Here is a 121,896-nt window from a genome sequence, read left to right on the forward strand (position 1 = left end):
GTGGAAGACATCATGCCTCGTCCCTGTACCAAAGACGCCTCGTCCCAGTGGCCCCCAGGATTACAGGCCCGTGGCACTGACCTCCCACATCATGAAGACCCTGGAAAGGCTCATCCTGGACCAGCTGCGACCCATAGTAAGACCACATCTGGATCCCCTTCAGTTCGCTTATCAGCCTCGTCTCGGAACAGAGGACGCCATCATCTACCTGCTCAATCGTGTCTACACCCATCTGGACCAGCCGGCGAGCACTGTGAGGGTCATGTTTTTTGACTTTTCCAGTGCTTTCAACACCATCAGGCCGACCCTCCTGGGTGATAAGTTAGCAGCGATGCAGGTGGATGCTTCTCTGGTGTCCTGGATTGTTGATTACCTGACAGGAAGACCACAATATGTACGTCTCCCACAGTGTGTGTCTGACAAGGTGATTAGCAACACAGGGGCACCACAGGGGACTGTCCTCTCCCCCTTCCTCTTCACCCTCTACACCACAGACTTCAGCCACTGCACAGAGACCTGCCATCTTCAGAAGTTTTCTGATGACTCTGCGGTGGTTGGATGCATCAGCAGGGATGATGAGACAGAGTACCGGGCTGTGGTCGACTCCTTTGTCACGTGGTGTGAGCAGAATCATCTGCAGCTCAACGTGGCAAAGACCAAGGAACTGATCGTGGACTTCAGGAAGACCAGGAAACACTTGACCCCTGTTTCAATCCAGGGGGTCAGTGTTGACATTGTGGAGGACTATAAATACCTTGGAGTACACATTGACAATAAACTGGACTGGGCTAAAAACACCACAGCACTTTACAGGAAGGGCCAGAGTCGTCTCTATTTTTTGAGGCGACTGAGGTCCTTCAACATCTGCCAGAGGATGCTGAGGATTTTCTATGAGTCTGTTGTGGCCAGTGCGATCCTCTATGCTGTTGCATGCTGGGGGAGCAGGCTGAGGGTCGCAGATGCCAACAGACTTAATAAACTGATCCGTAAGGCCAGCAATGTTGTGGGGATGGAGCTGGACTCCCTCAAGGTGGTGTCGGAGAGGCGGATGCTGTCCAAGATAAAGACAATGTTGGATAAAACCTCCCACCCACTCCATGACATGTTGGTCAGTCACAGGAGCTCGTTCAGTGAGAGACTGAGATTACCGAAAAGCACCACTGAACGACAAAGGAAATCATTCCTGCCTGTGGCCATCTCCCTGTACAACGCATCCACTTAACACACTGTTTGCTGCTACAACTACACATGTTTCTTTTCCAAATATTTATTTATAAGTGACTTATGTATGTATGTATGTATATATATGTATATATTGTACTATTCTTAGTTAGCGTATTGTCTGTCTTGTCTTAATGTTGGTTTAAAATGGAGCACTGTAACAAAAAATAATTTCCCCCAGGGATCAATAAAGTATTCTGATTCTGATTCTGATTCTGAAAGACCAACACAAAGTGGTGAACACGTGAGAAGTGGAACGGAAATCATACATGATTCCAAACATTTTTTACAAATAACTGCAAAGTGGGGTGTGCGTAATTATTCAGCCCCCTTTGGTCTGAGTGCAGTCAGTTGCCCATAGACGTTGCCTGATGAGTGCTAATGACTAAATAGAGTGCACCTGTGTATAATCTAATGTCAGTACAAATACAGCTGCTCTGTGACGGCCTCAGAGGTTGTCTAAGAGAATATTGGGAGCAACAACACCATGAAGTCCAAAGAACACACCAGACAGGTCAGGGATAAAGTTATTGAGAAATTTAAAGCAGGCGTAAGCTACAAAAAGTAGTGATGGGACGTTCTGTATCGAGGCTTCGGAGCGTGTGTCGAGTAATGGAGGGGGCGTTTCCGCGAAGCGCGTATCGAGGCTTGCTTCATTTATGCGAGGAGCTGAAAATGATGACGTCCGAAGCCTCGCTGCCCGGCTGTACCACGTGACTGGTTCATGAAGTGGTTCGAACTTTGCCGCGAGATATGACAGCGATATAAACCCCTCAGACTTCATTCAAAATGTGGGTGTTTGATGGAGAGTTGCGGTTAGAGAGAGTTTGGAGACCGTTTGGAGGTTTATGAGAGTGAGGAGAGAAAGTCAGGAGAGAATGGAGCCAGCTAAGAAGAGGAGGATGTCCTCCCCTGTGTGGGAACATTTTGATTTTATTCCTCCCAACAAGGTATTTCTACAGAAGATGTATTGTCATGATACTGATGGTGCAATACAATTTATGTTGAGCTGTCTTGACTTTTGTACAAGGTGAGGTGTTTGCTATGTGCCAGGGAGCTGGGATATAACAACAACACCTCATCCATGCTTAGGCACTACAGAGCTTTGCATGAGAATAAGAGGAACAGCGATTGTGGAGCAAGACCAGGTGAGCCATCAAATGCAATGATAATATAGCATGCAGTAATGTTACTAAATGATATAACAATATTATACAACTGTTATAAGTTACGTGTGTGATATTTATATTTGTGCTTTGTCTTTATTGTCTTTCCTCAGGAGAACAATCTCAAATAGATGAAGACCTGGTCAGCATGGTGATTGAGGACTCCCAGCCATTTAGCATTGTGGAGGACAAAGGATTCAAAAGATTTGTTAAATCATTAAATCCTAGCTATGTTCTCCCCACTAAAAAGGACGTAAAAGCAGTGAAAATTTAGTTTTTACAGAATAAAATGTGAACAGGCAGGACTGAGGCTCAAAGCCTCAGTGTGTAGCTGTCCATACCTCAACGTTACAAAAGCACAACCACTGTCCACACCCCAACCACACCTCACCTCACAGTAAATGATCATTTCCATTTCAAGCATTTCCAAATAATCATTTTCCATACTGCCAGTATAAATATACACAGTGTACTGCCATCACTACAATATACATGTTTTACACACTCCTTTTGTTGTTGACATTTACAGGCTGTGTGCAAAAGGCCACACTCTTCAAATTCATGCCAGCTATTATTTTTACGTCCAGTAGGTGTCCTGCTAGAGCAAATGAAGCTTCATGAAGCTTCGCGTTGGGGTGAACCAATTGGATGAAAAGCTTCAGTGCTTCATGGGGCTTCATCTGCCCATCACTAACAAAAAGATTTCCCAAGCCTTGAACATCCCACGGAGCACTGTTCAAGCCATCATTCAGAAATGGAAGGAGTACGGCACAACTGTAAACCTACCAAGACAAGGCCATCCACCTAAACTCACAGGCCGAACAAGGAGAGCGCTGATCAGAAATGCAGCCAAGAGGCCCATGGTGACTCTGGACGAGCTGCAGAGATCTACCGCTCAGGTGGGGGAATCTGTCCATAGGACAACTATTAGTCGTGCACTGCACAAAGTTGGCCTTTATGGAAGAGTGGCAAGAAGAAAGCCATTGTTAACAGAAAACCATAAGAAGTCCCGTTTGCAGTTTGCTACAAGCCATGTGGGGGACACAGCAAACATGTGGGGGACACAGCAAACATGTGGGGGACACAGCAAACATGTGGGGGACACAGCAAACATGTAGGGGACACAGCAAACATGTAGAAGAAGGTGCTCTGGTCAGATGAGACCAAAATGTAACTTTTTGGCCAAAATGCAAAACGCTATGTGTGGCGGAAAACTAACACTGCACCTCACTCTGAACACACCATCCCCACTGTCAGATATGGTGGTGGCAGCATCATGCTCTGGGGGTGCTTCTCTTCAGCAGGGACAGGAAGCTGGTCAGAGTTGATGGGAAGATGGATGGAGCCAAATACAGGGCAATCTTGGAAGAAAACCTCTTGGAGTCTGCAAAAGACTTGAGACTGGGGCGGAGGTTCACCTTCCAGCAGGACAACGACCCTAAACATAAAGCCAGGGCAACAATGGAATGGTTTAAAACAAAACATATCCATGTGTTAGAATGGCCCAGTCAAAGTCCAGATCTAAATCCAATCGAGAATCTGTGGCAAGATCTGAAAACTGCTGATCACAAACGCTGTCCATCTAATCTGACTGAGCTGGAGCTGTTTTGCAAAGAAGAATGGGCAAAGATTTCAGTCTGTAGATGTGCAAAGCTGGTAGAGACAGACCCTAAAAGACTGGCAGCGGTAATTGCAGCAAAAGGTGGTTCTACAAAGTATTGACTCAGGGGGCTGAATAATTATGCACACCCCACTTTGCAGTTATTTATTTGTAAAAAATGTTTGGAATCATGTATGATTTTCGTTCCACTTCTCACGTGTGCACCACTTTGTGTTGGTCTTTCACGTGGAATTCCAATAAAATTCTCTCTGGACAATGTCATATCATGAGTAATAATTAAAAATAATCCATATACATAAAACAAACACATGCGCACACACAGTGACATTTTAGACCTTCAGAATACTGTATATACTTTGGGCATCTCGGTGCTGATCCAGAATCCTTACATTATTATTTATTACTAGAGCTACAATAATAAAGCAATGAGGAGGGGGAAGTAATAAATATGAAATAATGTATTTATGATGATTCCATTTGTTTCACTATCCACTCTGTGCAGGGCAAAGCTTATTACATGTTTAAACTGTAGAGATACAATAATTTTACTGCTGTAAAATCCAAATTTTGTCTTATTTAAAATATAAATCTAATATAATCTGCTTCTTAATGTATGTTCTTTAAAATACAGTGTGGCGTGGGTGTGGTCTCTGGCCAGCTGCAGAGGAGGGGTGACGCAGTGAGCTCCCGGGGCGGTGCAGGGGCGGGGTGAACAGGTGTGCTGGGATCTGACAGTGATTGTGTCTCTTTATATGTTGGCAGTGACAGTCGGAGGAGGAGGGCGGACATGACAGCAGAGAGAGAGCGGGAGTGTCTGTGTCCCTGTACAAACGCACAGTATTAAATAAAAGTTCGGCTGTCGTCAAATTCGCTCCAGCTTATATTTCTTGGGTCCAACGTTACATACAGCTTGTGTTTTTTAATATATCATAATTATAATAATGCATAATTATGTGGACATGCATATTAGATCGTTTTTTAGTGGAATATAATCCCTCCAGAAAGGCAGGAAAAGCTATGTAACTTGCTTTAAAACTAAATATGTTCCCTAAAACGGTGACAGAGCTACAGACACATGACAGCCTTACACAGGTAGCCAGCAGCTATGACCAGCACTACTTGTGCAGTTAATAAAAGGACAGGTAATGTTTGTCACGCTGTTGCACACACAGCACGCTCATTTGTTTCAGTTCGTCAGTTGCAACAAGACAACTTACAAACGTGTACGTAATAAGCTGATACTCCTGTGTGCTACACACTACAGTGTACGCTGTACACCTACTTACTGGTTGTGTCGCATCAGTCTGTGTCTCTGAGTTAACTTGTGTTTCTCCTACAGCTCCGGACCGCTAAAAATGCGCGTGCTCTTTGTGAGCTCGTTCCCGGCTCGTAACCAGCGCGTTCTGCCGTCAAGGGCGATCATTGGTTAAATGTGATCATGTGACTGATGCAAGCCAGATCCTTTTATTTAGCAAAACTATGATTAATAGTTAAATATTATTGTTGAGGGGCACAGACAAGACTCCGCAAAAAAATTGTAAAAGTTGCCTCAACAAAAGGGCACTCTGGGCACCCATCAGGAAAGGGGCGGGTGCTCAAGCCCCTCCAGCCCCCCCCCCCCTGCACGTGCCTGCTGTTACACCATCGTAGGTTATACAGGCACTGATCCAATAGGTGTTTTGGCAGCCATCTGCTGTGACTGGTTGGGGGTGACGGAAAAGAGACGAGGGCAGATGGCGACAGGATAAAAGACACACATCAGGAAGAGACAAAGTTTATTACTCCTACTGATTAAATATCACAAACAACAGCCAATACAAACTAAACAACAAGCTAACAGGGGTGCTGCAGTCTTGGAATAAAACTGCAGAGATGATCAGTCTATGAAACCAAAGGTGCGTTTTATATTGGGAGAAGTACCAAAAAATGTAAATAATGGGATATAAACTTGGCACTAGGACAAGCAAATGATTTTAAACTGGGCAGGAAAAATAAGATGCTTTTGAGTGGAGTCTCATGGGTCCCCCAAATATTTGTATCTTTACAAAAAATAATAATAACCAAAGCGCAAAAAAAGAGTAATATTTGGCATAATTAAAACTTGCCTACTAAGAATGACATAAAAATTACATAAAGTAGCACAAACACTTTAATATGCCACGGGTAAATTGAGCTGTGGCATTTTTCCTTTTTAAATCCGCCTTTTTTCTGAGCTAATTGAAAGCTGTTTAGAGATCCGTGGTTCTTTCACAGAAAATGATGCATTACTGTAAACTGAACACAATATAAAGTATTTAAAATGAGTTAAGCTTTACACATGTGCCGCAGTGACATTACTGCAGGTGTGATTCACTGACAATCACTTCCTCACTGAATGTTTCAGTGGTGCAGTTGCTCGGGCCTCTGAATCTCTGTTTTTTTGTATTTACCTGCTGCTGATGCTCCTCATGCTTACCTCTGGTCTTACCTTTGCTTCTTCCCCTCTGCTTGGATCTTCACCCATGTGCCTGTTGGACTGTCCTCTCCTCTGTAAACTCAGAGACCTCCTTGCCCTCCCCATTACACATTCTGGCTAAACTTGATAAAAAAAATACTGTAAACCAATGTGTCCTACATTTGAGTCCAATTATCATGAACATAATTTCTCTCTTTTTAGTTAATAGATCAGATTGTGTGCTTTATAACATGTTTCCTTTATTTGCCTTTTCTTTCTGTGGTCATGTTAAAAAGCAGAGTGTAGTATATTGTTAGAGAATTGAGCCTGTCCACAGTAAAATAGTCACTTCTTTAAACTTAGTCCAAAATGGTGAGAAGAACCTTAACCTCACCTCAGAGTCTGACCTTAAACAACATTCAGTGTTCTGTTCTTCTTTCTGCTTTGTCCTCTCTTGTTTTCATCCATGTTTCTAGAGTTACATTTATTTATACTTTGTGTCGGCTCAGTGATTTATTTTTCTGTCTGCAGGTAGAAAAATCATTGACGTTTGCAGATGACACAGATGCTGTTATGTTTTCAGTGACTGAATGGAGATCATTGCAGTTTTCTTTGTTCTTTTTCCACAGATCAGACCACGAGCAGACTGCACTCCAACAACCCTGTCCACACTACATTTGACTGGTACTCACACTGCCCTTGAACATAAACTAAACAACATGTTGATTCCACCATGTTAGAAGATTTATAGAACTATCATATCATCCCCTTTATGCCTCCGTACTTAAGTAAGTACTTAAGTAAGTAAGTACTCATTCACCCCTCTTTCTGTCATGGTATAAAAAGCTCAGGTTTGCACAGACACACATACTACGTCTGAAAAGAAGATCCAAGGTAAAGTGTTGGGTCGGGTAGTGAGACTATGCTTAATGGTAATTTGTGACTGACAATATTGCTGTAATTTCCAGAGAAATTGATGGCGGAAGGAAGAAGATCTTGCACAGTTCATTTTGCACTTGCATTAGAGCATGAAGCAAAGGTGGAGAGTCAGAAGACTGAAACTGACCAGTTGAAACAACAGCAGTTTTTTTTAATCATACGCACTGGACTCTAAACTAAAAAGTGATTATTAAATGTGAAAAAATGTAAAATTGCTGTACTGCATGGTAAATGGTTTGTTTCAGTGTCATGGAGCTGCAGATGTTTTAGAACATAAATCCTGAAAAATGCAACCAAAACCACCCCAAAAAAATTATATATATATATATATATATATATCATTTTTTTGGGGTGCAACGATACACAAAATTCACGGTTCGGTTCGGTTCGATACTTTGGTGTCACGGTTCGATATTTTTTCGATACAAAAAAATGTTCATGCATTTTTAATTTGTCATTTATTAAAATTATAAATATATATTTTAACTCAAAAGTACAGTTTTTAAATTTAACCCTAACCCTTGTGCGTGTTTTTTATTTTGACAGCGAATGCGCACCTGCGGACCACTTATGTGCAGCCCTGGTTATTTAGCTCGTCATATTGCAGCCACAGAAATTCTTTTGTCCATGAAACCATAAAGCTGCACTTTCTTTTTGCCTTATAGTCTGATTTGTCATAACTTTTCCGTTTTGTGGTAAGCTTTTCTTTGGCTGTCACTTCTTCACCCTGACCTGTCTTATTTGGCTCAGCAGAACTGAAATATAAATCCTGCTGCTTTTACACACGCACTCACATAAGCTCAGCGATTCTCTGCGCGATCAACCTCTCACATGTTTAAGCTGCGGGAGATTTCACTTGTCATGTTTGCATAGTAAGCTAACGATTAATAAGACGATGTCAGAGGAATTGGTGCACAAATTATCATCACTCACAGATCAGTGCTGTCGCTCTCTATACACAGTTCGCACGATTGCAAAGTGAAAGCAAAAAAACAAGCGCAAATTCAAACGCGACTTCAATATGTCACATATTGACAGTGGCTCACCGATGCCAATGACATAATTACCCAGCTACATTTCTGAAAGAATGCAAAAGCATTGACATATATTTTTCCTACAATAGCCCGACGGGCAGGGAAGAGATAGATTTTGGTAGCCCGACTGAAAAAATCGCTAGCTCCGGGACGTCGGGCTAGCGATATTGCGAGCCCTGTATCTGATTGAGGAATCACTCATCTTTGGAAAAGAGAGTTTATTACAGAGAAATGGCTCTTTCCAAAATAAAAGCTATACTATCCGCTTCTTCTGGGCTATATTCTCAGCAGCATAATGAGAATCATGTGCTAACAGCTGTCTAAATGACTCGGCTAAAGTTAGTAGCATGCTTGCTTTTTTTTGTCTGCTTCCACTTGTCTTTGCACTAGGATGATGTCGGCGTAAATGTGCAGTCATATTCGTTGTGTTCCCACTAGTGCTTTCAGGTTAATCTCGTTGAAATGACCTTAACGCCACAACACGGCAAATCTCCGTTAACGAGCTACCGCCGATCGCCCCGTGCATGGGGCTAGACGGCCAACACGTTAACGAGCTAACTGCGCTAACACACTAGTTCCCACCCATGTAATTGAGCATTGCATGGCACATCCAACATACTGTTTTACTTTAGTCCATGACTCGCTTACCTTCAGGGTCATACGTCACATTAAAACCAAAATAATTCCAAACGCCAGATCTGAATGAGGTTCAATTTGCCTGTTGCAAGTAGAGCTTAACTTCTGTCTCGCTAGCTTGCCCTGCGCTCTTCCTTCTGACGATGCTGTCTGTGTTGAGCGCTCAGTGGATCTGCGCTCGACAGTGCAGCCTAGGCGGAGTAGTCGAACACAGATTCACTGAGCGCTCAACACAGACAGCATCGTCAGAAGGAAAATTGATAAAATAAATTACAAATGTTGTATTGTTCGATACATATGCGTACCGAACCGAAAGCACTGTATCGAACGGTTCAATATCGATACGAATATCGTTGCACCCCTAATATATATATATATTAGGGGTGCAACGATACACAAAATTCACGGTTCGGTTCGATACTTTGGTGTCACGGTTCGATATTTTTTCGATACAAAAAATGTTCATGCCTTTTTAATTTGTCATTTATTAAAATTATAAATATATATTTTAACTCAAACGTGCAGTTTTTAGATTTAATGTTGCTGCAACAACAAAGGGATAAAATAAATCTATCTGATCAAGAAATCACTCATCTTTGGAAAAGAGAGTTTATTACAGAGAAATGGCTCTTTCCAAAATAAAAGCTATACTATACGCTTCTTCTGGGCTATATTCTCAGCAGCATATTAAACATGGCCCGGAAGTGATCCCAGGACTATGTTATAGGTAGCCAACACTTTTTCCATGTTTGAACTTAATGTGACCACTAGAGGGAGGTATGTGCCTCTTAGTGCCATAAGCCAGCTGTGCAGCAGGCAGGTTGTTTGGCTTCATTTTTGCACAATGGGAGGAGGCGCTGTCGCGTCGTCCATGTTTTCTACAGTCATTGATTTGGACACAGCCAATGTGTTTAGTTTTACTCTTCCCCATGTGATGTCATTATGTCCATTTGTGTCAGCTTTTTTCCCAGGTGCCTCCACTTCCCCATCACCTCATATGTGTATGTAAGTCTTCTGTCTCCCTTTGTTCATTGTTGCTTCGTCTGTGTTCCCACCCCCATGTCCTCATAGTCACAGAGTCATAGTGTGTGTCATAGTGCCCTCATATTATCACAGTATGTCATAGTTGTTCATAGGTTTCTTAGTTCTCCTGTCACCAGCCAAATAAAGGCTCGCTTTTGGTTTCAAGTTCCATCTCTCTGCCTATGTCTGTTCGTGGGTCCTCTACATACACTCCACAACCGAGACAGGAGAGGAACCTGATAACAGCTGAACGTTCTTTTGTTCACACGGAAAATAGGTGTGAAAGGCAAAATTATAAATTGTTTCTAAAAAAAATTAAATAAAGCTGTTTTATTAAATGAATATATACATAATGCAAATGTGCTCATAAATGAGTTGACTCTGTGTTTTCAGAGTTAACAGATTCATTCAGCGATATTGTCTGGATCTGAAATATTGCAGGTACACGCAGAGTGCAGAGGATTTTTACACATACACTGATAATTGTTTTCTATAAGTCTCTGGGTCAGGAAGTCCAAACATGACGTCCTGAACTGGGCCTTAGAATAAGCTGAAGGATAACATTAGATAATCAAGGCAGGATGTGTTTTTGTGTCCATGTGTTTCTGATTCCAGGAGGAGCAGATACCAGGGGAGGTCGGATGTGGACGGGGAGGATTCGCAGCAGACTGCCACGTTGGATTTGGGAGAAGATAATAATATTTTGTCATTGTCAAAGTATAAAAGCTGTACAGCCCATTTCAGGGTTAGGGTTGGGGTCAAAGTGAAACTAGAAATATTTAGAATCACAATGAGTTCAAAGCGTGAGGAGGTCTGATGTTCCAACAGTGTTCAGGATGAGAATTATTACCTGCAATGCTCCAGTTTGACCTCATGGTGGCAGTGCCGTCTCACTGTTATAATGGCTACACTCAGACTACAGGAGAGAACAAGAGGCTGTACTAAAACTCTGATGTTTTATCGTGTGTTTATGACATCATGCTGACGTCAGCCTGATAATACCTGTTGATTCAACTAAACAGCCAAGGTTTCCAAGGCTCTTAAATGAACCACAAACTACAGGGTAAGAGTGAGCTGCTGAAAGTCAGATCTGTTCTTCAAAGCAGACTTTCAGCTTTATTACAAACTAAGAGTCGGATCAGCACAAATACTGACACAGAGATGGCTGCTGGCACTGCGCTGCTCTGCTGCACTTTGCTGTTTGTCCTTGTCTTCGTCTCTGCAGGTGAGATTGAACTAAACTGAGGTTCTCTCTGAGATAACAAGAAGTACAGGAGGATTATTTTCATCTGGATTCAGTTTGTCTGTGTGTGAAGGAGACACCAGGCTGGGTGGACACTTAACATCTGTAATCCAGCTGTGACAGAGACAAAGAAGTGTAATGTGTGTGTCAGTGTGATGTGTTGTAGTGTCAGGAGTCAGTATGCAGCTACAAAGCTTCTTGTTCAGTGTATACAAACAGCTGTAGCTCCATAAAGGCAGCATGCAGAGACTCACAGTGTCTTATAATGAGAGGCTGCTTTCTCTCACACATTATGTTCACTTATTATCAGCACATGTTGTTGTTCTGTGGAAGCTAACATCTTGTAGTTTCTGACACTTTGCATGTTTAGCATGAGGCTAAAATTCCCCCTCAGTGGGTCACTGGTGACCTGCTGGATGTTCAGAGGTTCATTAAATCCAACATGACTAAAAACTCAAATGTCAAAGTGTTGTTTCCTCTTTCAGAGCAGAAAACCATCACAGCTGAGTCTGGACAGGACGTCACTCTGACATGTCGAGCTCCAAACAACAACATTAGAGTAATAAAGTGGGAGAGATTTGACCTGGGAGATGATTATGTGCTTTTGTACCAGGATGGTCTCCCTGATTCAACACACCAGCATCCATCTTTTAAGAACCGGGTGGATCTGCAGGACAGACAGATGAAGGATGGAGACGTGTCTTTGATTCTGAAGGATGTGACAGTTCATGACGCTGGAGCATACGAGTGTCGTTTCTTCATGGAAGAAACTCGCTCATGGAAGTCCATCAGCAGCCTCAACCTGATTGTTACAGGTGAGTGAGTAGAGTTGAGTGTGTGTGTGATCAGAGGTGAAGCTGCTTCCTGGTTGTTGATGTGTGTTTGTTGTATGGATGAGCTGGTGGATGTCAGAGGTAGACAGATGTTTCTCCAGCTGTTGTCTTTGTGGCTGGTAGTCTAGAGTTGTAGAGCAGCATTGTTTGGTTAGAGCAGAAACAAAGACATTTATGAATCCGTCTCTTCTTCTCTTGCTCTCTAACTCGTCTGTAAACATGTGTGGGGAAACTCAATGTTAAAGCCTACAGCTGGAGGGGGAGGGGAGGGGTGAAGCTGGTGGTGAGTCTGTGAAAGTGTCATGGTCTCCGTGCCTGCCCGGTCGGCCCCACAAGGCTACAATTGCTGTTGCTGTTTTCTCCCTCTCTGCCTGGGCGGAGCTCACTGTGGGCTCCCGCCCTTGGCCCACACACACACCTGACAACACTAACCCATCATCACCGGGAGCACTATTTGAGGCTGGAACACAGATCCTCTCGTCGCTGGATGATTGTACCCCTAACGTTAGTGTTCTCACAGCTCTTGTGCTTCATATCCGTGACTTGTGATTAGTTGATGACCTGCCTTCTCGTCTGCTTCAGATCCCCCCCCCCGGACCTGCGACCTCCCTGCTGCGGGAAAGTGTGTGAGTGTGAGAGAAGAAGACGTGAGCGAGTTACCCTGTGATTTCCCCCCCGGAGTTTTGGATCCCTTCACTGTACATATATTGCACTGCACTGTAAATAAACCACACCTTGGAGATACCTTACCGCTCTGCGTTTGAATCCCTGTACCAGATCGTGACAGAATCATCCAGCCACGGAAATGGATTCAGCAGACCCAGCGGTCTCGACTCCCACCCTCGCCACTTTGGCCGCGATGCTGGCACGCCACGAGCAGATGTTCATTCACCTTCGAGCAGAGCTCGCGAACCTCACACAGGCCGTGGCTCGGCTAACACCGCTACCGGCCGCTCCTCTGGTCGCCGCTCCTCCGTTGGAGGCGCCAGTTCCAGCTGTAAGTGTCGCGCCACCTGTTCACGTTGACAGATTCCTCCCTACTCCCAGGGCTTTCACGGGAGAGATTGATAAATGTGCTGGTTTTCTCACTCAGTGTGCCCTTCAGTTTCGCCAGCAACCGCAAACCTTTTCTACTGATGGTGCGAAAATCGCTTATATCGTCCAGTTACTCCAGGACCGTGCTCTAACCTGGGCTCAAGCTGCGCTTCAGGCGGAGCCGGACATCACCTTTTCTGACTTTCTTACTAAGTTTAAAGGTGTGTTTGACAGGAAAGCCACAACTGCCACCGCCGGCCAGCGCTTGCTTGCGCTTAAACAAGGTAAACGCAGCATGGCTGATTTATCTATTGACTTTTCTACCTTGGCTGAACAGGCGAAATGGGGGGAAGAGGCCCTTAAAAGTGCATTGCTCACTAATATTAATGAGGAAATAAAGAATGAACTAATGCTCCGTGAACTGCCTTCCTCCCTGGATGCGCTTCTGGTTTTGTGTATGCGGGTGGACGATCAGGTGCGCGCACATCGGAGCGCACGCGCGCGTTCGGGGCATGCCCCGCTGGACTTTTGTGGGACCCCTACTGCAGCCCATGGGTCGTGTGACGCCGACACCGGGGATGGGGAAGAGCCCATGCAGCTTGGGCGCTCACGGCTGTCGCCCGCGGAGCGCCAGCGCCGTCTTGCCTCCGGTGAGTGCGTTTATTGCAGCCGTAAAGGCCACTCTGTCTCCTCCTGCCCAACGCTGGCAAAAGGGCGCGCTCACCAGTGATCGTGAGGGTGCTGGTGGGCGATCTGTCGAGTGAAAGCCCTCTCCCCAGGCTTCTTTTGCCGGCTACTCTGCGTGTTCGGACTGTTTCTCATTCTCTCTCCGTTCTCATTGACTCTGGGGCTGAGCAGAACTTTATTGACACCTCACTCGCCGCCAAACTGAACATCGCCTTGGAGCCTCTGTCACGCCCCCTCCGCGTTCACGCACTGTCGGGCCAGCGCCTGCCTGACATCACTCATGTTTCTGAATTCCTTTCATTATCTCTCTCTGGCAATCACGCAGAAAGGATTTGTTTTTTTTCGTTTAAGGCTCCTCTCACTCCGCTGGTTCTGGGTCACCCCTGGCTTGTCCTCCACAACCCGCATATCGACTGGGAGAAGGGTGCCGTACTAGGTTGGAGTGTGGCCTGCCATATGAACTGCCTCCGGGCTGCGGCTTCCCCCGTTTCGCTCCCACCCACGGCCTCGCCGTCGGACGCCCCGGACCTCTCGATGGTTCCGCGGGTTTATCATGATCTGCGGGATGTTTTTTGTAAGGATCGGGCGCGGTCCCTTCCCCCGCACCGCCTGTACGATTGTGCCGTCGATCTTCTTCCTGGAGCTCCGCTGCCGTCTAGCCGCCTGTACAGCCTCTCCCGGCCTGAGAGGGATGCTATGGAGCGTTACATCTTGGAGTCGCTGGCGGCAGGGTTGATTCGCCCCTCCTCTTCCCCTGTCGCGGCTGGGTTTTTTTTCGTGGATAAGAAGGATGGTTCGCTGCGGCCGTGTATTGACTTTCGGGGCCTTAATCAGATCACTGTTAAGAACAAATACCCTTTGCCGTTGCTTTCCTCCGCCTTTGAACTGCTTCAAGGCATGACCGTCTTTACCAAGCTGGATCTGCGCAACGCTTACCACCTGGTGCGCATCAGGGAGGGGGATGAGTGGAAGACCGCGTTCAATACGCATCGGGGCCACTTTGAGTATCTCGTGATGCCGTTTGGGCTGACTAACGCCCCCGCAGTGTTTCAGGCGATGGTTAATGATGTCCTTCGTGATTTTGTTAACCGTTGTGTATTTGTGTACTTGGATGACATCTTGATCTTTTCTAAGACACTCGAGGAGCACAAGGTCCATGTCCGGCAGGTCCTGCTGCGCCTTCTGGAGAACCGGCTCTTTGTGAAGGGGGAGAAGTGCGATTTCCACGTGGCGTCAGTGAGTTTTCTGGGCCACATTATCGAGAAGGGGGACTTGCGGACTGATCCGGAGAAAGTGCGGGCTGTGGTGGAATGGCCTACTCCTCCTGATCGCCGCCAAGTGCAACGTTTTTTGGGATTCGCCAACTTTTACAGACGGTTCATTCGTGATTTCAGCAGAATCGCTCTCCCTCTCACTAAACTCACCTCTCCCAAGGTTCCCTTCCAGTGGGATTCTGCCGCTCAGCGAGCCTTCGCCCTGCTCAAGGACAGGTTCACCACCGCTCCCATACTCTGGCAACCGGACCTTACACGGCAGTTCGTTGTGGAAGTGGACGCATCGGACTCCGGGGTTGGGGCAGTTCTGTCTCAACAGCTGGACGGTAAGCTGCACCCGTGTGCCTTTTATTCTCGCCGTCTCTCCCCAGCAGAGTGTAACTATGACATCGGGGACCGGGAGCTTCTGGCCGTCAAGCTGGCCCTGGAGGAGTGGAGACATTGGTTGGAGGGAGCAGCACAACCATTCATCGTCTGGACGGATCACAAGAATCTGGAGTACCTGCGCTCGGCTAGACGTCTCAATTCCCGGCAAGCCAGGTGGGCACTGTTTTTCGCTCGTTTTGACTTCACTATCACCTACAGGCCAGGAACACGGAACGTAAAGCCAGACGCCCTGTCCAGGCAATTCTCCATCACTGGGGAGGACTCGGACCCTGAGCCTGTCCTCCCGGCCGCCTGCGTAATTGGAGCCATCTCCTGGGAGATCGAGGGGCTCATCCAAGAGGCGCAGGAGACCGAACCGGATCCTGGCACTGGTCCACCTGGTCGCCTCTTCGTTCCTTCAGCCGTCCGCTCTCAGGTTCTCCAGTGGGCTCACACCGCCCGCTTTTCATGCCATCCTGGGGTCCTCCGCACCTGCTCGTTCCTCCGACGTTACGTCTGGTGGCCTGCTATGACTAGGGATGCCAAGGAGTATGTAGCCGCCTGTTCGACCTGCGCCCGGAATAAGCTTTCGAACCGCCCTCCACCGGGTCTTCTGCAGCCTCTCCCTACACCAGCTCGACCATGGTCCCATGTTTCTTTGGACTTTGTCACGGGCCTGCCGCCCTCCGCTGGTAACACCGCCATACTTACCATTATCGATCGTTTCTCCAAAGCTGCACACTTCGTCGCCCTCCCGAAGCTCCCCTCGGCCTTGGAGACGGCCCGGCTCCTCACCTCCCATGTGTTCCGTCTTCACGGGATCCCCGAGGACATCGTCTCGGATAGGGGGCCGCAATTCACGTCCCGTGTTTGGAGGGAGTTCTGCTCCGCACTGGGGGCCAAGGTCAGTCTGTCTTCCGGTTTCCATCCACAGAGTAACGGGCAATCGGAGCGGGCCAACCAGGAGCTGGAAGCTGCCCTCCGCTGTGTCACTTCGCACAACCAATCGACCTGGAGTGAACAGCTTCCATGGATCGAATACGCCCACAACAGCCACACATCCTCCGCCACGGGCAAGTCTCCCTTCGAAGCGTCCCTGGGCTATCAACCACCTTTGCTCCCGGCCATCGAAGGTGAGCACTCCGTTCCTTCTGTACAGGCTCACCTCCGCGGGTGGCGTCGTGCCTGGCGGGCGACTCAGGCTGCCCTGCTCCGTACTAAGGAGCGGAACAAGACCCTCGCTGACCGTCACCGGACACCGGCCCCCGTGTACACCATCGGTCAACGAGTATGGCTGGCTACCCGTTTTGTGCCGCTACGGACTGAGTCAAAGAAGCTGTCTCCTCAGTTTATTTGCCCTTTTCCCGTTGAGGCCATTGTGAACCCTGTGTCTGTCCGCCTCAAGCTGCCGCGCAACATGCGCATTCACAATGTCTTTCATGTGTCTCAGGTCAAGCCGGTGCTCTCCAGCCCGTTGTGCCCTCCCTCCAGGGCCCCGCCGCCCCCCTGGCTCGTGGATGGTCAGCTGGTCTACAATATCACCCTGACAACACTAACCCATCATCACCGGGAGCACTATTTGAGGCTGGAACACAGATCCTCTCGTCGCTGGATGATTGTACCCCTAACGTTAGTGTTCTCACAGCTCTTGTGCTTCATATCCGTGACTTGTGATTAGTTGATGACCTGCCTTCTCGTCTGCTTCAGATCCCCCCCCCCCGGACCTGCGACCTCCCTGCTGCGGGAAAGTGTGTGAGTGTGAGAGAAGAAGACGTGAGCGAGTTACCCTGTGATTTCCCCCCCGGAGTTTTGGATCCCTTCACTGTACATATATTGCACTGCACTGTAAATAAACCACACCTTGGAGATACCTTACCGCTCTGCGTTTGAATCCCTGTACCAGATCGTGACAGAAAGTGAATCACAGTCAACTACAGCCCCTTAAATTGCCTTATTACACAATGCTGAGAAAGCATTCGAACGGGTGGAGTGGGATTATCTGTTTTATACTCTAAATAAATTTGGATTTGGCCCTAATTTCATTTCATGGATTCAGTTACTTGACTCCTCACCTATGGCACGTGTTAGAACAAATTTGTTATTCTCTTCTTATTTCCCACTTGTCCGTGGTACGAGACAAGGATGTCCCTTATCCCCTCTCCTTTTGCGTTATCAATTGAACCATTGGCGATTAAAGCCAAGCTGACAGCTGACAGTTGCATTAAGGGCATCTTCAGAGCTGACCAGGAGCACAAAATATCCGTATAGGCTGACGATCTCCTGCTGTATATGTCAGAGCCTTTATAACACTGAATAAGCATATCCCTGCATTTATTTGGAACGGCAAAAGTCCATGAATTCATAAAGATTTCATGCAGAGGACTAGGCCAATGGGTGGATTAGCCTTGCCAATTTTTCAGTCTTATTATTGGGCAGCAAATATTCGAAATATGCTGGATCAGTAATTTTACCACAGAGACTCCAGCTTGGCTCCAAATTGACTCATCCAATTGTGGCAAAATGTGCCTATCAGCTTTGTTGAGTTCAGCTCTCCCATTAGAACTGTACACCTATAAATGTAACCCTTTGTTGTATGACTCGCTCAGAATCTGGGTGCAATGTAAGGTTTGGGTTACACTATCAGCTCAAATCATATGTTCCCACCCTCAATGATGGATTCTGCCTTTAAAATATGGGAAGGTAATGGACTTAGAAATATCAAAGACCTTTTTGCAGATGAAATTTTTCTCATTCACGCAGCTCCTGAAGCAGTTTAATGTTCCTCGCAAACATTTTTTCCGCTATTTACAAGTTCACCACTTTGTAAAGAGTCGATTTCCTTCATTTCCAGAAGTACCTGAGGAAACTTCTTTGGATAAAATTATTAATATAAACACTCATAAGAGAGGGGCGATTAAAGAAATGTATGCTATATTATTAGATCTTCAATCTCCTTCTCTCTCCATCCTTAAAGCTCAGTGGGAGAAAGACCTTGGGATGACTTTAACAGATGAGCTCTATGTTTTCTCCATAGGGTACACTCTTCTTCTATATGTGCCAGACATGGGCTGACCCCCTGTGTAACAGATGTAAAGCAGAAACAGGTTCACTCCTTCATAGTTTTTGGCCCCAATCTTCATAACTATTGGGTGTCTACCCATACGGAAAAGATGCATATAAATCTTATAAAGTTTGTATCTGTCTTGTGTGAAGCTTGTATGAAAAGCATACAAGAGTGAAAACAGATTAAGATCCCTTGAAAATCATAAATGAAACTTGTATGTTTTGGATATTTACTAAAACAATATAAGAAAGTAATGAGAAAGTGGCCACTTTCATGAGTAAATCATATAAGCCTTATATGATTGACTGTATGAAGTAGGCCACATCTTATGCAAGTCTTATAAGTTTTTTCTATTTCTTTTCCATATGGGTATATTTAACACCTTTTCAGAGATATATAACGTTAATTATGATCCCTCTGCTCTAATCTTTGGGGTGATACCTCAAAACATCACTTTGCCAAAATACTATTCAAATTCTTTGCTTCACTCATTGCAAGGCGCCTTATACTTTTAAGATGGAAGCAGGAAGCTCCTCCCACACATGAACAGAGGCTTGCAGAGCTCATGAAGTTTTTGCATTTAGAAAAGATGAGATATACACTGGTAGGTTCAACCACCAAATTTCTTGAGGCATGGCAGCCTTTTCTAATGTACATGGAAACATTTAAAATGACCACATTGTCATGACCAGATACCATCCATCCATTTTATTTTTGTTGTTGTTGTTTGTTTGTTTTTTGTTTTGTAGGGGTTTCTTTAGTTTGTTTGTTTGTTTTCTTTCTGTTATCTTTTGGGGTATTGTAAAAACTGAACAGCAAACTACTGTATGTTCAAAGTTTTGCTATTAACATGCTGCTGTAACTGAAAATAAAATGAAAAAAATAAATAAAACTCAAATGTCAAAGGAAATAAACAAAATATTTAAAGTCAACCATTCTGATCATAATTGCACTTTGACCTTTAACCTCTCTGCTCTGTGTTGTTTCATCTTTCAGATCAGAAAACCATCACAGCTGAGTCTGGACAGGATGTAATTCTGCCATGTCGAGCTCCAAACAACAACATCTTCGCTCTAGAGTGGGAGAGAGCTGACCTGAAGTCAGGAAATGTTCTTTTCCGAGTTGGTTGTGATATTATTCTAGATGACCAGCATCCATCTTTTAAGAACCGGGTGGATCTGCAGGACAAAGAGATGAAGGATGGAGATGTGTCTTTGATTCTGAAGGATGTGACGATTAATGATGCTGGAACATACGAGTGTCGTTTCCTCATGGTAGAAGCACGCTCATTCAAACACAGCTTCATCAAACTGGTTGTTGATCCTCCAGGTGAGTGAGTAGAGTTGAGTGTGTGTGATCAGAGGTGAAGCTGCTTCCTGGTTGTTGATGTGTGTTTGTTGTATGGATGAGCTGGTGGATGTCAGAGGTAGACAGATGTTTCTCCAGCTGTTGTCTTTGTGGCTGGTAGTCTAGAGTTGTAGAGCAGCATTGTTTGGTTAGAGCAGAAACAAAGACATTTATGTCTCTTCTTCTCTTGCTCTCTAACTCGTCTGTAAACATGTGTGGGGAAACTCAATGTTAAAGCCTACAGCTGGAGGGGGAGGGGAGGGGTGGAGCTGGTGGTTGTGAGTCTGTGAAAGTGAATCCTGCCGGTGCCATAGCTGCTGAAAACGTACTTAGTGCAGACACAAAACGTCCATCAGCTTCAAAGTGTGTCAGAAAAATGTCCACATGGTGACTGATGGATGAGAGAGGTCCCATTGTTGTTGTTGTGCACAAATCATTGAACAACACAAACACTTAGAGCTGCTTTCAGTGCTGCCTGTTTTGTTACTGCACACATTTCTGATGGTCCTACAGTCCATTAACTCTATTCTAACTCTAGTAACTCTACACCAGGAAACCACCAAATCTTCTGCAAATGTGATTTTAACCAGTCAAAATGTTTTTGGATATTTATTCAGTGTAGAAACCTAAAAAGTCAGTTTTATTTTTAGATGTTTGGTTGTTTTGAACAATTATATCAAACTGTAAGTATGATGTTTGGTATATAGTATTATATATTGCATGGTATTGATATATTGCACTGTTTGAAGTGCTTCGTATATAAAAGTAGTAAACTGTGTACACAGTGTTTGGTGTGACAGAGCTGTTGTCACTGAATCACAGGTTCAGATGTTTCAGCCTCATAATAAACAAACACGTTTTCAGAGACTCGAGGATTTGACCTTCCAAAAGTCTCAGACATGTTTTAATGAGCTCTCACAGTCTGCAGCCAAACAGGTCAAATTATAAAGAACAGCTGGATCAACCCAACATGACCTCTGACCCCGAAGCAGCTGTTAGACCTGTGTATTTGAAAAAAATTATGATTTTTTTATGGTGAAAGCAAGATTCCAGACTGCAGTTTTGGTCAGATCATGTTTTTAAATAAAAAGCAGAAAAATCAACATTAACATTTTCTCACTTTATAAATGTTATGAATGATTTTTTCATCTAATCTCCTGAACTAGAAGAGGACACCTCACAGCTGTTTCTCACCTGCAGGTCAGCCAGGAGGAGACAGAGATGAACTGTGAGTCGGACAATCTGAGGACAGACAGAAACTCTCCTGAACATCCAGCAGTCGACTCTGATGATCATCATGTTCAGACTCGGACCAACAGTGTGTGTCTGTGCTGTCAGTGACTCTGAACTACAGCTTATTCATCTTGTTCATGAGATTTACTGACACAAAGTCAAACTGTGTTACAAACACACATGAATTTCTGATCTCAGAGTCAGTGAGTGTTGGAGCTTCAGGTTAGGCAAATTAACTATTTTATGTTGGTGTGATTGTTTATTAACTTCATGTGACTTTTTCTTCTTTAAGTACAGTCCACTGGAAAACACTTTGTATAAAAATCATCTCTTTGGCTGACATTGTTTTTAGTTTGTAAACCAATCTTACCCAGTTTAACAGATTGTACAAACTGTTAACGTCTCTCTCTGATCCTGCACTGAGAAGTTTGACAACCTCTTCAACTTTTCTTTAACATGACACACTGTTCAGGTCAGATTTAACCTGCTTTGACCTTTGACACCAGCAAAACATCCTGAACAACTTTGCTGGGTTGAGACCTGATTACTTTTCATAAACAGACCCATAAGACTCAAAAATATGAAACATATTTTCACATTTATACTGTTGTATAGATGATGCAAACCTTTGTACACTGATGCTCTTTTGGGTGAAGTTTGACTCATTTGTTTAGATGGATTTTCAGATCCACCAGTTTGGCTCAAGTTAGAAACATTGTGATTTTAGGGAAAATTGCCACTCATAATGTATAAATATACACATCATGTTTGTGTGGATTTGTAATGAGACAGCAGTGTCGGAGGTCACAGTCATCCTGTTGCCCACAGAAACAGACTGTGAATTAGTAAAGTAACACATGGAGCGCATGAGGAACAAAGGTCATACATGTATCTCCTGAAGTGGATTCTGGGTCTCTGACTTCCTCCCACAGTCCAAAGACATCAACGGGTGTTTTTTATTTATCCGTGTATGCTGTGTGTGAATGTGTGGTTCCTACAGAACTTAATGGTCAGTAACACTAACATGTAAACATGAGTACATCACATCAGCACATGAAAGAACAACAGTGTGGCATTAATATTACAGCAGTGAGGACAGTGTGATGAACTGATGCTCTGATCTCTGGTCTGACCGAAGCTTTAACTCCAAACATCTCTCCACTGTTAGAGCTTCTGCACTGTTTCAGGTTCAAATCATGGTTCATATTTTCATGGCCTGATGGTGTGACGTAGGGCTGCTCAATTAATCGAATTTTAATCACGATTACGATCTGGGCTTTCAACGATCATTAAAAATGACTGAGCCGATTATTAGCCCCTCCCTCATTTATCCGCGACACCTTAAAGGCCGGTCCGTGAAAATATTGTCGGGCATAAACCGTCCGTGACGCAAAAAAGGTTGGAGACCGCTGATTAAGAGGACCCGAGGGAAGCTCGGAAAGCTAAGCAGAAGTTATTTGGAGAGTGACTGCCGTTGGTTGAAAAGAGAGTTTAAAAAAAAAACTTCAGTGGTGTTGCACACTATTTTATATTATTTTTTTAAAGTCATTGTTAACCCTTTAAATCCGGTCAGAGCAGCACGCTCCGTTTTGTGTAACAATTTTTAAATCCCTGTAGAACCTGAACCGTGTAAGCTAGCGCAATAATTTGTTTTGCATATGAAACCGGAGGAGTTGTACTTACATCTTATGCCATCAGCTTGTCCTCGGTCACGGTTTCCTTCCACATACAGCTTTGCAAAAATTGCATAAAAAGCGCTTGCAGGAACAAAAACATAATATTCCAGAAACACGCTTTGCCGATCCACCAGCTGTTCGTAACACTTCCCACAGTGAAAAAGTCGTCAGCGCGAACTATCACATGTCCACCATTTCCTGGCCGAAACCGGAAGTGATGTCATTTTCGCGGAAATGTAGTTCTTTACTTGTAGGCCTTAAAAACCTATACTGGTCATGTTTGACTTTTCTGAATAGTTGCTGGGATGCTTAGAACTCAAATTGCACTGCTGGAAATAGTTTATTTTGATGCACCTTCTGTTTTCTTTGCAAATTTGCATCATAGGATTGTTTTTTTGTTTTTCCTGCAGTGTATATAAAAATTGGTGTATCTCCAAAATAAAACTATGAAGACACTCAAAATAAATTTCCTGTTGTTGTAAACTATTTTTTGCAACTTTTTTGTATTTAAAGTTTTGAGGGATAAACCTCTTAAATTTCTCCAAGTAGAAATATATGTAAAAAAACAAAAACGATTTTCAATTTTCTTGTAGTTTATTGCACTTTTTTGCAATTAATGTAGTTACTATGGACTTAATGCATACATATTATTAAAATATGGGCTATAACAGTTGTATAGCAACTCTAAATGCTCCCACAAATGGCACTACAGCATGTAAAAATATAATATAAGCTCTGGTGGACTTGGTTCTATAGTAGGTCTTAAAGGGTTAAATAAATATCGTCAAATAATCGAGATCTCAATTTCAGTGAAAATAATCGTGATTATCATTTTTGCCATAATCGAGCAGCCCTAGTGTGACGCCTCCACCTACATCACTGAACTGCTCCACTTCTGTACTCTTCTCTCTGTGGCCTTCTTGAAACATCCTCTTGGTGTTTGTGGGGTTTTTCTCAGTTCATGTGTGCCTTATAAGAGTTTGTTTTTTAAAGACAATGACAATCAGTGAATTCCTTCTGTGATTGAATGAAATATGAGCACTATGTAAGTGTGTAAGTGTTAATAAAGATTTACATGTACCTGTTGAATTCTCTTTTCATTGTTTTTGTCCCTCCAATAACAGACAAACCTCTGTTTCTGAAGTGCCTTAGAGCAACGTCTTCCTCTGTAACTGAATGCTGTGGGTAAACATGTCTTTACTTCTGTGCCTGAAAACAACATCTCCCTGTAGAAAGTGAAGGCTGAGCTCACTCAGATCACTCAGTCAGATCAACTGAGCTTAGAAATAAACTGATTTGTTGATTTTACAATGCTGTGATTGCAGCTATTCCACAACTCTCTCTGTTAATGGTACACATGGCCACTGATTAAATGGTCATTGATCAATGATCATTATTCTTTCGGATAGCGATTGAGATTGTGGATAGAAGTGGCAGAAATGGGCTTCCTCCAAAGAGTGGTTGGCCTCTGCCTTAGAGATAGGGTGAGCAGTTTGGCTATTGGAGGGGCTCGGGGTAGAGCTGCTGCTCCATCACATCGAAAGAAACCAGTTGAGGTGGTTTGGGCATCTGACGAGGATGCCTCCTGGGTGAATTGTTCCATGCATGTCCCACAAGAAGGAATCGAATGGAACTGAAGAAATCACTTGGAAGAGTGACAAAGCATTTCTCCAATTGAATGCGTCCAGATAAACAGAATCAACCTTTTGTGACACTTTTATAATGTTCAACACGATTACTAACAGATAACACACCCAGTGTACTAAACTCACTGTGTGCAGGACTTTGTTTGGTGTTTACATAAACGGTAAATGGTCTGAAATTCTATAGCGCTTTACTAGTCCCTATGGACCCCAAAGCACTTTACACTATATTCAGTCATCCACACATTCACACACTGGTGATGGCAAGGCAGACATACAGCAGTTTTTAGTGGTTCTGGAAACACACCTGACATTAAAGAAAAGTTGACGATCTGTAACAGGTCTGACTCCAAAGTCTTTGAGACCTTTTTGAAAAAACTTGTTGGCAGGACATCTAAACAGCAGGAGGAGGAGTTCAGTTGACCTAAGATGTCCTCCAGGTCTTTGCTGTTAATCGGGTGAAACTGTTTCATGGTGTTTAAACAGTTTTTCGGTGGACACAGTACATATCCTGGATCTGCTGTTGATGTACCAACTGCTTGTCTAATCTTTTGGATTTTTTCTGTGAAGAATTTGGCAAAGTCATTGCAGGCCATGGTTGAATGAAGTTCAAGCTCAGCTTTCCTACACTCTCTTTTTTCATTTTTCACCAGTGTGGAGTTTCTCCATGGAGACTTTTTCCTTCCAGAGATAACCTTCACCTTAATGGGAGCAATAGTGTCCATTACATTTAACATGTTAGCATTGAAGCTATTGACGAGCTCATTGACTGAACCTTTGGACAGGTCAGGTGTTAATGGGAAGACCTGGTTAAAGATCTCACTACTGTGTTCAGTTATACACCGTTTTGTGATCACAGCTGTTGATATATTTATGTGGGCTGAGATTTTACTTTCAAAGAAAACACAGTAATGATCAGACACGCCCACATCAGAAACAGTAACCTTTGAAATGCTCAGGCCCTTGGAGATCAGTAGGTCAAGAGTGTGTCCTCTATTATGTGTGGCCTCTGTTACATGCTGAGTCAGCCCAAAGTTGCCCAGAGTGTTACTCAGGTCTTTAGTCCCTTTGTCCTGAGGGTTGTCCACATGGATGTTAAAATCCCCAACAATAACTACACAGTCGAAATCAACACAGATCACAGACAGCAGTTCACTGAGGTCATTAAAAAAGTCTGTGCAGTATTTGGGAGGCCTGTAAACATTAAGAAACACAACTTTGGATGGGCCTTCAGCTGTAAAGCCACATATTCAAAAGATAGCTGCTTACATCGAAATGATTCATAAAATAAGACAGCAAAATAATTATTCTGTCCTGATTTTAGTTTTTATAAAAAAAACCCAAAATCCTCAGGAATAAAAACTGAATATAAATAAATAATAAGTAAAATATATTACATATAATCAACACACCGTACTAAATGAAAGTTTATATAAATCACATTTATAACAAATAAATTCTAATCAGAAGCCTCTTTATGATTATGATTTCTCCACCATCAAATAAAACAGAAGAGATAAATGCTGATTATAGATCTTCTTTTGTTGTTGTTCCTTAAATTATTTATTTATTTAAAATATTCTGGAAACATCCAGAGGATGTGTTTTAGTTACATTTTTGGTCATGTGTTTTTTAAAACTTTATTTAAATTTAATGTTTTTCTCAATAATTACTCCAAGGTTTTTTTTGTCCAAATGTCAGCTTGTTGTTGTCATAGTAACAATGTCAGTCAGTGTACTTACTGCTTTCCTTGGGTTACTGTGTCTATAACATAGCTAGCATTGTTTTATCCTATTAAACAGAAATGAGGCATCTTTGGCACAATTTTGGTTTTAGATGCTGTGATTTGAAGCATTGGGTTTTGCATTATGTCCACTGACATTTTTACATGGTGTTCAAAATTACTGCCCAAATATCTGCCCAGAGATGTATGCAACACAAAAAATGACTTCCCCATTCAAGCACCAATGCCACAGCAAGTTTTACAGTTTCACCAAAACAAAATGTTTTATTTGTCTTTAGAGGAACATCAGAGGGACACATCTAACACAACAAACAAAGCCTTGTAGAAAGGAAACAAAAATGACGTAAAAGGCTTCCCACTCCTACAGCTACAAAAATGTATAATTAATTACAATAATAATAATTTCTACAAAAAACTAATTTAGCTCTTCTAGATGCAGAAACTTCATCACACAAGTAAGCACAGCCTGATTGGAAATGGGGCATAGGTAGGGACAACCAGTCTTGTAGTCGTCCCCATTCAATCTCCAACCGATGATCACCTTCCAGCTGGAACTTACATAACCATAAAGGTAAGGAAAGGAAAAACTCAATGCTTCATGGGAATCCCCGGCAGCCTACGTCTACTGCAGCATAACTAAGGGAGGATTCAGGGTCTAACTATATGCTTTAGCAAAAAGGAAAGTTTGAAGCCTAATCTTAAAAGTAGAGATAGTGTCTGTCTCCTGAATCCAAACTGGAAGCTGGTTCCACAGAAGAGGGGCCTGAAAACTGAAGGCTCTCCCTCCCATTCTACTTTTAAATACTCTAGGAACAACAAGTAGGCCTGCAGAGCGAGAGCGAAGTGCTCTAATAGGGTGATATGGTACTACAAGGTCATTAAGATAAGATGGGGCCTGATTATTTAAGACCTTGTATGTGAGGAGCAGGATTTTGGATTCAATTCTGGATTTAACAGGAAGCCAATGAAGGGAAGCCAGTGTCAGACCAACAGAATAGACCCAGCAGAAGAAGCTACTTCCATTTAGGAGTTTTCATGGCCTCTGAGGATTTCCTCCAGTTTTTATCCATCTATTGGTATCAAGACTGCATCTGTGAGATTTTCTGCCACAGAGGGAATTTTCCACGACTGCTACAGCTGCCAAACGTCTTGATGCATGCTCAATCATCCAGGTAAGTAAATCTCCAAAAGTTGATTCTGTTCATCTGGACGCAGCGTTTTGTGGGAGAAACGTTTCGTCACTCATCCAGGTGACTTCTTCAGTCTGAGCTGACTGCAGGTTTCCTCAATCTTATAAACAGAACATTTGCATAATGACTGAAAGCAGCCCACTGAAGGAAGAATGGGCCCAGCCCGACTGCCTTGAAGTTCAGGTGTCTTCACTGCCTCCTCTGATAAGAGCTGGAGACCTGAGTAGGTTCGTCACCCATCAGCAGCAGATCACCTCTCGATCGGGCACGTTTTCATCTGGGAGGCTTTTAGAGCTCACTGCCCTCGGCGTCGCTGCTGGAACAACCAAGTTTTGCTATTGAATCTTTGACCTGCTGATCTCACAGAGGCAGGAGACTGTTAAGGTTCAAAAATTGAGGAAGGAGAGTACAAACAACCATTGGTCCAGAAGCTCTTGGTCAAACAATGATTTTTAATGAATACACACGTGTGGGAAGAGCAGCTCTGTTCGCAGACAGGAACTGGTCTTCGACTTAATCAAAGCATACACAGATTTTATAGCATCAGGGTTTGATTTACTGACGCCCCTTCATGCGTCACAGACAGGATATAGACATACGTCAATATCAAAACTACAATGACCTTTAACACAGTTTAAAAGAACATCGTCTTCCATCTTCATAACAGGTGCATCCTGTCACTGCCGGATGCTCGCTTGTCATCTTGACACCTCAGCAGCAGTTCTGCGACAAACTGCTTTTTGCAACCTCAGCAAAACATAATTAAACTTTCCCCTATAAATGATTCTCTCTAACTGAGTGTGTGTGTGTCTGTGTGCTAACCACAATTGCACCCTGTTTCACCTCGCGACTAGCTCCTGACCTCTGACCAGACAGAGAGACAGAAACCACTCTCGTATATGTAATAATCGAACTGAAACTATGGATATATCATCTACTTAAAATAAATGTTTCAATCAAGAACCTCTACTTAAAAGCTTAATATAAAAATGACCTGATATAAGTGTTTTGTAAGCATGTACGCAGTTTTAACCTTCTATAGCTCCAAGTCACTTGTACAATAGATTGTCCGGACATCGCGCCGAACAAAGCTTACAACCTCCAATTAATTGACCGAGCTCCAACTCTTTAATAAGCACAGATATGCATTGTGTATAAAATAGTCATAACTGCACCTGAAATACAAGGTTAACATAATAACTGTATGCATAACATCTTAAGGCCTTCTTAAAGCTATCTGTTACATTGTTAAAGCCTCGTCTTAGCCTGCTGCTCAAAATAACTTTCACTTCTGCAAACTCTCTGCAAGCCTGTTTCCTGCCACTTAGTCTTTCTGAAAGACACACACACTGTTCAACCTCTGAATGCAATATAAACTCCAGATTATATTATTAATGCAATGGTAATGATGACAATTATTTAACAATAGCAGTAAAATAATTTCCCTGCTCCACAAGACCCAGAACATCCATGCGAGCTTCAGTTTATGCTCTGTCCTGTCATCCAATCAGATTTGCATGTAATACACTGATATTCAGCCCCAGCCTGGTGTTCTCTCCATCTCTGACCTTTCACACAATTTAAACTAACAAACTTTCTCTTTAAAACTGTTTGTCAATCACAATTTACTCGATTTATTATTCTTCTATCACATATTTATATCAGTCATAATGAACTCAGTATGATCTGAGCTGTAAACCTGTATTGATCATCACAAACCTTTATAGCGCTTCAGAGCAGCTCCTTCAGTGGCTGCAGCACCCACGATGTGGGCGGAGAGATTTCCTCCCCTCTGCTGTCAGACTCCACCACAAAGACTTTGCAGCTGATCAAACACACACATGTGCAATAGGACTAAGTGTAACACTCTTTTTCTGACAACGTTGTATTTGTACTCAGTTGTATGTAGCATGTGTATTCTATTTTTATCCTATCATTCTATTCTATTCTATTGGGTACAGTTGTGTACAGTTTCTTATTCTATTCCAGTGTTCTCTCATGTTTGCTATGTAACTGCACTGTCCACTTCCTGCTGTAACAAAACAAATTTCCCACATGTGGGACTAATAAAGATGCTCTTATCGTTACTGTATAACCACAGGTTCACTTCACATTTGTTAGAATATAAAAGGACAAAGCTGGACAATTGTCATCACATTTCTCATTAGTTGCTGTTAGCACAAGCACACAAAGAAAGCAGAGCTTTAGCTTTAGCTCCCTACATCACTTTTAAGCCTGGATGTTGAGGCTTTTGCTTCCTCTCAGCTGTGATGACATCTCTGTCTGCTCCATCTCACCCAACATCATCCATCTGACCTGATGCTACCTGACAAACTAAAGATAAAATATTAAATTCATTTTGCATCACTTACATTTAAAATACATTTAAGGTGGATTTCTTAAAAGGGAAGGGACTGACCTGACTATTGTGTCGAGACAGGTGTGAAGGGAGTTAAATCCAGTCTTATACTACGGACGTGTTTGGTTTTGGTCTGTAATACGTTGAGTTTATTATCTATAAGTTAACATAGCAAATCCTCCATCCAGAGGCTAAAGTGATATCAGAGCTAGACTACTTTAAGTGAAAACAGATGATCGTCTGAGCCTTAAATGAAATAAGGTTAAAAAGAAATGCTGCTATCGACAGTGTGAGGCAGTGAGCTCTGTTATACCATATTTTTTAATTTTCTTTATTATTATTATATTATAGTGTTATTACCTTCCTGTTACTTCATAATAGAATGACAGTTAATGGTAAAAGTCTTGAATAGTTTTGAATTTATTTTTCCATGATCACATTTCATTCAATCACTCGTGGACTTGTATGAATGTTACATGTGTTATTTTCACCCGTGGATTTACAGACACTGTGTGAACAGTTTTCGTTTTATCCAAAGTTTTACTTGATGTCCAACTGATAAAATCACTGACAGAAAACAGAAGCAGGAGCTCAGAGAGAAATTCAATTCAACTTTATTCATAAAGAGACAAATCACAACGTTTGGTTTTATTTTACAGAAACTTAAAACTAAACCAAATTCAGGACGTGTATTAAACCTGCAGCTGATCCCTGTCTGCTGTTCACTCCCTTTGATTTCTGTTACCAGCATCATCTCATGTTCCCCAGGTTCACTGACAACGCTGAAACCACCAGCGGGAGACTAAGAGTGCTGATTTAAAAAGATTCAGACATTTTATTTTGCTGCAGCTCAACATGAGGCTGGATCCTGATTCTTTGTTGTTTTTGTTTTCTCTACATCAAGAAAACAGCAGCAACAAGAAGCACAGCAGGAACTGACAGGCTGACCTTCAGTCCAACAGATCCTCCTGTGTGACCTGCAGGTGAGAAACAGGTGTGAGGTGTCAGGTAGGTGATGATGAAGAACAGAACAGAATCCATTTGTTCTTCAAACTGCTGTCAGACATTATCTGCTGCACTCTGATCACATCACTCAGACCAGCTGCTTTCTACAAAGTCTCATCAGCAACATCTTTACAAACCAACATCAGATTGTGTGTTTTGTGGTCTAAAGTTTTGTGCCTCTGGTTTCTCATTGGCTCACACTCTTGCAGAGCCGTAACACGCACATGAATGAGAGGTGGTGAGTGTAGTTCCTGTTAACAGGGTATTGCAGACCATCCCGCTAATTGCTGAATTTACTTTTGTCTGTCATATTTATGATGAAAAACAAATGTAATCAAATTACATATTGATATTTTCATATGGGAATTGATCCTGCAACATGAAACGCTGGGATTGGAAGTTCAGCATCGCTCCACACATCATACCTGTGAGATGACAGACAGCAGTGTGGAGGAGAGTGCGACACAAAAACACAGAAATATGACTGACAGCTGCAAACGAAGCAGCATCTGCTGCAGGTGAAAGATATTGGGACTAGCAGAGCAGAGTGGCTTCACTGTAAAACAAAATTAGCAGTGAGTGTGAAAAGTTTCTGTGTGTGGAGTTCAACACCGTCCACTCAGAAGCTGCATCACTGGATGGTAGATTTAAAAAGCTTGCATTCAGTGACAACAGAGCTGTTGATGAGGCACTTCAGAGAATAACTGCAGCAGCAAAGTGCACTCCCACCCAGCTCCACCATTACAGGGCCAAGTGAAGGAGGAGCCACAGACGTCTGCTGTGTGGAGCCTCTTTGATGAAAGAGCTGCAGGAGATGCTGCAAAGAGAAATACTACAGCTGATGTTATGATGGAGATGAAATGTTATCTTGAGGAGCCCCTCATCCAACAAGGAGAAGGCCCACAGAGCTGGTGGGAGGCCAAGGCCACAGTCTTTCCCTACCTGTTGAAGGTGATGGAGGGGAGACTGTGCATTGTGGCAACATCTGTTCCTTTGGAGGGTCTTCTCAAAAACTGGGCAGATACTAAGGAGAAAGCACATCAGCCCATCCAAGCTGAGGCAGCTGGTTTTTCTGAATGTCAACCTGCTCTGAGGACAAACTGTTTGGCTGCTGAGTTTGGTTCTGTTCTGTGGATTTGTTTACAGTGGGGCTTTTTGTGCTGAATTAAACTTAAAGGTTTGATTAAAATATTAAACAACAGTAAGAATGCCTGCTTTTGTAACAGAACAAAAACACAAAATTAGGCAATTATAAGGCTTTTCATAAAAACACTACATGCAAAAGGGTTTGTCAGCACACAAAGCATTCACATTTGCCAAGTAAAGCTAAAGTATGAGGCTACAGAGGATAATAACTTAAGAGACATTTAGGAGCCACGAGACGTGCAAGATAATCCAGAGCTTAGATCTAAATAAGGAAGTCTTAACTCAGTAATGGAGAATATCCTCACACATTAAGAAGCACCGAGGGAGGGAAGTCCTTCATTACTCTGTCAGTCAGGTAGGTGATCAGTGAAGAACAGCACAGAATCTATGTACCTGCATGTTCAGCTCAATTTGTGGATGCAATAAGAAGTAAAGTGAGAGTGATCAGCTTACCAGTGACTGTGATATTAACCAGGTTACTGATGGCACCATTACTGGACTCACACCAGTAAACTCCGGTGTCGTGAGGCACCAGCGTACTGATTGAACATGATTGATCACGTTGATGTTGTCCCCGCCCATCTCCACACTCAGCCCTCTGCAGTTTGCTTGTGTTTCTCCTCACAGTCCAATCAGAAAAGCTTTGGTCCTCCTCACAGATTACAGTCACAACATCTCCCTCAGAGACATCAGAGCTGTGAGGAAGAGGAGAGGTTAGATCAGGGCAAGGCTGGACTGGGACAAAAAGTCGGGATGAAGATTGAAAATGTGACGTCATTCAGGGGTAAAACCGCAAAGGATTCTGGGAACTTGTGGCAAGAGGTACTAGCGCACGCAGGCTTTCAATTTAACTCAGTTACACAGCGATAAAAAGAAACCCAAAAAATGGCAAGAAGCTGTTGTATTATTAACTGCAACAGCCGGTCGCATGACAGCCACGGGAAGCCGACGGGTAAAGAGATCGTTTTTTTATCGGATTACGTCGTTGAAGAGAAATTTTTTAAGCCATGTTTCCGAAGTAAGAGCCGACGGATGGTCTGGATATACCAAATATAACGTCCCTGAACACTCCAGCTCACAGGTTAGTCTGCTCCAAGCATTCCCACAAAGGTCAGAGTTTTGTTGTAGTTAATGCGTCATTTTTCTTAACATAATTGGTGATATAGGTTACAAGCAAGTCTGGCGCTGAACAGAAATTGCTCCTTTGTTTATTGTGCATAAATAGTGAATTGTCCTGACACAATATTGTGTTTCGCTTCTGTTATTATGGTACATTGACAGAAACATATACTTTTATTCACAGGGTAAAACAGGTGTTTTGTATCACTAATTGTCCAGTACGATTACAGCATACAATATTATTGTCACTGCTACATTTCTGTGATGAACCAGAAATTATTTCCACTACTAATTAATTACCGTTGAGCTCAAAGGTTATATTAATAAACGGTTAACGAATGTGTATTTATGACGACGATTTGTGAGACTGGTAAACTTACCTTTGTTCTTACGATGGTCTTTACTTTCTACACGGTGCATTTCAAGGTCCTGCACCCATCCGTCGGTAAACTGTACCTGGGCTTGTTGCAGTGACCTGAAGTTACTAAACTTCATGAGTGTATGCACTCACTCCAAGAACCGTATGATTATAAATATGAGCGTGGTGAAAGTTGGGCAGCACGCTGACGTCTTTGGTCCCTCTGTGTGCTCGTAAGGGTCTGACCCTTTCACTCCTTTGATTTTTTCCTCGTATCTTTTCTTTGTCTTTTCGTCGAGACTTTTTTGTGCGGCAAAGAAAGAACAAGAAGGTATTGGAACCGGAGAATGAACGTTTTGCGGTGCTGCAAATGCTTGCATTTGATGCGGTACTTGGATTGTTTTGCCACGAGTTCCCGGCATGCAATGCGCGAAAATCACGTGATTGCTAAACAAGGGGGAGGGTGCATCCGGCCTCCTCGGCTGTAATTGGTCCAGCCCAGAGTCGATCATGACCAATTGGCCAATCCAACACCTTTCATTATATATACCCTTCCTTAAAAAAAAAAATCCATCGGCCCATAAAAACAAAAAATCGCCAGCTATGGATCAGGGGTGTCAAACTCAAATACACAGTGGGCCAAAATTCAAAACTGGAACAAAGTCGCAGGCTAACGTTAATATTTATTGAAATATATTTATTCCTCCAGATATAAGAATGAATCTTTTCTCAAACACGTTTTGCTGAAAAACTGAATATGGAACAAGTTCTGCTCCAATTATTTGGGTAAAGATAATAAACACTTTGATGGCCTATAAATGAAAGTGAAAACGTGATAAACCAATAATATAATTAATAAATAATAAATAATTATATTTTTTGATAAGTGAAGTTCACTGAACTGAAAGGAAATTTTGGTTTGATGATGGTTGACATGTTTTCCAAATAGAAGTTTTTCCTCTAGTGAGGAGATGCAGGTGCAGCAGAGCATTGCTGGAAGAAATGATCCCAAGGGTGGAATCTCCTGAGAAACCTTCAGAGACCCAGCGAGAAGTAGGGACCATAGCTGACAGCCCAGGCAGGGGTTGAGGTCAAAGGTCATGCTGTTTGGGGACCTACTGGTCATCATGAGAAGATTCTGGAACCACAGCAATGACCATAAAGCTGCACTGGATGGAGAGCTGTGCCACGGGGCTTTCCAGAGGTAATCACGAGGAGATTGTGGACAACATGTGAAATGAGAGAAAAGCTCTTTATTAGTAACTTTTACAACTTCTGGCAGGTTAATGTCTGAACTTTGGTGTGAAACACACCCTTAGTTACAGGAAATAACACCACTGTCTGTAACTAAGTGAATCCACCTTAACACCACCTGTGTGTGTGTGACTGCATTACACTCCCACTGCTGGGAACCTGAACAAGAACCAGAACAAAGTCTAAAATAGAAGCTGACAAACAGCTGCACCACCGAGTGACACTTTATTTTATAAACTTCACAACAGGTTTCATGTTGTGACCTGTGGAGGTGAAAAGACACAAAACCTGTTTTACAGCTTTTGAGCTGCAGGCAGGATTGAAACACACCTTAGTTAAAAGTCAAACAGCAACATTTGTCTCCTCCCCTCACGTCACTCAAATGTGACAAACCAGGAAACAGAAAGTTCTTCGTCCTCAGTAAAGAGAGACGCACAGACGATCAGACTGAGCTCAGACCAAACTAGCAGCTTCCTCTGAGTGAGTCCAGCTACAGGAGAGAAAAGTGGAAAACTCCAACACTGCTGCTTCAAGCTGCTGACGCTCCACACACTGAATGTGAGTTTGAGCAAAAACACGACTCAAAGGAAGTTTCAGTGAAGGTGGTAGAGGAGGGAGGGGAGCCAGGACTGACTGTACTTCCTGTCTGCTGTTTTCAGCTTCACTCACAGACTCAATGGCTTCCAGATCAGAGGAGGATCTCTGCTGTCCGGTCTGTCAGGAGGTCTTCAGAGATCCTGTTATTCTGTCATGTAGCCACAGCTTCTGTAAAGACTGTCTGAAGAGATGGTGGAGAGAGAGACCAACACACGAGTGTCCAGTTTGTAACAGAAGATCTTCAAGGAATGATCCACCTTTAAATCTGGCTTTAAAGAACCTGTGTGAGTCGTTCTTACAGGAGAGAGATCAGAGAGCTTCAGAGGCTCTCTGCAGTCTGCACTCTGAGAAACTCAAACTCTTCTGTCTGGACCATCAGCAGCCAGTGTGTCACATCTGCAGAGACTCAGAAAAACACACCAATCACAGATTCAGACCCATCGATGAAGCTGCACAACAACACAAGAAGGAACTTCAGGAAACTCTGGAGCCCTTAAAGAAGAAGTTAAAGGTTTGTGAAGAAGTTCAAGTGAAGTTTGATCAAACAGCAGAACACATTAAGGTCCAGGCCCGACACACAGAGAGGCAGATTAAGGAGCAGTTTAAGAAGCTTCAGCAGTTTCTAGCAGAGGAAGAGGAGGCCAGGCTGGCTGCACTGAGGGAGGAAGAGGAGCAGAAGAGTGGGATGATGAAGGAGAAGATGGAGGCTCTGAGCAGAGAGATAGCAGCTCTTTCAGACACAGTCAGAGCCACAGAGGAGGAGCTGAGAGCTGAAGACGTCTCATTCCTGCACAACTACAAGGCTGCAGTGGAAAGAGTCCAGCGCTGCCCCCTGCTGGATGATCCACAGCTGCCCTCAGGAGCTCTGATAGACCAGGCCAAACACCTGGGCAACCTGACCTTCAACATCTGGAACAACATGAAGGACATGGTCTCCTACACTCCTCTCATTCTGGACCCAAACACTGCTGGTCCAAAACTCATCCTGTCTGAAGATCTGACCAGTGTGAGACGAGGAGGAGAGAAGCAGCTTCCTGATAATCCAGAGAGGATTGATTGGTCCTGCTCTGTCCTGGGCTCTGAGGGCTTTAACTCAGGGACTCACAGCTGGGATGTTGAAGTTGGAGACAGTACATGGTGGGGACTGGGTGTGTTAGCAGAGTCTGTGCAGAGGAAGAGACACATAGAGTCTGGATTATGGAGAATATGGTTTGATGAAGGTGAATACTCAGCACGCTCACCATCAGCTCCATCCACTGCTCTCTCAGTAGAGAAGAAGCTCCAGAGGATCAGAGTGAATCTGGACTGGAACAGAGGAAAGCTGTCGTTCTCTGATCCTGATACTAACACACACATACACACCTTCACACACACTTTCACTCACAGGATGTTTCCATATATTAACGCTGTTGATGGTGGTAAAGTGAAGGTGTGTCCGTTGAAGGTGTCAGTGTCAGTGCAGCAGATGAGTTGAGGATGATGATGTTTCTAATGTTGTTTCCTGTCAGTGAGTTGAAGCTGTTAAACTGCAGCTGTCCTCCTGCTGCCTCGTTGTTCCAAAGCTCTTTGTTTCTCTTTTAGTTTCACTCTTTCTTTCTGTTTCTGCTGTCCACCTTTTCACATGGAAAATCATTTCACTGTTTCTCACTGAATGACTCCCCAAACTAGATTTGAAATTCTATCAAGTTTCTAATCATTACAAGTGATTCATGTTTCTATTTGATGTGTAAATGGAGATGATTTAGTTTGCTGGGATATGGACTGACATGTGTTGAATGGGAGGAGCAGTTTGTTGTTGTCTTCTTGTCTGTTTATGACAACAATAAATATGTTGTTGAAACAATGATTCATGTTTAACTCCATATATGAAATGTTTCTGATCTTTGAATTCTGTTTGATTAAAGACTTTCTTCATGACACAAATGAGATTTCAGTGTATTAATAGAACTAAATAAGCTCAGAGTTGAAAGGCTGGAGTATTATGTACGTGCTTCACTGTCAGGATCTTCAGGGGGATTCAAAGGGAAACATCAAACTGCTGTAATGAGATAAACTAGTTGGGCTGAACACACTTATCTGTAGTTTGTCTCCATCCAGGATCATCAGAATATAATGAACATGTGTGAAGAGCCACAAAATGCTGCTGCCCTCTCAGCATGATGAGCTCCAGCCTTTGTTAGCAGGACAACAGGAAACATGAGACAACTTTCAGAGACAGTAACCAACTGTGGCCACAAGATGGCAGCAGCTGATCTGAGATCCTTTATTGGACAGAAGGACTCTGCTCTGTGACGTCATCAGAGAGACGGCCTTCACTCTGATAGATCTGACGTCATGTCTGCACTGCGATGATGAAAGCTGATAAACACATTGTTATTGATCCATGAAATCACCTCTGTCCTCTCAAGTGTAGCTGTTTACAGAGCTGAAGAAGTCCTTCATCATCAAAACAGACAAACATGTATTTCCTGTATTAAGTGACGTCATCCTCACTCTGACCTCTTACATACATTCTGTTCAGTTTTCCTGCTGTAAGAAATAAACTGTGTGAAAATAGAAATGCAGGGAAACATCCATTAATCACAGCTGAGCCGTTTGTTTCTGACTCACATTCAATGAGGCTTCAGGTGTAAATACCTCAGAAGTGTATGTGAGTTCAGTAGAAGCAGACCCAGTCGACCATCATGGCCTCCACAGCACTACACAATGCAACAGAAAGGCCTTCATCATCTGCTGAACCACCTCTGAACCACGACGCTCTCCCTGCATCTAAAAGCTGTTAGTCAGGATGAGATGCTGCTGTGATCGCTCACAATTTACCTGTGAGACCTTTGTAAATATTGTCTTTGTTTCTGGAGGAAACACCTTTAGTCTGTTTGTATTTGGAGTGCAGATCTGGGCGTCCATCACTTTAACCTGCACACGTTTAGTTATTGAGTGTAGTTGATGTTTGGCAGCATTTTATAAGTGACAGTTCATGAACGGTGAAGGAACAGAGGACGCCTGACCATCCTACCTGTGTCAGTAAGAAGACTTTCATCACAACTTCACAACTTAACACAACTGAAACCTGAATTCAGTGTTGCATAGTTTACTAACAGTGTGTGCTGACACTGAAGTTAGCAGTTTGTTTCCTAAGAGCTGCTGGGACAAACCACAGTGAGCGGCTACAGAGTTTAGTTAAGGTGGTTCTAACATGTGACCTGTTAAATTATTTACACGGATTTATTTTTCATTTAAAGCATCATTTGTGAAGTTTTTATGAAGTTTACTTCTTTTTTGTTCTTTGTGTAACGTTTAGATTTTCTTCTCTGGTGTTTTAACTCTTCAGGTTTCCTGTAACAGAGATGTAAACCACCGTTTTCTGATGCTGCTGCACTGGGACATAAACACGGCCACTTTATTAGGCACACCTTGCTGGCTGCAGGTTATAACCCCTGCTGGAAACATCCCCACAGATTTGGATCCTTATTGCCATGACAGCACCACACAGCTGCTCCAGATGCTGCAGGATGCTGGTCAGGGCTCTAACAGTGAAACTTTACTGAAAGTAAGAAACCTGAGAGGAAATAAACTTTGACTTTAGTAAGCTGAGCTCTGAAGCTGTGATGGAGCTCAGTCGGTGTGAAGGCGGCTGCTGTGTAACAAGTGTTTGTCTGAGGTGCTGCGACTGATCGTGGTCATGTTTATTTAAAGAAGTCGGTGATGAAGCAGGCTGTGCAGTCCGAGCTCTTCATCAGTTAACAGTCCTCCAGAGCTGCTGCAGGGAGCTGACTGTCCTCCAGGTGGCGCTAAGTGAACAAAGTCCAAAGAAATAAACTTGGACTGTTTTTTGAAGCCTAAATAAAATGTGAATAAACTTTATAGATACATTTGAAACCAGCTACTCTGTGACTTTACACACTCACACAGTAACAGAGCTGATTCCTGATTGGAGCAGCACAGAGTTAGACTTCTTTTCTGGCTGTGGATTGGTTCGTCAGGATTTCCTCCTTTACAGGTTTAAAAACAATCTCTGTTTCTACATTTTTGACCTCCTTCTTGTGTCTAAAGGTGAAGCAGCACCAGCCTCCTCTGATCCTCATGTTGTAGCTCTGTGTGTCCAGCAGGGGGCAGAACACCTCCAAACTGTGCCAGCAGCTCTCACTGTGAGCTCAGACGTTTGTGGACACTCAGTTTGTTTGAACATAGTAAATAATCAGAGCTTCTCACACTGTTTATGGGGACACCACCTGCCCGAGGGTGTACTGTGTCAGAGAGGTGGTGTATGGTGCTGGGTGTAGTCTCTCTGCTGGTTCACAGTTTTTACTGAGGAGCTGTGTTCATGTCAGGAAGGTTTCGTCTGATCACTGTGGTGCAGTTTGGTTTACTCTGTTTCTGAGTGTTTGTAGGATCAGTCTCTGCAGGTCACCTGATACCTGGCAGTGAAGTGTTTATGAATCAGCTCCGTCAGATTTAATCCAACAGAATAACATGTAAAACACTCCAGGGCTTTTACTCTGAAACTTTCTCCAGAGCTGTCTGGAGTTTTCTTACATTAAAATATTCTGGGATTACCAGACTGTCCACATCATGTGTCCTACAAAACTTTCATCCACAAATATACCCTGACATTAAACCCAAATAGATCTGAGAGCGAGTCATTAGTGTCAGTACTGTGTGTGTGTGTGTGTGTGTGTGTGTGTGTGTGTGTGTGTGTGTGTGTGTGTGTGTGTGTGTGTGTGAGATATATTCAGGTAACTTACTGGGTTGCTGCACATGCTCACACCTTTTCAGCACAACAGGTGCAGTTTGGTGTTTTACTGCCTCCTGCTGGAACAATGATGGCAGCTCTCAAGACTTTATTGGTTATTGTCATTTCGTGTTACACAGCCTGAAACGAAATACTGTTCCTCAGCAGCCTCTACAGTGCAATAACCAATATATTTTAAAAAGAATAAATACAGTTTAAAGGGAATAAGTTTAAAAAAGAGCAGCAAAAAAGGCATAAATAGCTTAAAATCTAAGTTCTAAAAAAACCTCCAGTTTTTATTAATATTTTATTATTTATCAAATTATTATAAACTAAAAATATTTTTTACGTGATAAACGACTTCAGTGCTTCGTCCATGACCTCCTGAAGGTAAAGGGCCCAAAGAGCCAATCAGCAGCTCTGAAACAGGAAATATGACTCATGGAGAAGTTCACAACAGTTTCAGCTGCCAATTGTACTCATCACCATGGAGACGGTCTCCATGGTGGAGGCAGAGTGACAGTGTTGTAGATGCTGCATTTTGAAGCCTCAGTGTTTATATTTTTGTTCACAGCCATGTAGACAGAGAGGCAGAGAGAGACAGTGCTGTCACTGAGCTACATGTGTCAGAGCTCAGATGAGGCCCACACATGTGTGTTATCTGTTGTTGCTACACACAGTTAAGATATGGAACATGTGAACATGAGACATATGAAGAGACTGAGCAGATAAAATGTCCTTTATATCCATCAGTGACTTTTTATTCTTTTAAACTTGTGCTGCTTCTTTTTGACTCGAGTTAGTGTGACACTGATGGAGCTTCTTGCTGCAGTGTGTTTGGGTTTGGCTGATAACACTGGTCATGCATGTTTCCTTCATGCTCTGTGGTAAAAGTGCATCAGTCTGCAGCTCTGTGGCCGCCCTTCTTCTTTTTCTCAGAAACATCCTGATTTCTTTGTTCTCACTGTTTTGCAGAGGTGTTAAAATAAAATAAAAACTGTGAAAAGCTGCTGCTATTTATAAAAAGACACCATTTAATGCTTTTAATAAGCTTAAAAGAACAGAATGAAATGTCTCCATCGCTGTAGTGTAATAATATCACAGCACTGTTGCAGTAATTTTAATGTGTTTATTGTACAGAGACTGATTCAGCTGTGATCTACTCAGCAGTGAGAACTGAAGACGTCCGTTATGGACAAACAACCATCAGAACAAGGAGGCCCAGGTACAGCTGCTCTTTATCTTTGACTGTGGACAGAGACAAGCGTTTCCCTTTTTACATGGTAAAAAGAAGATGACCACTGAAGGTGGAATGGTGAAAATGATTGTCATATATTTTAAAACTAACCCAGAGACATAAAAACACCTGATCTCCAGTCTCTAGACGCAGTGAGGCTCCATTAGAAGCTGTTCCGAAATGTGAGGCCTGACGCTCCCACGCTGAAAAAATGCGTTCTCCATTCTTAAACAACACAACAGCTGCACCATGTTTTAGTTATAGCAGCAAGTCAAAACTAATCACATGTTAGGGCTCTTGGTTTTGTGCTTGTGGGTGAAAATGTTATTTTCAAGCTTTTCTTCGTCACATTTTAATATTTGCATTCCTGTTGCCATAGTGCCTGAAGGCTCTAACAATTTAAAAAGAAAAAGAAAAGATTTTACCGGAGGAATTCTCACCTTTTACCTTTGGGCCAGTATTCGTAGAACATTCAGTGTTAACCTGTTCATAGGCCCTAGAATGTTGAATTCAGGATCCAGCAGATGTTTGTGAGGTACATTTTGGAAGAGCTGGATAAACATCGTCTAACTTTTCTTTGCTCTCCAGTATCATTGCAGGAAAATGCAGGTTTTATTAAAACTGTGACAATTTAACACTCAATCCCAAAAACAGACTTGACATGTTTCCATGAAGACTGCTTCATAAATCAACAGCTCTGAAAATCCATTAAAAACAGTAATGTAGAACATGATCGCTCTCACTCTGTGTCTCTAAAAAACCCAGCAAACTGGTGATCACTTCAACAAAATGGGCATAGTTTATGGCTTTATCAGCTGCAACACCATGTGGCACCTGGATCCCCACCCTGCAGGCCCTACGTGTCTGACCTCCAAGCCTTGTTGCATATGTCCCTCTGAGGTGCTTGTGCAGTAGCAGTAGCTGTACTAGTAGAACAAGAAGTAGTAGCAGTAAGAGTATTAGTATTGTGCAACAACCAGGCTTCAAGAGCAGTCACTCTTCTGGCTTACAAATGGTGAAAACATGTCATGTGCACATGCCACACTCTTAACCGTAAATCAGAAATTTTGAGAGGCGAATTGGAAAAGCAGTTTTAAATTCTGGTTTGGCATAGACCAGAGGCGGAGCCAGACATTTGAAACGCCCGGGGCTTAGCCCTAAAGGGTAGTATGCATGTGGGGTTTTTTTTTTGGTTTTTTTTTTTGGTTTTTTTTTTTGGGGGGGGGGGGGGGGTAGAAATGACTGAAAGATTAATAGGCTCTGTTTTGAGTTTTGTTCAAAAAAGAATGACTTCATATCGGGAAAAATATATATCACATGTGCAGGACACCTTAAACTAGTTTTTTAATTAAGCAGCAAGGCAGAACAAGGTCAGGGCTGCATCAAGACACGAGGACTAAACCTCAATTCAACCAGACCCAGAACTGATCCAGAATTAAAACAGGACTACAACAGTTCAAAACCAGGACTACTGAGGACTTAACCAAGACAGAACCACAATCAGAACTAGATGATAGTAGAACTAAAAATCATCATAGACCTGCACTACACTTATTTTTTAATTCTACCAAAGTACAATATTTAGATTCAGAAAATTTTATATCCGAGGTTCGACTAGCTGCCCTTTGTCTCCGGTTCTGTTCATAATTTTTATGGACAGGATTTCTAGGCGCAGCCAAGTGGCGGAGGGCTTTCACTTTGGTGGCCTCAGAATCTCATCTCTGATTTTTGCAGATGATGTGGTTCTGTTGGCTTCATCGGGTGAGGGCCTCCAGCTTGCACTGGAACGGTTCGAGGCCGAGTGTGAAGCAGCGGGAATGAGGATCAGCACCTCCAAATCTGAGGCCATGGTTCTCAGCCGGAAAAGGGTGGAGTGCCCACTCCGGGTCGGGGATGAGTTCCTTCCCCAAGTGGAGGAGTTCAAGTATCTCGGGTTCTTGTTCGCGAGTGATGGGAGAAGGGAGCCGGAGATCGACAGACGGATTGGGGCTGCGGCTGCAGTAATGCGGACGCTGCACCGGTCCGTCGTGGTGAAGAGGGAGCTGAGTGTAAAAGCGAAGCTCTCAATTTACCGGTCGATCTACGTCCCTACCCTCACCTATGGCCACGAGCTGTGGGTAGTGACCGAAAGAACGAGATCGCGGATACAAGCGGCAGAAATGAGCTTCCTCCGAAGGGTGGCTGGCCTCTCCCTTAGAGATAGGGTGAGAAGTTCGGCCATCCGGGAGGGGCTCAGAGTAGAGCAGCTGCTGCTCCACATCGAAAGGAGCCAGCTGAGGTGGTTGGGGCATCTGACAAGGATGCCCCCTGGGCGCCTCCTGGGTGAGGTGTTCCAGGCATGTCCCACCGGGAGGAGGCCCCGGGGCAGACCCAGGACACGCTGGAGAGATTATATCTCTCGGCTGGCCTGGGAACGCCTTGGTATTCCCCCGGATAAGCTGGAGGAGGTGGCTGGGGAGAGGGAGGTCTGGGCCTCTTTGCTTAGGCTGCTGCCCCCGCGACCCGGCCCCGGACAAAGCGGATGAAGATGGATGGATGGAAAATTTTATATAATTATTTAGCCTTGTTGTGCAAACAAGCCTGCATAACTTAATAAATACAGAATTTGAAAAATAGCAAACCTAAAAAGAAACATGAGTACCTGTGATACGGTGATACTTTTGGTAAACAACCATTTGACTAACATGTGTGTCTCACCTGCTCTTGTTCATCTCTGTTCTGTCCTCATTCTGCATCTCTCTCTCTGTTCCTCTCTCTCCCTCTCTCTCCCTCTCTGTTCCTCTCTCTCCCTCTCTCTCCCTCTCTGTTCCTCTCTCTCTCTCGCTGTTCCTCTCTTTGTTCCTCTCTCTGTTCCTCTCTCTGTTCCTCTCTCTCCCTCTCTGTTCCTCTCTTTGTTCCTCTCTTTGTTCCTCTCTCTGTTCCTCTCTCTCCCTCTTTGTCCTGACAATCATCAAATAAACAGTTGAAACCAGATATTTATGTACTCTTCAGATAAAAACATTATTTATTTATTTTTTTCTCAAATCTCTTTATTTGGTTTTCCAGTGTTCTTTATCATAAAGGCTACTAAGATTCAAATATAAATGATTGCATATATACAATAGGAAAAAACAAAGTAAAAACAAAACAACAACAACAACAACAAAAAAGGCAACAACAAACAACGTTGGACAGAGGATGCTATTTATCGAACTACCAATGAGGCTCAGTGACCATTTATATCTGTACAGTATTGAAGAAATCTATAAAAGGTTGCCAGGTTGAATGGAATTCCTCCAACCTCCCCTTTAGTAGGAGTTTAATTCTTTCCAGCTGCAAGTGTCTCAATACATCTTGTATTAACGCTGATATGGTAGGAAGCACCTTTTGTTTCCAGTTTAATAGAATCAAACAGCGTGCCAGCAGCGTCACAAAACGTATCACATTATTTTGGGTGGCTGATAGGTCTACAACAACCGGCTTCACTCCAAATAAAGCACAGATTGGGTCTGGCTTAAGTGTTTTTTTTAGAATTTTAGACAAGATATGAAAGACATTATTCCAATATGTTGTTATACTGGGACAATTCCAAAACATATGCGCCAGTGAAGCAGGTTGCTGTTTACATCTTTCGCAGGACGAGTTTACGTTGGGGAACATTTTTGACAGTTTCAACTTTGATAAATGGAGTCTATGTAGCACTTTAAACTGTAAGAGTCCATGGCGAATGCAAACAGAGGAAGAGTGTACATTTTCCTGGGCTTTTTTCCATTGATTGTCTGTAATTCTCGTACCAAGGTCACGCTGCCAGGCCTCTTTCAGATAGTCAAGTGTGACAGTTCCATCCAGTTGTGACAAAGTGTTGTGAATTTTTGTTATTAGTCCTTTCTTGAGTGGATCAAACTGAAATAAGTTATCTAAGGCAGAGTCTGGGGGCCGACCTGGAAAAGATGGAAAAAGCTTCCCTACAAAGCTTCTGATCTGTAAGTATTTGAAAAAGTCATTACTGTGCAAGTCAAATTTTCTTGCAGTTGCCGGAATGTGGGAAAAACCTTGTTGATGAATAAATCCTTTATTGAGTGCAGCCCCTTGTGGTTCCATTGGAGAATTAAATGTTTGAGAGTGATGGTGCGAATGATGCGTTATTCATGAGTGGAGTTAGTATGGAAGCTTCCTTCCACCCGAAATGTTTCCTTATCTGTGTCCAGATTTTAATTGTATGAGAGACTACAGGATTTTTAAAGTCATGTTTAGGGATAGGGAGAGCTGAATAGATCACAGCTTCTAATGAGGAGGGGTAGCAGCTTTCATTCTCCATCGTTGTCCAGTCGGCCCCCTTAGTCCGCAACCAAAACGACATGGAACGAACATTACATGACCAATAATACAGACGGAAGCATGGTAACCCCATCCCTCCCTGACATGTCGGTCTCTGCAGGTAGCTTTTCTTGATTCTTGGATTCTTTCTGTTCCATATGAAATAGGATATTAAGGAGTCTAATTTATTAAAAAAGGCTTTATTAATCACAATAGGGATACACTGAAATAAAAATAAGAATTTGGGAAGAATATTCATTCTAACAATGTTTATCCTCCCTGCTGGTGAAATTGGTAGATTAATCCATTTGTCTGTTATTTTTGGTTTCATCATATAGTTTAGAGAGATTGTGTTTAAATAAACCACAATAATCCTGAGTGACATTTATTCCAAGATATTGGAACTGTTTAGAAACCCGGAATGGCAAGGTACTGAAACAACTTGGGTTACCTATTGCTTTAGAGTTGTCATGGTCCTGAGTCTGAGGACTCAGTGTTTTGTGTTTCCTTATGCTTTTGTTCATTCCAAGTGTGTATTCTGTTGTGATTTTGCCATTTGTTAGGTTTTCTGTTCTCTGCCTGCCTGCTCCCCCTTCTCTGTGTTCCCTCTGTCTGTCCATGGTGTTATTGTGTCTGCTCATGAGTCTGCCTGTCAAGTTCAGTGTCCTGTCTGGTTCTCTGTGTCTGTTTCCTGTTTTATTCTGAAAGTTCATATCACATGTCAGTGTGTTCAGTTTTACCTCTCCCCTGTCTCGTTATGCCCATTAGTTCCAGCTGTGTCCCCTCCTGTGTGCCATTTCCTGATTACCTGGTGTGTGTATTTATAGTTGGTGTCTGCTTCTCGTGGTGTCGTCTGTATTTCTCTGTGAACCTCCCGTGTAGTCTGCACTGTTCCATGTTTCTTCGTGTCTCTCTGCTCCTCGCTTCATGTCCTCCATTTTTGCATTAGTTTTCCCAGTTTAGGTTTATGTTCGGTTCTGCCCACACCTTGGTTTTGTGCACTGTAAATAAAACCCACTTGCACCTCCGCCATTGTCTGCTATTGGATCCTCCTTTCTCACCCTCCACACGACTGCCGCCCCAGCCGTGACAGAACGACAAATTAAGAGTGTAATATCTTTATTAAGTTGTTATTTATTAATGCATAGGGGAGACCGGGGATAGTTGTAACATTTTTGACATTTCTGTCTGTAAATTGGAGCTCTTTTAAGGTAGTGGATTCAAAATGTAATGCAAAGTATTTACATGTCTCGGCTATTAAATAGTGCAGCTATTTTCTCTGCAGCACAATTACCCATTGCATGGTATGGCCTCAAACACAAAGAGTGAAATGTTACAATTAACCCCATAGTCTGGGTTAGTTGTAACATATCCTGGGGTGAAATGTAACACAATGAAATAAGGGTACTAACAAAACATTAACATGTAATCTTTGTTTATTCAACACATGAATGCACTTGGAGCCATTTATGTAGCTGTGTGTGTGTGTGACAGAATGCAGAAATCTAACTTTGAACATATTCCAACCCCCCAAAAAAGACAAGTTATGGAATTTTCTGCAACTGAATATTTCATTAATTTTGGTTGGTCTTCCTTGAGTTTGGCCTCATTGGCTCAGTGGGCATTGTAACCTACAACTCTTGCACCAATTTGAACATAACAATGAAGCTGAAAAAATGTAGTTGTTCACCAGCATCGCAATTCCATTACTTTTATCATGGCTTACCTTGGTGTGGTTTGCAAAGTGCTTCAGAAAGATGAGGAAATCTGTTTCTTGCACCCATCCTGATTTATTTCCACTACCAGTACTTCCTACTGGTCCATCTCTGACACAGTGGTCTGCATAATGTATGTGTGGGAACACAAACAGTGGAGGAATTGTGTTGTCAATGGCATTAACCGCATATACAAATGCGACCAGTGAACCTCTCTCTGCTGATGTCGTTGCCCCAACTTGTTTAATATAAGTTAAAGTAATAGTGTGGTAAGTTGTAACATCTGCGTTATTGTTACAACTAACCCAGACTGTTGCTGTTACAACTGACCCAGACTCCTATAGCCATGAACTAGCTAACATTACAGCCAACGGCTAAAACATTAGCACTAAAGACCTACACAGAATATATCCCCATAGACATACAAATAACATAATTTAAGTTTGATGAGTTTAACTGCAAAGCAGATAATGCTATTAGAAATTGAAATAAAGTAGAAAAACTTACTTTTTGGCATACAAATTACTTTTTTTCGTGTTAAATTGTCTGTGTTTGACAAAATGTGCTGATTTTTCACATGTGATAGCAGAACTGAATTGGGCATGTACAGGATGAGTCACATCATTTGAAACTTAGCCCTGATTGGAGAAATTGGAAGTGTTACAACTGACCCACGTTACAACTATCCCCGGTCTCCCCTACATAATAATGTGCTCAGTGACATAAAGGTCCCCTTTCCAGAGTTTGTGTGCTGCGTAGCTTTTTTCTCTTTGTTTTAGTTGTTTTGTTTTTCCATCTTCTATTCACAACCCAGTGTTTAAAATGTTTAAAAGGTTAAATAATATGCTTATTTAATAATGTTCTACAAAGAGGTCAATGTGTTTGGGATCTTATTAGATCTCTCAGAAAAGCTGTCAGAGCAAAACTTTTTTTCTTTCATAATAACAGCTTAATGTTAAACCGCTGAGTCCATCTAAAACATGTTTGTGCATCAGGACCAACCTGATACATAGAGTTCTGCTGGAGGATGTTGCTTAGTGGCAAAACATTGGTCTGATTGAGCTTTTTGGTTGTTCAGAACTCACTCAGCCTTTGGAGTTAGTTTTTAGGACATCCTGATAATAATGAACTACATTAGTCCAGCCTAGAAGCAATAATAATATTACTTTAAGATAATAATAACAATAATATTTCAGGTTGTTAGAGATTTACAGTTATCAAACAGTTAGGTGAATAAACAACACTGAGACACTTGGAGACAGTTAACGTGCTGCACGGGTGAGAGCTCAGAGAGAGACTCACTCACACCGAGCTGCAGTAGTTTGTCTTTATTTATAGTAAGCAGGGTGAAACAAGCATAGCAGTTTCCTTTAATTTTGCATACGTGTGTGTGTGTGTGTGTGTGTGTGTGTGTGTGTGTGTGTGTGTGTGTGTGTGTGTGTGTGTGTGTGTGTGTTAATCTCTCGCGGTAAATGTCACAGGGTGAACTTCCTGTTTCTAGAGACAGAGCGAGTAGTACATTTTGTTCTTTTCCTATTAAGAGTAAAATATGAACATATACTTTAATGTATATAAAGTATGTTTGCTTGGTATGTAAACCAAGCAAACAAATCAGGAAGAGGAATCATTGATCAATGACTGCTGAACATAAACCTTATAAAAGCGTTTCTTCCTTAACACAGCTGAATACCTCATGAAGTTCCTCAACAGAGTGCCAAGAGTGTGCAAAGCAGTGATCAAAGCAAAGGTTGACTATTTAAAAAAATATAACATAAACATAACCAAACATATTTATTTATAGTTATTTCATTCTTTTTTCTTTACTACAAAATTACACATGTGTTCATTTAGAGTTTTGGTGCCTTCAGTAACAATCTACAAAATAAAGAAGTAAAAATAAAGTAAAAAGAGGTAAAAATGAAAAGCTGTGTCCAAACTGTGTGTATTATGTAGAAACGTCTCCACTAGTTTCACATAAGCATGATCTCACAAAATAATTTTTAATCCAGCAGACCTGACGTTATTTTGTCCCTCCAAAGCGTAAAACACAACAAAATCATCGTGATTCCTCACAGGACTGTGGCATAATATTACACAGAATCTGACACCTCAGCTCTATAGAAGATGGATGGACTAAGCAAATTTAGTCCATCCATCTTCCTCTGCTTATCCAGGGACTGTCACTAACCAAATTTTTAAGCAGGAGAAAAAATAGCACTTTTAAGGACATGAAAAGCTTTATCGACAAAAAGAAGGCACCCTGCCCCTGTAATCTTTTATTTACAATATTGTATTTGGTTAAAATGTTCTGATGGTTCAAATATTTTATATTATTTAGTTGTTGCAAAATAATGTGTGTGCCAGTCTCCAATGAGACATTTACAAGTGTGTAACAATATACTATGTCTATATACACTCAACAAAAATATAAACGCAACACCTTTGTTACTGCTCCCATTCCCCATGGGATGGACGTAGAGACCTAAAATTCATTCCAGATACACAATATAACCATCCCTCCCAAACAGTGGTCACAAATCAGTCCAAATGTGTGGTAGTGGGCACATCTGCCATATTGAGATAATTTGTCCCACCTCACAGGTGTGCCACATCAGGATGCTGATCTGACATCATGAGTAGTGCACAGGTGTACCTCAGACTGCCCACAACAAAAGGCCACCCTGTAGTTTCTGACACTTTGCATGTTTAGCATGAGGCTAAAATTCCCCCTCAGTGGGTCACTGGTGACCTGCTGGATGTTCAGAGGTTCATTAAATCCAACATGACTAAAAACTCAAATGTCAAAGGAAATAAACAAAATATTTAAAGTCAATCATTCTGATCATAATTGTACTTTGACCTTTAACCTCTCTGCTCTGTGTTGTTTCCTCTTTCAGACCCAAAGATCATCACAGCTGAGTCTGGACAGGACGTCACTCTGACATGTCGAGCTCCAAACAACACAGTTACAGTTTTAAACTGGACAAGATCTGACCTGAAGCCAGAATATGTGCTTTTGTACCAGCATGGTTCCTCTGAATCAACACACCAGCATCCATCTTTTAAGAACCGGGTGGATCTGCAGGACAGACAGATGAAGGGTGGAGACGTGTCTTTGATTCTGAAGAACGTGACGATTAATGACACTGGAACATACGAGTGTCATGTGTTCATGAATGAAACAAGGTCATGGATGAACATCAGCTTCGTATACCTGGTTGTTCCTCCAGGTGAGTGAGTAGAGCTGAGTGTGTGTGATCAGAGGTGAAGCTGCTTCCTGGTTGTTGATGTTTGTTTGTTGTATGGATGAGCTGGTGGATGTCAGAGGTAGACAGATGTTTCCAGCTGTTGTCTTTGTGGCTGGTAGTCCAGCATCCACCCACACTCAGTTGGCCTCCATCAGTTTTCTTTAGCACAGATGTGTCCTGCTCACTCTGGAGTCAGTGTTATCATCCTCATCTGTGACAATGTGAGACTCCAGCTGAGCTAGTTTGTTATTTATTAATTCACTGACTTCTATTATGTCCTGATAGTTTAACCTCAGAGTTTAATCCATGTGTAGCTGAGCAGACTCCCTGCATGTTGTTGCTGTTACAGAGAGAGGACGGCTGCTGTCACTCTGTCAGGTTTAGATCAAATCAAACTAAGCTGGCAGTTTATCTGAATACAGGCAGTGCTTATTGTAAAGTATCTTTACTGCAGCTGTGTTAAAAACATGGCTGCCCTCTCGCTGTAATGAGACCAGCTGAGCTGAGTTACTGATCTGGAAGCGTTTATTTACAGTGTGGTAAATATCGATGCACAATTAATCCCCGTGCTCCCCAAGGCTACCGTGTGTGTCCATTGGCGTCCGTTTTCGTGCTCCCCGCTGTCGTGACTCTGCACACCCTGTGCGTGCTGTTCTTCCTCTCCATGTTCCTCCTGTAGGAAAACAATAGAGGCAGCCGTTAAACACTGACCCCGCGGGGACACTCACTCACTCACTCACTCACTCACTCACTCTGACTTGGGAGTCTCACGCAGTAATCCCACATCTGTGGGAGCTCCAAGACTCTCCTAAGTAGCTCCCCCGGCGAGCCCTGATCAGCAGCAGGTGTGTGGCTTCGGGTGTGGCCAGTCCCCTAGCAGGGCCACACCCACCAGGCCTGAAGGTGCCTGTAAACAAGAGTTCAGACACACACACACACACACACACACACACACACACACACACACACACACTCATATCTACAAACATGGAGAAGAGGGGCAGCAACACCAAAAATACATGTAATATAACAGGTCCATAACTGCTCAGGGATCCTGGGTCGCTCAGACATAGGACCCTGACAATAATACAGTTTGTCTGTGTAACAACTGTAAAAAACTATTGTAAGGAGCTGGACTTCTTCAAGTTTGTTTAAAACGTTTAATCCAGTCAAATAATAAAGAACAGCTGGATCAGTTTTAGTCATGTTTAGTCAGAACATCTGTTTCCTTTTAAGAAGCTCGAAAAATCCACCAGTATTTTCTCACTTTATACATATTGTGAATAGTTTGTATTAATCTGTTGTCCTGAACTAGAAGAGGAAACGGATTCTGTTCTGTTCTTCACTCATCACCTACCTGACAGCTGACACCTCACACCTGTTTCTCACCTGCAGGTCACACAGGAGGAGACACAGAGGCTGGAGGGAAGGAGGCTGGAGGGAAGGAGGCTGGAGGGAAGGAGGACGGAGGGAAGGAGGACGGAGGGAAGGAGGCTGGAGGGAAGGAGGACGGAGGGAAGGAGGACGGAGGGAAGGAGGCTGGAGGGAAGGAGGACGGAGGGAAGGAGGACGGATCTGCTCAACTGATAGTTGGTCTGTCAGTTTCTGCTGTGCTTCTTGTTGTTGTTGCTCTTCTTATTAATCTGATCTGCAGAAAATATGAGAGGGGTTTTAGCACAACAAAACAAAACCTGAGAAAAAAACGTAAAAAAATAATTGAAAGGGCTGCAAAGTATTCAAAGCTGAATAAAGCTGAGCCTGATGTTGCATGAAGTCACTGTTACCCAGCATGACGAAAAACAGATGATCAAGGACAGAAAGAAACTGATGATGCCTCATGTGACTTTTCCTGCCTCGTGTGACTTTTCCTGCCTCATGTGACTTTTCCTCCTTAAGTCCAGCCCACTGGGAGACAGCTTGTACTTTGTTCTCCGTGGTTTGTAAATCCATCGTATCAAATTTGACAGAGTTTACAAACTGTTATAGACTCAGTTTGGGCACACAGGTAACGGCTGCCCTGAGCATGAAGGTGTGTCTGCAACATGATGAAGCTCGTCTAGAGCAATGATTACAATCTGCTCCGGGGCAGCTGGAGAGTCCTGTTTGCTGTTTGCCTCCTTTAGAAAATATAATAAGAGCCAGAAACTTCTTCTCAACACAAAATAGTCTTTGAATGTGTTTTATCTTATTTTCTAGGGTCCATTAGAGTGACCGTGGATACAAAGTGATGTTAGTGGAGAATTAAAGGTTTTAGTAAAAAGTGTGAAGGTTGACAGTTTGATTACAGCTGTCAAACTGATTTCCTGTTCTTTGTATGTTTGTCACACTTATTAAATGTTTCAGATCAGGATGATGTAGCTTTGGATTTGTTCCCTTAATAACAAACATCTTTATTTACAAACTTCAGTTTGTGTTTTCTTTGTTTAATATTTTAATGTGTTTGATCTGAAACATTTAAGTGTGACAAACATACGAAAACCAGGAAACCAGGAAGGAAACAAACTCTGTTTCACTCTGTTTGTTTCCATCTTATGTTCTTATATGTTGTTTGACTGCAGGTTTCCTCAATCTTATAAACAGAACATTTGCATAATGACTGAAAGCAGCCCACTGAAGGAAGAATGGGCTGGGAGGTCAGAGATCAGTGGGCTTTGGTCAGTGGTTGTTGATCATGACCTGACAGATCTGTATCCTGTGTGTGCACCCACTGTGGGCCTTTTCTGTGCTTAGTGTCAGCCTGAGCTCCATGCAGGCCTCAAAGGCCAAGCAATTCAAAAGCTTCACCAAAACAAGGCACCACTCAAATAGCTGGACCCAGGCTCGCCGCCCTTATGGAGGAAAACATAGAAGATGATCTCTGTGAGTTATTTTTACTGTCATATTATAAAATGTGATGTTCTAGCATCATGTTATTCTTCTTAAGCCTTTGAAAAGCTTCCTCTGTGTCCATTAAACTGATGACTTTAGTGCTGCTGTCTACTTGTTACATTTAGTACTGTTTAATTTTCAACCTAGGAAGATCTGTGAAAAGGACTCACAATATAACATAATACTGTAAGATTACTTACAGGTAAAATACTCAGATTGTACTTAGATAAAAGTAATCACAGACTCGCCCAGCCCGACTGCCTTGAAGCTCAGGTGTCTTCACTGCCTCCTCTGATAAGAGCTGGAGACCTGAGTAGGTTCGTCACCCATCAGCAGCAGATCACCTCTCGATCGGGCACGTTTTCATCTGGGAGGCTTTTAGAGCTCACTGCCCTCGGCGTCGCTGCTGGAACAACCAAGTTTTGCTATTGAATCTTTGACCTGCTGATCTCACAGAGGCAGGAGACCCAGAACATCCATGCCAGCTTCAGTTTATGCTCTGTCCTGTCATCCAATCAGATTTGCATGTAATACACTGATATTCAGCCCCTGCCTGGTGTTCTCTCCATCTCTGACCTTTCACACAATTTAAACTAACAAACTTTCTCTTTAAAACTGTTTGTCAATCACAATTTACTCGATTTATTATTCTTCTATCACATATTTATATCAGTCATAATGAACTCAGTATGATCTGAGCTGTAAACCTGTATTGATCATCACAAACCTTTATAGCGCTTCAGAGCAGCTCCTTCAGTGGCTGCAGCACCCACGATGTGGGACGGAGAGATTTCCTCCCCTCTGCTGTCAGACTCCACCACAAAGACTTTGCAGCTGATCAAACACACACATGTGCAATAGGACTAAGTGTAACACTCTTTTTCTGACAACGTTGTATTTGTACTCAGTTGTATGTAGCATGTGTATTCTATTTTTATCCTATCATTCTATTCTATTCTATTGGGTACAGTTGTGTACAGTTTCTTATTCTATTCCAGTGTTCTCTCATGTTTGCTATGTAACTGCACTGTCCACTTCCTGCTGTAACAAAACAAATTTCCCACATGTGGGACTAATAAAGATGCTCTTATCGTTACTGTATAACCACAGGTTCACTTCACATTTGGTAGAATATAAAAGGACAAAGCTGGACAATTGTCATCACATTTCTCATTAGTTGCTGTTAGCACAAGCACACAAAGAAAGCAGAGCTTTAGCTTTAGCTCCCTACATCACTTTTAAGCCTGGATGTTGAGGCTTTTGCTTCCTCTCAGCTGTGATGACATCTCTGTCTGCTCCATCTCACCCAACATCATCCATCTGACCTGATGCTACCTGACAAACTAAAGATAAAATATTAAATTCATTTTGCATCACTTACATTTAAAACACATTTAAGGTGGATTTCTTAAAAGGGAAGGGACTGACCTGACTGTTGTGTCGAGACAGGTGTGAAGGGAGTTAAATCCAGTCTTATACTACGGACGTGTTTGGTTTTGGTCTGTAATACGTTGAGTTTATTATCTATAAGTTAACATAGCAAATCCTCCATCCAGAGGCTAAAGTGATATCAGAGCTAGACTACTTTAAGTGGAAACAGATGATCGTCTGAGCCTTAAATGAAATAAGGTTAAAAAGAAATGCTGCTATCGACAGTGTGAGGCAGTGAGCTCTGTTATACCATATTTTTTAATTTTCTTTATTATTATTATATTATAGTGTTATTACCTTCCTGTTACTTCATAATAGAATGACAGTTAATGGTAAAAGTCTTGAATAGTTTTGAATTTATTTTTCCATGATCACATTTCATTCAATCACTCGTGGACTTGTGTGAATGTTACATGTATTATTTTCACCCGTGGATTTACAGACACTGTGTGAACAGTTTTCATTTTATCCAAAGTTTTACTTGATGTCCAACTGATAAAATCACTGACAGACAACAGAAGCAGGAGCTCAGAGAGAAATTCAATTCAACTTTATTCATAAAGAGACAAATCACAACGTTTGGTTTTATTTTACAGAAACTTCAAACTAAACCAAATTCAGGACGTGTATTAAACCTGCAGCTGATCCCTGTCTGCTGTTCACTCCCTTTGACTTCTGTTACCAGCATCATCTCATGTTCCCCAGGTTCACTGACAACGCTGAAACCACCAGCGGGAGACTAAGAGTGCTGATTTAAAAAGATTCAGACATTTTATTTTGCTGCAGCTCAACATGAGGCTGGATCCTGATTCTTTGTTGTTTTTGTTTTCTCTACATCAAGAAAACAGCAGCAACAAGAAGCACAGCAGGAACTGACAGGCTGACCTTCAGTCCAACAGATCCTCCTGTGTGACCTGCAGGTGAGAAACAGCTGTGAGGTGTCAGGTAGGTGATGATGAAGAACAGAACAGAATCCATTTGTTCTTCAAACTGCTGTCAGACATTATCTGCTGCACTCTGATCACATCACTCAGACCAGCTGCTTTCTACAAAGTCTCATCAGCAACATCTTTACAAACCAACATCAGATTGTGTGTTTTGTGGTCTAAAGTTTTGTGCCTCTGGTTTCTCATTGGCTCACACTCTTGCAGAGCCGTAACACGCACATGAATGAGAGGTGGTGAGTGTAGTTCCTGTTAACAGGGTATTGCAGACCATCCCGCTAATTGCTGAATTTACTTTTGTCTGTCATATTTATGATGAAAAACAAATGTAATCAAATTAGATATTGATATTTTCATATGGGAATTGATCCTGCAACATGAAACGCTGGGATTGGAAGTTCAGCATCGCTCCGCACATCATACCTGTGAGATGACAGACAGCAGTGTGGAGGAGAGTGCGACACAAAAACACAGAAATATGACTGACAGCTGCAAACGAAGCAGCATCTGCTGCAGGTGAAAGATATTGGGACTAGCAGAGCAGAGTGGCTTCACTGTAAAACAAAATTAGCAGTGAGTGTGAAAAGTTTCTGTGTGTGGAGTTCAACACCGTCCACTCAGAAGCTGCATCACTGGATGGTAGATTTAAAAAGCTTGCATTCAGTGACAACAGAGCTGTTGATGAGGCACTTCAGAGAATAACTGCAGCAGCAAAGTGCACTCCCACCCAGCTCCACCATTACAGGGCCAAGTGAAGGAGGAGCCACAGACGTCTGCTGTGTGGAGCCTCTTTGATGAAAGAGCTACAGGAGATGCTGCAAAGAGAAATACTACAGCTGATGTTATGATGGAGATGAAATGTTATCTTGAGGAGCCCCTCATCCAACAAGGAGAAGGCCCACAGAGCTGGTGGGAGGCCAAGGCCACAGTCTTTCCCTACCTGTTGAAGGTGATGGAGGGGAGACTGTGCATTGTGGCAACATCTGTTCCTTTGGAGGGTCTTCTCAAAAACTGGGCAGATACTAAGGAGAAACCACATCAGCCCATCCAAGCTGAGGCAGCTGATTTTTCTGAATGTCAACCTGCACTGAGGACAAACTGTTTGGCTGCTGAGTTTGGTTCTGTTCTGTGGATTTGTTTACAGTGGGGCTTTTTGTGTTGAATTAAACTTAAAGGTTTGATTAAAATATTAAACAACAGTAAGAATGCCTGCTTTTGTAACAGAACAAAAACACAAAATTAGGCAATTATAAGGCTTTTCATAAAAACACTACATGCAAAAGGGTTTGTCAGCACACAAAGCATTCACATTTGCCAAGTAAAGCTAAAGTATGAGGCTACAGAGGATAATAACTTAAGAGACATTTGGGAGCCACGAGACGTGCAAGATAATCCAGAGCTTAGATCTAAATAAGGAAGTCTTAACTCAGTAATGGAGAATATCCTCACACATTAAGAAGCACCGAGGGAGGGAAGTCCTTCATTACTCTGTCAGTCAGGTAGGTGATCAGTGAAGAACAGCACAGAATCTATGTACCTGCATGTTCAGCTCAATTTGTGGATGCAATTGTGATAGATTGATTATTTGTTGAAGTTCATAATGGAGTAAAAAGTTGTGGTTAAAAGTTACCCAATATATTATTCAATTTATTTCAAATATGTAAATGTATAAACAAGGGTAAAAGAAGTCCCATTAAGAGACGTAATGTAACACAGGCTAAAATAGTTAAAAGAGTTCATGACTATGTTCAACCGGATAATAATCCTTAATGTGACTACAACCTGTGTAAAATGCAATCTGTGATCCACTTGTCGAGCCTGGGGAATAATCCATGTGATTTAGTGATCATGATTGATTAGTTATGCCTGCCGTTGCCAGAAGGGGGAGCTCAGATGCCTCATTCGCAATGAAGCTGCTGAAAGAGAAGCATCGTGTCTGAGCGTCGTCATTGACTTATCCCCTTTTCAGCCCCTTTTCAGGGTGTAACATTTTGGAGGCACCGCTGGGATGAATGTGATGAGGGCCCGCTGTCCCAGATAGACGCCCCAGTCATCATTCAACCTCTCACATCAAATACCACGGTGGGAGATACAGTGTGCTGGTTTCGACAGTTACGCAGAGGGACCTGCATGCAACCTGAGGTTAACTACTGGTGCCAGGGAAGCTGCACTGACTCTTCTGCAAAGAGGTCTTACATCACACTAATCTTTTCCACAAGCCACAGACTGAAATGGAGTCTTCAGGGCTAGAGGACCTGAAGTTAGAAGTTGCTGGTGCATTGTATACAGTGACAAGAGACATTTTGATAGAAGTTTGTGATTTCCTAAATATTGCTGGTTCAAAACTTGAAAGGGTATCGGGTAAAAGTCGTTCCTCTCTCATTTCCTATATAATACAGCACTTAGAAAGAGAGGAGCTGGGTGAGCTTGAAGATGAGGGAATGTCTGAGCTACTGATTTTGAAAGACAAAATTTTTGAGTTGCAACAGGCTGCTCAGAACGGTACATCGGGACACAAAACCTCAGATACTAACCAGACAGATGAGGTGCAGGAACAGGTTGGTGAGGCCTCAGTAGAAGAACAACTAATAAAGGAAATAGAGACGCTTCAGTTGGCTCTTGCATTATCATGACAGAACAAGGCGAAGCAACCTAGTACAGTCAAACTGTCGATGAGTGTGGGGGACAATAGTGCTAAACAAACCACTCCACCTTTTCTGACACTACCGTGGGGCAGAGAATTCAAAATAGCAGGTCAGATTGGTGAGCCCGGCCAAAAGGATAAACTAACTTTCTCCAGCCTAGCTCATCAGATTGAACAAGGCATCAGCAAAGGAGTCCCTGAAATAGAAATAGTTGATGCAGTAATTAGGGCAATAGCACCAGGCTTACAATTGCGTAGCTACCTAGAGGGCAAAACCAACCTTACATTGCCTACCCTGAGGAGGATTCTAAGGACCCACTACCAAGAACGAGGTGCAACAGAACTTTACAAAAAACTCACGTCAGAGGTCCAAAGCATTAAAGAAACCCCACAAACTTTCTTAATCCGTGCCCTAGACTTAAGACAGAAAATTCTGTTTGCATCGCAAGAAGCTGAATCTGGCTTAAGATATGATCCTGTGCTTGTACAGAGCATGTTCCTTCATACAGTTCTGACAGGCCTGCAAAATGATAACATTAAGAGTGACCTCCAGCCCTATCTACAGGAAACCGCAACCAGTGATGAGCTCCTCCTTGAGAAACTCAATGTTGCCTGTGCAAATGAAGCAGAGAGACAAAATAAAAAGAAGTTACTCTCCCAGCAGCGGCCAACCACTGTGCATTCACTTCAGTCTGACACCCCTGCAGATAAAAAAGGGAAAAACCTAAAACCTGAATCCATCAGCAAAGCTCAGCCTGACCTACTAAATGAACTTAAAGAAATCCGTTCTGACATGGCATTATTGAAAAATCTTGGAGCTGACGTCGCACAAATCAAAGAAATAATTCAACAGCCTAGTCCGGCACAAACACAGTATTCTGCCTCACTTGCAGCACCAGAATGTGTTCCCTTTTCTCATCTTGAGCATCTGCCACAAAACTACTGGCCTCCTGTGGGACCTGGACGGAGAGGTGATACAGCCCAGTATCAACAGAGGTTTGCACCACAACGTCAATATCCTGCTGTAAACCGAGCACGCCTAAGGAAATGCTTTGGCTGCCAGCAAAGTGGGACTGAGTACTGCAACCATAGCTATCGATGTGGTAGTAGTGAACACTTTCTTGCAGGCTGCAGGGCGAAACTAACTAGACCAGACAAAGATCAACCTTTAAACGGACAGTGGTTGCCCCCACGGGACAGGGAGTAACCAATAATAGTGTAACGTCCCAACAGCTTTGCTCTTACTGTGGTGTTCTGGGAAAATTCAAAAGACTCAGAAGGTGTGCATCTTGTAAAAAAACCACTTATTGTTCTAAGATGTGCCAAGCTGAGCACTGGCCCAGACACAGAAAACAATGCAACAAACACTCTCAGCCTCAAGTAAATCAGCACACGCACCCAAAGGCAAGTGTTATTCACCCCAGAAGGATGGACAGCCAGTCCCATCTTGTTGCTCTTGTTGGGAAACAGTGTATAGTTGACTGTTATATACAAGGCCACCAAATTCAAGCCTTATGGGATACAGGCTCCCAAGTGTGTATTGTTGATGAAGAGTGGAAAAAGAAGTATTTACCACATGAGAAATTAAGAGATGTTTCTCAGTTACTTGATGCACCTGACGATTTAAAAATCTCAGCTGCTAATGGTCAAAACATCCCTTACAAGGGTTTCATTGAAGTCATTTTTGGTCTAGCTGCTGAGGGAGCAAACCCTAAAGAGCTGGTAGTCCCCATGTTAGTGATGAAAGGCGGAAGTCTTTCGCAGCCCATTCTAGGCTTTAATGTCATTGAGCAAATACTGAAAACTAGTACTATAGAGCAAATGGATGCTGAAAGAACTGAGCAGCTGCACGAGGCATTAAGAGGGGCTTTCCCTTGCCTTAAAAGAGAAAATGTCACAACCTTTATTGATTTAGTGACTGCTAAACAATCACATGATTTTGTTGTGAGAACAACAAAAGAGAAAGTCATTGTACCCAAACACACTTCTGTTCAGATCGACTGTAAGGTGCAGACCCGCCCGCTGAAGAAAGACACTACACTTCTCTTTGAGCCTGACATAAACCCTCAGTGGGCTGAAGGTCTGGAGTTTTGTGAGACACTAGTAGAACTCAGAAGGGGGGTCCCCCCCTATATTGTTCTTGATGTGCAAAATCCCACTGATCACGACATTGAGCTGTCAGGAAAAACTGTTGTGGGCACCTTAGAGCAAATTCAAGCTGTGTACCCAGCGACGGTTTTAGAGAAATCTGACCAGTGCTCCCCATTATTGGTGAATCAAGTGAATGCAGAGAGTGAGCAAATTCCTGACACCTCATGGGACCCACCAATTGACCTTACGCACCTGAGTGAATCTGAAAGGGGGGTGGTACAAAAGATGCTCCGTGAGGAATGCTCTTCCTTCCTTCCTTCCTTCCTTCCTTCCTTCCTTCCTTCCTTCCAAAGCAGATGATGATATTGGATGTATCGACAAGTTGAAACTGAAGATATCATTGAAGGATATGGATCCTGTAGCACGCACTTACCTGTCGGTACCAAAGCCGCTATACAAAGAGATGAAAGAGTATCTGCACAACCTTATTGCACAAGGATGGGTCAAGAAATCCAACTCATCTTATGCCTCACCAGTTGTCTGCGTGAGAAAGAAGGACGGCAGCTTACGTCTTTGTATAGATTACAGAGAACTAAACAAAAAGACTCATCCAGACAGACAACCAATCCCTCGAGTGCAGGACATTCTCGACAGTCTTGGTGCCAACTCATGGTTTTCATTGTTAGACCAAGGCAAGGCCTACCATCAGGGCTTTATGGATGAAGGCAGCCGACCTTTAACTGCTTTTGTGACACCATGGGGCCTGTACGAATGGATAAGGATTCCATTCGGGCTGATGAATGCACCTGCAGCCTTCCAACGCTGCATGGAAGAGTGTCTGGAAGAGGTGCGAGACAACATCTGTGTACCCTACCTTGATGACACTCTAGTGTACAGTCATTCATTTGATGACCATATCAATCATGTCAGAAAAGTGCTTCAACTACTGAGGAAGTATGGAATCAAGCTTAAACCCAGTAAATGTGAATTATTCAAACACGAGGTTCGCTATCTAGGGAGAATTGTTTCAGCCGAAGGTAGCAAAATTGATCCAGCTGACACCAATGCAGTGACAGCCTTGAAGGACAGGAGACCAAGCAATGTGGGAGAGCTGCGAACTGTCTTGGGTTTGTTAAGTTACTATAGGCAGTACATACGGGACTTCTCCCGTATTGCAGGTCCACTGTATAGCTTGTTGAAGGGCACAACAGAAGATAACAATGCATCCCAAAACCAGACAAACACAAAACAAGTCACAAGAAAGAGTAAAGGGGTTCCATCACACAAGTCAATTGTGTGGACTGAAGAACATCAGCGCATATTGGAACGACTAATAGACTGCCTAGTTGAGCCACCAGTCCTCGGGTTCCCAGATTTTTCTAAACCATTCATCTTCCATACCGATGCCTCAGCTCAAGGCCTCGGAGCAGTTCTATACCAACAACAAGATAATGAACTCCGTGTGATTGCTTATGGCTCCTGGACATTGACTGCAGCTGAACGAAACTAACTGGAGTTTCTCGCACTGAAGTGGGCCGTCACAGAGAAATTCAGAGATTATCTTTATTATGCGCCTACTTTCACTGTGTTCACTGACAATAACCCCCTCACCTACATCCTTTCAAGTGCCAAGCTAAATGCAACTGGATGTAGATGGGTGGCAGAGCTTGCAGACTTCCATTTCACCATCCGAAATCGCCCAGGTAGAGAGAATGTGGATGCTGACAGTCTTTCAAGAATGCCTTTTGAGATAGAGGAAATGATGGAACAGTGTACAGAGGAAGTGGGTTCAGATTGTGTGGCAGCAATAACCCAAGTTGTGGAGACTCCAGATTTCAACTCACCAATGGTCTGCCCCATACTCACCCGTCTCCAGTGTACATCAGTGAGTGAAGAACCACACAACCAATTTTCGGTTACAGAGATCAAACAAGCACAGCAAGACGATGGAAATATTGGCCCAATAATGCAGTGCAAAATGAGGAATGAAAAGCCAACAAGGCATGAACTTAATACACTAACTGCCCAAAGCAAGTGTCTCCATGTTTATTTTGTGTGAAGGGACAAATGCCTATTAGTATTTTTATATGAATATTTTGTTTATTTTCTGTACATTTCAATTTAATGATCTAAGTTTGTTTATTGATTCATAAGCTGTTTTTGTAAATTCTTACATCCAATTTAATCTGTAACTTATAGAAAAGGAAAGGAAACAGTCTTGAGATATATTGTCTTACAACTAACAGAGACTGTACATCGTTGTTAAGATGTTTAATACTTTTGTATGTATGTTTATATTTCTGAATCATTCGCAATGAAGCTGCTGAAAGAGAAGCATCGTGTCTGAGCGTCGTCATTGACTTATCCCCTTTTCAGCCCCTTTTCAGGGTGTAACACAATAAGAAGTAAAGTGAGAGTGATCAGCTTACCAGTGACTGTGATATTAACCAGGTTACTGATGACACCATTACTGGACTCACACCAGTAAACTCCGGTGTCGTGAGGCACCAGCATAGTGATTGAACATGATTGATCATGTTTCTTTTTCACCCGCCCATCTCCACACTCAGCCCTCTGCAGTTTGCTTGTGTTTCTCCTCACAGTCCAATCAGAAGAGCTTTGGTCCTCCTCACAGATTAGAGTAACAACATCTCCCTCAGAGAAATCAGAGCTGTTGGGACTCACGATCAGACGAGCTGTGAGGAAGAAGAGAGGTTGGATATCACTCACGACTGAACTTCTGGGACCGCTCCGCCCCCTGGTGGCCTGATTTGATAGTGAAAAATTATTTTCTACCAGGCTGATGTAATAAAGCTGTGGAATCAGGACTGAGGTTTCGGGCATTTCCCCTCGGCTATTTGCAAGTAAGAAGAGCAAACATCTGAAGAGGCACAAGCTCCAACATTTTAGTAATATGAAGAACAACTTTGTTGCTTGACCAGCACGTTGTGGCCTGCAGCCTTCATAGGTTTAAGGTTTAAAAACATTTTTAGGATTATTTGGTTCAGTGGAAACTACTGCTACTGACAGTGAAAACATTTGCAGACCTCAAAGTTTTCAGAGGATGAGCATTTGTTCGAGGGTCCACTTTCTGCCAGCTCTTCATTTCTGTGTATGCACAGGATTCTCTCCCTTTCCTCTCCTTCCACTGGTGGGTGAGAGGAAGTGGGCAAATTCTACAAATGTCATTTAAAGATTAAACGACTCACTACATGTGAGTTCATGTTAGCTAGATAACACACATGTCTTAAAGACATAAAGACCTGGATGACCGCTAACTTTCTGCTTCTTAATTCAGATCAAACTGAGGTTATTGTACTCGGCCCTGAAAATCTTAGTAATGTCGTATCTAAGCAGATTCTTACTCTGGATGGCATTACCTTGGCCTCCAGTAACACTGTGATGAACCTTGGAGTAATTTTTGACCAGGACATGTCCTTCAACGCACATATTAAACAAATATGTAAGACTGCTTTCTTCCATTTGTGCAACATCTCTAAAATTAGAAATATCCTGTCTCAGAGTGACGCTGAAAAACTAGTTCATGCATTTATTACTTCCAGGCTGGACTACTGTAATTCATTATTATCAGGGAACTTTCTTTTCAACTTATTTATTTTCACTTCCTGTTTGTTTACACTATATACCACTAATACACGAGAGAGGTGACCAGACACAATGTGTCAAAAGTGATCATTGATTTATGACAGTGGAAGTAATAAAAATGTATGACAGTCAAAATAAATTATGACATATCATAAAACTATTATATTTTATAACTGTTTGAGATATGTACAGTAATTAAAATTATGTATGGAACAATAATTCATAATGGTGTGCTTTTGTCATTTTAAGCAAAAATAATAAATAAATAAATAAAAATAATCTTACTTTTAAGACAAAATGTGTTTGTTTTTTTTTCTCTTTTTAAGACACTTGTGTTTGTGTGTGTGACTATGAGAAAACGATAATATTTGTAATTAAACCGGTGATTTTTGTGATAACACAGGGCAGTGATGATGGGGGAGCTGGAGGCTGCATGCCCTGTTGGAAGGCTTTGATTCGTTTTATTTGCGTTTGTTTAACAGGAATTAAATAATCACAATAAAAGTGAAACTTACAGTGAGGAACATAAGTATTTGAACTCCCAATTTTGCAAGTTCTCCCACTTAGAAATCATGGTAGGCACACATTGTAGATGCATTCCCACTGTGATAGACAGCATTTGAGAAACAATTCAGGAAATCACATTGTATGGCTTTTAAAGAATGTATTTGTGTAGCACTGCTGCAATACAAATATAGCAGCAGTGCTACACAAATGCTATATACAGTGAGGACAATAAGTATTTGATCACCCTGTGATTTTGCAACTTCTCTTACTTAGAGATCATGGAAGGGTCTACAATTTTCAGCATAGGTGCATTTCCACAGTGAGAGACGGAATCTAAAAAGAAAAATCTGGAAATCACATTGCATGATTTCTGAACAATTTATCTGTGAATTACTGTGTCAAATAAGTATTTGATCACTTGAGTCAAAACATTTAAATATTTGGTACAGAAGCCTTTGTTAACAATTACAGAGGTCAAACGGTTCCTGTAGTTCTTCACCAGGTTTGCACACACTGCAGGAGGGATTTTGGCCCACTCCTCCATACAGATCTTCTCTAGATCTGTCAGGTTTCAGAGCTGTCACTGAGAAACGCGGAGTTTCAGCTCCCTCCAAAGATTTTCTATTGGATTTAGGTCATTTAGATTTAGGAGCATTTGGACAGACAGTGATATTAATTTTGTTTGCAAACAAACAAGAGTCTTCAGGGTGTACGTCAGATGTCTTAAATGAGGAAGACTTTAATGCTTTACATTAAGGAGGAGGAGAAATTGATGTTTTCTGAAAAATATAAAGTGAAATATTTCTCTTGTCAGCGATGAAGTAGGTGGTGGTCGGCCCTTAGTCCACGGCTGGGCGCAACCTGAAAAAGTTACATGAGCCCTCCACCCACAGTAGGTGCCGTAGGGGTTGGGTGCAATGTGTGCTGGGCGGCAGCCAGGGGCGAGGTCTCTGGTGGACCAATCCCTTGCTACAGAGACTAGCGACTGGGACGAGGCGTGTCACATCTCTGGTGGGAACGGAACCTGAGCTAGTGCATGAGGTTGAAAAGTACCTGCTGGGGGTTAGCATAACCTGCTTTTAAAATGAAGTGTGGAGTTGGCAGGGGGGCATGGGGGTGCTGAGAGGCAGTGCTTCGTTTAACATCTCTGAGCTTTCCCAATCACAACTATCTCTACTGAATTTTGGCTCCGTCTAAACAGTTCTTTGAATTTTGCGGCTTTTTCGCTCATCATTTTTAACCAATCCTGAGTAGGGATTCAGAGCACCGTATGAAACAGGGCTGCTGATGAACTCGTCTGCATTAGCGCTGTCCTCTGTAATCTGATGGAGACTCTGCAGTCCCATTTGCACAAGGCAGCACTTCTATTTCCCAGGGCCATAGGTTATAACTCTCTTAATTAGATTTAGAGGCTGATGTTGATCTTCCTCTTTCACAGAGGGATAGTGAGTCTGTGTAAGTGGATTTCTCATCCTGGTGTCTCCATGCTGACGTGTCTCTTGCAGGCTTCTGTGCAGCTTGCAGGTGACGATTAGACTCAGAACTGCCCAATCAGATGCAGTCAATGTGATCCTTGTTGTTAACAGCCCAAAAACTTCACTGACTTTCAGCTGGTAAAAACAGAGCTCAGTAGCTCAGTAATTAAATGCATAACCCCAGACTCTGGAGGAATTTCATTGCTCCTCCAGAGTTTCTTCATCAGGTCTCTGCACTCTACATATACGCATCTGATGCCTCTTGGGTGTCACTGCAGACACCCTGTAGCATCTGACAGCTGTCTGACTGAACACGGAGAGGTTATAGGATCTCATGGTCATGTTAATGGAAAAAAGGTTCTTGTTTTTTCTCAGCTGATTTCTCAAATGAATTTTCAGGCTATTTTATTGTGCTGTTTATTTGGGCTCTATCTGCACCTCTAACCCGTAACACCTCAGAAGGCAATAAACGGCTGATTAGTGTTTCTAATCGGCTGTGCCCCCCGCTGTCTGATTGGTAAATGTTAGGGGTAGGGCAACCTCAAGGAGGAGCCCCACCTCATGGCTCAAACTGTCAGCTAAGGGTGTTGGGCTTTAGCTGAAATTCAGGCAGTCGAGAGCTTCTGGTTTCTCACCGTTGGCTGACTTTGGGAGAGGAGGAGCCGTTTCACATGGATCAGGTTAAAGTCAGCGTCATTCTCATTGGTCAAAGCGAGAGCTTGCCTGAAATGTCTTTATTGATGTTTCCTGCTTTATTAACGGGTTGGTGAGGATCCCCATGCTGAGATTTTGAAATGTCAGTCTAAAAGCTTCTCAGTGCAGACTGGTTGTTGTGTGGAGAAGCACCTGACTCTCTCGGAGAGTCTTGCTCCAGTACGGCTGTGGAGCTGACTTTTATTGTGATTATTTATTATTCCGGTTAAACAAACGCAAATAAAATGAATTAAGGCATGCAGCCTCCAGCTCCCCCGTTGTCACTGCCCTGTGTTGTCACCGGTTTAAATACAATTAACCTTTTTGATATCATTTTCTAATACACTCACAAACACACACACACACCCTGTCTTAAAAAGTTAACATTTTTGGTCATCTCTCTTACATGTCATTCATCCCCCACAGTGTTTTCCTCACCCCCAGCTGGTCACTGCAGATGGCCGTCCCTCCCTTAACCTGGTTCTGTTGCAGGTTTCTTAATGTTATAAAGGAGTTTTCTTTACCCACTGTCACCAGTGTTTACTTATAGATGATTGTGTGATTGTCAGAAATTTCTCCTGAAAGCTATGGGGCCGTTATCCTGCATTTCTCATGAAATGAAACGAGTGACATCTTTGAGCTGCATCAAAGCTGGACCAGCAGTACAGTTTTGCACTATTAAATCGTAATTATATTCATACAGTCCTTTTGTTGCATTGAAATTTCACAAGTTTCAAAGTTTGACAGAAGAAAGTTACTGACCTCCGTATCCTGTGCAGCTCAGCAGTAAAGTGGGAACTGAAAGGAGGCAACAGTCACGTTATTTAGATTTTTCACACTTGGAAAAAGCAGAAGTTCTGAACTTCCACAACACTACCACCCACTCTTTTCTCTTCACTCTTTCTCTGTGAGACTGTTGCTGATCTACTTCAGATCATCAATCCCATCCTAATATTAAAGCTAAATGATTCATACTCACCTGGTCTCAGGGGACCCATTTATGGTCAGGGTTACTTTCATCCACTTGCTTTCTTTCTTTTTTTTTTTTTTTTTTTAAATCTATCAATGTGTACATCTAGGTCCTGCTCTCCTAAGGTTTTCCACTGGTGAATGCCAGAAATAGGCCACAAAAATACAGTACAGTAAAAATACAGTAAAATGTATGAAGGTGAAGGAATTTTCCGTATTAGTCATTTACAGGTATTTTTCTGTATTTTTCAACTACTGCAATGCATTGTGGGAAAAAGAACCCGAAAAGGAGGGAAAAGTAAGAGCAAGAGCAGCCATTAGGCTTCTTTTAGGCTTCATCTGGATTTTGGAGTTGGAGAAACTGCCTTCAAATTTCTGTGGTAAATATTAAAACTCATATTTTCTTTTATTAAAATAAAATTTTTCAAAAGACCTCTCATTTTTATTTAGAAAGAATTGTTAATTGTTATTTGTTAACTGCTTCACGCTGTCTCCAGATAAGTCAGGCATATTTTGCTGACTCATTTTTAAAATAATCGTTGTTTAAGTTTAACATGACTTAAGCTTTCCATTTTAGTTAATGTTAAAATCATTTTTGCTAAGATACCACCAGTATTGCCCTCCAGTGGCAGGCAGTTTTCATAAATACTATAGTTAGCTGTCTGCGTCTCTCTGGGTATTACACAGCTGTGACAGCTAAGGTCAGCGATGTAGGTAACTGGGAAAAGTGAAAAACTTCATGGTTCTACTAATGTATAGAGAGGAAGAAATTATTTTAGGACTCTAATAAGTAATATAATAATACCTATGTTTTACAGCTGGCTCTACTGTACACTTTAAAGGGTTTCAGGCAAATTTACACTAACCCTAATTTAAGTCTCAGAACTTCCTGGCTGACGCTAACAAATGCTAATGTTAGCCTCTGATTTGGGACTTTAGCTAGCTGACCAGCATAGATTAATTTGGTGGTTAACAGACTGTAGTGGTAATCAGTGTTGGTCAAGTTACTTGAAAAAAGTAATCAGTAACTAATTACTGATTACTCCCCCCAAAAAGTAATCCCGTTACTTTACTGATTACTTATTTTCAAAAGTAATTAATTACTTAGTTACTTAGTTACTTAGTTACTTTTTAAAAACACGATTTACAACCTGAAGAGGTGATAAAGTGATAGATCTTTCAGCCCAATTCTACTTTTTCTACATAATCCATCATACAAAATGTAATCAAATGGAAAAGTCTCTTTTTTTAACTTGTTTTATCAGTTTTAATCTTTTAACTTTATGCATCAAGCAAAAATTTTATTATATGCAACATTCTCTGACTTGAATAAATTAGTTTAACATTTAAACCTATTTTCTACACATTCCAGCACATAAAATAAAATATTTTTTGTGTTTTCACTCACTCTTTCAAATAGATGCAAGTAAAACACAGCAGAAAATAAATAAAGTCAAAGACTCAGCGGTCCTTTTGCTCTATTTTCACCTGTAAAGCAGGAGCAGGGTAGGCGGAGGGTTACCCTGGTGTAGGTGTGCTGCGGTCAGTTGAAGAATCCGCGCGAGTGTCTCTGTGAGTTTCCCATCACGTCGTAGCTACTCGGTGCTTGCTCGGAAGTTTAGGGGTTTTTTTCGCTGTAAAAAGAAGTTTTCTTCCCACGCACGATGGACGCTAATGTTTTTGTCACTTTTTATGGAATCAAACTCAAAGTAAGGTCAGTACTTCCACACTTTAAACGCTGCACGCTCATACTCTCTCCCGCACTCGATATATTATCCATTGTTGATCTGCACACAGCTGTTGTCACCAACGTCGCACTTGCTTACGTCACTGTCATGAGACATTCTCGCAAAAAAAATCACGGTTTTAGTAACGCAGTAACGCAGCGTTCCTACGGGAAAGTAACGGTAATCTAATTACCGGTTTTGCAATAGTAATCCCTTACTTTACTCGTTACTTGAAAAAAGTAATCAGATTACAGTAACGCGTTACAAGTAACGCGTTACTGCCCATCTCTGGTGGTAATATTATTTAGTTTCACCTCAGCACATTTACAATTATGTCTATTTTATATGCCTTGTTGGGGATGGTGACATACTATAAACTGTAATGTCTATATCAAGCTTTTAGCCTTATATAAGCAGAGACATTTGTGTCTTTCTTAAAAATTCAGATCCTTAGATTATTTGAGAAGCCATCACTAATTGAAGCACTCTAAACCCTGCAGAGGAAAATTTTTACTTATTTCACATGTGATCACACATTTTGGTTTTCCAGGGCAGAGCAATGAAAAGGAAAGTGAAAACGAGTGAAAAAAATGATGAAGATACAAGCTGGTGATGATCCAGAGCAGCTGCTCTCAGGAAATGAGAAAAAACCTGATCACCTTCTCTACAGAAACAAGGTGAGTTTAATGTTGTGGTTGATTTAGTTTTTCAAGGTATGTATGTTTCTTTAATTACAAACTGCTTATGTTGATACAGAATGCTGTTATGTGTATACAGCTCTACATGTATTATAATCCTCTGTAGGGCTGTTTGATATGATAGATATCGGATGATGAAATGAAAACATCTATCGTTTCATATTATATGCTATTTTTTGTTTCGTGATGTCACAAAATACACTGTTATGGCAATATTTTTTCATCATTAGATGGTCACCATGTGGATGCATGCACAGAAAATAGCAGCATGACCAGTAAACTTCCAGGCTGGACGACTGTAATTCATTATTATCAGGATGTCTTAAAAACTCACTGAAAAACCTTCGGTTAATCCAAAATGCTGAAGCAAGAGTCCTGACAGGGACTACAAAGAGAGAGCATATTTCTCCTGTATTGGCTTCCCTTCATTGGCTTCCTGTTAAATCCAGAATTGAATTCAAAATCCTGCTTCTTGCCTACAAGGTCTTAAATAATCAGGCCCCATCTTATCTTAATGACCTTGTAGTACTCTAAGGAGCTTGCAAAGAAAAGCGTCTGGACTTCTTTGAGTTGCTTGAAGACGTTTCACCTCTCATCCGAGAAGCTTCTTCAGTTCTAAGGTCAATTGGTGGGGAGTCACAGATTTAAACCTAGTGGGAGTATCCCCCCAAAGAGGGACAAAGGACCCCCTGATGATCCTCTAATCACATGAGCCAAAGTGTGAAAGCAGGCGTGGGTCCCAATCAGCCAGGATTTCTGGTGAGCTCATTGTGAAACCTGGCCCCACCCTATCATGCGAATTCCTGAGGTCAGATGGCCCAGGGTGTGAGTGGGCGTTAAGGCGTCTGGGAATTGATCTCAAAACTGGATTATAGATGGCAGACAGTTGGTGTCTTAAACCACCACCTCTGTTCAAAGATGGTCGCTCACAGTGGACATAGATGCTTCTTTCAGTCCTCTTTCAAACCATCTGTCCTCTCTGTCCAAAATGTGAACGTTGGCATCCTCGGAAGAGTGTCCTTTATCCTTAAGATGCAGATGGACAGCTGAGTCTTGTCCTGTGGAGGTGGCTCTTCTATGTTGTGCCATGTGCTTGTGAAGTGGCTGTTTGGTCTCTCCAATGTAGAGGTCTGGGCATTCCTCGCTGCACTGTACAGCATACACCACATTGTTAAGTTTGTGTTTAGGAGTTTTGTCTTTCGGGTGAACCAGTTTTTGTCTGAGCGTGTTGCTGGGTCTGAAATACACCGGGATGTCATGCTTGGAGAAAACTCTCCTGAGTTTCTCTGATACACCGGCTACATAGGGGATGACAATGTTGTTGCGTCTGTCCTTCTTATCCTCCCTCGCTGGTGTCTGATCTTCTTTTCTGTGCATTTTTGCTGACTTTATAAACGCCCAATTAGGATAGCCATAAAGACCTGGATGGCCGCTAACTTTCTGCTTCTTAATTCAGATAAAACTGAGGTTATTGTACTCGGCCCTGAAAAGCTTAGAAATATGGTATCTAACCAGATTCTTACTCTGGATGGCATTACCTTGGCCTCCAGTAACGCTGTGAGGAACCTTGGAGTCATTTTTGACCAGAACATGTCCTTCAATGCACATATTAAACAAATATGTAAGACTGCGTTCTTCCATTTGCGCAACATCTCTAAAATTAGAAATATCCTGTCTCAGAGTGACGCTGAAAAACTAGTTCATGCATTTATTACTTCCAGGCTGGACTACTGTAATTCATTATTATCAGGATGTCCAAAAAACTCACTGAAAAGCCTTCAGCTAATCCAAAATGCTGCAGCAAGAGTCCTGACAGGGACTAGAAAGAGAGAGCATATTTCTCCTGTTTTGGCTTCCCTTCATTGGCTTCCTGTTAAATCCAGAATTGAATTCAAAATCCTGCTCCTCACATACAAGGTCTTAAATAATCAGGCCCCATCTTATCTTAATGACCTTGTAGTACCATATCACCCTATTAGAGCACTTCGCTCTCGCTCTGCAGGCCTACTTGTTGTTCCTAGAGTATTTAAAAGTAGAATGGGAGGCAGAGCCTTCAGTTTTCAGGCCCCTCTTCTGTGGAACCAGCTTCCAGTTTGGATTCAGGAGACAGACACTATCTCTACTTTTAAGATTAGGCTTAAAACTTTCCTTTTTGCTAAAGCATATAGTTAGGGCTGGACCAGGTGACCCTGAATCCTCCCTTAATTATGCTGCAATAGACGTAGGCTGCCGGGGAGTTTTTCCTTTCCAGTCACCTTTCTCACTCACTATGTATTAATAGACCTCTCTGCATTGAATCATATCTGTTATTAACCTCTGTCTCTCTTCCACAGCATGTCTTTATCCTGTCTTCCTTCTCTCACCCCAACCGGTCGCAGCAGATGGCCCCGCCCCTCCCTGAGCCTGGTTCTGCCGGAGGTTTCTTCCTGTTAAAAGGGAGTTTTTCCTTCCCACTGTTGCCAAAGTGCTTGCTCATAGGGGTCATATGATTGTTGGGTTTTTCTCTGTATGTATTATTGTACGATCTACTGTACAATATAAAGTGCCTTGAGGTGACTGTTGTTTTGATCTGGTGCTATATAAATAAAATTGAATTGAATTAAAGATGAGGCAGAACCAGGTAGCTTCAAACAGAAGGACCTCTGTAGCATGGACATGGTTTGGTTCTGAAAAGTTTGACACAAACCAGAAAACTGTACTGCGCAAATTATGCCGCAAACTGTTCCCCACCACAGACTCAAACACGACAAACCTCTTCTACCACCTATGCAAGAATCACATGAAAGAGTCTGGAGAGAGTTTATGAATGAGAAGCAAAAAAGAGTCGTCAGGTGATCAAAATAAACCTTAGACTAAAACATTAGAACAGGTTTTTCTCCGCAGCACACCATGTAATAAATACAAAGAAAATGGCGGCTGTTACAACTTATGTCTAAAAATATACAGTTTCGTGCATCAGTCAAAACACTCAACTCCAGGTACACAACGCCCAGCTGAAAACACTTTACACAGGTCGAGTTGCCCGAGATTCACAGAGTTTAAAGAAAATGCACTATCTGGTGATATTTAATCTCCAGAGACCCAGGAAAAATGTGTTTTGAATTTGACTTTTTTTTTCATATAAATCAAGTATTGGGTTGGTAAAAAACACATTGCAAAAAGAATTTTCTTTTTAACTAATTTTATTAACATTTTACAACATGTGCACTTCAGTGCACAACGGGAGTTCATTGATCACGAATGTGAAACTAACAAAATTCAAGAGCTATTTAAGAAAATTAAATGCTCCACGGAACTCTTTGTAAGAAGGATATTAAAACATATTTAAATGACAATATCATAAAAAAGTAGATCACGGGTCAACTTCATTGACACTTTCCCAAATTTCAGGAACACCTTCTTTATATCTGTTCAGTTTTATTCATGTAGCACCACTTAAACAGTCAACAAATCTTGACTCAAAGTACAGTAAGTATTGTAAGCTTTGTGACCCTTCAAAAATGTTCACACCAATGTGAGTTGCATTTCAGTACTCAAAGTGAGTGGCTATAACTGACTACGTGTGTACTGTATCATGAGTGGACAGACATGGATGTAAACCACACCTTAACTGTTTGGCTGAGGCAAAACTACCACGAGGCAGTGATTCTAACTTAATATTCTGGATATTATTAAATGTGAACATATCGTTAAATATTAAATTTTTTGTTTGTCAGGTAGCCACTTGAATGAATTTAAATAAACACATTTACATGAAGGTAACCTGGTTTCAAGGAAATAAAAATGCTCAAATTTGAAAGTTTGTGCATTATTTTGTCTGTGTATTAGCTGTTTAGTCATTTTATGATGAGATGGATGCTGTCATCATATTTTAGTATAGTTTTTGAGTTGAGAGAATAAAATAATATTTAACATTAATTGTACCAATGTTGTTGTGTGCTAAGCACTACATTTAATGAACTACAGTGAAAAGATGTGCCTGTAAATGGTAATATAAAAAGAACTTTCAATTTTTCTATTACGGAAAATATCAGTTAATGATACAGAAAATATGCTGTGAATAAACCGAATTTTCCGTTTTATAACTGAAGGAAATGTCCATAAATAATAGAGAGTACACTGTAAATCGACAGAATTTTCCGTTTTATCATTTACAGAAAGGTCCGTCAACTTCCGTAAAAAAACAGAAAATTTACTGGCAAAAAAATTACCAGAAAATTTTCAGTTTTTCTACAGATTTTTTTTTTTTTTACAGTAATCTTCGTCACTACCTTGTGGAGATTAACAGGTCAAAGTTCTTTTGAAACTGGAAACATTGCTGCTATCAAAAGAGTCTTAGGGCGGAAGATGTGTTTGAACTTCCTTCTCCCTAGGACTAGTTGAGAGGGAAACATTTATTCATTTATCCATTTATATAATTAAAGCATCCATTCAGTGCAGATACAATTCTTTGTTTTCTTATCATGAAGTTGACTTAAAGGAAAATCATGTTTTGAAAGCTCTTCAACATTAATTAATTTATTTTAGACAAAGAAAAGTCAAAACATCACTGAACAATTTTAGAAATACTGCTGGTACTGAAGCTTCAGACCAGCTAATGCTGGGCAGACACTGTGCAATTTTTTTTTCAGTCAAGTTATTCAGCTCCTGCTCAAACTGTACGACTGAATCGCAGGGGTTAGAAGTTCATACGTCAAGATGCAGGGTCTCACACTATACGGCCCGATCCTCTGATGCGACCTGAGTGCTCACACTGTGCATCCAAATTTTAGCTTGTTAACATAAAGTGGTAGAAGTTCTACAAGTTCTGCCTTCATTGTTTGTGTCCAGATCACATGCTGCACTGCCATGCTGATTCATCTTTTTCACTTCTGCTTCTGTGTTACATGCGCAGTGTGAGACGTTGCGTTAAATCGGCTTGTGGCCTCGCATCAACAGTGTAATACCCTCACAAGTGGCAACCAGGATTTCAAACAGGTTTGATTTTCTTGTGAACATACGATCTCTAATCGGGAGCTGGTCGTGAGGTGTTAATTGCTTCTCAGTACCCCATGTATACTACACAATGCACAACACATGATTAAGGCGGAACTCGGGCTCATCCCCAAAATGGTCGCACAACTGAAAAATCATCTCAAAATGGGCCAAAAATCGCACAGGGTATGCCCAGCTTAAGCTGGAGAAGACAACAGAACTGCAGCCATGTTTTCTGTTAAAATGTTTAAGGTAATTATTACGTCTTGTACATACAGATAAAGGAACATATTGTACTTACAGAGAAGTGACAGCAGATGTATTTCCTTCATGGTTTTTCTTGGTAATGGTATCGAAACCTCAGCTCAGCTTTAAAGCCCTTCTCTTTCCTGTGACAGACTCCGTTGTGGTTTCATCATATTTCCTGGTTTTTTCCTTTGTTTGGTGGCAGTAAAAAATGATAAAAAAAAAAAACAGAGAATAGAAAACAATAATACAAATATATGAAAATGTTTATGATGCACTCGCTGATGGGGAAAATAGCGTGAAGGAAACAGCCTGAAGTTTCTATTTAGATCAGAAAGATTCTGTACTAATTGTTTTTACTTTTTAAAACTATTTGTCCTAAAATTTTCACGCCTGCGGCAGCAGTCATGTGGCGTAGGTCACTGGACTGTCCTCTTCTTGTGTTTAGATGTTGCACTGTCACGTGACGTGACTTAGACACTTTGAGGGTTGTTAAGTTGTTTACATAATATTTATATTTGCACCAGTTGTTGTTTTTGTTGTTGAGAATTTTAATTGTAATGTATGTATTATAGTTTCTCAACAGCATTTGTTTGTTTTAATTTGTTTACTGGCTTGCGTCCACTTTAAGATTTTTCGTTAAAAAAAAAAAAAAAAAAAGATAACTAAACCACCACGGCAGATCCGATGGTATTTTCATCCTTCGCAGCATCATTTATTCTTACAATAATCACACGGTTTCTGTAACAGTACATTCAACGGCTGCAGCTCTCCAGCTGCCAGCCATACACATCACCACCAACAACAACACAAGCAGAGCACAAGTTTTAAGCCAGCAAGGCTTGATTGTAGATGCCATGCACGGCCGGCTGCTGGGCAGGCGGCTGTCATGCAGGAGCACACAGAGAAGAGAGGCTAGAGAGAACAGCACGCCGGCCTCCTGCTTGACCTTCCGGATGAGGCAGGTGCAGTAGATCTCCTGGGGAGGGGAGGCAAGAGAGGTCCCCACAATCCTCTCTGCTGCTCTCACTACCCATTGTCATTTTTTTCCCGCAGGACCCAGTGCAGGAGTCATACCACACAGTGATGCAGTTGGTGAGGATACTCTCAATGGTGCCTCTGTAGAAGGTGCTTATAATGGGGGTTGAATCTCTTGCGCTTCTCAGTTTCCAGAGTCGCTGTTGGTCTTCTCCACATTCAGTGACAGGTTGTTGTAGCTGCACCACCCTGCCAGATGGTTAACTTCACCCTTGTAGTAGATCTCATCATTGTTGCTGATGTGACCTACCACAGTTGTTTTGTCAGCAACTTGATGAAAAGGTTGGAGCTGTGTGATGGTGTGCAGTCGTGGGTCAGCAGAGTGAAGAGAAGCCAGCTCAACACACATCCTTGAGGAGCCCCCGTATTCAGTGTTATTGGGCTCGAGGTGTTGCTGCCGACCCGTACTGTCTGCTGTCTTCATGTCAAGAAATCTAGCAGCCTGTTACAGTGGCTTCCAAAAGTATTTGCCCCCCTTGAACTTTTCCACATTTTGTCACATTACAGCCACAAACATGAATCAATTTTATTGGAATTCCACGTGAAAGACCAACACAAAGTGGTGCACACGTGAGAAGTGGAACGAAAATCATACATGACTCCAAACATTTTTTACAAATAAATAACTGAAAAGTGGGGTGTGCGTAATTATTCAGCCCCCTGAGTCAATACTTTGTAGAACCACCTTTTGCTGCAATTACAGCTGCCAGTCTTTTAGGGTCTGTCTCTACCAGCTTTGCACATCTACAGACTGAAATATTTGCCCATTCTTCTTTACAAACCAGCTCCAGCTCATGGTGTTTTCAGAGTGATGTGCAGTGTTAGTTTTCCACCACACATGGCATTTTGCATTTTGGCCAGAAAGTTCCATTTTGGTCCCATCTGACCAGAGCACCTTCTTCTTCTGGTTTTCTTTAAACAATGGCTTTCTTCTTGCCACTCTTCTATAAAGGCCAACTTTGTTCAAAGTCACCGTGGGCCTCTTGGCTGCATTTCTGATCAGCGCTCTCCTTGTTCGGCCTGTGAGTTTAGGTGGACGGCCTTGTCTTGGTAGGTTTACAGTTTTGCCATACTCCTTTCATTTCTGAATGATGGCTTGAACAGTGCTCCGTGGGATGTTCAAGGCTTGGGAAATATTTTTGTAGCCTAAGCCTGCTTTAAATTTCTCAGTAACTTTATCCCTGACCTGACTGGTTTGTTCTTTTTTCAGTTTTGTTTGATTCCATTAATGTGGGGGGGCTGGTTGACCTCTGATGACCTCTAGAATTTTCTTGAATATCTTTAAAATGATAGCAGCACAAATGAAAATTTTTGCAGCACAAACCAGCACAAACGTTTGATACCGCTTTTGTTGGATTTGAAGAAGGTCTAACTGGTTAACGTAGAAAACAGTTAAGCTGGAAAACCGGGGCTGTGAGCTCGCAACATTTCAGCTGACTGTTAGCAGAGCTAGCGACATCTCTGAAAACCTTGGAGCACTTTTGCAAATATGTTCTTTGTTGACAACCTGACCAGACATATGAGATTATGTCATTACATTTGCAGATAAAACATTATTAAAAGCATAGATTGTTACAGAAAATGGGGTATTTTAAAACTTTAATTACAGTTTAGCCATCACCATTGCTGCTTGTGATTTGAAATGCATTCTGCAATACTTGGCTGCACCAAGTGAACACTACCAGCAGGTCATAGCAATCGATTATCTAGGATCAACCTGTCTTGACTTACTGTGCACGGCAACCAAGAAAAGCTCAAGGCTGGGTATTGTCACTGATTTCTGTAACTGATTCGATACCTGTTTGGTTCAGTTTGAACTAAGACAATTAGAAATATTATAATTCTGATCATTTATCAGTACATATCAATATGTTATATCTGTGTATAAAAACAAAGCTGACACTTCGCATCTCTTGTGTTTCTCTCGAGTCATTTCCCAAGCAATTCTGTGCTATGTTTAAAGTAACCGGCTTCCTTGCTGACCTTCCACACTCTCTCCGTGCTCACCTGGTTAGCTCCATTGCTGCTGCACTCATTTCTCCTGGCTGCTCACCAGTAAGCAGTGTTGGGGAGTAACGGAATACATGTACCGCCGTTACGTATTTAAAATACAAAATATGAGTAACTGTATTCCGTTACAGTTACCGTTTAAAAAGGTGGTATTCAGAATACAGTTACTTTGTTGAAATAAATGGATTACACTGCGGTACTTTCCTGTTTCATATTGTCGCGGGTCAGGACTGTTTGGGTTTTGTTTGACAGCTACGTTCTGTTGTTCCAGGCGGCAGCGTTACGGTTGCCATGGTTACAGGGCGACGCTCTCTCTCTCTCTCTGCGACTGTGTGTTTCCTGGGTGAGAGAGCTCCTTTTCGTTGTTGTTGTTGTTGTGCTAAGCTAACAGGCAGAATGCTACAAGCATAGCTCTAAAGAATGTAGCATCATGGGCAGTGTAGTCCGTGTTGCAGGGAGAATGGACTGCCATACACGTTAGGTGTCTGTGAGCGCGAGGAGGGAGAAAAAGGGGAGTGGAAAGGTACGAGCAGTCATCGAGCAAAAACGGGAGCTGGAAGCATGTAAATATAATAATAACCACTGCAGCCAAGAAGAGTGCCTGACGAGCCCAGTTGTAAGTAAGCTATTAAGACTCGACTGTACACCGTGTTCGTGTTTTCCTCTGAAAACAATAAGTTTGGTTGGAGCAGCCTTTCAACGCCTCTCTCTGTCTCTCGCAATAAAAGTTGACCCACACAACAAAGTAAAGCTATTTTTCGGCTACTAGCCGACAGGGACCCCGCCGTATTAGTCAGAGGTCCCTTTACTACAGTTCGGAGTCGCGGACCTTCAGTAATAGTAATAAATCACACAGCAATAGTACATTCACGTTGTTGTAAAAAACATGATAATATATTAAGTAATCCAAAGTATTCAGAATACGTTACTGTCATTGAGTAACGTAACGGAATACATTACAGAATACATTTTGGGGCATGTATTCTGAAGGATGAGAAGTTGGGGAGAGAGGGATAGAGAGAGAGAGAAAAAACCCCCAGAGAATCTGCTTCAAAACCTGGCGACAAAAACCAAAACCACACAGCAGAGAAACAACAGCAACAACTAACTTATGCATAAATAACAGTAAATAATAAATATTAAATATTAATGAACAGCACACACTAATTGAGACCCAAGCTCCCCTCCACTCCCCAGCAACAGAGGTCCAACAGAGCCAGAGGGGCCAGGCTCTGCCAAGCACCCCCAGAGGAGCAATCTGCCACCAGACCCAGGTAATGGTTCCCTGTACTCTGGGATTGGGACAAGCAAACTCCCCCTGAAATGTCCTCCGCCTCCAGCGCCTTGCTAGGGTTGATATTCAGACTAAACTCCTCTTCAAAATTACCACGCAGACAAGGGGGATTGACTTCGCCGCCTTTACTTAGGCCAGTTGAAGAAGGGTAAAACTGAGAAAACAGCATGAAATCCTCTTAGAAACCATAAACAAGGACAAATAAACAATAGCAGTACAAATAACTTGATTGGCCAAAAGCGTTAGCTAATTCTTTCTTTACAAATGCTTCTATTAAGTAAACACTCAATCACACTTGTTCAAATAGATTTTTGTTCATTAGCAGTGTTGGGTAAGTTACTTTAAATTAGTAACTTAGTTACATTACTAGTTACTTCCATCAAAAGTAATTCAGTTATGTCAAGTTACTTGTTACTTTCAAAGTAACTAGTTACTAGGGAAAGCAACTTTGATTTTACTCAGACTTCTCTTGTTAATGTGTTGCTTCCGTAACTGGATGCCCAGCCAGACTGCCAGTCTTCTAGCTTGCTTACTTGCCACAAGTGCACTGTGCCACCTACCAATAGAAAGGAAAAGATAATGTGCATATTTCCACGAGAGAGATCCCACGCCTGGACCGTCATTGACTACTGCCATGATTCTAGCCTACGTCACAGCGTCATGTGCGCCTTTTACATCCAACACAAAAACTGCAGTCGTGGTGCTTTGATTGTACTCAGAACTCGGAAATTCTGCCTTCTGAATAGGAAGATGCAGGTAACACCAGACTGCAGAACAAGAGAGAAACAAGAGAGTGTCAGTTAACTTGACACTCGGACGGGCGGCCACTTCGGGTCTCTCCTCTTGCCTCCACTTTCCCTCATTTTGTTGTATTTATCCGCGACACCTTAAAGGCCGGTCCGTGAAAATATTGTCTGACATTAAACTGGTCCGTGGTGCAAAAAAGCATGGGGACCACTGCTGTACAATACAGAATGCGTTTAGCCTGTCAAATTTACATAAATCTTCGATCGCTAGCAGTGTTACTCTGAAGTGCAGGTGTGCCTTTGAAACCCACACCTGCACTTGGTTTCAAGGTTCAAGGTTCAAGGTTTATTTGTCACATGCGTAGTTATACAAGTATAACACACAGTGAAATGAAGCCTGACACGCTCCTCGACATGTGCAAAAATTTGGGGGGGGGGGGGGTGTAGAGGAAGACTGGGTGAATGTGCAGTAGTAGCAGCCAGCAGGTGAATTCTGTACATTAAGTGAATTGAATAAGAATAGACATCTGACTATTTTACAGGATAGACAATATAAACATATTTAAAATTAAAGGAATTGAAATGTACATTGTGCCTTGGTTTAGAGTGTCTGGAAGAGAGTCCTGTCTCAGTCAATTATAGATGATGTGAGAGGGCGGGTGTGTGTGTTTAGGGCACGGATGGCTTGGGGATAGAAGCTCCTCTTGAGTCTCTCTGTCCTTGCCCGGAAGATGCGGAACCTTCTACCAGATTGCAGAAGTTGGAACAGTTTGTTGCCAGGATGGGACGGGTCCTTCAGTATCTGCACTGCTCTAGTCCAGCATCTCCTGGTGTAGGTGTCCTGAAGCGGGGGGAGAGCAATCCTGCAGCAGCGTTCTGCTGTACGGATCACTCTCTGGAGAGCTTTTTGGTCCTTCACACAGCTGTTCCCAAACCACGATGTCATGTTCTGTGTGAGGATGCTCTCCACAGCGCCTGTATAGAAAATCCTGAGGATCTTTGGAGAGACCCTGAACTTCCTCAGTTGTCGTACGTGATACAGGCGCTGCCTAGCCTTTTTGGTCTGGACCTGAATGTGGGCAGACCACGTCAGGTCTGAGGAGATGTGGACACCAAGATACTTGAAGGACTGCACCCTCTCCACTGGAGCTCCATTGATGATAATGGGCTTGTAGTCTCTGTGCTGACCCCTTCTGAAGTCCACCACCAGCTCCTTGGTCTTGCTGACGTTCAGCTGGAGGTGGTTGTCCTGGCACCACGATGCCAGATTCTTCACTTCATCCATGTAGGCCGCCTCATCGTTGTTGGAGATGGCACCCAACACCACTGTGTCGTCAGCAAACTTCACAATGGTGTTGGAGCCATGGGTGGCCACACAGTCTGAAGTGTAGAGGGAGTAGAGCAGTGGCGAGAGGACACATCCCTGAGGTGCTCCTGTGTTGATGGTGATGCTGTTGGAGAAGCACCTGCCCACCCTCACCACCTGAGTTCTGCCAGTGAGGAAGTCCAACACCCATGCACACAGACAGCTGTTAAGTCCCAGATCCCTGAGCTTTGTGAACAGTCTGCAGGGCACTATTGTGTTCATTCTATAATACTGGACTTATGTTTCTACGAAGGTTTGAACTCTAAGAGTGTTTAAACAAAAGAGAAAAGTGTGAAAATGTTCATGCCTGTCTGAGAAAAGTTTATAAAGCATGTAGTGAGGGGTTTTACAGTCTTAAAACATCTATAATAATTGTAAAAAGTAAAGCTGGCTGCTTTGCGGATTTCACCTACTGCGGGTTATTTTTAGAACGTAACTCCCACGATAAACGAGGGACTGCTGTATTATTAATAGCAGTGTCTGGGACATCTAATTGATTAACATCAACATTGATTATTATGCACTGTTATCTTTGTTCAAGGAGAGCAAAAAATATAAAACTATCTCTCAGCTTGTTTGTTGCCAAAAATGGCCACCTTCTGTGTATGTTCACAAAATGCTATAAAATGTGTATTTCTTAAAACATTTATCTACTTTTACCGACTTGACTCTTTAAATTAGCACCAGTCCTTTTCATCAAAAACCCAAATTTTACCTAAATTCTTTTTTTTTACTCTTTAAATGCCAGTTAGGTTATGTATTACCAGTAACTTTTCAGATAAAAAGGTGATAAAGTCCTAATGTTTTCATGAAGCTTCCTATTTATTTATTTTTTCATCTGAGCATCGGGGACAAGGCTGTCTTCCAATTGTTGAGGTCAGTGTGCGCCCCATTTCTTCCAGGATCACTCTTCATTTGTCTGTTTAAGAGGACTCCTACTACTGTGAACTGGTTTTTATGGGACAAAGGCATTGTATTCCAAGACATCTGGGAGATTGTAAAAATGAGCAGTGATGCCCTTCTTGCCATCTTTCCAGAAAAATAAATGATCTGGAAGCTGTTAGGCTTACTTACAGCAGTAGCACTTTCTGCACCTGCATAAACTCCAGGACACATTTCCTAACAGTTTGTTGCTGTATGTGCTGCAGCTTTAATATTTGCAGTTAATATTTTGGCTATGGTGTCTTGTTCTGAAATCTACAAGAGTAAAAGTGTTTTTAGCAGGTGCTTCAAAGCTAAGTTTGACTGGGAAACTCGAAGCTCAATAGTCTGTATCAACAGAAATTCACTGCAGCCTGTGTAATATTTGATGCATCATAATTTATTTCAGTCTATCTTGCAAATACATATTTGCGTTGCAATGTCATGCACAAACACACACAACTATTAGATCCTTAAGATCAAACCTGTGTCATTCTTTTGGTCCATTGCAGTTATAGTAAGCCATCAAACGCCACTATTTGAAACTAATTTTGAAAAATATTACATGAAATTGGTTGTTTGGCCAAAAATGGGTAAATGATGTAATTTGGTAAAAAAACAAACAAAACAACAGCCATAATTTTTATGTGTTGCGTTTAGAATGAAAGCAATTTTACCTACATTGCATGATTTAGCACTGTCAATACCAAAGAATTTAAAAATGTCATAATAATGGGTTTTAAGTGGCCAAAAGCTGAAAAAAATCTACACATTTTCATTCCATTTGCATTAACACAGCAAAAATGGTCAAATAAAAAAAGAAGTGAAGTGGCCATATGGCCAGCACAAGGCCCAGAGGGTTAATGCGTAAAATATATAAAAATATTATTGATTACTGGGTAATACATTATTGTTAATAGCAACTGTAAGCTTTTTATTTTGAAGTTACAAGTATAAAAAATGCTGTTACATTTACACTGTAATTTTTTACTATAAGTATGGACATTTTGTAATAAGTTTAATTGGAATTCTGTACACTGGAAAAAAACAACAACCCAACAACACATAAACAAACCAAACAAACAGCCAGTGCCTTCATCTGTCCATTAAATGTCAAACATCGCATTGACCTGTAGTCCCTGCTCATCACCACATGCTTTTAAAAAGAGCTCCATGTACCCTGCAAACTGAAAAACAAAGAAGAAGAAGTCCCTCTACACAAACACAATGCAGATGACAGGCCAGGCGCAAACATCTATTGATCTGTTTGAATGCCTCTTCATCATGTTAGCCTTGAAGTTTTTTTTGTAAGAAGACTAAGACCACAGAGAGGGCATTTCATTTTCATGGACTTTCCACAAGCCACAGTTTCATTGAGCACAGAGGGTAGAGCACATGAATGTTCTACCCAAGATTCAGAAAATGGTTTAGATGCTGGAGACAAGACATCAAGAGGGAGATGGGGCTCCACGGAGAGTTCAGTGGGGAGCAGGCCTGATAGTGGTGGCTGACTTGGCATTGAAGAATGCTGATATGACAATAAATGCCTTGCCATATCCCCACGCTGCATGATTGTCATGTTACAGACACGGCAGTGAAAGTCCACCGGCATATCATTTTGTCTGTAAGAGAGAAAAAAAAACCCATATGTAATTTAAATGTAGTTGTATAGAATGCAATCAGTTTATCTAACAATCAGATTGCACATGTTAAAAAACATCCAAGCCATCCTCAATAATGAAAGCAAAATGGTGTGGATCACAAGAGCTGTCAAGACATGCGGTGAACAGGAAAACATATTTAATGAAAACACACTTTTTTCTCTTGCTGATGAATGCACTGAACTGTACAATGTGAAAAGCAACTTTTAAGTCAACAAAGAGACTGCAGAAGTGCTGAAAAGAAGTGCATATTTATAACTTTAACTATGAGATATATTTAGTACCAACATACCTTTGAAGGCAAAGCATTTTTAATGTGTCCATTTATATGCTCCTCGATCTTTGCCCTGACAGCAGGGCTGAAAGTGGGGCACAGAGGGCAGTGAAGGAGTCTTCGGCAACACGTGGTGCATTCCTGCAATTCTGGCTTTGAGGCAAGATTTCAAATTTATACGTGCATCTAAAACAGAGAGAAAAACAGATAAACATCATATACACATTTAAGTTCAGGTTTCAGCAGAAATAACACGTTACAGTTAGCATGTAAGAGATTTGGGGAGAAAATTCTTTACAAAAACATAATTTACAAGACACTTTTATTTGTGACATACGTATCTATTGACATATAACAGACAATTTAACAAAGGCTAACTAACATCTGGGCAATGAAAAAGCAGAACAGAATGGAATAGAGAGTATTAGTATTTATAAATATATAAATCTCTTTGTGACAAACTTTACAATGTTGATGCAGGTGGAATGAGAGACATGAATAAAGCACAATATGCAGTAAATGAAAAAATGTGTGGAGGGCTTTCGCTTTGGTGGCCTCAGAATCTCATCTCTGATTTTTGCAGATGATGTGGTTCTGTTGGCTTCATCGGGTGAGGGCCTCCAGCTCGCACTGGAACGGTTCGCAGCCGAGTGTGAAGCAGCGGGAATGAGGATCAGCACCTCCAAATCTGAGGCCATGGTTCTCAGCCGGAAAAGGGTGGAGTGCCCACTCCGGGTCGGGGATGAGTTCCTGCCCCAAGTGGAGGAGTTCAAGTATCTCGGGGTCTTGTTTGCGAGTGATGGGAGAAGGGAGCCGGAGATCGACAGACGGATTGGGGCTGCAGCTGCAGTAATGCGGACGCTGCACCGGTCCGTCGTGGTGAAGAGGGAGCTGAGTGTAAAAGCGAAGCTCTCAATTTACCGGTCGATCTACGTTCCTACCCTCAACTATGGCCACGAGCTGTGGGTAGTGACCGAAAGAACGAGATCGCGGATACAAGCGGCAGAAATGAGCTTCCTCCGAAGGGTGGCTGGCCTCTCCCTTAGAGATAGGGTGAGAAGTTCGGCCATCCGGGAGGGGCTCAGAGTAGAGCAGCTGCTGCTCCACATCGAAAGGAGCCAGCTGAGGTGGTTCGGGTATCTGACAAGGATGCCCCCTGGGCGCCTCCTGGGTGAGGTGTTCCAGGCATGTCCCACTGGGAGGAGGCCCCGGGGCAGACCCAGGACACGCTGGAGAGATTATATCTCTCGGCTGGCCTGGGAACGCCTTGGTATTCCCCCGGATAAGCTGGAGGAGGTGGCTGGGGAGAGGGAGGTCTGGGCCTCTTTGCTTAGGCTGCTGCCCCCGCGACCCGGCTCCGGATAAAGTGGATGAAGATGGATGGATGGATGGAAAAATGTGCATTGATGTCAGATAGTGAAAAGTAGTGAAGTGAATTTGTTAACGACCCTGATTTGAGAATGTAGGGCGTACAAAGTACAGATACTAATACTAAAATGTAAGATGTAGAAGTATAAAGTAGGCACAAAAAAGTACAGCAGTAAAGTAAAGATACCAGAAACTTCTACTTAAGTACAGTAATGAAGTATTTGTACTTTGTTACTTTCCGTCTCTGATTCCAACAATAAATCATATTCTAATGCAAAATGTGTATTTTTTGTCATGTCGCCCACAGAAGGCTTTAATCCAGCTCTCTTACTTAACCCAGGGCCAGTAAACAGATATCTGTGTGTTTCTCTGCCATGAAGCACGATAAAAAAAAACAACCCAAAATTTAAAAATGACCATTGTTGTAACGCTAACAAAGTGCCAACATAATCAGTGTAAGCAAACTAGATGATTCCTAGAATTATGAAATTACTAACAGCAAATTTATATATGATAGACTCTCACAAAATTTAAGATCCGCTTGCAAGGTTTTCCACTGTATCCATGCAGGGAACGTATTTCCTCCTACTGTGGAGGTCACATGTTTCCGGTTACTGTGGAGGTCGCAATATGGCGCTCCCCAGTGGCTGCAGCCAGACCCTTCTCCGAGAAAATGCTAACTTCCTGTTTTAAGACCGGATGTGGGGTTGTACATTTCCGCTAGCTTTACTTTGCGATCAATCGCTACTGTGAAGATTTACTCCAAAATCATGTCCAAAACTCGAAAACGGAAAGATCGCGTTAAGTTACAAAGAGCAGAAGGTGGGAACACTCACCACTGTTGTGTCATAACAAATATAATGATCAATTTTGACGTTTAAAGCGTTTAGATCGATCAGTTGTTTACATCACTCAACACAAGCAGAACTGCATTACTGCAGCAGAAGACACATCGTCCACATTCAGAAGCACATCTCAGTATAGTGACTGGTCTCATGATTTAAACAGGCAAATGTTCAGCATTCAAACTACAGGTGAAGAATAGTCAAACCAGATGTTTCCCCTGTTATGTCGAGATCAGCTAGTCAAGTACACACCTACACAGCATGTTAACAAACCGTGAAAAAATAGCCACAAAAAAATAAATAAATGAATGATTGCTGGGAAGGGTTTCTATACATTAGTATTTACGAAGGCTATGTTGTGACTTACCTTTAAAATTGTTGTGGTCCCTCGCTATAACGCTGTTCACCTGCGCTGTTTCGCAGATTTCTTTAGTGCAGTTTTGCATGCTTTTTTTTTTCTTTTTTACAGCGCATTGCGTTCTGCATCCTGATCGGCTGCAGACCACTGTCAATCTCCTCCGTGCCGTCTCTTCTGTACAGTACAGAATCGCTACATCAATCGCTGATTCATTGATTCATTAATGATTCATTGATGAGGAATTCTCTCGAAGCTGCTCTATTCCCATGTTCTGGACCTGAAACTAGGGTTTGATCTTTGGTTTCATTCTATAATACTGGACTTTCTACAAAGGTTTCAACTTTGAGAGTGTTTAAACAAGAGAGAAACGTGTGAAAACATTCATGCCTGTCTGAGAAAAGTGTATAAAGCATGTAGTGAGGGGTTTTACAGCCTTAAAACATCTATAATAATTGTAAAAAATAAAGTTGGCTACTTCGTGGATTTTACCTATCGCTGGTTATTTTTAGAACATAACACCCGTGATAAACGAGGGACTGCTGTATTACTGTACTGAGAAATATAGAATTTGAATCCTTTCTCTCTTTTGCTCTGAGGCGTGGGGGGAAAATATCGACAAGTCGATGAACATCATCTGATATATTCGGTAAATGCCCAAGACATCTTGAGAAATACAAATCACCATTTGATTCAGCCATTTGGTTGACTTGTTTTGGAAAACCCAACCGTAAACGAGCGAATATCACACCGGAAACGAAGCGCTGTACAGGAGTTTCCCCACCGGAAGTAGCATATGCTAAGCTGCACAGGGTCTATTCAGGGGATTACATTATCAGGTGGATTACCGGGAGGAGGAAAACCCTCTAAAAAAACAGACGGAGCAGTGGAGCAGAATGATATAAAAAAACTGTATTACTAAGATATAATTTATTATACAAAAAGGGTCTAAAAGTTTAAAAGCAATTAAAACAACCCTGGCCAGGGAGAACACACAATAAAAACAAATAAAACATAACACACTAAAAGTTCAGTGGCGTACATCCACAGAATTAAAATCCAGTCAATCGGAGCGGGGCAAGGAAAACCCGGCGGCGTCCCCGGCTGTCCTGTCAGTCTCTCCGCTCCGAAGTGCCCGGATGGGCAGAGCTCCTGCTGCTTTTCTGTGGCACACCAGTACTATGGTCTCGCCGTAGGAGGTAGGTCGCTGTCCTGCTGCCAACTAATCCTCCACCGCAGTGTCCTCTGGACTCAAGCTATTCCAACAGCAGCACAGCTCTCACTACCTCTCCACACACCGGCCGTTCTATGTCCTCACCATGTACTGGTAGACCAACCCGCACCAACGCCGCGCCACACTTGTGGTGGCCGCGGCGGCCACCATCTACTCCGCTGCTGCTCCCCTTCTCCTGTCCGTCCAGGCCCTCTTATTGGGCCTCTGTGACCTCCCAGGTGTGCCCAGTTAGTAATCAGGGAGGGGTGGAGTCTCTCCAGGACAAGTCAAAAATAAATACAATAAAAGCATGCAATAAAACAAGAATAAAACACTATAGAATATTAAAACATTAACAATAATAAAACACAGCAACTCATGCGAGATAAAAACCTAGTTAACTTGTCCATTTCCACCCCGTGACAGAAGGATGCTTCAAATGCCATAGTTGGAGGCAATGACGTCACTGCGACGCGATGAAGGCTGTCCAAATTCGAAGAGCCTCCAAATGTGGCGACAAATGCGTTCTTCATTTCCCCGAATTTGAAGGATGGGTTGGGTGTATCCTTTGTGTCCTACCATATCCCAGGATTCATTGCAGGCCATACAGGAGATTTTTTTCTGACAACGATGGCGGTTGAAGCGGGAGAGGAAAACACTGTCAAATGTAAGCTCAAATGTTTTTCATGTATTGCCGCTTTCACACAGCCAATTTTGATTTTTTCAAATTAACCTTTTTGTGATATGTTTACGGGAATAAAGACCAAACGGCTCAATTTACTAAAATGAGGAGATAACGATCATCTCCTCAGTGGGGTGAAGAATTCGGCAACTGTGGCATGGCGGTAGGAGAATAAATCAATTTAGACATCATATGCATATGAGTATGGTTTTATTAACCCTCATGCTTTCCAGAACGTGTGGAGTCCAGACGGTATTCCTCGTGTGTTCTGCTGTGAAAACTCTTGGATTTAGGGATTAACATAGTTGCCATGGTTTCCTCTCTTCTCTTTTTTTGTGATCGGGACATTTCTGGAGAAGATGGGCCCAGAGGTGTGGACTCGAGTCACATGACTTGGACTCGAGTCAGACTCGAGTCATTAATTTTATGACTTTAGACTTGACTTGAAAAAATGTTCTAAGACTTGTGACTTGACTTGGACTTTTACACCAATGACTTGGGACTTGAATTGGACTTGAACCGGTTTACTTGAAAAGACTTGATATTTTACCCCAAATATAAAATTTAACATGCATATTATATAGAGATTGAAAATGTGACGTCAATCACGGGTAGAACCGCAAAGGATTCTGGGAACTCGTGGCAAGCGGTACTAGCGCACGCAGGCTTTCAATTAAAATCAGTTATACAGCGATAAAAAGAAACACAAAAATGTCAAGAAGCCGTTGTATTATTAACTGCAATAGCCGGTCGCATGACAGCCACGGGAAGCCGACGGGTAAAGAGATCGGTTGTTATCGGATTACGTCGTTGAAGAGAAATTGTTCGAGCCATGTTTCCGAAGTAACAAAGATGCGACGGATGGCCTGGATTGCAGCCATTCAAAGATCAAATATAACGTCCCAGAACCCTCCAGCTCACAGGTTAGTCTGCTCCAAGCATTTACACGAAGGTCAGTGTTTTTTAGTAGTTAATACGTCATTTTCATAACATAATTGGTGATATAGGTTACAAGCAAGTCTGGCGCTGAACAGAAATGGTCACGCTATGCTCCTTTATTTATTGTGCATAAATAGTGAATTGTCCTGACACAATATTGCGTTTCGCTTCTGTTATTATGGTACATTGACAAAAACATATGCTTTTATTCACAGGATAAAACAGGTTTTTTGTATCACTAATTGCCCAGTACGATTACAGCATACAATATTATTGTCACTGCTACATTTCTGTGATGAACCAGAAATTATTTCCACTACTAATTAATTACCGTTGAGCTCAAAGGTCCTATTAATAAACGGTTAAGGAATGTGTATTTATGACGACGATTTGTGAGACTGGTAAACTTATGATACGTACGATGGTCTTTCGTTCGACACGGTGCATTTCAAGGTCCTGCACCCATCCGTCGGTAAACTGTACCTGGGCTTGTTGCAGTGACCGGAAGTTACTAAACTTCATGAGTGTGTGCACTCACTCCAAGAACCGTATAATTATAAATATGCATATAAATATGCTACGATGAGATAGCTGACTTCATCTAACTAGCAAATGTTTTCCAGGCTACGTTGGTGATACAGTTTTTTTAATGTGTATGATATTTTTGTCATGCGATTTTAAAGCTGGTCCTACAACCGCATCCAAGAATAACATGCAGCTTATCTCAGAACTGTCGGTGAAAATTATTCTTGGAGCTAGGTTTAATTGAGCTGCATTTTAAAGAGGTGCAATTTCACAATTTGTGTATATTTTCTAAGTTCACTATTTTGTCATGTGTTGAGAAAAACACAGATTTTAAAATTACATGGTCTAATATTTACATTTAGCATATAACTGCAACATTATTTTTTCGTTTTTTTTTTTTTTTAAAGACTCGAAAGGACTTGAAATTCAAAGTTTCAGACTTGTGACTTGACTCGGACTTTTACACCAGTGACTTGAGACTCGACTCTGACTTGCCTGACATTACTTGAGACTTGACTTGAGACTTGAGGATAAAGACTTGAGACTTACTTGAGACTTGCAAAACAATGACTTGGTCCCACCTCTGGATGGGCCAGGGGAAATCATCTCCTTACAGAAAAAAAAAAGAAATGGGATAACTTTTAAAAAATACAAATTATGTATGTGTGTTATTAAGAAGGCAATTATTAAATAAACAAGTTAATAAATGTGCAATTACTAAGAGTTGTTGTGTTGTTTTTATTTGTCTACTGTCATTTTTGATTTCCTCTGCCTTTAGGATTGCAAGTATCCAGGCTCAGAAGAGGGGGTCAGTGGGAATCCCAATGCTGCTACTTGGCCCTGGTTTGCCCTCATGGATGAGGTGATAGGACTGAGGCCTTCCATTAAGCCTCCTGTCCTAATTTCCTCACTCCCTGAGGACACTCCAGGGCCAAGCACAGCAGTGGGTGACCAAAACGAAAGCAATGAGGAAGCTGATCAGACACCCACAACAAGGAGAGAGAGGAAAAGAAACAGGGATGATGAGCTGCTAGACCTCATCAGAGAGGACATGAGGCAGCAAAGAGAGGCTGAGGAGAGAGCAGGGAGAGGATGGACAGACTGTTTTCACTTGAAAGACTAGTTCCAAAATAAGTCATGTATTAAGACATTTATTTATTTGGATATATTTGTTATGTTGTTATATGTGTTGCATTAGTTTAAAAGTTTTATGTTATTAATACATTGATTAAAACAAACAGTAATTGTCACTGAACTCATTTTATTTACATGTATTTGTAACATGCACAAACATAAAGTTACCTTCGAACAATTTTACATGGATATTTATTTGATGGCAGTAAATAAATAACAATAACAATTAAACAAGAATATTTCTAATACACCAAGAATATTAAAAAAAAGGAAAAACAATATTTACAGTTGTTCACACAGGATTAACCTGATTGACCTGTTCCTGGACCATTTCTTTAACAACTGTAATAGATTACAGGAAGCCTCTGGCAGTGTTGCTGAATCTGCCCGAGCAAGATCAGACATGGATGGAGTGCTTCAACTGAGACCTGCGGTTTTTCTTTTCTGGTCGGCGAGTGGAGAATCACACAGGGTGGTCTGCAAAGAAAGCATCAGGATGCTTCCTCCTGCTGTCCACTGCATCGTCCATTCACTGGGTTTGCAGGGCTGGCTCACTCGACAGCTGCTACACCACTAAGATGTTTTCAGAAATATGTAAGCAGGAGATGGTGGATGCTATATTACTACTAGTATAATACTTGTAACTCTGTAGCAGACAACAGTTTGATAAGTGTAAAAAAAGAAACTAAAAGATTAGATTGTATAAGTTTCAAAGATATTTAGTTTATATATTTGATATAATACAGCACATGTTTATGACTGACCAGCCATAATGCAGTTACTGAAATTATCCATGAAATTAGCTAAGTAATTCCTAAATGTGTGTAGATTAAAGAAAATTATTTTAGCTGGATATGATTGTCTCTGATGAGCCTAAGGTACAAAACATGCCAGTGATGATGATAAAGTTTTTTTCTGGCTCATCGAGAATTAAAAATGTACAAATAAACTGAGCGACATTTCTGGGTCCATTTTAAAGTTGTCGCGCTGTGGCGCTAGCGACCGGAAAAACACGGAAGTAAGGGCAGACTTGAACAAAGGCTAAAAGGCTGTCCAATTTCACAGCCGCTCACTTCTGTCCTACCCGACCGTCGAATTCAGAGCATCCTTCCCCTGAATTTGGACACAGCCATGGATACAAGCAGATCATCAGTGATGCTGCCTCACAGTGATGACTCCTTCCACCTGCTTGCGTCTTCCTTCCTCCTTTCTTATTTCCTATCTGGCATCCTTGATCCTTGATTCCTCTCCCCAGCTCTTGTCCTCATGTTTTTGAGGATTTTCTCATTTCTCTAATTTGTCTCCTCTCTGTTGTCTCCTCTGTTTCCTGCCTTTGACCTGATTGCCTTTCATTTAAAAAAGTACAACATCTTGACATCCTCATATTTTAAACCTTCTTTTAAAGTTGACAAAACTCCATCATGAACAGTTTTGTTAAAGTCCACATACAGGAGCATCTTATGATGTCAGGTGTAACAGAGATAATGACGTGTTTCATATTTAGAGACATTTTTAAATCATTTCACAGCATAAATCAGTGTGACAGATGTCAGAGCTCACTCACAGGAGTCCTCCCTCCATGGTCTGTATATTCCAGCTGTGGCCACGCCTCTCTTCTAAGGTAAAAGGACTCATAAAGGATCCACCTTTGCATGATTCCAGCTCTTCCTGCAGCCTCCTCTCTCCTTCTGCCAGGAAGTCTGAAGGAACAAGTCTCAACAAACACACTGATATAAACTGAACTGGTGTTATTGTAAATAAAGTTGACTTGAATTAAAGGTCAGATGTAAAACCATCCAGTGATGTTGGATTTCTTATTTCCCCCCCAGTGTTCACACTGAGTTTCAGCTTTACATCTGTATAAAGACCTGAGGGCTGAACTATGAAGTGAGATTAATGTGTGAGTGAGAATCACACTGTATTAACCTGGCTAAATCACCATGGTAACTGATGCTAAATACAGAACCTGGGCAGGAGCAGGTTATTGTTAGGATCTGGGCTGGCTGGGTTTACTTTTCTTTATTGCTTTCCTATTCAGGAACAAGAGGACGGATGGGCGTGGCCATGGTGTGCTGGGTTTTCTTGACACACCTGAGGATGCTTTGGCTCAATCAGGCTGGTGTACTTGGGGAGCGGTGTGGCAGCTCTTCTTCTGTGTTTAGTGGTAAACAGTCATTTCTGTGTTTAGCTTTAAGATTAACTTTGTCGAGGCTGTAATCTGCACAAAGCCTGGAGCATAAACAGTGAAAGATAATACTCAAAGTCATGATACCTGTTATCTCTTACTGGGGTTTAGAGTTTATTGAGCCGGCTAACATACAGGAAAATCTGACCTTTGACCTTCCTTTGTATGCCTCTCTGGTTAAAAGTGCATCTTTGTTGATACTACTCAAGGAAAAGGACTGTGGTTGCAAATTTTGAAGCCAATATGATAACCTTATTAAGCCAATGATGTGGAGGTCCAGCTTTTCAGATCCATTTGAGATCAAATCACTCAAAAAGATCTGCTGGAAAAGAGTAGGATTCGTGAAACAGAGTTTAATACACAAAATCACATGAACAGCAAAGTCTTACATTTTACAGCAAAATAATAGCAGAAAATTAAAGTGAAGCGAGCCCCGGGGTGAAGAGCCTTTAAGCACAAACAGCTCCGACACACAAAATGACAGACAGGGAAAAAAAGCACCAGTATCCCCGGGCATCTCGACCCTCCTCTTTATATAGGGTAAGTGACCCCTCCTCGTGCTGTTGGGTATTTTCCATTCCTTGCTTTTTCCCTAATCTGTATTAAAAGGTCAACCAGCCCCTTTCTTTACTGTGAAAAGGTTGTGAAACCGGATTGGATTTTTTAAAATCATGATCACACTCTTTAAAAGTAAAAAAAACAAAAACTAGGTTAACTTATAGTAATAGTTTATAATATAAACTTATAATAGTTAAAATAAACTCTGCATTCTGTCAGAGAAAAAAAAAACTTTATTTGGAAAATACACAACTATCAGAATAACGTAGGCATGTTTTCTTTTAGAAAAAATAAATACACTGAACTGTCGAGCCTCTCAAGTTTAATACAAGAACTCCAAAAATAATAGCTAGTTCATCACAAACCAGCAAAAACGTCTGACATCAATTTTGTTTGGTTTGAAGAAGGTGTATGTTAGCCTCTAATCTGAGGCTAACATACACAGGAAGTTTTGACTATATTTATGAGTACGTGCACTGAGTGAGATTTCCACACATTTTTTGCCATCAAATATCAGTACCAAATCATGAACTAATTTCACAAGTCTTAGACAGGCTTTTTGAAGTTCCAGTAAATGGATTACATTGAATTAGACTTGCATACATTTACCTGCCTGTCAAAGGACTTGAGACACTTACTCATGTTGGTTGTATAAGTGGATCTTGAGAAAACTATAATGCCATAATCTGCTCATTCTTCTTTAATCTCTGACACTTCTGTCACATAACCTTCTGGCACTGCTCTGTAACTCTCAGAGCGCTGTTTCCAACATTAATCACTTTAATTGGGTCCTATTTGAAATTTTTATGACGCAAACTCCGGAAAACTACAGGTATCAAACATACTGCTAAGAGAAAACAATGAATCTTCCTGACAGCTTTGTCGGGTTCGCTGCCAGGGTTGGGCTGCTATACCCGTTACCCAAACTGGAGACGGGAAAAAGTGTCCCAGGTGGGCAAACTTTATTTACTCCTATAGATTAGAGATGGGAGCGGAGAGGAGAGGCTCCCAGGTGCCGCTCAGCAGGGCCGAGTTTATTTAACCCTTTGTTTAGACTAGTTACCTTTGGTCATAATACAGTCAAAGGTTACTTATTGATCCTTATCACTACATTTTAGACAGTATTGATCACATATGCTCATTCAACAAGTGGCACCAACTTTATTAATATACATGTGAATAATATTTGATCTAAAGGTGTGGGTCTTGTGATTTTAAACATGCAGGTTAAATGATAATCACAGTGATTCCATTATATAAACACTCCAGTGCAGATATTTATAGAGAGTACACAGATATATGTCATAAAAAATGCACAACAGGACCTCCCTCTTCCCTCTTCAGTGTAAGGTTAAAAAATTTCCCACGTGGGACTAATAAAGGTTTATCTTATCTTATCTGCTTCCACCGATGCACCTTCAGCATCATGGAGCACTGCATGGGAGCACATGTTGGGTGGATGAACCAACACAAAAACACTCACTGACTCTGAGATCAGAAATTCATGTATGTTTGTAACACAGTTTGACTTTGTGTCAGTAAATCTCATGAACAGCCTGAAGATGAATAAACTGTAGTTCAGAGTCACTGACAGCACAGACACACACTGTTGGTCTGAGTCTGAACATGATGATAATCAGAGAAATAACATCAGACTCTGAACATCCAGCTTTCTACAGCGTCTGCTGGATGTTCACCATCATTTATTTATGTTTGTGTCTGTCATCTGACTCACATTCAGGCTGTGGAGGCTGAAGACACAGAGCACAATACTGTCTCCTTTTTCTGTAGATGAAGACACAACCAACAACAACAGTCAGTCCAACAGATCCTCCTGTGTGACCTGCAGGTGAGAAACAGGTGTGAGGTGTCAGCTGTCAGGTAGGTGATGAGTGAAGAACAGAACAGAATCCATTTGCTCTTCAAACTGCTGTCAGACATTATCTACTGCACTCTGATCACATCACTCAGACCAGCTGCTTTCTACAAAGTCTCATCAACAACATCTTTACAAACCAACATCAACAACCAGGAAGCAGCTTCACCTCTGATCACACACACACTCAACTCTACTCACTCACCTGGAGGAACAACTGTCAGGTTGGTGCTGATGATTAGAGTCACAGGTCCTCTCACTCGCTGGACAACATGACACTTGTATGTTCCAGCATCATTAACCGTCACATCCTTCAGAATCAAAGACACGTCTCCATCCTTCATCTCTTTGTCCTGCAGATCCACCCGGTTCTTAAAAGATGGATGCTGGTTGTCTGGGACAAAGTGACCATCCTGGTACAAAAGCACATATTCATCTCTCAGGTCAGCTCTGCTCCACTCCACACCTATGATGTTGTTGTTTGGAGCTCGACATGTCAGAGTGGCGTTCTGTCCAGACTCAGCTGTGATGGTTTTGGGGCCTGAAAGAGGAAACAACACAGAGCAGAGAGGTTAAAGGTCAAAGTACAACTGCTCATTTCTGCAGCAGCCAATCAGAGTCACTTGTGTCAAACCTCATTTTTCACTGACACTGTTTTAAAAGTAGGTTCTATATGAAGGGTGTCTAATAAATAAGGAGCTAATTTTTAATATTAAATGCTTTAATAAAGTGTTTTGTCGCTCTGGAGTTCTCAGAAATGCTTCAATATCAGCGCCAGATCATTTTCAAAAGATTCCACAGTTTCTGCAGCTTCCACAGAACAACAACATGTGCTGATAATAAGTGAACATAATGTGTGAGAGAAAGCAGCCTCTCATTATAAGACACTGTGAGTCTCTGCATGCTGCCTTTATGGAGCTACAGCTGTTTGTATACACTGAACAAAACAGCCTCAGGGGGCGGGGTTAACGCTGATCGAGTCAAAACCATTGCTTTGGCCTGGTGGCCATGGTTTTAGTGGGCGCTCCCAGTGAAAATGCTTTTTTCCTCTTTCCTCCTTGCATAAAAAGATTTTAAATGTTAGTTTTAGTTTAAAATTAATGCTTAACAAAGTCTAACATGAACACCAGATAATAAAGAAAAGCGAATGGTTCAGTCTAACATTCGCTCCAGTGAGACATTAAACTTCAATAAAACTATGCAGTTATGAAACTTAACTTTAATCTGATCCAAACTGATTTGCTCAGTTGTAAATAAAACAGTGACGTAAACGTGACCCGACAGACAGAACCTGAGTGAATTAAGTCTAGTGTTTAATCACTGAGAGCTAAAACTCAGCAGAGGTTTTAAAGCTGTGTGCCAGTGACTGGTGATTGGACATCAGCTGCTGATAAAGTTGGTCCGTGGTTCGAGTGCTCTGTAGTTTTCTCAGTGTCCATCACCTCCTTTTAAATCCCGTTTGTCATCTTTAACACAGGTCAGTCACTCTGAATGAAACACAAGCTCCAGCAGCTCTGCGCTCAGGAAACAAAGTAGGTTTACTCATCTTGTGCAGAATATTGCACCGACATTGCGTTATATCAAGCTGCAGCTGCCCACTTTAAACTGTGACTATCACCAGGTAACGTGGGCGCTTCCTGAATCTGCAGCAGGTGTTAAACAGCTGAGAGGTGAGCAGGATGCATGCAGGTAAACTGAGGGTCTGTCGAGCTGATCGCCGGTGTCATGAGGTGACACGAGACCAGGCAGAAAGAGACGACTGTCCGGAGAATCTGCAGATCAAACATCTGGAACACACAAATCTAACTGGTTAACGTAAAAAACAGTTAACCTGGAACACCAGGGTTGTGAGCTCGGTACACTCTGTCAGCTGACTGTTAGCAGAGCTACAGACATCTCCGAAAACCTTGGAGCACTTTTGCAAACATGTTCTATGTTCACAACCTGACCAGACATGTGAAGATTACGCCAGCTAAAACATTATTAAAAGTATAGTTTGTGACAGAAAAACGGGGTATTTTAAAACTTGCACGGTAACCAATAAGATTATAGACAAGCTTAGGGCTGGGTATCGTCACTGATTTCTATAACTGATTTGATTCCAATTCAGTTCAATTTGAACTCAAACAGCCAGAAATATTATAATTCTGATAATTTATCAGTACATATCAATATTTTATATCTGTGTATAAAAACAAAGCTGGCACTTGTGAGACTTCATCAGAGGTGTAATCATCACAGCAGATGCCTTTGTGTCAAAGTAACTGAGATTAAAACAGAAGAACATGAAGGAGATTTTCCTGTCTATATATTTGCAGGTAAGCAGATACAAAATAGTACATAACTTGACCTTGATCTAAGGATAAGTCCTGTGGGATTATTATATTATCTTATGCCATGTTAGACCCCTAATTAAAGATTGTGAATTATTATATAGTTTTAGTTTGCATTATTCTCCTGAATTAGAAGAAGGTGATAACTATTATATTTGTTAAACTGATTTGCATTACATTAGACTGCTGATTTATTGTGAATGAATATTGTTTTATGATGCATTATACTGCTGAGGTATAAGAAATACTGTTTTCAGAGAGTCATCGCCTTATTTGTCTGATTAGAAGAGAACAGAACATGCTGCACAGGGAGCCGAGGTCATAACTTAGGCTCACTGAGAGAGAAAGAATGTGAATGTTTAGGCTTTTACGACTAGGTGGGGGCCACTAGAGGCTATAAGAGCTTGAGTAACCCTCCACCAGTTTGAGATTTACTGTGTCCATCTCCATGAATGTCTCCCCATCTGGATGGTTTATGCTCAAAATTGTTGAATTGTATGTAATAAAGAAATTGTTGATTGAACATTTATACACTGAGTATTGTCCTTCCTTCAGCCCAAAGATTGAAAGAATTGGGAGGATTTAACAACTTGGTGCCGTGTGACCCGGATCTTTGGCGTGCTGAGGAGGGGCAGATTTGACCTGTGGTGAGATCGTGAGGCGAGGCGAACAGAGGACCGGTCCAAATATAAAAAGGTAAGCACAGCCTGTTGTATTATAAATACCAAATGTGCATATTGGGTATTCCAAATTAATCTGTTCACTGAGTTACACGTATTTTTCACATTAAATTTGTCGGTGTCTGGTTTTCGGTGCGAGATACTAACATCATAAGTTGAGGCTGAATTCCAGTGGGTCATAGGAACTGCCTCTAGCAAGAAACTAATAACATACTACGTTGAGTCTAGTTGCAGCCCACGTTACCTTCCACATTTAACTTTGTTTAAGACTGGCTTCTGTGGCAATAAGATAGTAGAAAATTTCTAAGTTGCGGCCAAAAGGTCAGCATATGAAATATAGGTGAAATAGAGGCTGGCTTGTGGTGCGGTTACGCTTTGAATTATTTCTAAGTTGAGCTCAGAGGGTGTGTGTGTTTCTGCTCGTGAGACACGCTTTTTGTGTGTTTCATTGTATGAAATGACCATGGTGACAGTGACTGGTTAATGTGTGAATTGGAGGACACTAGTGTGAAGACGATATTTTGTGATCTAAGGTTGACGCCTAGTGGACCTGTGGAAATTAATTTTGTTCATGGTGTGGCAACCCCCCTGTCTGTGGACGCACAGGCCGGTCCAGCAGCGTCTGGTTAGCTGAGGTGGCGTCTTGGGAACTGAGGACTCCCGCATAGCTACAGAATAACACTGAAACTGCCGTGTAACCACGAGTTTACATTTATTCTGGAATAGAACAAGAGGATATTTTGACATCTAAGGTTGAGTTCTATATTAGGTAAAAAGGTTGTATTTCCTCATTTCAGTGGTTGAGATTGTTGATTGCTTTGTGCCTGTCCCCTGACGAGTGTGTGAAATTAAAGAGGAAAAGAGGGTAATTTGGAGCCACATAGAGATAGACGGGTGTAATTGGGTGTAATACTCTGTGGTGTAAAAAACGTGAGAGGTAAGTAGTTGGGTGAAACATGTTGGATTCTAATGCTGACATAGAGAAAGGAGAAATAAAGCGAGAGTGGAGAATTATTGAGAAGCAGAGAGAGGAATGTGTTGTGAGACTGGTGTGCAGTTTGCGCTGTAAAGGTGAGCATGTTGCCTGCTTGTCTATTTCACAGTGATGAAAACGATATTAAATAAATCTCTTAGTGTGTTAATACAGGGGGCTACGGACCTGGACCAACCGCCCACCACAAGCACAGCGGCCAGAGCAAAACGGTAGATTGACATAATGGGACCCATATGGGCAGAAATCTGTGCCATCAGAAACTGAATTTGAATAAGTTAAATTTGAATTTGAATTGCTCAGATTGAATCTGAATTGTAACTTGAATAAATGCTTTTGAAAACTGAATTTGAATTAGTCTAATTTGAAATTGAATTTATGGTTTGAAAATGAATTGATTTGCTTTGAAACTGCATTTTATCCTTTAAAAATTCAGCTCTCGAATAATTTCAGATTCACTTCTCACCATTCAGTTTCAGTTCTACAATTCAATTTCAGTTCCAAAATTCAGTTTTTTGGAACTTGCATCCGGTTCCGGTTCAAGCGCAGATTAATAGAACTACGTTTTACTAGTGGACCGAAAGTGTTACCGACGGGAATCTACAGCGTCTTGAGCTGAATTAAGACTTCAGAAGTCATTCGTCATGTCGAATGACCAGCAGATAAACTCTCAGGTTGGTAATAAATGTATTACATGTATAAGAACAAGCATCATGTTAACAAATGATAGCCGTACAGTAACTGTTACGCTTATTGTAGCTGTTAGCTAAAAACGCTAATTTAGCGTAGTTTGCCCTGAATTCAGCTTTGACAAACAAATATGATCGACTGTTTCTAGTAGAATTCCAAAGTTGTCATCTTGGACCCTGTCAGAGTACCCCCTCTGTATGCTTGCAGAGACCCCTACAGTAGGGAAACATGCAAAACAGTGTCCAAACCTTTGTATTTTAGCTTTATTTATGTCTTACACAGCATCCCAACTCTTTAGCTGACTTAATAACTTTAGCTAAAGTGAATAGTTAGTCTAATTCATTAGTGCAGCATTACTGGATCATCTCTGTTTGAAGTGATATAATGTGATATACAACTATCACTGTGTTTAACTACCATAATAATTCTTAGGGTACTGAGTGCATGCTTAATTAGATTTTTTATTTTTAAACATACTGCTCCATTAATATGTTTGACAGGCTGAAGTTGTCGGGTCACCTCCTAAATCGACCATCTTTTACAGGTGTTTTGTGCCAGAAATGGAGTGTCCACTGAAGACTGAAGATACTGAATCTCTACGCCTTGCCATTGATCCCTCTTGTGCCTTCATCTAGACAAGAGACAAACTTCACCACTCTCATATGCTCTGTACCTACATCACCTTCCCTGACAGTCGTAGCGTGGCTCATCTGAGGGTGAAATTATAAGAATGTGTTATTTTGCAAAGTGCTCTCTAGGGTTCCTAAATAAAATATGGCATTGAGGTCATTTCTTTTGAATTAATCCCTTCTTCTGAAATATAAGAACCTCTCCTGGTTTTGATGACACTTTGAATTTCCTTTCTGTTCCACTCCCAACCCCAAATAGATGCTGACAAGCTGACACAGTAACATGGAAGAGGGAAAGAAGTTGGAAAGGACTACTACAAATAAACCCAATGCCTAACAATGAAAAATGTAAAATAAGAACAATAATAATAATAAAGATAAAAGATAAAGTAACAAGTTTTTAGTTTCTTTTTTATTCCAAATGATCATCCAGATGTCTGTGACACAAACACCATAATGGAAGGCCTTAGTCATCACATGCTTAAACTCATATTTTTGCATATGCTGAACAGGCAGTCAGACATGCTGTAACTGTGGGGTAGAAAACAGCATGAACTCCATACAGCAGGGGTCTCAAACTCCAGTCCTCGAGGGCATGGAAAAGTTGCATGACACTTTGACCGTTGAGGACTGGAGTTTGAGACCCCTGTCATATGGAATATGACAGGTGTGGTTGAACTGCATGAAGACTCTGAAGTTTCTCTTCTCTTCTGGCAGGACAGGAATGTGGCCTTGTCCTGTGAGCCACTGTAAGGATGTACTTAGAGTAGAACTGGACTGTCACCAGCCTCAGGCTCTTCACCCTTTTCAAAGACAAAGCAGTCATTTAGATAAAATGTTAGATATTGTTTACCTGTAAATGCACAAAGTAAATTTAGAAATGTTATTATTGTCAAGAGTGAACAAGCACTGATAGTGTAATCTACAGCTGTGGCCAAACGTTTAGAGAATGAGAAGTGTTGTTTGCTTATTTACAAAGTTTGCTGTTTCAGTGATAGTTGTATATCATATTATATCACTTCAAACAGAGGTGATCCAGTAATGCTGCACTAATGAATTAGACTAACTATTCACTTTAGCTAAAGTTATTAAGTCAGCTAAAGAGTTGGGATGCTGTGTAAGACATAAATAAAGCTAAAACACAAAGGTTTGGACACCGTTTTGCATGTTTCCCTACTGTAGGGGTCTCTGCAAGCATACAGAGGGGGTACTCTGAGAGGGTACAAGATGACAACTTTGGAATTCTACTAGAAACAGTCGATCATATTTGTTTGTCAAAGCTGAATTCAGGGCAAACTATGATAAATTAGCGTTTTTAGCTAACAGCTACAATAAGCATAACAGTTACTGTACGGCTATCATTTGTTAACATGACGCTTGTTCTTATACATGTAATACATTTATTACCAACCTGAGAGTTTATCTGCTGGTCATTCGACATGACGAATGACTTCTGAAGTCTTAATTCAGCTCAAGACGCTGTAGATTCCCGTCAGTAACACTATCGGTCCGCTAGTAAAACGTAGTTCTATTAATCTGCGCTTGAACCGGAACCGGATGCAAGTTCCAAAAAACTGAATTGTAGAACTGAAACTGAATGGTGAGAAGTGAAACTGAAATTATTCGAGAGCTGAATTTTTAAAGGATAAAATGCAGTTTCAAAGCAAATCAATTCATTTTCAAACCATAAATTCAATTTCAAATTAGACTAATTCAAATTCAGTTTTCAAAAGCATTTATTCAAGTTACAATTCAGATTCAATCTGAGCAATTCAAATTCAAATTGAACTTATTCAAATTCAGTTTCTGATGGCACAGATTTCTGCCCATAGAACCACACCCAGCAAGAATCAGCAGCTGTGCAACGGACAGCAGCGAGGAGAGAATTAGAGGAGAAACTAAAGCTTTAAGAGTACACAAAATTGAGTTGAAATTTGGGGCCAATGGACTTGTGGAGGTTGGGAAGGCGTTCGGAGCATCGCAATAAAAGGAAAGGTGAAACAAAAACACACAAGTAGAGAAATGTGAGAAAAAGGCACCTTTGAAGGAAACGTCTTGTTTGGAAAAGAAAAAAAGCTAAGGCAGAGAGAAGCTTTGCTGGATCTGCAGCTTCACTGAACACACATAATATTAACCCGCCTACAAACGCACACACACGCAATGAAGAAACAGCTTACACTCACGAACACGTGAAGATTTTTCAGCAAGGTTAAAGCAGCGAAACTTAACATACACCTGTTGTTAAATGGTGAAGTTTATCCACTACTAACAAATAAACCCTCTGGGTTGCAGGACAACAACGTAACGTAAAAAAAAGAAAGACTGGTATGACCAACCAGTGATGAAACAATAAAGTTAGTGGTTAAGAGTCAAATTGTGAGATGCTTTCTGCTGATTGAACAACACAAGTGAGTTACTGCAGGAAGGAAAATTCCCTTTTGTGAGTTTAAACATGATCTTCAGAATTTCAACATGTACCTGTGTTGTCCTGTCAACTTGGTGGGCTATGAGTGATTATATCATGAAAAAGGAAAAAAAGGGGAGAGAAGGCTGACACAGGGCCTGGCCCGGTGATTCTCCCCTCTCTTTGTAACACAGCCAAAACAACATCATTTTCCTGTTCGTCTGTTTTTGTTTTGTTTTTTCTCCTTATGCTTGATTACAGGCTGCTTTGCCGGCCCTGTAATCAAGGAGCCGAGGCTGACCTGGACTCCTGCTCTCCCCTCTACCATCTTCGACGTGACCCTGACCAAACGCTGCAGCAGCTGGACCCACAACAACAACCTGAAAATGTCAACAGTGCTGCAGAAAGGATCTCATGCAGCAGAGACGGAGAGCGCTAAACCCAAGGCCCGTTTCACTACACGGGGGAAGTTTTCAGACAGCTTCAGCTGACAGAGCTGTGACGAGACGCCCAATAAGCCCGAATGAAAAGTGAGGCCGAGCAACAGAATGCTGACCTTGATAACTCTGCATTAACACTGTGCAGGGCAGTGATGGATCAACACAGATGATCAGGGCAGCAACAAAGGGCGTGACCGAGACGGGAGGAGCAACTGAGGTCAAAAGTATTGTCCTTCCTTCAGCCCAAAGATTGAAAGAATTGGGAGGATTTAACAGTCCCCAGCTTTACGGAGAATGTGGGAAAGTTGGACGCAAATTCCCATTATGTGTATTTAGTGTGTATTTATTGGTAGCAGTACAGATTAGCCATGAAGCTAATGATTAGAAACTAGAGCTAATTTGCCAGTTTGTGTGAAAACCTTGTGGCGCTGTAGTGAATTTATACCTGTCCTGGCTGTAATCACAGTAAATTAAGACTTGGAATCACCATATCTTTTGTTTGTGTTTATTTCATTTATTCTGCTCTAAGAAGTTTTGGTGTTTTGAGTTGAAACCAGCCAGACCACTCACTGTAATTGTCATGACCTCGGTGCCAACGATAGGGGATCCGCTATTCTCCATTGCTAAGGGAGCGGTCTGCCCCTGGGTGGCGACCTCCGAGCTCAAGCCTGCCCTCCTCACCTGCAATCAAAGGCAGCAGTTGTAAGAGCAGCAGTTGTAAGAGCAGCTTGGACCTCCACTCTTTACCAGATTGTCTGCCTTTCAATCAGCTATGCATCTCTTGTGTTTCTCTCGAGTCATTTCCCAAGCAATTCTGTGCTATGTTTAAAGTAACCGGCTTCCTTGCTGACCTGCCACACTCTCTCCGTGCTCACCTGGTTAGCTCCATTGCTGCTGCACTAATTTCTCCTGGCTGCTCACCAGTAAGGACATCAGCTGCTTCCTATCTGATTAAATAGAAGAGGGAACTCACCTTCCTACCCTCCTGCTCATCACCATTAATGTAGTGTGCCTAGCAAAAACTGTGTGAGACTGTCTACATATGTGTAACGATGTACTATCTCAATATATTTTCAGATTATACAGTAAAGGTTGACTCACAAAGCCACACTGGTTTCTTTTTTTCTTTTTTGCCTGTCCTGTCCAACAGCGTAGCAATCAATTGTTGTCTGAAGGCCAAAATAATGCCAGACAGATTTACTTTCCCAAGTGGACCATTATGGCATTAATGGTCCACTTGTAGGGGTGGGCGATATAAACGATATATGATAGAAACGATATAAATTTGGCCAACGATAGAGATTTTGACTATACCGCTCTACCGCGATAGCGCACGTTGATAATGTCATCAAGCTGCGCCTGTTTTGGTCGAAAGCATCGCAGTGGCTACAACCATTATCATCTGCAAATTATGGTGGGCGACAGTCATAGCAAAGAGATGAAGCACTTTTGAAATATGGGGAAAGCCAAAAACTGCGCTTCCTCCACTTCTGTAACATTGATTCATTAATGTTGAATTCTCTCACAGCTGTTCTGTTCCCACGTTGCAGTATATTAATAACTAACCTCGTATTGTGGATGAATAATCTCAGTTGTTCTCCTGACTGAAGTTTGGCCCGTGTATAGCATCCTGCTATGCGATTGCATTTGTCCCTGACCACCAGAATCCCTCACGTTAACTTTTATCGAGTGGAAAAAAAGTTGGCATTCATCCTCCAGCTTCACTGTGCTAATGTTATGCTAACATAGCTGTGTCGCTAGCAATCACGTAGCACAACATTATATACCAGGTAGTCCAACTTCATTAACCCTGCAAACGCCACTGCTGTTTAGTTTCCTGTCTTCATTTATGTTGGAAGTGGTAGCAGAGTGTGCCTTATAGTGTGGAAAATACGTTATACAGAAGAAAAGAATATATCGCGATATATATCGTTACCGCACGTGCTTCAAATTATATCGCGATATGGATTTTAGGCCATATCGCCCAGCCCTATCCACTTGATAGTCATATTTCATTAGATCTTTATTCTGATTTTTTATTTTGAGTTATTATAATCACAACAGACAAGACTGGGAAGCGGAAAAGAAAAAGAAGGATGAAAAGTTGGGGACAGAGGGATAAAGAGAGAGAGCGAAAAAACAGAGAATCTGTTTCAAAACCTGGCGAAAAAAAACAAAACCACACAGCAGAGAAATGACAGCAACAACCAACATATGCACAAATAAAAGTAAATAAGAAATATTAAATATTACTGAACAGCACACAGTAATAATGCAAGATATGTTTAGAGGCAGCAGCAACCAAGATACTGTCTGTCTGTGACCTGTATGTGTGAGCGATCGTGTTCATGAGTGTCTAATAGTATGTGGCGAGCACACAGCCCTGCCCCCCAGGACATGAAGCAGACATAGAGGAGACCTGCGCCCCAGACATCCAAAGCCCCCCCCCCCCCGGAACATAAGAGCCCCAGGTGGACCACCGCAGGGACAATTGCGGCCCCCACTCAAAAAAGAGCAGAGGAGAGCCCTGAAAGCGGGGTCATCCAGCAGCCACAGTGCAGAAGCCACAGGGGCCCCAGCGACGAGCCCACAGGCTCCACTGTGCACCAGAACAGATGAAGCCCCAGGCCCAGAGATCTGAGATCCAAGGGCCCCTCCACTCCCCAGCAGGGGTCCAGCAGAGCCAGAGGGGCCAGGCTCTGCCAACCAGCCACCAGGAGCAAATACCCAAGGACCCAGCCCAGACACTGAGAGCTTAATGCACCAGCGTGTGGATGCACCCACCACTGGCAGTGAGTGTGTCGGGGGGGGGGAAATAGACCCCCACCTCGGGGAGCCTAAGATGTTCTGAGAGAGGTGGAGTCTAAGACCTGACGGGACACATAGACATAGACAAACAGGCACACACAGACACAAGCATGCATTCCCACCCCTATGTTAGTGTTTTCAGTTTTGCTTCGCCCTGTCTCCTTGTATGTGATTTCTCCCAGCTGAGCTCTCCCCCTGTGTCTCATTACCTCGTTATCCCTCTGTGTATTTAAGCCCTTTGTCTTCTTCGGTTGGTTGCTGGATTATCTGCGTGTTATTCACTGCATTTCCCATGGTCAGGTTTTGATGATGCATGGTTCACATCTAAGGTCTTTAGTTTCTTTATTCTTGTTTTTCAGTTTTTCCCAGTTTAGGTTTTAGTTGTTTAGTCTTTCTCTCTTTTTGGTTTTGTTTGCATTTTGCTTTGCCGAAATAAAGGATAGTTTCCAGTTTAAATCCATCATTATCAACAGTGTGTCAAGAGGATCATTTTGATCTTTCTACATGCACACGTAAAAAACGCATATGTGAGTTGGAATCAGACCTGTATGAGTCTTATGTTTCTTGGCCTCTGGAGGGCGCTGACATGTCAGCTAAACAAGAGGGGATTTTTAAAAGTGGTCATGACAGTGTAGATTTCTGGCATTTGTGTAAATGCCACTGAATATTTCTAATAAAAAAAAAAAGAGTATGACACTTAAGTTAGACTTGTGTTTGTATCTGAACCACACCATGTTGTGTAGCTTTCTGGATTTTATACTTAATGGGCTACATATGTCATGATCCTGGGTCGGTGACCCAGTGTTTTTGGTGATTTACTTTTCATAGTTTAGTATTATGACTGTTGTTTTGGGTTTCCTAGGGTTTAGTGGTGTTCCCTCTGTTTGGTGTCTTCCCTGCCTTTGCATCCCCTTAGTGTAGTAGGTCTCTGTGTTTAGTCCGCGTCTCTGAGTCTGTGTCATTACATGTATGTGTTTCCTGTTTTACTTTGAAGGTCTCTGTCTTATGTCACTGTGTTCTATTTACGTTTCCCCTGCCTCGTCAGCTGTGATGTCTTCCAGGTGTGTTTCCCTCCTGCTTCCCATCCCCTGATTCCTGGCGTGTGTATTTATAGTGTGTGTTACCTCGTCCTCGTTGCTGGTTCGTCTGTGTTGTTCCCCTCGGTCTCCCTGCATCTTGGTTTCTGGTTAGTTATGTTAGTTTTTTTCCAGTTTAGGTTTTCTTAGTTCATGCTCAGCCTCGCCATTTCTGTTTGTATCCACTTCTGTTCAATAAATACTCACCTGCACCAGAGCTGCCGCATTTTGGGTCCTTTCTACAAACTCCACACGTCTGCCACACCGGACGTGACAACATATTTATTTATTATACAGGCTATACAGTGCATAAAAGCAAAATCCACATTTTCTATGTAACTGAAATCTTTAATTATCTGGGTTAAAGAAAATAAAGTTATAGACTATATTTATGTGAAACGTGTATAATTACTGCATTTGAATCATTTTAACCATGTATTATAATACATATTACAGGATGTAACACCTTCATATGTGTAATAAAAAAAAAATGGCTTTGCCACTTAAAAGAAAATTCTCAAAATCCACCCCTGAACACATTTTCACTTCTCAATTGAAATTATTATAAAATTCTAAATGTTTAAGAGAGGTTCCAGGTATTTAACCCTAAGTGGAGCTGCTTCTGTACTTTTGCTAAATCAGCAGCAGGTCTTAAACAGCTGACAGAAAGAACAGGATGTATGCAGCTCAGCAGCTCAGCAGCTCGGTGATGTCCAAGGAAAATGTCGGCTTGTCACAGAGACACACAGGTTCGAGTCCAGCCGGAGATTGAATGGTTATCTGTAGACAACATCTAGAACACATCTGTATGTCTAACCAGATCCAAGCAGTCACTGTAAAAAGCAGTTACCCTGGTAACAACGTAAACAGCGAACAGTGGTGAAAGTGTGAGTCTTTGAAAATGCGCAGCAGTGTTGTGTATCTGTGACTCGCTGAAAAAGCCACAGACGGAGCAGTGAGCAGACTCTGTCGATGAATGTGCTGCAGGAGCTTTCAGCACAACAACAAGCTGTACGTCTGATTTCTACTGATTCATGAAAGCCTCTAAACCAGGGGTATTAAACTAAAATTTGAGGAGGTCCAGTTGGAGAAAATCTTCTCAAGCAGAGGTCCAGGACATCATAATGTCTAACTTACGTTATGATTGTGATAGAGAAGCAACCTTTTTTTTTTTAATTTATATCTGAACGTATGAACAATAGACTGTCAAATCAATGAAAATACAAGTTAAAAACATTTCAACAAAATTTATTGTTAACGCTGAAACACACAGTAGGCCTACATTAGATATAGGGCTGCTGTTTAAAATGAATTAGAGAAAATAAATAAAATGGCTAAATTGTGCATCTTAAAACAAAGTGCTTAATTTCAGAAAAAAAGTTTCCCTTTTTCTTTACATTTTACATCTCGACTTAACAGTCTCAATACAGTTTCAACAGATAACATCAAAACATTTTAATAATTTTACAGTTTCTCTGTCTTTCACCCCCTTATATTCCACTTCCCCACTTTCTGTTGTTCAGTGAGAGAATTGAGCTTTAGTTTGCTCTACTAGGATTTTAAATTTGGGCTGGAATGGTGTCAGGGCCATTCTCATACACATGTGTAGGTGCTCATTGGTGAGCCTGGAACGATATTTAGTTTTTATTATGTTCATTGTGGAGAAAGCTGCCTCACAGCTGTATGTGGAGCCAAACATGGTCAAGATGTACAGGGCTACTTTCCTCAGATTTGGGAAAGCTGTCTCAGAGACCATTTGGGGCCAGAAAGTGGCAGGTTCAGTTCTTCCAAACTGCTCTTTCAGGGCCACATCTGCTTGGAGATCAATCAGCTGCATTTGAAGAGGCCCAGCATTTGCCCACTTGAAGTGCTGTGTGACTTCCTTTGAGAACCCTCTGACATCAGTGATGGCAAATGGGTTCTTTATGAACATGGTGAGCTGCTGTCCAAAGCTGAAGCTATCAAAACGTTTGCTGAAGTTTTCAATCAGCTTATCAACAAAGTCAACAAAAGAGGACACATCTCTCTGTCCCTGAACCTGTTCCTTCACTGTTGGGAAGTGAGCATAGTCTCCTTGCAGGTCTTCTTTGAACACTTCAAGTTTCCTCTGAAAGCAGCGGACAGCTGTCATCAGTTCACAAATTGAATTGTCCTTCCCCTGCAGCTTCAAATTCAGTTCATTCAGGTGTGAAGTGATATCAACCAAAAAGGCCACAATATCCATGTTTTTCCCATCATTTAAAAAGAGAGAAAAGTTTGTTGCTTTTTGACTTTCCAGCTCTTCCAAGAAAGCTCTCTTGTCCTCTTTCATTCTTGCTACAGCTCCTTTCTCTCTCCCCATCATAGCAGGGGCTCCATCTGTGGTTATTGAAACCACTTGGTTTGGCTCTATTCCTCGCTTTGTTAACATTTCCTTAATGGCCAGGTAAATATCCTCTCCTCTTGTAGTGCTGTGAAGGGAAGTTACACCTAGCAGGTCTTCACAGAACTCTTTCTTATCATTGTTGAAGAACCTTACATAAACTAACAGCTGAGCATTGTCCGACACATCAGTGGACTCATCTACAGCCAAGCCTACACATGGTGTCTTATGAATAGCTTCTTCCAGCTGGGACAGCACATCCTGAGCTAATATTTCACTTCTCTTTGTGGCTGTTGATGCTGACATAGGTATTTTCTTTATTTTGTCACAAAGCTCTTCTTTTTGTTTACCCTCAAGTAATGTTTCTGCTACTGCACTCATGCACTCTGTGACAACACCTGCATCTGCAAAGGGCTTTTTGTGTTGACCTAAAATCCAAGCAACTCTGAGGGAACATTCATGAGCACGTTGTTGGGCGGTGAAAGAACTGGTTAAGATCCTTGTGGATTGATCATAGTGGGCTCTGAGACTGCTAATTTTCTGGGACCTGAGTTCAGACTTGGGTGGGTATGATTGTTCAAAGGCTTTGTGCTTTGTCTCATGGTGGCGTTTGACATTGCCACTTTTAATCAGTGCCACTGTTTCTGAACATATGAGACACACTGGTTTGCTGCTTGCGGCCGGAAGAATGAACATATATGCGTACCCCGCCTCTCGCCCTATGACAGCTGGGATAGGCTCCAGCGCCCCCCGCGACCCTGAAAAGGGGAAGCGGATGGATGGCATTCAGTCTTGAAAGTTCTATTTTCGGTGTCTACTTTTCTCTTTTTTGAAAGCGCCATAGTTGTTTTACCTCTTGTGACTCCCGCTCACGTCTTGTCTCCCTGTATCGTTAATCGTCTCGCTTGTCATTGGCCTCTCACCGTCTCTTTCCTCTGTCTGTCTGTGTTCTGTCTGAACTCAGCGTTGCGATCGCCTTGAATGTGCAGATGTGATTGGCTAAGTAGTGTCACGTGGGTGGCTTAACTCGCACACAATTGGTTTGTATGTTCCCTGGTCTAATACAATGTAAGGTTACCGCTTAAAATTGAATCGCCCCGTCAAAATTAAATATAATTTAATATTTTGTTAACTATAGGTCCGGGTCCATATAGGATGGCGACTGGGTCCGGACTCGGACCCCGGTCCGCCTGTTAGTGACCCCTGATCCTGATAACGAGCAAACACCCCTGTTTTCAACTTTACTGCTGAAACGCGCTCAACCACGGAGTGACGTCAGCCGCTGCTCGGACTCCCGAGGTTCTTGAATGCACCACAAACAGCGCAGAGTCCGAGTGAGCTTCTGAAAGTCAGATCTGATGTAGTCAGTATATAAAGTCAGGCTCTGTTATTGACTGAAAACAGCGTGAGACTCAGACATTTAGAACAAACTAAGAGTCGGATCAGCACAAATACTGACACAGAGATGGCTGCTGGCACTGCGCTGCTCTGCTGCACTTTGCTGTTTGTCCTTGTCTTCGTCTCTGCAGGTGAGATTGAACTAAACTGAGGTTCTCTCTCAGATAATAAGAAGTACAGGAGGATTATTTTCATCTGGATTCAGTTTGTCTGTGTGTGAAGGAGACACCAGGCTGGGTGGACACTTAACATCTGTAATCCAGCTGTGACAGAGACAAAGAAGTGTAATGTGTGTGTCAGTGTGATGTGTTGTAGTGTCAGGAGTCAGGATGCAGCTACAAAGCTTCTTGTTCAGTGTATACAAACAGCTGTAGCTCCATAAAGGCAGCATGCAGAGACTCACAGTGTCTTATAATGAGAGGCTGCTTTCTCTCACACATTATGTTCACTTATTATCAGCACATGTTGTTGTTCTGTGGAAGCTAACATCTTGTAGTTTCTGACACTTTGCATGTTTAGCATGAGGCTAAAATTCCCCCTCAGTGGGTCACTGGTGACCTGCTGGATGTTCAGAGGTTCATTAAATCCAACATGACTAAAAACTCAAATGTCAAAGGAAATAAACAAAATATTTAAAGTCAATCATTCTGATCATAATTGTACTTTGACCTTTTACCTCTCTGCTTTGTATTGTTTCCTCTTTCAGACCAGAAAAACATCACAGCTGAGTCTGGACAGGACGTCACTCTGACATGTCGAGCTCCAAACAACAACATCAAATTTTTAAAGTGGACAAAAGTTTACCTGCAGTCAGAAGTTGTCATTTTGCACTGGGATGGTCACTTTGATCCATTTTACCAGCATCCATCTTTTAAGAACCGGGTGGATCTGCAGGACAGACAGATGAAGGATGGAGACGTGTCTTTGATTCTGAAGGATGTGACGATTAATGACACTGGAACATACGAGTGTCGTGTGTTCATGGAAGATACATGGCGATGGATGTCCATCAGCATCATCTATCTTCATGTTGATCCTCCAGGTGAGTGAGTAGAGTTGAGTGTGTGTGTGATCAGAGGTGAAGCTGCTTCCTGGTTGTTGATGTGTGTTTGTTGTATGGATGAGCTGGTGGATGTCAGAGGTAGACAGATGTTTCTCCAGCTGTTGTCTTTGTGGCTGGTAGTCTAGAGTTGTAGAGCAGCATTGTTTGGTTAGAGCAGAAACAAAGACATTTATGAATCCGTCTCTTCTTCTCTTGCTCTCTAACTCGTCTGTAAACATGTGTGGGGAAACTCAATGTTAAAGCCTACAGCTGGAGGGGGAGGGGAGGGGTGAAGCTGGTGGTTGTGAGTCTGTGAAAGTGAATCCTGCCGGTGCCATAGCTGCTGAAAACGTACTTAGTGCAGACACAAAACGTCCATCAGCTTCAAAGTGTGTCAGAAAAATGTCCACATGGTGACTGATGGATGAGAGAGGTCCCATTGTTGTTGTTGTGCACAAATCATTGAACAACACAAACACTTAGAGCTGCTTTCAGTGCTGCCTGTTTTGTTACTGCACACATTTCTGATGGTCCTACAGTCCAACGTAGCAAACATCTCCCTGAAGCCTCTTCTTAGAGACCAAAGGTTGGATCAGAGCGAGCAGCTGAAAGGACACATCTATGAATGCAGTCAGAGACTTTCTCACAACCTCACACTTCATCTGGTCACATTTACACTCAGGCTTAAACTCATGCTTTCTGTTAGTCACTGAAAATAGAAACAGAGTCACACTGGTTCTCAAAAGAAATCAATATTAAATGAATATATAATCAGATCCTCATTTGCAACAATGTGGATACCATCATGTCATCTTTGGCTCCTCCAGCTGAGACACACAGCCCCTCCCCTCACTAACAGCTGGATCACTGTCACAGGTGACACACTCATCTGTTTCTGCAGGTTTCAACATCACAATGTGACGACAACTTAATGACTGTGTTTGCTTTATTTCAGAGAAACACACCACCACACCTCCACCTACATCCACACCTCTTCCTGGTTCTACCTCCATCACTCTTCCTCCATCACTCTCTCCTCCTCTTCTCTCTGTGCTGTTGCTCATTGGGTCAGTCTATGTTGTGGTTCTACTGGTGTTACTGGTTCTGCTGGTGAGACGATGTGTTCACAGGAAACTTGAAGGTTTGTACATATTCATTCTTATTCATCGTGGTATTTTGTTTCCATTCTGTCATCATAATTTGGTCCATTTAGATTCTTAAATCATAAAAGTGTTTACTTTAACTCATTTCAGCAGATGGAGAAGATGACATCACCAGTGACATCACATACAGTGTTGTGAAAGCATCAAATCCTCAACACCCTCCAGTCAAAGAAACCAGAGATGGAGGTTTGTGTGTTCACCCAGGTGTCATCCACATACCTGAACCAATGACTTGGTGGTGTTTCAGGGTAGGATAGCAAAGCCCTCTTTCCCACGTCTTCCATATACAAGTTGCCCACAATGGGTGAAACTGGGGAGCCCACGGCACACCCACGTTCCTGCCTGTAGAACTGACCCTTGTATATGAAACAGGTGGAATTAAGACACAGTTTCAAAAGCAAGCACACCTGGTCCAACAGCCTTGTCTTGTTCTAACTGCTTCAGACAGTCTGTCACCCTCGTCCTGTGACCACTTCCTGGGTCTCTTTCAGTCTTCAAATATAAAGTTTTTACAGCTTATAGATTTTAAGTTCTGCTCCAATTATTTGGGTAAAGATAATAAATACACAGGTCAAAGGTCAGAGTCACATGAGAGACAGTGCTGTCACTGAGCTACATGTGTCAGAGCTCAGATGAGGCCCACACATGTGTGTTATCTGTTGTTGCTACACACAGTTAAGATATGGAACATGTGAACATGAGACATATGAAGAGACTGAGCAGATAAAATGTCCTTTATATCCATCAGTGACTTTTTATTCTTTTAAACTTGTGCTGCTTCTTTTTGACTCGAGTTAGTGTGACACTGATGGAGCTTCTTGCTGCAGTGTGTTTGGGTTTGGCTGATAACACTGGTCATGCATGTTTCCTTCATGCTCTGTGGTAAAAGTGCATCAGTCTGCAGCTCTGTGGCCGCCCTTCTTCTTTTTCTCAGAAACTTCCTCATTCCTTTGTGCTCGGTCTGTTTCACAGCAGAGATGTTAAGATTAATAATATAAACTGTGAAAAGCTGCTGCAGTTTATAAAAACACACCATTTAATGTTTTTAAAAAGTATAAAAGAACAGAATGAAATGTCTCCATCGCTGTAGTGTAATAATATCACAGCACTGTTGCAGTAATTTTAATGTGTTTATTGTACAGAGACTGATTCAGCTGTGATCTACTCAGCAGTGAGAACTGAAGACGTCCGTTATGGACAAACAACCATCAGAACAAGGAGGCCCAGGTACAGCTGCTCTTTATCTTTGACTGTGGACAGAGACAAGCTAGCTGCTCATCTTGTTTACAGCCATCATGCTAAGCTAAGATAATCTGTCAACACAGTAGGAAAAAAAAGGACAAACGGAGACTGACTGAAAGAGGAGTAACAGTATACACAGAATCTGTGAACAGCATAACAGACTTACTGAAAATCAACTATTGCATAATTCTTCTAGCATTTTTCCATCAAATACTTAAACTCAGGGCTCAGACTTGTGAAAGATATCAAACTTCTCATCTTTCTATCAGGAAAAAAAAGGTTTCTTTTACAGTTGACCTGTTCCTTTAAAGAGATATGGAACAGACTGTCAGTTATAGTGTGGTCTTCCTACTTATCTGGACACAATGCTTAAAGTCAGCAGATTTTATTCAAGTGAATTCTTTCATCTCACTATTCCCAATTCAAGTGCACAATCTTAGATAGTCAATAAGCAGAGAAAGTTGTAAATCAGTTTCATCTCAACAGATGCACTTTAGGGACAACAGTAGAAAAACCCTCAAAACACGAATGGTTTTACAGCTGGAGGCGACTGACATGTTTCCCTTGTTGTGTTTTCTGACTTTTTTTTTCACTAGTTTTGCATTTGGCTAGGGTCGGAGTCAGAAATGGTAGGATGAGGCAACACCTGGACCTTACCGAGGTTACACAGATCGTTCGACTGCCACAAGGTCTGTTCTGTTTGCCAGCACAGTCTGAACATGGAGGAGATTTCAGGAGACATGCAGTAACACTATCAGAGCTGGACAGGGTTGTAAAAGGTCTTTCGCCCATAAGCAGGACCAGTATCTGTTCAATTGTGCAAGGAGGGACAGGATGAGCACTGCCAGAGGAACAAAATGACCTCTAGCAGGTCACTGGTGTGAATGTCTCTGACCAAAAAGCCAGAAACCAACTTAATGAGGGGGTGCCTGAGAGCCGATGTCCTCTAGTGGGCCCTGTGCTCACTGCCTGGCACAGTGGAGCTCAATTTGCATTTGCCACAGAATACCAGAATTGGCAGGTCCACTTTAGCCGCCCTGCTTGGCAGCAGGTTCAAGCTGAGCACAGGTCTGAAGAAGACTTTGAGAACTTTACGCTGCCTTTAACATTATGACTAGTTTGGTGGTAGGTTAGTGATGGTACTGACCCTTAACCATGGAGGGAAGCACAGACCTCTACAGGCTTGGCAACAACACTCTGACTGCTAATAGAATGAAATCCTCGACCCGTTATCAGACCCTACTCTGGTGCAGTGGATCCTGGGTTCTTCATGTGGCAACACTAAATCTAAGAGAATGAAGGAACTGATACCACTGACTGGCCCACATTGCTCACCTGACCTAAACCCAACAGACCACCTCTGGATGTTATATTTATAGAATCGTTTATAGAAAATTCAGTCGATTTTCAAATTAAAGCACCAGTGCAGGCAAAGCTCTCTGAACTCTGAATCACACCCAATGAGATTTCAACATGCAATTAAAGTGTGAGCAGTATGGAAGCTCTGTGGTTTGTGTCTGAGCTGGTTCTCAATAAAGTCTGAACTGGGACTGTGTGTGATGCAGAGAGGTGGAGATTGGAGGTCTTGATCGAACTACAAAGTTTGTAATCATGTTTCCTGTTGTTTGAACTGTGTGTGTTTGTGTTCAGACTTTAAACCAGAGCCAGACATCGTCTACTCTTCACTGAAGTAGTCCACCAGTTCAACCACTGACGTCCAGCTGCTGGTCTCTAACTGGTCCCCCCAGCACCTCAGACCAGAGGACATCCACATGTTACAGATTTTTATATGTTTCATGTCTTTTTATCACTGAATTAGACTCTGATGACCCAGAACTACTTACTGGAAATCTGTTCATTGACTTGATGTTTGTTGTCTTTTGTTCCTACAGCAGTTTCTCTGCAGGATTAATAAACTTTTGCTCTCAGATGTTTTCCTCATGTGGTTCTGTGGGTTTCACAAAGACGCCTGATGCAGAATTTGATTTGTTCTGGTTTGGTTGTAGCAAACCGTCAGTTCCTGCTATGAAGGCCACGTGCCTTCATAGCAGGAACAAACATTAAACCACAACCACAGACTATAAACAGCACAAGCATCATTCAGTGTGAGTGTGTGAGTGAGTGAGAGAGAGAGAGAGGCCACAGGCAAATGGGAACCATTAAGAGGCCAGTAGCAAAACCTCCAGAGACTAGCATGAGTACTGAGAAATCATCATGGAAGGACAGGCTCCTGCACAGTTTGTACCACCAGCAGATACAAGAAGTGGCTGACATCCAGCAATCCTACCAGTTGCCAGACAAAGCTGGACTGAAAGACAGCGCAGAGGCACTAATCATGGCAGCACAGGAAAAAAATAATCGTCACATCCTTCAGAATCAAAGACACGTCTCCATCTTTCATCTGTCTGTCCTGAAGATCCAACCCGGTGTTCTGGGAATCCATACTGCCTCACAAACCATCCTACCCATTGTTTCTACACATACGCTGCACATGTGCACAACACAAAACCCAAATTTACTTCATTTTTTTTCACCCACTGTGAATATTTGTTATGGTTAGGGGTAGGTTCAGTCAGAAGTCACTGTCAAATTATAATACGGGTAGGACGATTTGCCAAAGTACGACAGTTTCTCAGAACACCGGTTCTTAAAAGATGGATGCTACACTTCCAGATCAAAGTGCTCATCCCAGTAAACAAGAACATATTCAACTCCCAGGTCAGCTCTGCTCCACTCTAAAATGATGATGTTGAGCAGCGAGGTTAAAGGTCAAAGTACAACTGTTCACTTCTACAGCAGTCAATTATAGTGTTGTGTCCTGTAATGTTATACACCATATTGTGAGGGTGGTGTCATAAAAAAGTGGAGAAAAATGCTGTCGGAGAAAAATAGAGTTTGGTTAGCGAACTTGCTAAATTTGCTATGTACCTTTATGTGCTGCATTCATTAAAGAGGCACTTGTTCCTTGCTGAGGACTTGTTTATTACTGACCACCATTACACATAGTGAGAACACACACACACTAAATGTGTGTATGTAACAAGCACAAGCAGCCTCTCATTATAAGACACTGTGAGTCTCTGCATGCTGCCTTTATGTAGCTACAGCTGTTTGTATACACTGAACAAAAAGCTTTGTAGCTGCATACTGACTCCTGAAACTACAACACATCACACTGACACACACATTACACTTCTTAGTCTCTGTAACACCTGGATTACAGATGTTAACTCCACCCAGCCTCGTGTCTCCTTCACATAAAATCCCGTTCACATTTACAGAAAATCGTTACATCATAATCACAGTTTAATCTCTGTGTGCAAAGACACCAACAAACAGCAAAGTGGAGCAGAGTGACGCAGTTACAGCAGACATGTCAGTGTAGTTCTTACGGCTGATCTGCCATCTTGATTATTATTTCACTAGCAGGGACCACTCCCTTGGTAACGATGAGCAATGAAGGATGAAGAAGTGTGATTAGTGCTGCTGTTTGGGGAAGGCCTTCAAGGGGACTGGCAATGGCTCTCGGGCCCCCAAAGACGGCATCCCCTGCAGGAGGAAAGACTGGGCATAACGGAAGTTTTGGAGAATTTTGTGAATGTATACCAGGTAGGCTTGTGATGACCATCGACCCAGGAGCTTAATTGAGTGGTCAGGGATTCTTTTGTGGGAGGGAGAAGTCGTGACGCCAGTGAGGAAGGGATGGCCAGAGAAGTGATTTGGAGGAATCCCGGAAGACGAGGACGCTTGGCGAAAGTGTGAGAGGGGCCATGTCCTGATTGGGGCGTGGCCAGTGTTGCGTCTGGTTCAGTTTGGGTAAGAAGGAAAAACAGCCGAGTCCGTGTAGGTGACAAACATAGTGATTTTATCACACACTTCTAAGACAGAAGCATGGGAAGACAAGCGTACAGCCACAGATCTCCAAAGAGTGGACAGCTCCCCCTCCTTATATAACCCATGATGACGTCACACAGTCAGACCTTACTGGAAATGATAACAGTTTGGGCCTGTTCAGAGAGTTTACCTAATATGGACATCAACTGCTAGTTGTTAGAGAAAAACAAGTGTGTAGTACATTGTGCATTTTGTGAAAGTGTATCTATCAGAAAACTGTCCTCAGACGACCCTCCTATTATTACTAAGTGTGTAGGTGAACGTGCGTGTGTGTTACATAAGTGCGTGCATGTGATTACAGGCCGGCGTACGTGCAGAACTACACGCAGGCGGGCCGGGCCCAACAGGACTGGTGGGTCTGAATGGTGTGACTGCACTAAAGTGCAACAACTTTATTGATACCAAGAATGATACAGAACCTCACTGAACAGTCAGTGTGCATTAATATTTGCTCAAAGTAACACAGATGTAATTAAAAGGTTATTCTATCAACCGATTTAACAATGGTAAATGATTAATCAATGATAACTGATTGTGAGAATACAAAATAAAATATCTCCTGGTCACACCAGATTCGGTGATGAACAGAGGATCTGAAGATAAGGTTTGCTGAGATTTTCTGAGGTCAAGGTAGAGGGTTAGTTATTCGAAGGGTCTTAAAGGAGAGTTTATTTTGAAGTAGTATGTAGGCGTGGTGCTGCCCGATTGATTGGTTTGCTTCGTTTGAGGATGAAAATGGAGCAGTCTTTGGAGGCTGGGTGGATGGCACTCATGCACAGGTGAAGAGTCGGATGGAACTTCAAGGATGAGGAGGTGAGCGTAAGGCCGAAGAGGCGAACAGGAACATGGCTTTGAGTGTGCGTGCCAGGAAGTAGTCGCTATACTTCAGCCGGAGGGTAGAGATGCAGCGATGCAGAAGATCTGAAGTTAGGGGTAAGCGGTGTAGGGTCGTGGCAGGTGACTGACGCTGGAGACTTTTGATGAGTAGTGATATCTGGAATGACGTAATGGTTGGGCATGGTGAACCTGTGAGCAGTTTGGCAAGGAAATTGATGCCGCTTTATGGAGGGAATGTTGATGCTCTCGAACCAGAAGGCATGGATATGAAGCTGGAAACTGTTGCGATGTCGAATGACGGGAAGGGCAGGTTGGAGTTTTGATGCAATGAGCTTGCTACGAGGCTATTTAAAATTGCTTCTTGGGAGATGCTGATGAGTTCTGCGATGCTGGGGTTTAGATCTCGAATGTCGTGGCTGAAAATGGAGGAACTGGGGTCGGAGCTGCCTCTGCATGGGGCGCCAAGGCTCTGAATGTCTGGAGGGAGATAGGGAGTCGGCAATGGAATTGAAGTGGCCTGGAATGTGTTCTGCTCTGAATACGGTTTCTCTCAGAGTCGTGTATAATGACAGGTTCACTTCACATTTGTGTGAAAAGAAAAGGTCAGAATACATTTCTCGTTTAACATACTGATCAAAGTTTTAGTTTGATTTACATTTTTAAGGAAGAATAAAGTTACTGTTAGCACAAGCACACAAAGAAAGCAGAGCTTTAGCTTTAGCTCCCTACATCACCTTTAAGCCTGGATGTTGAGGCTTTTGCTTCCTCTCAGCTGTGATGACATCTCTGTCTGCTCCATCTCACCCAACATCATCCATCTGACCTGATGCTACCTGACAAACTAAAGATAAAATATTAAATTCATTTTGCATCACTTACATTTAAAATACATTTAAGGTGGATTTCTTAAAAGGGAAGGGACTGACCTGACTGTTGTGTCGAGACAGGTGTGAAGGGAGTTAAATCCAGTCTTATACTACGGACGTGTTTGGTTTTGGTCTGTAATACGTTGAGTTTATTATCTATAAGTTAACATAGCAAATCCTCCATCCAGAGGCTAAAGTGATATCAGAGCTAGACTACTTTAAGTGGAAACAGATGATCGTCTGAGCCTTAAATGAAATAAGGTTAAAAAGAAATGCTGCTATCGACAGTGTGAGGCAGTGAGCTCTGTTATACCATATTTTTTAATTTTCTTTATTATTATTATATTATAGTGTTATTACCTTCCTGTTACTTCATAATAGGATGACACTTAATGGTAAAAGTCTTGAATAGTTTTGAATTTATTTTTCCATGATCACATTTCATTCAATCACTCGTGGACTTGTATGAATGTTACATGTATTATTTTCACCCGTGGATTTACAGACACTGTGTGAACAGTTTTCATTTTATCCAAAGTTTTACTTGATGTCCAACTGATAAAATCACTGACAGACAACAGAAGCAGGAGCTCAGAGAGAAATTCAATTCAACTTTATTCATAAAGAGACAAATCACAACGTTTGGTTTTATTTTACAGAAACTTCAAACTAAACCAAATTCAGGACGTGTATTAAACCTGCA

The 121,896-nt window shown here is 42.1% G+C and overlaps 3 protein-coding genes across 3 annotated transcripts; all 3 read left to right on the plus strand.

Moving 5' to 3' along the window:
• Positions 1–11,118: 11,118 nt before the first annotated feature.
• On the plus strand, positions 11,119–21,155 carry LOC146578494 (CD226 antigen-like). Its single transcript, XM_085268757.1, has 4 exons — positions 11,119–11,299; positions 11,803–12,132; positions 19,573–19,905; positions 21,124–21,155. The coding sequence occupies exons 1-4, from the start codon at positions 11,119–11,121 to the stop codon at positions 21,153–21,155; spliced, it is 876 nt and encodes a 291-aa protein (XP_085124883.1).
• A 14,159-nt stretch (positions 21,156–35,314) lies between these two features.
• On the plus strand, positions 35,315–36,851 carry LOC146578495 (nuclear factor 7, brain-like). The gene has a single exon (XM_085268771.1). The coding sequence runs from the start codon at positions 35,327–35,329 to the stop codon at positions 36,719–36,721; it is 1,395 nt and encodes a 464-aa protein (XP_085124897.1). The 5' UTR covers positions 35,315–35,326; the 3' UTR covers positions 36,722–36,851.
• An 8,742-nt stretch (positions 36,852–45,593) lies between these two features.
• Positions 45,594–117,290, plus strand: LOC146578496 (V-set domain-containing T-cell activation inhibitor 1-like). The gene is made up of 5 exons (XM_085267817.1): positions 45,594–45,633; positions 50,125–50,447; positions 73,480–73,486; positions 112,856–113,191; positions 117,247–117,290. Exons 1-5 carry the CDS (start codon positions 45,594–45,596, stop codon positions 117,288–117,290), a joined length of 750 nt encoding a protein of 249 aa, XP_085123943.1.
• Positions 117,291–121,896: the final 4,606 nt, after the last annotated feature.

The sequence above is a fragment of the Mchenga conophoros genome, linkage group LG3, assembly GCF_057382185.1.
Source record: "Mchenga conophoros isolate Kocher_MC1m ecotype Shallow Benthic linkage group LG3, M_conophoros_male_GT1.1, whole genome shotgun sequence".
NCBI lineage: Eukaryota > Metazoa > Chordata > Actinopteri > Cichliformes > Cichlidae > Mchenga > Mchenga conophoros.

Coding starts and splice junctions, on each gene's coding strand:
- LOC146578494 (XM_085268757.1), top strand. CDS start 11,119: ATGAACCACAAACTACAGGGTAAGAGTGAGCTGCTGAAAGTCAGATCT. Junction 12,133..19,572: donor CCTCAACCTGATTGTTACAG/GTGAGTGAGTAG, acceptor TTCATCTTTCAG/ATCAGAAAACCATCACAGCT. Junction 19,906..21,123: donor ACTGGTTGTTGATCCTCCAG/GTGAGTGAGTAG, acceptor TCTCACCTGCAG/GTCAGCCAGGAGGAGACAGA.
- LOC146578496 (XM_085267817.1), top strand. CDS start 45,594: ATGGTAACCCCATCCCTCCCTGACATGTCGGTCTCTGCAG. Junction 45,634..50,124: donor TGACATGTCGGTCTCTGCAG/GTAGCTTTTCTT, acceptor TTCCTCTTTCAG/ACCCAAAGATCATCACAGCT. Junction 113,192..117,246: donor TCTTCATGTTGATCCTCCAG/GTGAGTGAGTAG, acceptor GTTTGTGTTCAG/ACTTTAAACCAGAGCCAGAC.
- LOC146578495 (XM_085268771.1), top strand. CDS start 35,327: ATGGCTTCCAGATCAGAGGAGGATCTCTGCTGTCCGGTCTGTCAGGAG.